Here is a 144,179-nt window from a genome sequence, read left to right on the forward strand (position 1 = left end):
GCGGGGAAGATAAGGGTTTACCTCACCAAACAGTAGCATCATCCATGCAAACTATTCGAGTGGCTATGGCAATCTGAAACACAATTACAAGGTTTTTGGTGCAGCACATTTTTTGTGATGAGTTAAAACTGGTGACAACTAACAACCACCGTGCAACTGGCTGGAGAATACATACTTTTCCCTAGAAACAAGTGGTTACCAGGTGGTCACTAGGCTAGTGCCTATGCCTGTGTGACTGAGGCCTAAACCTTAATTATCCACCAAGCAGATAATAAAAAAAAACCCACAAACACACACAATCGAATAATCAAATTAATCAATAATCGAAGTTAAAACACAACATAGTTGAATGATCACAGCTTATTTTTTACACTTTTTTTTTTTTATCCGCTGAGTTTTGTCTGATCCAAAACAACTTAAATATTGTAAATCAAACATTTAAAATATAATTAAAATATGTTTGCAAAAAATAAAGAAATATGAATAAGAAAAGATTCAAAGACTATGGATTGAGTAAAAAATGATGATAATAATAATAATAATAATAATTTAAGTTAGCACATTGTAATTACACTGATAAAGTTGGCTCCACAAGTTTGAAAAACTAATTAGGTAATCAGGAATAAAGGTACAGATGAATGATTTCCTCGTTCACCTGAAAGTACTCTGCAGTTTCCCTTGAATAGAAGGAATTTCCCTTAGGATGAGCCAATAACATGCTTGTGATGCGTGATGGATGTGATTCAACGGCTGATGAAAATGAAGCAGATGTTTTGAAACTGAAACATTCATCTTGTGTCAGGCCTTTACGACATGCCAACTTTCATCCAGTTCACTTGGAAAGACCAAACAAAGAGAACTGTTTTGAAAGGCTGATGAAATTACATCATGTAACATGTGAAGGTAATTGCTCCCCAGAAAAGGGTGAACACACTTTATCAAATCAGACACCAGCCCTGCTAATTTGATTAATGGTCACACTGAGGGTTTTAACAGGTCTGCAGGGAGCTGTTCATGCAATTCATTTTCTGATTAACTTGTGGAAATATATACGCAAGGCAATGTGACACAGATTTACATCCCCTTGTATGCAAAATCCAGAACTAAAGTTTAGAAGCACAAATGGCTGTTTTAGATTTTTTTTGTTTTGTTTTACATTCACATTGTAAACTCACTTATTTTATCATACTCCTACCAGCTGTATTATCTATGGCACTTCTGTCTAACTTGTATTGCCAGGTGTGGTGCTTTACAGTACCACCTGTAGAAGCCCTCAGAATCCCCTTCATACCAAAAACAATCTCTGGGATTCCCCAGATTCCCATAACTAGCCCTTTTACCGGTGACTATAATTCCCTAGGCAAAAGAGGGGCAATCATCCTACATGGCCTAATGATACCAAACAGAATTAATGGCCATCTTTCTTCTGGGAGCTCAAAATTCTTCTGATTCACATGTGCAGCAGTACACAACTTCACAAATTTAAGCTCAAAAAACTAGGAAAAAGTTTACCACAGGCCTTATGTATTAAAATCAATCTCTCGATTATCTATCTATCTATCTATCTATCTAGAGAGAGAGAGATGGAGACAGATATTTAAAAAAAATATCTCTAAGGATTGCTAAACTTTAAATCAGAAAAAAACATATTTTTAGTTTAACACACATAGCAAACAGTCCGAGGAGACATCTAATAAATGTCAGGCAGATTAAAATTAAAATTAGTTTCTAGAGCCTTGGTTATGTACATCAGCCTGTACCTCTTTTTCATCCAGTACCTGTCTCTCATGACACTCTTCTCCAACTCAGTTACCTGACTAACATTCTCTCTGATTTTGGCTTCCAGTCTTATTGTCCATGGGGAGGTTTCCTCTACTTGCATCCTTGATCCAAGTGCTTCTAGGATTACTGTGGCAGTGGGGTATATAAGCTCAGCCACTTCAGTTACACTGGTTCGAGGGATGGTGCAAAGGGCAGTGTTCACATCGATGGGACTCGCTGAGTTGGGGGAGTCGTGCTCTTGGTTGGGTGTCTACCCTGAGTTTGTCCACAATCTTCATCCACTGCATCTGTCACTGCAGGTGGCTGGGTATCATCTAGTTCAGTTCCCCTGCTCTTTTCTAGCAATGTTGGCTCAATATTTCCATCCTGTATCTCTAACTCGGCAGATGTTATTGCACTGAACTAAAAGGTGTTTCTTGGTCAGTGTGGAGACTTCTTGAACAAACTATTTGTTCAGTCAAAACACCCCTCTGTCTTCAGAAGTTTCATTGTAAATACTACTGCTACCACCACCTTATAATTTTGTATATCATAAAGCTGTGATTTTTTTTTAAACAAACTAACAAAATCTGCTCTGAACTTTCCATAACATAGTTTCTCCACATCAATAAGACTGGATAGCCCACAATTAAAGTGACCCATTAAACCCACACCCCTGCTCCAGCAGGGGTCTAATAAGGCCAGCCAGGAGAGCTGAGGTAAGAGTCTTGGGCTGTGGGGAGGTTAGAAGATGGGTAAGAAGGGTCGAAAGGAGGAGACAGCCAGACAGGAGACAGAGACATGCTGTAATCACCAAGAGAAGGCAATGACGATTGTTTCCTCCATTGAGTCTGAAATGATGCAAGAGAAGGAGGGGGAGGATTAAGATGGGAGAATGACAAAGTTTGCTCATGACTTTGGTTGACAGATAAGAGGAGTGACTCAGTAGAACAAGAAGGAAGGGGAAATGTGCTGAAAAGGAAGACTTACTAATGCTAATCAGTGGTCAAAAGGTTCTGTGCAAGAAAGCCAAACTTCCTCAAAGGTTTATCTCAATGCCAGGATTTAAAGTTCAGGGACTGGGAAGAGCAAAGACTTTGAGGAGTTCATGCTACCTTACATAACTCTTAAAATGCAAAGTAAGTTTAAATGATACTGAGTTTATGCTTATTTTCTGAAATCAAACTGTTTTCAAAATGTGAAAAAGGAAAACTTCAAAAACAAAGAAAGCATACCCATTTCCACTTATCCAACAGCAGAAGGAATGTGAGAGGATTACTGATACAGATTTAACATTAAAAAGAGCTTGTAGTGTTCCATTTAATTCTGTAGCTGTTGGCTCACAGATTGCACTACATGGCTAAATGTGCGGGGGGCAAAGATTAGCCAGTGTCCCTCTGCTTTTCCATCTGCACCGTGTTACTTCCTACATGTGCTGGCAGGTTGGCATTTGAACCTGTTTACCCTCAGTGAGTTTCGTTATCCATATTCTTTGTTCACATTAAATAATTGAATAATCAAAAGAGGGAGAACACTGATAATTACAGATAACGTGCTCTGGTTATTATTTCAGAAGATGTCTCATTATGTTAATCTTCATTAATATAAAAATGGAATTGTTTATTTGAAACACATTTTGAGCCTCTGGCCATTTTTGATCTGTATACAGGCAAGTATGCTTATTTTAATTTGAGTGTAAATGATCCAAGGATAAAACACCAGTGCAGGTTAAATTTGCAGGTTAAAGTAAAAAAAATATCTAATGATTTGTTAGGAGTCTGTTGCTAGGCAAAAAGAAAACAAGTTGAAGTTGCCATTATGTTCTCTGGAGTGAGTAAATAAGTATATTTTGGTCCAGTAAGCCCATAGGTGCCTGCAGGCCTGGCCAGATGGCTGTCCACCTTTCAGTAATCTCAGCTTGTGACAGGAAATACTTGCCTGTAGCCAGGTTGTGATCAGTGTCAGTGCGCAGGCCTAACCAGCTGCTCATCACACAGCTGCCTGTCAGGAAACGCCTGACCAATGAGCTGGATATGTTCTGTTACACCCCACTCTTTTTATTGTTTTGTTTTTTTGGTCAGTTTGGAAGTTTCTCTGTTTTTTCCTTCCTCTTCCCTCTGTTTGTGTCTCATGATTCGCCAACAGGGATCAATGAACTAATGTTGGAAGTTAGAAAAACAAACCTATTAAGTTTAAATAAGGATGCTGGACACTTAAGAAAGCTGCAAAAAAGTAAATTCCTATTAAATAATGTGTGAGAATGTACATTAAAGCTAGAAAATAGTCTATGATTTGTTACTTATCATTATCAGTAATGGTCATTTTATGTGAGGAACACAAATACTAAAGTGCTGCATTCACACGAAATGATGTAGGCGAGTTTATTTATTTATTTTGCTTTAAAACTAACAATTGTCAAACACCATATATAGCAGCACGGTGGCTCAGTGGTTAGCAGTCCTGCTTTACAGCAGTATACTGTTGGGTTTCAAAGTGGGCTGGGCCATTCTGTGCGGAGGTGTTTTCACTGTGCTTGCACATGTTTTTCCTCTTGGAGTGCCAGTGTCTCCCAGAAAATTTGAACATGTCAGTTTAAAATGTCCTATTTTTAGTTAGAAATAATTTATGCATATTTAATGATTATGTGACTGTTTCATGAGATGTATCAACACAATCAGGGACAGGATTTATTGCAGTATGCTAATCTTGGACAAGTGTATATATGTATGTGTATACTATCATCTGCAATCTTATTAAAGGCGATACTTTCTGCAGTTGCCTCTTGTTTGCTTTTGTTTGATTTGATAAAGGGAATACATGAGAGGCAAAGTGTAAGAACCAGGCCTACTTTAATTAATGAAATTGACTTGCCTCCAGTGAATAATAACATAAAAACAGCTTTATCTAAAAGGAACGGGAAACATGTTAATGGGAAATGCTTTAACTGGCCCTTAAATCAAGAGGATTAGCAGCCATATGCGAGGTTCTCTAATCTCATTTGGAAGGGCCCTAGGCCCACTCTGCTGGTATGCCTTACATTAGCCTCCTCAAATGCTTTCTGCCAACAAAATGACGTACAGGTTTTGGCTTAGCAGATACTCACCGTGCTTCTTTTAGCCTAAATGTCAAAGAAGTTCAAATGAGAAACTCCTTACGCAGACAGAGAGAAAAGAGCTTCCTACTCCATGTTAGGCTTACATCACCTGCCCCCAGTGTCAGACACAACTGAGAGAAGCATTTAAATATTCATAGTATACACATATTAATAGGCAATGTATTTTCTGCTCAAATTAACTGCAACTCATCTTGAAGGGTCCGCTCATGCAGAAGTAACAGCATGCTCTATATAAATATTTCAGCGAGCCTCACTTTCTCTTCAACTTCAAACTTTGCATGGAAATTTACAGAGAAGCCAACAAATTTCACTGACAGGTCTGAATGCAGATGAGGCAATGATGCATCAAAGTAAAGGATGGTATAAGGATACATTTCACACACTCATCAGAACCTTCAAAACAAGGATGGTAATCATTAGTATTTAACTGATGGTGATACTCAAATGTTCTGTGGATACATCTTGCTCATTTTTTGTGTAACATTTAATTCAATTCAATTCAATTTTATTTATATAGCGCCAAATCACAACAACAGTCACCTCAAGGCATGAAGACATCAACCTTGATATGGCTATGGCTACTTTCACAGTGGCAAGCTCATTTTAATGCTAAGCAGGTGATAGGGTGTTTGATAATATTCCTCTTGGATAAATGGTCTTATAGTTAAAAAAATATTACCATGTGCTTAGACTAAAGGGACATAAAGGGAAGTGATTTTCAGCAAAGTTGTTACCATGAAAGTCAATGACAGTAGGTGACTTCAAACAGTGGATGGGTCCTGAGTTAAACTGAAGTGACTGAAGCAACAACTTTGTCACTTCCTGGATGACCATCAGTTAGTAGTTGTTGCTGCTGTTATATACAGTGTTTCACCCTCCACTGAGAGTTTTGAAATCAGCATACCAGGAGGAGGCTGTTCTTGGCAGGTATCATGAGCTCCAACTGCCCGGTCAGCTGATAGCTGGTAAGACAAGCTGGCTAATGAGACCTGAAATCTCTAAAAACACTGGAGCACTTTTGCAAATAGGTTGTATTTTGACACATCAAGACTGTGCCACTACATTCTCAGCTAAAAATTAATGATAAATATTTAAGTCAATAGGTATTTAATTATTTTTTACATTTTAATTAATTATGACACATTCAATTACTTATTTCATGATCTATTTGCTTATTTAATTTTGGCACTTTTGGCCCTCCACATAATACGAAGACCTAAAGAAATGTTACAAAGCAAAGCCAACTTTGTCTCATGCGATCAACCACAGAATTCTTACCTTGGTTTGAGGTCAGTTCAGTCACATTTTCTTCAAACACCTTTCATGTTGGAGTTCTGAGGCTGCACTGAAGAGGTCATAATACTACTTGAGTAAAGCGATCTGACAATTTAGAACAGTCTGCACCGCTAGCCATGACCAGAGTGTACACAGATACACAACATCGAGTGCCATCACCTCACACAGTCAGCCTCCTTGTTATTAGAAGGTCAGAAATGTGAAAGAAATTAGTTTTAACAAATTAATCTTGTGTAAATACCAGCAGAAGCACCTCTTCATCGAGGCTTGTATTCATTCTTAGGTATGGTCGAGTCTACAGCTGGTAACAATTCAACACAATTTAGACACTAATGCCAACTTATAAAGAACTAAACTAATTTTATGCTGAACTCTAAAAAGGTTGAAAGCTGCATTTTTGCATTCTTGCCTAGAAGAAGATAATGTGATGTATTCTAGCAGCTACAAAACCAATTACACTAGTAGCAAGTACATTTAGGAATTTAGCGTGACAGGTGTATGGCTTTCTCATCCAGATGCATTTTACAGCTGTTTGGAGGCTGACTAGTAATTGGAAGCATGCATTATATTCTACTGATGAGAAAAATGCATTAGTAAAATGCAAGGCATCATTAATGCAATCAGCTCAAAGGGAACAAGTTAAGGGTCAGAGTTGAGCTCTTAAAGCTAAATACCAGCACTCTTCCTTTTTCATACGACAATAAGCTCATGAACGGATTTGAAGAAAACTTAAAAGCCACAGAGCAATGAGCTCTTCAGTAAGGAACTGATTAGCATTAAGTTCTGTCTATCAACACTCAAATAAATCTAAATGTATTCCCCCTTGAACATGAACTGCTTACTCTATTATTTCCAAGATGTTAAATGAGGTGGAAAATCAGAACCATGCAAAAGTTAAAAAAAAATATTTGGGGTTTCCTTTCTTTCTTTTCTTACTCATGATAATTTAGCTAAAGGCAGTCAGAAATGACCAGTTAATTCCAACGTCTGCAATGGCAAAGTAATTTGTATATGGAAAATCACAGCGTAGCTAATTCCAATCACCATAAAATAACTTTTTGTGCAACTCTTAGTGATCCATCACACAGCCAGATAGTAATGAGCCACATGAAAGTCGCCTTAACATATAATGACTGATCTGATTTTAGCTGCCGAAAACACTGTAAAGTGACTATGTTTGAAGATGGGCCACATTTTGAGATGGTTTCCTGCTTCTGGCTTCAGATTGCTCTAATAGATGAGATTAGATATTTCACCCCACTGCAATGATGCTTGCAAGGGGGAGATAGCAGAAAAGAACCGGATAAAGCTAAAGCAGAGAAAGCAACTAAAGATGAGCCATGATAAATGCAATGAAAGAAAACTAAAGATAATCCAGAAATTATTCAAATAACACAACGTTGCCATCGTAAGGTCTTTTTAACTCATAGGTTTTGCCATCTTTCCAAAAAGAGAAAGAAATTGTGAAGAAAATAACTTGTTTAAAGACAATGTCATGCAAAGGTCTTGAGCTACACCTCACTTCCTTATATTTTTCAACTAAAATGAGAAATAATTGCAGTGATATACTGAAATCTGCAATTATACACAGCATAAAAGGCAAAAAAGCATGAAGATCACAAAGTGGTGTCACCACCTTTATCCTACATCATTGCTTTAACTCTCTGAGACTCTCCGAGTTCTTTAAGTCGTCGTCAGGAATAGTTCTCCAAGTTCTTTAAGTACATTCCAAAGCCTTTCTTTGGATTCTGGCTGTCTTTGGTTCCATTTTCTGTGTAAATGATTCCACATTGCATCAATCCCGAGGTCCTGGCTCTGGGGAGGCCAATCCATGATTAACAGTATTTGCGTGATTTTCTATCCTGGTATACTTTTACCACAATAGCACTGTGTTTGGAGTCAAGGTATTGTAATGTGGATAGAAAGATTTTTAGCTGAATAGCAGCCCCAAACCATGACAGAGCCTCCACCATATGTTTCCAGATGACTGTAAACACTCCGTGGTATCCTTCACTTCTGACCTCCTTTGTTAAACCATTTAAGGCAAACATTTCAAATTTGGATTTATCACTCCATGAAACCTGTTGTTATTGACTTTCAGTTCAGTTCTTATGCAATATGGCATACCTCAGCCTTTTCTCCCTCTTTCCCTTCCTTAAAAATAGCTTCTTGACAGCTATTCTTCCCTGAGGCAATTTTTGATAAGGCTTTGGTGAACAATAAATGGATCAACTGAAGAGCCAGATGCATCTTGGGTCCTGTGTCAGATCTTTGCCGTATTCTTTTTTTCTATTTCTTAAGGCCAAGATCTGTCAACTTTTCAGCTAACACCTCTTTGGGAATCATCTTGTTGGTGCAATAATACTTTATGCCTCTCAAACTGTGTTATTCTTGGTGGGGGTTTTTTTCAACTAAAGAAATAAGAAAATAAATCAACCATTTTCACAACATCTTTGAATCTTTAGTAACAAAGTGCCTAAAGCTGCGATTTCAAAATTGGTTCTTTGCAAAGTTATATGTTATGCATAGACACAAAACGTATTCATCCCTTGAGTTAGGTGCCCTATTATGTTTGAATGATTCAAAGGTCAGTCTTGTGTAGTTTAGCAAACAAAAGAAAGGAGAACATTTTCTGACAATGGTCAGGTGCAAGGACTGGACTGAAAATGAGTGAAAAAGCAGCCAAGCCTGTCCAAGCCTAGAATACGTGAGAGATGGCTCAAGATTTTTGCACAGCACTTTCATTCACCTTTACACTGTGATAGTGAATACTCCTTTTTTAGACTTAAGATGTCTTAAAATCTGCTTAACTTGTAACTTACACAAGGCTGAGGAACAAGAACATGAGGAAAAGCATTTAAAAATAAAGAAATAAATGTAAAGCATTGTCTGCATGACATACAGAGGATGTTAAAGTTTGACAAAACAGGAAACACTGTTTAAGGAATTCACAGAATACAAAGAGGGTACAGTGAAACACTGGGCCGGGACTTAAATCTCTGAGCCCCAGGGGAGCACGAATCAGGAAGGGGGGTTCATCAAGTGTTTTATCCATTATGAGAGCTGGAAGACTGGAAAGGTGAAACGGCAGGAATTATAGCATGACTTGCAAATCGGTTGGTATTCCCATCAGGAGTGACGGACATAGTGTGGGAGAAAATCCAGTGGGGCTGAGTGGATCTTTTGTGTTCACATGCAATCGCTTAAACATGGAATCCAAATAGAAAGTCCCTGCATTTAAAAATGTTACTTAATGTTTCCTGTTTCCAGTATAATACCAATCATAATATTATGTTACCGACCAAACGAGGGAGTGATAGTATTGTGAAATACTAAGTCAACTGGTTTTTGAACTTTAGAGTATTTTTACTGATTCTGCACAAACCTACATGGCTTGATAGGTGCTAACATTTCATAAACGATTCATCACAGGCAACATTTATTAAGACTACTCTTTATTTCAAATTAAGTGTTTTTAAGTGTTTTTCAAGGAAAAACAGGAAGAAATATTTTGATGATGAGTCATTTCATGATATTCTATCGTGCATTTCTGGGTTTCAATGTTTAATCTCATTCTGTGTAGCTTCTCTAAGACAGGATGTGAAATGATGGTAATTTTATGAACAAAGGGGAAAACAGCCAGTTTATGGTGTTGAAGGTACACTTGGACACTTGTATAGATAAAAAAAAAAAAAAAGAGTTCCCACACACATACAACAATGTTTAAAATAAAAATCCTTCATTCATTGAGAAACAAACCATCATGACCAAGATCATCTCCAATACTAAATCTGTTCCCAAAACCCCCCACATCACTGACCACTGTCCATTTTGTTGCATACCAATAAAGAGTAGGTCACTGATGGCCACTGTCCATTCAAGACACTCCGACCCCACCCCACCCCCCATTGGCTCCACTGGCCAGGACAAGGCTGACCACAGCCTATTGTGAACCCATTGTAATGGTCTCCAGAGAGGCATGAGATCTGTGTGGCCAACTCTCAGTGATTGATGCTGGCCTGACCTCAGCAGTGGCCTGTCCAAGATGTTCTGGGGGACAATATCCTCAATTTGTCCCTTTAGCTATCCTTATCTCCCACCACCATAGGCCACAGACTGAATAGTGAACGTTCAATCATCTCCAAGTTTTGGGCTGTATTTTTGCTGTCTTCTTCCTTCTTTCATTTCCATTTTGCCCTTTTTCTTCACGTCCCCTTTCATAGTTGTTTCTCCTGTTTTCTGTTTATCTTCCTTCATCATATTCTTTTCCCTGGGTTTTATAATTCATTCTTCCCTTTCTGCTCTTCTTTTCCTCGTGTTCTTTGATCTATCGTGTTAGGGCTTTTATTTCTTCCTCCTCTCCTTTATCGTTACATCTTTTGCTTTGTGCTTTTTCATCCTCTCCTGCCAACTTCCCTCAATCCCAATCTCTTCCCTTCTTTGCCCTTTCCATTTTTGTCATATTCTGTTATTCATTGTTCGCATTTCTCAATTCTTCTTTTCCTTAACCTTATTTCTTTTGAACTTACTTCTTCTTCCTGTCTTTTTCCTTCGGCTCATTGTCCATGTTGCTTTTCATCACCTTGTATCTTCCATCTTTTTTTCTTGTTCTTTAGCCTCATCTTCTTTTTATTAATCGGACTGCAGTGTTATTTTGCTTTTGTATCACCTTTGTGTCATTATTCCTTTTCCTCCCCTTCTAAATCACATATTCCCACCATCCTTTCACTGTTCTCGTGTTCTTATAAATCCACTTAATATCCATTGTCCTATCAGTTGGAGTGATACATTGCATCCTTTTACCAAAGAGATCTTCTTCCTCCAGGGCTTTTTTTTTTGGTAATATGTAATTTCCTTGTAATTTCTAAGACTCTTAACCTCTACACCCCCCACCTGAGGAAGTCCTTAAGGAGAAGCTTCCATCACCTCCTATCTGCTCTGTCTCCTGTCCTGGAGAGAACTGTCACCACTCTTCCCCTTCAGCCACTAATGCCTTTTTCTCTGCGTGCTTAAAGGGGTGGCAACACCTCTCCCAGGTCCTGTCATCGGGGCTACTCTACAGAGTACTTCACGGCTCCTTTCTAACTCCATACATGGCTGCAAAGTGATGGAGAACCCCCCGGGCTGTCAACCAGCTTGTAGTTTACTTCTCCCCCATTTCTCTTTGCATCCTCGTTTTCTCACTCCATCTCTCTCTTGCACCCTGTCATACACTCTAGCACCTTTATCAAGGGACACTTCAAAAAATAAACACGAGCTCTTTCCCTTGCCCTCATCGTGTTTCTCTGCGCGTGAAAGAAAGAACTTACTAAAGCCACTGAGGGTATTCTGGATGGGTTGTGTAAGGGTTTGAGTGGGGGGAAAGTAAAAACATTCAACAAAAAGATACAGCTCTAATCTTTACACATTGAAGTGAATCAATTTGGGGGGTTTTCTGCAATAAAAAAGCAGCATATATATTCATAAATCTATTTTCAGCCAGTCATTTATTACAATGTATTATTTTTTATCTTTTCTGTTTTGCCTTTGTCCTTTTGTTCTGCTAACAGAAAGGAGTAGAAAGCCTTCATGTTGGGCCTGTATAACATCAATATCCATCAAAAATCAAGTGGGAGCTGAGGTTTGACATGACAGATTGAACCACTGACACACAAAGCATCGACTGTGTTTCCTCACTTGACCTTCTATTGGACAAAGGTCTGAGCAACGCCACTCAGGCAAGTCTCTATGGGTCACACAAGCCCACTGACATCACAGATCACACATGGCACAGCAAGCTGAGCCCAAATACTTTTTTTATATACATATATTATTTTGTGTTTAGCTTTCCTACAGCTTTTTGGTTGATCATTTCACACATATACACAATATATGTGACAATAACAAGGTAATGTGATTGGATGTGTGCAAGGTGTTTTTTGAAGGGAAGAGAGCAATCTAGTGGATGGTGTTCTCTTTCATCAGCTTCCTTTCTGTGTCTCACATCAGACCTCTGTGGTCAGGGTGTCACCCAGTTTGTCACAAGGGGCAAAAGATAAAGATTTATTCAGCATGTCCTGCAGCTTGTTGAGCCCCTTCCTTCCTTCTATCTCCCAGCAACTGTCTTGGTTTGTTTATAACCTGGAGTAGGAAGCATTCTTGGCTTCTACCAGTGACCTCATGTCTTTGCTATCCAACGTAATTGATGCACTAAAAACAAGACTTAAAGAATTGTACCTTTTATATAAATATAGAGGAATTATAGCTTTTGAAAAATATTGGTTCAAGACAAAAAATGACTCAATTTGCTGTTTGGCCAAACCAGTATATGACTCATTCACCCCTCTCATTCTGCACTATAGGTTCTGTCCCCTATGCAAATATAGCTGTATATTGATTAGATATGTATCTTTCAAGCTGTTAGGAGTCCAGGCTGAAGCTTGCCCCTTGAGGCAGGCCCCCATCCCTTAGGTCAGAGATTGAATCTCTGGTATCTGAAGATGCAAATACAAGCGCACACATTCACAAGCCTGTTGATCGTCAAGATACTGCTGATAAGCAAATATACCATGGTCCATATGTTATTTAAACTCATTACTGAGCAAGTGTTGTAGTAATTTTTGACACTCTATAAACTTTTGAGAATTTGATACAGATTCAGACTGTTGCACATCTAAGATGTACATTTGGGGTGTGGTGTTACAGCTTTGAGAGGGAGGCTGGCTCAGTGAACACATGTAGAGAAGTATTAAAAAGCGAGCACATCCTTAAATGAGGCAACCGAGGGGCCTCGACTGCGCTATGGAGATGCAAATGACCCACGAGACAAAGGTACGCTCAATAAAACAAAGTGTAAAATTGAATAAATATGCAAGTGTGTTGCGTGTGAGACAATACACAGGGATGGGCATCATCTGACCTTTCATGCCGAGTCACATGGGAGGAAGCCCTGTGGTCTTTCGACACAACCCCGGCATCTTTAGGGGATTCCTTTGCTGAGTAAAAATAATCAACTCGCCTGCAAATCCTCCGATCTCATATCTACCCACGAAATTATGTCCGGAAGACAACAAAGGGGTAACCGAGTTGGGGAGACGTACAAAGAGGGGCACATGCATCTTCAAGTCCCAACTCAGTGTGACATCCTTTCTAATGATCAGCATGGCAGATGGCACGAGATAGACACATATGTGCCCGTGCGTCTCAGGCTTGTGTCACCCGCTGCACCAGCGCTCTGTCTTGGCTTCCGAAATTATCCACAGGATTACCCCCCATTAAGTCTTTTACTGTCCTATCATATCTTGCAATCTAGCCTAGACTTTAAACGCCTCTAGTGTCATTAAGCCATGAATGACAGCTGGCAAGGCTATGTATCTCGGGGCCTTGGAAATTATAAACCAACTATAGAAAATGGCAGAAATTCAATGCATGAAACCAACTGAAAAAATAATTGTGTTTAATAGATTAATCAGACAATTAATCAACAATTTTGGATAATATACCAATCCATCATTTATCAAGCAACTGGCTGTTTCTGTTAAATGTCATCACAATAGGAATATACTTGTGTTTGGAACTGTTGCCTAGAAGAAATAAGCAACTGGAAGACATCACTTTAGGTTTTGAGTAATTGTAATGAGTTTTTAATACGCTTTAACCTGAAGTAGACATGTTTTGCTTTATGTTGAAATGTAGTAGCTGTAACCAATTAAAAAACCCTTACTTCTTCCTGAGTTTGGCAGATCTCATCTGTCCAGGTCCTCCTTATGTTGTCCTCCCTGTTGATTTATTGGTATGTGCTTAGAGTTGGCTGATAAACAAGTGATCTTACATTTGCCTGAATTCTGCGAACTATATAAACATCAAAATGGATCCATTTAAAGCCAGTGCATGACTATTTAATCTTCAATGACCATTACAATAAGTATGAACTCTTTAAAGAAGAATAACAAAAATGTTTTGGCAGAACAAAAATGGGTTACTTGTACAGCGTTGCACAAAAGGTCTTGAGCCTCCCCTCGTTTCTTTATATTTTTCAAAGAAAATGGGAAATAGGTGAGATGAGTTATTGATATGTGTGCAAACATACATGGAAACATAGCACATAAGGCAAAAGCAAAGTTTAGACATTTCTAATGAGCTCAAAAATAAAAAAAATGTTATGATCATCTTTACTCTTTAACACAACATGAACTGTTTTAGGCCAGTTTTCTTGTAAGTTCTTTAAGTAGTCCTAAGGAATAGTTGCCCAGGCTTCTTGAAAGAAGTTCCATGTTTTGTCTTAACGATCCCACTATAATGTTGATTTCTGGACTCTGGAGAAGCCAGTTGACTCACAATGTTCCTTTTACTGTAATGGCAGTCAGTTTGGGATCACTGTCATGCTAATTACCAATCAAATACTTTCAAAATGGTACAGCATCTTTTTTTTAAACAGTTGACTGCGGACTGTTGTACCTCATGCCCGACCACCTCCGTACAAACTGCTGACAATTTGGGACCATAAGACCTGTTGTCATTGATTTTCAGTCCAGTTCATGTGTAATTTGGCATGTCTCTGTTTTTTCTCCCCGTTTCACTTCCTTTAGAATGGCTTCTTGGCAGGAACCCTTCTACTGAAACCATCTCTGATGAGGTTTTGTTGAACAGTAGATGGATCAACCTAAAGGCCAGTGAAAATACATCGTTCAGGTCCCGTGTCAGGTTTTTGTGAATTTTCTTTCCGATTTCCAAAGGACACGGCTTTCAGATACTATTCGTAGGCCTGTCACTTCTCCTTTTGTCTTCCACACGTCCAGTTTTCTCTGTTTATTTAAGGACACATTTCTCAGCACACCATACTGAGGTAAGTTTTTGGCTAACAGCTCTCAGGGAATCACTTTGTTGTTGGAAAAATACTCTTTTGTACCACCAAATTTTGTTATCTTTGGTATTTTTCAGAGATTCGACTTAAAGCGAGGAGAACAAATATATGTTTTTGCAAAAGGACAAATTGTTTGATATGTGCAGACTCATCACTTTTCCATCCCATGAATTAGAGGCTTTCTTATACTTGAACGATTCATGTCATTGTTAAGTGGCTTAACAAAACAACCCAAATTAAAAACATTTCAGTGAAAATTCTCAAGACTACAAGGATACAAGGATTGAAAATAAATTGAACAGAGCCTATGTCCAAAGAAATTTTTTCAAAAACCTACAAAAGCTGCAATAACAGAAAAAAGTATTAATTAATTATAGATTTGAAGAAGGTGAATTTGAACCTAGAGCTGCAAATAAGTATAAAGTATAGAGGTGAACTGTTTGCTTTCTGTGTACTCTAGGTCGCACAAAAGCAGGCAGACAGTAGAAATGGCAAGGGATTGAGTTATTTTATATTTTTATGATGCTGCTTCATTCTTTTTATTTCTTCAAAGTTAAATCCAGTAAAAAAAGAAGGAGTAAGTAAAGGAAGGATTTCATGTCAGGAGTAGATGTAAATGTGGAATGAGTAAAAGGAATGTTTTCAATACAGTGTGTGAGAAAGAATACGTTACAGTATAGGGACAGTGGATACACCAAACCAAGAGCCAGACCCTGCACCTGTCCCTTCTCCGCTGGGGTCCCTCTGCCACCAAGGAAAAGCAGACGGTTCCTATGAAGCATGAGGCTAAAGCCTGCCAAACCCCCGCAAAAATCCCACCCCCCCATCCCACATACACACTCACACTGACTGAGTGGCAGCTCCGTCTGGGTCAACAGTGCACCCCTTGACATTCCAACAGTGAGAGAGATACGGGGGTGTCATCTCACCTGGTTTTGGCTGTGTGGCATAGCGAAGGACAGTAGGGGAGCAGTGCGGCTGTCCACAATATTTGTTTAGCTGTTCCCGGTGTCAGCGATGTCTTCATTTACCCCAATGTTTTGCAAAATGTTTTGCCAGGCCACTGCTAACACTGGGACACTGAAATATGAAGGATTATTTTTCTTGTCTTTGGCCTAGCATTTCTGAAAACCACAGTTTACCCTAGAAGGACACTCCATCAAAGACGTCCTTGCAATTGTAAAGAAAGCGATACGGAAAATTTAAGAGGATTTTCTGTTTCATGAAGTTTCACAAAATTCAGCCTCATAGTTTTTGGATGATCTTGCTCCCAAAAGGACAAACAAACACCACTGAAAACAATATGTTGTTATTCAGGGATTTATTTTTATACCCATTAACTTGTAAGAATGCAATGTAAAAAGCCCACAATGCTTCTTCCAGATACAAAGAACTTCTTTCCAAAGTGCATACCAAGAAGAAATTATTTAAAACAGTAAAGCTGAAATAGCCACATGATACATGACAGTTTGATGTAATTGAGACATGATTTTCAGGTCACTTACTCCTAGCTTAAAGCACTGTGAGCCATGGTATATACAAGCAAGTAGCATTTCAAAATGACCATGCTGTAATTGTCTGCCTCTGCCAGCCAGTCGAGTTACAGTCTACATTTTAATTCAATTCAGTTTAGTTCAATTTTATTTATACAGCAATGAATCACAACAACAGGCACCTCAAGGCACTTTATATAGTAAGTTAGACCCTATAATAATATGACAGAGAAAACCCCAACAATCATATGAGCCCCTGTGAGCAAGCGCTTTGGCAACAGTGGGACAGAAGAAACCTCCGGCAGAACCAGGCTCAGGGAGTGGCGCAGCTGCTTGTGGTGAGGGGAGGAAAACCTCACAATCTTCCCCTCTGTTCCTAAATTATGGCTGTCAACAATTGTAAGAAAAGTAAAGCAAAACTTTTATCACTTCCTACTTGAATCCTAATCCACATTTGCGTGAACTTTTATCAGAATTAGCAAAAGATGTTTGTGATATGGCCAAATTCTGTTCTCACCATCCTGATGAATTACATTTGTGTCTGTTTATTTTATATTTTATTTCACTTTACCCTTCTTTTTTGATAAGCACCACTACAAAATCTTGTTATACTGTATCAAGCCAGTGTATCATAAGCATAATGCAAGAGACAGGTGCCAACAAATATATATTTCTTTTATCACCATATAAATCTTGCCTATCGCTTCCTTCACATTGGAAAACAGTGAGTATACCTACACAGTAGAATGTTGGTTTAGCTCTATGTTATGTATCGTCATTAAGGCATTCAGTTCTGTCATGGCACTTTCCCAATATTAGCATAAATCACTTGGTTGAGCTAATTTTCATATAATTGATGCTTGTCATGGTATAACACTGATTTTTATTTTTATGACACAGCTTTTCGTATAAGATCTCTCTGCCAGCCCCCTCCCCCCAAATTGTAGGCATGAGCCCTACCAAGTTCCTCATCTTGTCACACTGAGCTTTCACTCTGAAAGCTGAGCAGACACAGAAAGGCACTGACGTGCGAAAGCCCGATTTTATACCCAACACCATACCCCTAAGTGACCCCCACGAAGGCGCTGTCCAGGTTTAATGCCAACTGACTTTTAATTCGCCTTTGCATGTATTGATCTATTTATTTATTTACTTCCAACTCGTTTCCTCTTCTCGCCTTCTTCCTTCGCTCTCATCTCATCTGCTCCAGGTCCAAGCACCCAGGGATCTCTCTCCCGGTTTAATAATTCATGAATGTTCGGGCTGCTGCCGTAATCCTGACTGACACTAAAAGTCTGTCTAGATTTAGTGTCATGAAAATTTCATCCGCAAATGTACATTCGAGCTCTGTCTTTCGCCTACTTCTCCTCTCTTCCAATGGACCACTCTTGCTTTTACTGTCTCTCTACTGTCTCTCTTTCTGCTGGCAAGTTTGCAAAACTAGCCTCATTCTCTCACTCACATGCACACTTGTAGGAGCATAAACATATACCGGGATGCACAAAGTGACTGGTAACACACAAACAAACAAAAAGTCAGCCAGAGAAAGCGCACACACTGACAGGCCACTCTGCTCCATCTTGATGGGGCTATTTACTGCGTTACATCTGGACTCATTTGTTCACCTCGCTAGCAGCTGAGGAGAGGCGTGGGCCCCACGAGTACAAAGTGACTTAGAACCTTGAGTGGATATTTCAGTGTCAACATTCCCAGTGGAAATCAACATCCTAACTGTCGGTGTCATGTTTAAGCCAGTGAGCGACACTGAAACACAATCCTATCATGCCTGACTCATAAATTACCAGCCCTGTCTGTTCACCAGCATACACTGACAAAGCTTGATGTGATACAGGGAATTTTTAATATCACACTCTTGGTTTTAAATACCTTCTATCATAACAAGCTGGGTCCTGCATTGCGTCCCGAAATCATTTATATTTAGCTGTATTCCTTCTCTATCGCTTCAAAAAGGGTCGATTCTGTGTTATTCTCCAAGGCAGCAGGTTAGAGTCACAGTTTCTGTTTATTTTTGGAGGTTTTGAGAAGGCATTTTAGCTTTTACTTTAGTCACGGTAGAAGTGGAGCATAATTTTTGCATGAAATACATCAGAGTTACCATATTAGGATGTTCAGTGGTGTCTTTCAACAAAAAATATATTGTTTGAGGGATTAAAAGTTAAACTAAGACTAGCACATATACTGAAGGATAATATATTGGTTTGCTGGACACTAGAAAGAATGCAGGTTAAAAGACCTTCACACTGACTTTACTTTTCAACCCTGGAGACTGGCCATTCTTTATACACAATCTATGGCTGACATAAGAACCCAGCAAAATCCTTAAGAACAGGACCAGCAGGGCAACAATCACTCACTCAGGCAGGTTAGAAATAAATCTCATTCCTGGATAGTTAACCTTAAGAAAAACTAAACTGAGCTTCAAAATTATGATCCAAACTGCAAAAACTGCTCACCAACATGAATATTTTTCATCTCAAACTCAACCCAAATGTTGTGTTTCAGTTTATTTATGCAGGTCTATCTACTTGATTTTTAAATTACTATGATAAGATGGAGAGCACATACATAACACAGGCTTGTATTTTGTAATGTTTCACATTTTGCCTTCACCTCAGAATAAGGCATTTAGCCAAAGCCAGATAAATGTATGTATGCATGTATGTATTAGATTACGTTTGACTTATCTGAATTTTCATTCCCTGCACTCCAGCAGCTGAGTAAGTCATCATAACCAAAAGACACAATGACAGTAACGAATGAATAAAAGTAGGCCTCATATTGTATAATACTTCCCCTTAAAATGGAGATGAAATGCTGATTGCTGAAGCTGCAAGTATTCTGTTTAAATTGTATAAGGAGGTATAATTATAATAAGGCCTTATACAGTTATAGTGCCAGCACAGTCTGGTGGACGTGTCAGCACTAGGAATTATTGAACTGCGATTGTGTGGAGTGGCCTTTGTACTTTAGTGTTGTGCAAACGTCTTGAGCCACACTTTGAAGCATCTACAAAAATAAATGAAAATACAGTATAAAAGGAAAAAGTATTGTTTTTTTGGTCAAATCTAACAAGCTTAAAAGTCAATCATTTGGTTTGACCACCTTTATTCTTGAACTCTTAGGCAAGCTTTCTTGGAATTTCGATAAGTACTTCTTGAAGGACATCCCAAAGCCTCTCCCTTGAAAGTTGTCTGCATTTTGTTGTCTGTAAAGATAAACCCAATAAAGTTGAGGGCTATGCTCTGGGGAGGCCAATCCATGACTGATAAGGGTTCTGTATCAGGTCTTTTCTTAATCACATGACTTTCAGATACTGCCTATCCACAAAAGTTTTTTAGACATGACACTTCTTCCTAATTTTTAAGGACACACTACACATCAGTCTGAGATATGTCAAGTCTGTACAAAAAAAACACTATGTTATGCCACTTGGACTGTGTTACCATTGTCATTTTGTATAGATCCAACTAAAGAAATGGGAACAAATTATATGTTTTTCCCCAACAGACTGCCTGTTTTGTGTAGTCACAACACTGGTTCATCCCTCGAGTTAGGCGCCTTTGTTTGTATGGTTGAATGATTTATAGCTTGGTGTTAAGGGGTTCCAAAAAAAAAAAAAAAAAAAAAAAAAACATCCGTCAGGTACAATCACTGGACTGAAAATTAGTGAAAAAGCTCAAGAGCGTTTTTTTTAAATTACAAGAAAGTCTGGCTCTTTGGAAGAAAAATATGAAGATATGACAGGGTGCTCAAGACTTTTACCCAGTATTGCAACATGAGGTGCTGTTAACTGTACGGATAGACTGCCAAAGGATTCTGTGGTCACAGTTTTTTATTAGGCATTTAGACTGATGTTAGAAAGAGATACTTGCTAAGTAGTACTATTTAAGGCAGCCATGCTGTCTAAGTACACTCTAGCAATACATGATGACTAAGCACCCCCCTCTCTTATAATCGCTTCTAGCTCCAAAATAAAGTCATCTTCTGGATTCAGCATGGTGATGGCAAAAATGCTCAAAAACGGAAGTCCACATGACACTGACATTACAGCGGTTCTGTCCATCTTTTCAGGATTTGTGCCAAGGTCACCAGAATTTCCACAGACTACCCACATAGCAGACAGGTCTGGCCCGGTTCTGGTATCAAGCCGGCATTGCTGGCTGACTTCTGGCATGGTAAGTGGTATGTCATTCAGATATGGGCCATGCCTGGCATAGATGGCACTATTTATATGATGGCATGCCACATCTGGCCCAATTGTGGTTTGGTGTATGTGGCCCAGGCTCATAGAAAACAGGTCTTCCCTGGATCGGCATCAAGCTGGCACTTCTGAGTGACTGGTGTCATGGCAGAGTGTATGTCAACCAGATGTGGGCCAGGTCCGGCAATGATGGTGCTATTTATTTTCCTATTTTAGTTAGAAGACCCAAATGCCATGTTGGAATACTATACTGCTATGGTAGCCAATGTTTCAAATGCAGGTTTGACAGGTTTGTGAGTGTACACATTATCCAAACCAAGTGATGGTTTACTCATGTTTGCCAGCGGGTAGCTGTAGCTCAGGAGGCTATCATGTTCCGGCACATGTTGTTATTACATGGCTTGATTAAGGTACACATTAGGCTGACATCAGGGCCAGCACAGGGCCAGCAGTGTGTCTGCAACTCGCCTTGTGCTGGCCCATGTGTGGGCCACCTCTGGCAAACCAGATCCGGGCCACCAAAGGGCCGATAGTCTTTGCGGTATGCGGGCCATGTGTAAGCCCATTGTGTGGGCCAGATCTGGGCCATACCAATTTTGCTATGTGGGTACTTGTGCCTGAAATGCATCAGTAAGCAAACAAACAAAACTTAGTTTTACGATTAAGTGTTTCACCTAATTACAGTTATATACTAGGGGAATTTTAAATAAAGTCTACAAAATCAAAGAAAATATGTTTAAAGTCACCATGTCTGTCAAACACAATATGAGCAATATTACTTTTCTTTATTGTGCCGGTAGGATTTGGCATGTACCCAGTTCTTGTGGAGCTATACACTCTCCTACACACCCTTCCTCTTTGGCACAGACCAAACCAGGGAAAAGTGTTTGAGAAAAAAAGAAGTCTTCAAGGAGGCAGTGTGTTGAAAAATCCTGTCCATTCCTGGAGGGAGGGAAAATCCTTCACAAAAGTACATAGTCACACACACAGTGCCTCAAACCAGCTATTTGAACGAGAGATGAGATTAAAAAAACCTCAACACGGTTGTTATAATTTATGACTGAGCTTTTACACTGTTCGCCCGGAGCTATTTTTATATTTCACAGAAGAATCAACTCTTTCCTCTTTTTCCAATGAAAATATACTTGATGGTTTTAGAGTAATCAGCTGATAAGATGCCGGGAGCTTAGCCCCTTGTGGTATCAGTTAATTCTCTCTTTTTACTAAGAAAGAGTTTGAGCCCACGGACGAGTCGATAAACTTTCTGTGCTCATCAACAGCCATTCATCGCCGGTTAAGTGTCAACTATTGCTGCAATATTAATAGCCCTCTTATCAGAGAGACAGGAAGGGCCCTTTAATTGGCTGCCAGTGTAATTTTGCTTCGTAACACTCGCCAGAATGAACAAGAAAAAAAAATAACAGAAGAGCAGAAAAGATGGACAGATAACCCTGCCATGACAGTAATGTTTGTAATTACCACCCACCTCTGCATCAATTGCTTCTATCTTTCTCTCCACCTGATGCCTACCCCCCATCCTCCCCAATCTCACATGCTTCAAGAGGGATAAGTCAACCTGAAGAGTGCAGTAACCAGCGTGGAAAAGCACCACTCACACTGACACTCACACAGAATATGGTACCAAGGAGGGAAAATGTTCTGAAGAGTCTCTCCTCTAAACCCCATTTCCCATTCCTCCTCTTTTTACTAATGTCCTCACTTTCTTCCAGAGTGATTTTTGCCAACACTCTGGATGAAAAGAAGAAAAAAAAAAAAAGCACAAGGCACCTCTACAGTGTCTTCTCACCACTTACACCCTTGTAAGCCGTATGCACTCTCTAGCAGCTGTAAAATATGCATGGCAACATATATTTGCTCGTTGGTTGGGTTTCCAGGGTTTCTTTGATGCACATTACAATTGCACCATGTGACACCTATAAAAACATAAAAAGAAAGAGGAAAAAAAACACCCCCACCCTTTATCTACCCTTCACCTTTTTAGCCTTGCTGAAGGACAATTGAATGGAAGGCATTATATCACCAGTCTGACTGTTTGATTTTATTGGCACTTATTAAAAAGCACATGAACTTTAGCAGCGTTGAGGTTAGCATGGTCTCCCTTGTGTCCTTTCCAAGTTTGCTCCCAGACTCTCACTTGTCACTTTCATTTTTATATCATGTATATATAGACTGTGTAATTCCATTTTTTTTCCTTATTTACATGATTTCTGAGATCTTCAAAAAGCACATTAAAATTTTATCAGGCTACTAAAAATGTGACTAGGACCTCCGCATTTATACCACATGACCTGCATTCCATTGGGAAAAGCTCATGCTTCTTGCTGCTGGTTTCGTAACATCACTTATAACTGTAATGCTGAAGGCATCAAAAAGTAGTGGTTGAAATATGCCAAAGTGTTTTCCAGCAAAGCCATAGAGCAGATTTTTGGGTCTCATTCATGTATTGTTTTTGTTTTTCATTATTAGAATTTGAATGAATTCTCTATTTAAAATACATATTAGAGACGAGATAGGCAAGCAAAGGCCAAACAGGTTGTGAACATACTGATAACATAAATAGCATACAAACTCATCTGTCGCTTTCTTAGATACCCTTTGCTGGTGCCCCTTTTCCTTCAGAAGTGCCTTAATTCTGCAGGGATGTGCAGTGCCAACTAGTGCTGGGCGATATATCGATTTTTTAAAAAATATCGATATATTTTTATACAAGACATAAGCTGTGACAATATCGTTTATATCGATATAGTCTATGTTGCGTTATAATTACACTTGTGGAGCCGCTATTTTGCCTCTCTCTCGTCTGGGTTTGTTTGCCCCGCCTCTCACCCTCACTGAACACAAACCCCCTCCCCCATCGCTAAACCTCCAGTTGGCAACAAGATGGACACAGGAGCTAGCGAAGAGGAGCTCGTCGGAAAAAAGAAAACCAATGGCTCAATTATTTGGAGATGGTTCGGGTTCAAAGTGTCAGATGAGCAGCAGAATAATGTATTCTGTAGAGAATGTCGAAAAAGCGTCGCAACGAAAGGTTCGAGCACCACTAATCTTTACCACCATTTACAACTGCGCCATAAAGTGCAGTATGAAGAGTGTGTGAAATTGCGTGCTGTAGCCCAGACCGCAAAGTCTTCCGAGGTTCCTGCCGTGAAACAGACCACCTTACAACACTCATATACTCGTGCTGTGCCATATGATACAAAAAGTGAGAAGTGGGGGGAAATTACTAAAGCAGTGGCCTATCATATTGCTAAAGACATGGTCCCCATCTCAACTGTGGAACAAGAGGGCTTTATACAGCTGCTAAAAACTCTTGACCGAAGATACCAGTTACCTAGCCGGAAATACTTCACCAGAGAAGCACTGCCAAAAATGTATACTGATGTTAGACAGAGTCTCGCTGCCCAGCTCACCAAAGTGTCTCACTTCGCACTGACAACCGACATGTGGTCCAGCAGGACATGCGAGCCATATATGAGTGTGACTATACATTTCATGGAAGACTGGGAACTGAAAACTGCCTGTCTCCAGACCAGCTACTTTCCTCAAGACCACACCGGAGAGCATATAGCTGAAGCCCTGCAGGATGTGCTCAAAACCTGGAAGCTCAACCCGACGGGACTGGTTGCTATAACAACTGACAACGGGGCTAATATTGTCAAGGCGGTTCAACTGAACAAGTGGTCGAGGATCCAGTGTTTTGGTCACAGGCTTCATCTGGCCATTGGTAAGTGCAATACTGAATTTTTTGATTTGGAAAAAAAAACGCTAATAAATGAAAAGTGTATAGAGTCTCTTGTAGAGCTAAACATGCCTATGGACCACAAGACAAATATTTTTATAAGTCATAGCCAGCATATACATCTATCACTTAGAAATCGAAAGTTAGTTGAACAAATAAATAAACTATCCCTATTAAATCCAATAAACGTATTGGGGTGTATTTGTCTTTGTATTAGATTGAGTTGTGACACTAAATGAGGACCACAGCTGAGACAAGACAGGGATACATTTTTAAATACATAGTGAGATTAAAAGGTGTAAAAAAAACGAAAAAAAAACATGTTCTAATCATTTGGTGATCTGGTGATTTTACCAAGATAGTTTAACTAGAACCATTTCTAGGTTATACAATACACGACACATTTTGCAAATATTGTTAAGTCTTATGCATCACATTCTATACAACTGAGATGGATGTTAATTTGCCTTTGAGTGATTTGCATCTTAACATAACAATTAAAGTGATTTTAAAAGTTTGTATTTTGTGTGTCACAGGACATGCTATGGATGATGCCCGCATTACCCGGGCTATTTCTCTGTGTAAGAAAGTCGTCAGCAGCTTCTCCTACAGCTGGAGGAAGAGAAGAGAGCTGGCTGAAGTGCAAATACAGCTGGGTCTTCCAAGTCACCAGCTACTCACAGAGGCAACAACTCGCTGGGGATCAAGGCTTCTCATGATAGAGAGAGTTCTGGAGCAGGAAAGAGCACTTTCTAAAGTCCTCTCTGTCGACATGAAAACCAGACCTCTAGTCCCTACTTGGCAGGACATAGAGGTCCTGGAAGCAGTTCAGAAAGCTCTCAAACCCTGTCAGGACTTCACTGATGCACTTTCAGGAGAGAAGTATGTGACCCTGTCCTATGTCAGACCTGTGCTACACCTGTTTAACACTAGTCTCCTGGCACCTGGAAAGGAGGATAGTGAGCTGTGTAAATCCATCAAGACCCGCATTGTGGATTACCTCAACAATAAATATGCAGATCCATCCACCAGTGACCTGTTGGACATGGCTTCTTTTGTGGATCCACGGTTCAGGGCGAAATACATCCCTAGTGAGAAGATTAATGCACTAAAACATAAACTCATCTTGGAGGCAGAGTCTCTGCTCAGCTATCAGGGTACGTGTTTGTCTGAGCTGACTGATCCAGCCGTGCCTGAGTCTGCAGACCAAGAAGAAGCAGCAGTAGGACACACAGCTAAAAAAAAAGAGATCACTGGCAAGCTTCTTCCAGCACAGCACAGCCACCAACACTGGTTTCACAAAAAGGGAAGCAATCGAAAATGAATTTTCTAGCTACCTGTTGTCAGTTTGTGTAGAGAGTGATGCTGACCCTCTCAAATGGCGGAAGGAACATGAAGTTGCCTTTCCAGCACTGAGCCTCCTGGCCAAGAAATATCTTTGTGCGCCAGCTACCAGCTCCCCTTCTGAAAGGATTTTTAGTTGCAGTGGAAACATTGTAACCTGCCACAGGGCATCGTTGAAGCCTGATAATGTTGACAGATTAGTTTTCCTGGCACAAAATCTGTAAGCTGTACAGTTGTTGGCCTTGCTTGTTTGTGTTCTTTCTATATTGTTATTGTCATTGGAGATTTGCACAAAGACCCACTGACCAAAGAATGTAATTTTGTTAATTTCATTCAATCTGTTTACATGTTTGGTTTTTTGCACAAAGTACCAGATGATTGTTCAGCAATACACACAAAGAAGCACTTTAGAAAACTTTAATTCAATGTAAGCACTTTTTAAAGAGCAAGATGCCTTTGTTATTTTAGATCTGCATCTTTTTAGTTTACATTTTACATTTAGTTTACAATTTTTAGCTTTTTGTTATGTATGAAAAGAAAAAAAATGGAGCATTATTATTTAATAAATGCTGACAATTTATTTTTGACAATTTTTTCGTGTACATCTACAGTTGTATCTTAATAAAAGTTACATGTGTGACATCTGGGACAAGTACCTTTGACCAAGAACTCTCTTTTTGTTCTTACTTTATGGGATTAAAAAAATATCGAGATATATATCTTATATCGCCATCCAGCTAAAAAATATCGAGATATGAATTTTGGTCCATATCGCCCAGCTCTAGTGCCAACTGCACATCCCTGACGTGACTCTCTCATTCCACCACATACCAAAGATGCTACGTTGGATTGAGATCTGGTAACTGTGGAGGCCATTTGAGTGCAGATTAATCATTCTCATGTTCAAGAAACCAGTTTAAGATGAGCGTTGTGACTGTCACTGTCATCATAAAGGGATGGCCATGGTCTGCAACAATATTCAGGTTTTTTTAAGGGGTTCAAAGTGTGCCAAAAAAAATATCCCCCACATCAACAGCCAGCCAGAAAGGTTTCTATAAGGCAAATATATCCTGCCGTTTTAAAATTAACAATGCTCCAGATTTGAAATTGGTTGCAGTGGCTAACATTACAAAAATGCTTAAGTTAGCATGTTGTAATTAACATTATACCTCGCAGTAGCCTTACTAGACTACTCAGCAACCATCATAACCATTTTAGTCCTTGCATTTTTCCAACATTTTTCCAGTCTTCTGTAATTTTGCTGCGCTTGTGTGAATTGTAGCCTCAGTTTCCTGTTCTTAGCTGACAGCAGAGGCACCTGGTACGGTCTTCTGCTGCTGTAGCCAACTGCTTCAAGGTGAATTACTGTTACTTTATAAACCTGAAGAGTTTTGGCAATTCTCTCCTGACTTCTGACATCAAAAGGGCATTTCTACCCAGAGAACTGCCACTTACTAGATGTTTTCTTTTTGTCAGACCAAATCCTAGAGATGGATCACCAAAACAGAACAGTGCCACATTCAAAGTGACTTAAATCCCCTCTCTTTCTTATTCTGATGCTCTGTGTGAACGTCAGCACATCATCACACAATAAATGTGTATAACATTGACTTTAATACATTTATTGGCCTGATTCATTGGCTGTTATCATTAAATCCAATAGAAACCAAGAGAATACAAAATACATTTGTAATAAAGGTCATTTTTGACCAAAAAAATTATGTGTTAAAGACCTTAAGATGGGGTTTAATATGTTCTATGCTATTCCACATGAAAATTGTCTCAAAAAACTTTTTGAAAAGAGCACAAACTTTTTTTCCTATTTTATAATAAAAAATAAAATAATTTTATTTATTTATTTAAAAAGGTTAAATGCTTCCAGCCTCATTTTTTTTTTTTTACTTTAGCTAGACAGGAGCTTGCGAACCACGTGTGAAAAAAACGAGGGTAAGAACTCCCCATTTCCTTCTCCTACTAAGTGTTTATGTTTTATGTACAAGTCTTACAAGACATTTATTTCTGCTATGATTTACATAGGAAAGTGTGCCCTTTCACATTTTTCTCATGCAGCATAATTATAAGAATTATACATAAATCAAGTAAACATTATGTTGCAAGAGAAAAATGTGAAAGGAACCACACTCCTGTGTAAATCACAGTATGAGACATAAATCTTTGAGACATGCAGTATGTATAAAACATAAACACTGACTGCGAGCTTTGTTTCAGCTTCTTTTCCATATGGAAACTTTCAAAGTTATAAAACTGTAACAAACTTTAACATCACCGCAATAGTTAAATATTAATACAGCAAATGCTAGCAGACATTTCTGACTCTGAATGCAGCGTTACCGCTAACCAGTATCGGTTTCTTTTCTCCTTAAGATGTTACACTTTTGCTGGTTTCCTTTTGCATATCAGCTGTCGCACTTACACATGCACAATGACATGATTTGATTCTCTGTGATGAAGATACAATCAAACGCATAATCCTCATTCCGTTTCTGTGTGTATATGCGTCTGCGTGTATGTCTTTGAACAACCATGAAGAACTTATTGCCTAGAGGACAAAAAACTGAAACGTTTGAACATGGGTTCAAAACTGGAGTAGGTAAATTTAGTCTGGCGAACTATCCATGACCCTTGCAGTTTGATCAGAATGGTAACTAATGATATAGGGGGATGAAGAATTGCCTTTTATCTGTGCACTTCACATATAGCCTACAAGTGTCTGCTCGGAAATGCTGCTTGCAGTTTCAATGCAATTATAATGGCAGGAAGAAGCAGTGGAAAGATGGGGGATGGAAAAAAGAAGAAATACAGTCTAGCATGTAATGAAGTGATTGCATGTTTCAAATTACTTGTTGATGTCAAGTAACGTGTGTGTGATGGAGCAAAAAATGTATTAGAATTCAGTACCATGGGAAGAATCAGTGGGCACATGTGTGAACAAGGCGCTACACACAGGTACAACTGCTTATGGGTGGGAGACTGCTCAATGACTTGAGCTAATGTGTTCATTTCATTTCCGTGTTCCTGGTGCATTGATGGCATGTAGCCAAAAATTACACCCCGAGTATATGTGTTGTTTGGAGACACAATGACAGGCACACAGACACACACACTCCGGGTCTCTGGCCCCCATTTGTGCGAGATGATGCTCAGTGGGCAATCTCTGCAGACAGATGTCAGCGCCTTATTAAAGAGGATGCCCACCAGCCCCCGGGGCTGAGAGACAGCTATGAATAAATTTATTACACTAATGTAGCGACCCTAAAACTGTAAGTGACGCTCAAACGGTGATGCAGGCAATTGTTGTAATAGCCATTAAGGAAAGGTTGAATATATGCAGGAAAAATTGCTCGTGATACGTCTCCATTCTTCTCTCACTGGGCATCTTACCACACACGCTTGCACTGCGTCTGCTTTGTCCGCACGTCTCCGAAGGAAAACCTCAAATGGGGCCCATTTCCATGCCAGGATTGGGAACGCATGGCGGCAAAGGAGTTTCCACCACCTCCATCACCAGCTAACCACCTCAAACAGCCCCTTCTGCCATGTAGAAATGCTGGGCGGTAGGCTGGGCCACTCATCAGGGCTTGATTAGGGCTGTGAGTGGGCTGTTGGTCATGGACCGGCAGAAGGAAGTGGAAAGCCAATGGCTTCCAGACTAAAGAGTGGTAGCCATTCACTTTGCTTTTGTGGAAGTACCACCATTGAAGTCTGAATGTGACATCACCTAAACAAAGATGAAATGCTCTCCTTGAGGCAGAGGTTGTGGTGATGCCATTGCAGCCACATGTGAAAACGATATTGTGCACACATGCACGTGCCCACACAGCTATGCCCACATTTTTCCTCTGTTCTTTGATGCACACACATACCCAACGTTGCAACTGCAGTCGGCTTTGACAAAGAAGAGAAATATCTTTCATAAGATATAAATCAGCCACGATTTCCACTTCCAAAATCTCCTTTCATATTATTTCCATTTTCTTTGACACTTGACAAACTGAGTAATTCCTGATGACAGAATGATAACCATTAGATATAAGAGCCACTGAAGCTTAAGTGATGTCCTGATCGCTTTCGATTTTCTTTGCTCTAAACACAAACAAATCAACACCACACTTCTGACTTTGTCTCTTCGCCTCCCCACTTTCACAGAATCCTTCTCTCCCATACATTATCATGCTAACAGCTGGGCTAGGACCCCTAGTGATAAACTTTGAGGTATTGCCTCATCTGTCAGCAAATGCTTTAACCATTACAAGGACCCATTTTCCCCCTAATGTTAATAATCATGTATTAGATGGAATGATGATACTCATTCATAGACTTCAGCCAGTCTAGTCTGGCAATGAAAGTTTTTTTTTCCTACTTTTCTCCCTCATCAGATAGAAAATTGAAGCCATCCGTCTGTTGAGATGGAGGCTTCCAGCAGGGACAGACCAATAGTCCCTGATGATAACATGGGTTGCTGGATCCTCCCTCCATGTGCATTATTGATGGCCATCAGTCGGCGTGTGTCTGACCACATTTAAGTGTCTCAGCAGGGGGGTGGTGCAGTAATCAAAATACACATACACACAGCACTGTCTCCTGCTTGATAACACCCTCTCACGTAGTTCATCATGTAGTGTGCACAACGGATTGGAACTGGCACTTGCAAGTGATGTGTTCATGCAAACAAATACACACGAGGGATGCGCTGCACTGGCGTGTACCGTAGACTGGTAAACAGCCTCATTGCTTTGGATGGTAACCTATTTTTCTTTACTTTCTGCATCTTATAATCTCAGCAAATCTCACCAAAAAAGATCATGTGTCCCCGTGAACCATCACTCAATCATATGCTAGAGAATGTGACAAGACTACATAATTAATGCGAGACTTCTTATGGCATTTAATTAGCACGTCCCACTTAAAATGGCTTTTGTTTTAATTAATTAATGTATTTTTCTCATGTAATCCACATCTACCCTGTGGTGTTTTTAATCAGAAGCTCGATGATGCAAAGGGCGAGGTGAAACGCAACAAGCAAAACCATGTGGAGGACATATGTATACCCCCACCCCAGACACGCCAGGCATGTTAAACAGAGGAGCAGCATGACATTAAGCGGGAAAAGAGGCAGGCACAACAATGTCAAGATGTATTAGAGTAGTCTGTTATATCTGCTGTCACTGCATATTACACAAAGCCCAAAGATATTCAATTTGCAATGATCTAAAATAGAAAAGCAGCACTTTGAGAAAATTAAACAGCAAATGTTTCTCTTTTTTGCACAATGGCTGAAAGAATTATCTAAATCTCTGCAGGTCTGTCAATCCTATAATCAAGTAATGCTTTCAACTGAAATCACTCAACAAACTCAACTCTTCTAAAGTCAGTCATTTGTCTTCAATACACTAAATTTTTTATTTCAGTTTAAAATCCACTAGGTAACTAGGGAATAATGTCTACACCCGACTGGTTAGTCTGTGGGTGCTGAAGGTTGCCAGCTGTCTATAGCCAAAGATGCATACAGTGCTGCACCAAAAACCAAACTGCAAATGTTCTTGTCCGATGTCAGCTTTTCTCCCATCCACACTCACCAGCTAATCACAAATTGCAACTGTTTTCTCCAAACATAAAAGTTGCACCCTTTAAAATGGATTGATTTGTATTCCAAGGCGAATGACCTGTTTGTAAAAAACTTCTTCAGGTTTCACCACTGCTCAGTGAGTAGTTGGTGAACTAGAGCTCCTGGCATTCATGTATAAAGTCTGCCAAATTCATAAACATATGTTTAGGATTTACAAGTTGTAAAATGTGTTTTGTTTCATATATTCCTTATTTTTTTCATTTGGGTACCATTTACTCACACACAGGCTACAGACACGAAAGAAAATTCAGATGAAGTGCTTTTGTTTATTTGTTTTTTAGGATCACATTATACAGATACAGAAAGCAGCACCAACTACTGCATAGGCAGCAAGCCTGCATCATGTATAAATCTACAACCTAACATAAAAACAGCATTACTTATGGACTTGAGTGGTATGCTAGAGCTAATATGGGGTAATGGCTATAAAGTGTTTAAAAGGTAACAAAGCAAAAGCAGCTTTCTGCGCTTTGCAGCCGACTCTGAGGAGGAGTCAGAATGGACCGCAAAAGACTGTAAAAAATCAAATACAATCAGAAAATCCAGATGCCATGAAAAAAATAAGAAAAACACTAGCAGTACTGATCGCTGGTACTGAGGCAGCTCTCACAGGTGTATCAGCACCAGTCAAAACATCTGTCTTACATACAGTTGTTTTATTCATTCTCTTTAATCAGTGGAACCCACCTGCCTTCTACTCTGCCTTTACCTTTCCTAATTCAAAAAAAGAGGAAAAAAAAAAAGAAATAACCCCCCTCTTGGCAATCTTGAGACAGACAGGTGCGTGAGGCAGCTTGCTGCTTTCTGCGTCTGCTGGCAATAGAGATACATCTATAGAGCCAGCAGGGGATTAATGTGACCTGAAGGGTGGGTTTAAACTTGTATAGCATACTGTTCTTTGTTACATGATAGAACAAAGATGAACCTGCATTCATAAATGAGTGCGGTAGAAAACACAAATCCATAATGCTATCCATCCCAATCTCTTACTCTTCAGTCACTGTATTTTGATTACTTTTGCAAAATTCTGCATTTCATTTGTCGTGATTCTAGAGTTTCCAGTGAGTCAATATCCAACTTCACTGTATTGGTTATGAAAAAGAGTATAAGCCAAAGCCAAAAATCTGATTGTGGCTTTAAGGTCAATATAGGTAAAGGATAACTGACTAATATGAGAAAATCGATCCCGAAAAGCATAGGAGCCCAATCCAACCACCTTTTTTTTTTTTTTTTTTTTTTTTTTTTTTTAAACGGTCATTACCTGCATGTAAACTAGCACTGACTTCTGTCCAAGGGCTAATCTCCCTTCATACCTGTGATATACCTCTTGATCCCTCAGTTTCCTCTCACTGTAACATCTCTGGGACTGAGCCTGTTGCAGCATGTCTGACATCTGTCAGACAGAGGAAGCAGTGGACGAGGAGGAGGGGCGCTAGGTGAGGGGAGGAAAGCCTTGATCATCGGCGGCCTCAGATGCAGCACTGTATTTGGCATTTTGCAGACCTTATATCCAATTGAAATCCACTCTCTGTTTTCTGAAAGAGTTAATAAACCATCAGATGTCATTATGAGTAAAATCGAGATTGAAGCTCAGTATCCAGCACAGAAAAGAAAAATTAATAAAATAAATGACTGCAAAATCCCAGTGAAAACTGAGTGAAGTATATTTTTCAGTAGGTCACTTTTGATCTCTACTGCGGTTTTGTAGACTGTGGGGAATTCCACTGAGACAGTGCAGCCTTTTTAGATGTAAGCACACTCTTTTTTATCTTCTTCTCCTGCTTAATTCCACTGACACGTGTGGATGTGTGTCTAAATTTACTGTATGCTATTTCTATTTTTATTGCTCAATGTCACTCATTCTAGTTTCCAACCCAATATAATATTTACTATAAAAAGCTAAATTAATTCAGGCTGTGCAACATCACAGTCAGTTATAACCGTATAGCCAAAACTGGTAAACAGCAGCATGGTAACAATAGAGGAATATATCAGCAATTTAAAATGCAGGATCATTAAAGGTTTTCCACAGTCCGTTAAAACTGGATCCAGGTCTAGTGTTTGTATTAATGGTACAATAGCTTAAAACATTAAAACAACCTGAAATCGTCTTTATTATATGCGGAATAAATAGCAGTCAATAGAGGTTAGCATGCTAACCGGCAAGCCCCCAGCCTACTTTGTACCTCAAATGGGCTAGTCGGCTAGTGTAATGTCCAGTTTATCCTTGGGCCACCATGAAAGAAACTGTATAACGAACAGTAGCTCAAGCTATTGGCAAGAGACCATTGGAAAACAGAATTAGCAGGGCAACTGACTGCCTAAAGACTTAGCCTAGCTTCCCACACCCATGCTTCCCCGCACAACACAAGATGGCGCGGCCACATCCAGACGCCTTCCTGACCGCTCTGCTCTGACTATGTACCTTTTTAGATTTTTTACTCATTTTTTGCCCCCCCCCCCTTTTTGCACAAGTCGAGGAGCGTGTCAGGTTACATTTCACTGTGTGTTATACCTGTATAACTATGCATGTGATGAATAAAGAACCTTGAACAACACTTATCCACTGGCATCAGAAAAGGCAGATGACCAGAAGCCTGGTCTGTGCAGATTGCCAAAATAAGGCCACTTTTTCAGCGTTATTCGGGTTTGTTGGCTTTGGCTTCTGATTTTTACACAAACCTTTAAAAACTCAATTATCCCCACACAGGATGTAAAACAAGGTCTGATACTGAAATACAGCCTCTCAGTGGTTGGCACTGTTAAATTGGCACTGTTAAATGTCAAAAAATATGAGGGTGTTACCCAACTCAACTCAAGTTCTGGCTTTGGTCACTGATAAAGGAAACCTGTGGAGACCTGCCACTGGATTCATATTTCTGGAAAGCTAAATATAATTCTACACGTGGACCAGTGTCTCAAGGCGTTAGTTAAGAAAACCCTCCAAATATCCAAATAGTCATACAGGGAGTGCAGAATTATTAGGCAAATGAGTATTTTGTCCACATCATCCTCTTCATGCATGTTGTCTTACTCCAAGCTGTATAGGCTCGAAAGCCTACTACCAATTAAGCATATTAGGTGATGTGCATCTCTGTAATGAGAAGGGGTGTGGTCTAATGACATCAACACCCTATATCAGGTGTGCATAATTATTAGGCAACGCCCTTTCCTTTGGCAAAATGGGTCAAAAGAAGGACTTGACAGGCTCAGAAAAGTCAAAAATAGTGAGATATCTTGCAGAGGGATGCAGCAGTCTCAAAATTGCAAAGCTTCTGAAGCGTGATCATCGAACAATCAAGCGTTTCATTCAAAATAGTCAACAGGGTCGCAAGAAGCGTGTGGAAAAACCAAGGCGCCAAATAACTGCCCATGAACTGAGATAAGTCAAGCGTGCAGCTGCCAAGATGCCACTTGCCACCAGTTTGGCCATATTTCAGAGCTGCAACATCACTGGAGTGCCCAAAAGCACAAGGTGTGCAATACTCAGAGACATGGCCAAGGTAAGAAAGGCTGAAAGACGACCACCACTGAACAAGACACACAAGCTGAAACGTCAAGACTGGGCCAAGAAATATCTCAAGACTGGTTTTTCTAAGGTTTTATGGACTGATGAAATGAGAGTGAGTCTTGATGGGCCAGATGGATGGGCCCGTGGCTGGATTGGTAAAGGGCAGAGAGCTCCAGTCCGACTCAGACGCCAGCAAGGTGGAGGTGGAGTACTGGTTTGGGCTGGTATCATCAAAGATGAGCTTGTGGGGCCTTTTCGGGTTGAGGATGGAGTCAAGCTCAACTCCCAGTCCTACTGCCAGTTTCTGGAAGACACCTTCTTCAAGCAGTGGTACAGGAAGAAGTCTGCATCCTTCAAGAAAAACATGATTTCCATGCAGGACAATGCTCCGTCACACGCGTCCAAGTACTCCACAGCGTGGCTGGCAAGAAAGGGTATAAAAGAAGAAAAACTAATGACATGGCCACCTTGTTCACCTGATCTGAACCCCATTGAGAACCTGTGGTCCATCATCAAATGTGAGATTTACAAGGAGGGAAAACAGTACACCTCTCTGAACAGTGTCTGGGAGGCTGTGGTTGCTGCTGCACGCAATGTTGATGGTGAACAGATCAAAACACTGACAGAATCCATGGATGGCAGGCTTTTGAGTGTCCTTGCAAAGAAAGGTGGCTATATTGGTCGCTGATTTGTTTTTGTTTTGTTTTTGAATGTCAGAGATGTATATTTGTGAATGTGGAGATGTTATATTGGTTTCACTGGTGAAAATAAATAATTGAAATGGGTATATATTTGTTTTTTGTTAAGTTGCCTAATAATTATGCACAGTAATAGTCACCTGCACACACAGATATTCCCCTAAAATAGCTAAAACTAAAAACAAACTAAAAACTACTTCCAGAAACATTCAGCTTTGATATTAATGAGTTTTTTGGGTTCATTGAGAACATGGTTGTTGTTCAATAATAAAATTATTCCTCAAAAATACAACTTGCCTAATAATTCTGCACTCCCTGTATCTCAGTAGAGCTAAGTGACAAAAACAGTTTTCTCACAGTAAATAGCTATCTTGGGTGAGTCGAAACCCGAATTAAATATCAGGATGCAGGCCTATGATAAGGTACGGCAAAAGACAATGTCTAAGATCCACCAAGTTTCCATTTCCTTTCTTTTCCAAAGGGCTGCTCCATGCTGCGAGCAAGGCAGACAACTAAATTTTTAATACCCCCCACCCAGCTCCTCTGCCATGTTTCTAGCCATTCTGACAAGGTTGTTTGGATATTGTGCATTTGTTTTGCAGCAGCTTGAAGCTAATATGATCAAACACACCACATAGTAAACTGCTTTGGAGGTATAGTGTCAAGGGACAGGAAGGGTGGGGGGAAGGGGGAGTTGAATCTAGAGGAGGTGATGAATGGGAAGAGTCAACAGGGGTTCGCGTGTCTAGTGCTGCCAGGTGTCTGTTCCCATCCCAAAACCCAAAGCAGCAGCAGCCTGTACCCATAACAGCCCAGGAGGCACCCTCGATGACAATATGAGATCATCTGCAAACTCAACAATTACCCCCTGTCATTCTGCTGAGCTTCTCCGTTAATTACACAAACCATTTCCTTCAAGATGGCTCGCTTGGCTGCTAGCCCAGAAATCTATCATTCTTGTATCTGCATCAGTCGGATCCATGAACAGGTTAATCAGGTTAGTCGCGAGTTAATACAGGTGGCTTAGATTCAGGGGACAACCTGGGTGTACGCCAAAAATACATGCTCCACTTAAACCTGCCCGACTGGGGCTTTTTCAAAGTATTTTTTTCTGTCACTCACACCACATCCTGTTTGCCTTCCTCTCTAGCATGTCTTTCAGTGCTCCAGCTGAGCAATTACCCAGCTCCAGACTTGTAAATATCAACGATGATTTTCTGATGAGAAGCAAGTCACTACCTGCTTCAGGACAGGGAAATGGGCTTGGTATGAAAACCACATGCTGCTTAGCTTCAATTGCTTACTGATGGCTCTGTTTGTACTCCATCATATGACATGGACTTCTGTTTACTTGATGTGATACGTTTTCCATTGAGGTTGGGTGGCTTAATAGAAGCGCAATGCCAGAAGCATACACCACTCCCACAGTGGTATTAGCTGATATTTATGACTAATAATGTCTGAGTCACATCTTTACCATTGGTTGGACACCATCACGCTGCCATACATTAATGTCAGTTCAGCCACCGCAAATATTTTTTTTATCTGTGGATGAGTCTTCATATATAACCCAACTAATACAAGGCCTCACTTGTCTTACTGAAAGCCAAGTTTTTATACACTGAAGTAATGCAGAACCGCCCACGATACACATTTTTATATCCGTCTTTATCGTCCCAAGAGGATGTCTGTGACTGACAGGAAAGAGACACTGCTTGCCCACCTTTTTATTTGCCACTACATCACAGCGAGCATTCGGCAGGGATTTCTGCTATGTTCCACTCATTACAGCCCACGTGTTCCTCGGGGGACTGGAAATCATGACGAGGCCCATTTGGTGTGTTCAGCAAATACAAATTGGTATGGGAAGTGTAATTGCATTGAAAAATGTTCTTTTCCATCTGAGGCTGTACCAGTGGAACGAATTCAGACTTAAGATTTACTGTTGCTTTTTGGTAAATTTACTGAAATATTTCCAAGTATTAACGCTCCTATATTTGAATAAGTAGTGTTTTTAATTGTGTTGCAGCAGGGGTCCTTTGTTGCGCTGAGCAACCAAACTGGAACACAACAAATAACAGGATGTGTCAGTCATATATGGAGCATCTATACCCCTGATACCACAAAGAGAAAACAATGATTCACACCTAATTTTAACTTTAAAAATGTAGTGGTAAAATAAAGCTAAATATCTCAGATTTGGCCACAAAGCCGGAGAATCTTTTTTATCAATTTAACTTGCAAAGCCATTTAAATTCCTTGTTTATTTTCTTACATATTTTGGTCAATGCTAAAAGTAACTGGTTTAATTTGTTTTAAACTAAAACAGTATTTTGCAGAGGTATAATCTTCAATTTCATATTACTTGCTAATAACGTCAATTTAAATACGTGCTTACCTATATAAGGTAATTTATAGATGTGTTGTTGGATCAACAACACATCTAAAACCTTCAGGACACCGGCTTTCGAGGCTGGGATTTCCCTACCCCTGCTTTAGGGAAATTTTGTCTTCCATGACTACTACTCACTAGTTCATATTTTTTTTAAGTTTCTAATGGGTTAACTGCAATAAGGCTGACTGTCTGTGACACAGACAGCTATAGTTGGTAGCTATCTAGGCATCACCACATCTGTGCGGATGCACTTTGGAGATTTTTCGTTACGATTGCCTTATAAATAACATGGCTTGCTGTGTGGTTAATTGGAACTGAAAATCCATCCATTAAGTCTGCATTCCAGGCGCTAATTAGCGGGCATCCAAGCTTGCTACTGTTACTGACAATTTACCCTTTTCTTTTCTCTCCAAAAAAGTGATGGTCCAAAAGTCTTAAGATAATGGCCTCACAAACCGCTTGGTGATGGCACAATTTGCTTTGCTTGCACTATATGGTCGGAAAATATAGAGGCTTATACATTGTGAAAATTTTGGAAGACCAAGTAAATTCAGTAACAGTTTGCCACAGATGCCACATTCCTTTCCTCTGGACAGGTATGTAAATACATCACCTCTGATATTGTGAATGAGAGCCCTGTTGATACAAGGAGGTACTTCACAGCCTTGTAAATAAACTGCCCTGGAGGTATATCTCATTATGAGCCGTGAGGAAACACTGCCTGCTTTTACAGGGAGTGAGGGTGTGGGTAGGGAGAAAGGGCATTTCCGATAAGGCAAGCAGACCCACCGCTACCAGCAGCCAAACCTCCCACACAGCTATGGGTCACATGAAACCGCACATGCCCCCCACTTCTATAACCACAGCACCACGCTGAGAAGGAAACAGAAAAAGAAAGAATTTGCCAGGATGCCCCACTCCCCGCATCCACCCTACCCCACTTTCCCACCCCTTTCACAGAAAATCATCCTACAACACTGTGTCTCACACCAAATGCAATCAGTGAATTTGATAAGTCCTTATTTCAGTTTGTGTGTTTTATAGGAAGAGTAAATAAGAATTAAAAGGCACTAAGAAACAGCCCTTGCCCATGCTGTGCACTGAAATGTAACTAGGATTTTGATGTACTTTGTACTCCTATTAGGCTTAAATTCATATTTAAACATGGGCGATTAAGTAAATAAAATTATAAAGTAATTGATATATGAATACACGGAACAAAAAATACAAAGCAAGCACACAGCAGAGAATGAAGACAGTTATAAGCTCCCTGACAAAACTAGTTTGAATACAGAATCTACTGAAAGCATTAGGGGTATGTACTGTGGTACAGATGTTTTCCTGCCTTCATATCTGATGCGTGAGAGAAAGTTAGTGGTTAAATCTGTAACCTCTGCACGTGCAATAGTGTTTTTGGCCTAGACACCTCACCCCAAGTAGCTCCTGATTGCAGGGCAGCACCTTTTTTTGCACGTGTGTAAATGAGTGAATGAAAAACATTACAGAGAGCTTGGCAGGTTAGAAGGTACAGAACTGTAAAAGTGCAGGTAATTTACCATCTACTTTATCTCTTAATCATAAGGCTTGCCATCACCAAAACACTGGAATATGATATGTATTCCACATAGACAGGCGGACCTTCCATTCTATGAAGTATAAGAGCAGCAGCAGTTTTTCTGTATTTTACATTCATAAGTATAATTGTCTGAAGCAAACAAAGTGCTGATAAGAAGTAGAGGACAAGCCCAGAGTTTACAATTAAGCATCTAACACGAATGAAGAATAATAAAGTAATGCCACTGGAGTTTAACACTATTTGTGTTACGTTTAGTTTATATCTACCATGCACGGGACAAGATAAAGTGAGTTTCTCATCAAACGTTTACATTTCGGTAAAATGCCAAAGAGCTGAGTGCAATTGTAGACGTCTATTCTGTTTAGTCTATTTAAAACGACATTGCCGTAAGCTAAAAAGAATCCACAAACAACATCCACGCATTGCATCCATGCGGTAGCGAAACTCGTTCAACTAGAAACATGCATGAATGACCTACCTAAGAGACGTGAAGCATCGGTCTTTGACTTTTCAGCAAATTACGCATTTTTGCATCCTGATCCAAAGCTGCAATATTATGACCGGACAACAGCTACTTCCGGTCCAAAGCCGATCTATATGGAAACCCAAGAAAGCCAGTAACTAACAAATGCGCTCATTCCTTCCACAAACTCTCCATGAAGCGGCATAATTGAACTGTTAGGGGAATAGCTTGATAAGAAAGTCCTGCATTATTAAAAGTGTGTTTCATATACTTTTTAGAAAATGGCCACCTGATGTCTGCTGGCAGTTGTTGTGGGGTACCAAAACTCAAAGTGGCGCCATTAAATTAAAGGGTCAGTTCACAGAAACTGCAAATATGAAATATCTCCTTTCACCACATAAAGTAAAGCTGAACAGATGTGAATATTCTTTTAAAAATCTGGTATGTGTGGTTACTCTAAATATGCACTACAGACTTTATTTTGAAGAATTTGAAGAATATAAAGTAGGAGTCACACCAGGAGGCTTGTCCTCACTACATCTTAAAATGCCTGGATTTATCCCCGCGCAGTTTGTTTAAAATATTCTCAAGAACATCTTACACAAAGAACTGAAGAGCATCTGCAGGTTGTTTACATTGCTGTATAGTAATAGCAGGCAGTGTGTTGTGTTTGCGGCTGTACAGGAAATAACTTCTTATGAATGCCATCACATAGTCAGGCCATTCTAAACAAAGAAACCATTTCATTTATACTCTGTATTTCTATACAAAGAATTGCAGTAATGAATGTAACTTTGAGCATGCCTGTACACCTCCAATTTTTATACATAGACAGCAATAATTTAATAAAGAGGCTTTAATATATTTTGTGTAATTCATATTCATGTGTTGATCTCTTATAGCTATACCTCATATTCTTGCAGTGCTCTGTTTTCTTATTTTTTTATTCGTTCTAGTTGCACATGGAAACGACATTACAATCCTGTGTAAGTTACATATTACAGAACTGACAACAAAGTTGACTTTGAGTTTTCACAAGTGTAGCTAGCTAAGCCATATACTTAGAACATATCATGACTGGCTGAAGCTGACTCGTGAAAAAGAAACTGTAAAAATAAAGCAGTTAAACTTTAAAAGGACATTTAACCATAAAATCTGTTTTAGTGTACCTACTATGCCTTTTTTGATGCTGTTTTCCTAATTTCTTTTCCACTTTGCTTGTCTTGTCTGACCTCATGCCACTGAAAATACTAAACAAATAACATAGCTTGGTGAATTACTCTATTTAAAACTATATACACAGATAAAACCACTTGATGGAAAAGATGTAGTATGTAATAGAATATGCAGTATTCATGAGAGTACTGTATGCAGATGGTGTAGTCCTCGAATAGAATCAAGGATACAAGTCAAGCACCAGAAGATTTGGTAAAATATATATTTTTTTATTTATTTCTTCATACAAAGAAATATTATGAATGTTCAGTATTTAATCATCTAGAAACATCTGCTCCATGTTGCTCTTGCATTGTGTAAAATTAATTCCTTTGATGTACATACCACAAAATACTTGATTTACATGTCTTTTTCATTTTTGTACATACAGATCTGCTAGACTAAATACATATAATATGTGGATAAGACAAACATTTCTAACATTTTTAGATCTGAAAACAGGCTGAATAAAACTCAACCATAACAGATGCAGCAACATGGGAGTAAACCCATGGGTGCAAGGGTTTTATTTTATTTTTTTCTTGTTTCTTTTTTTTTTCAGATATCCCCTCAGTAAAAATGAACAGAAGTCAAATGCAGTACTCCCATCAGCTTACAGGAAAATGTCCGACTTTTCTTCAACAACGTGACAGCTTGCTGAAAGAGGTCACCATAAATGCTTTTAATAATCAAACATTGCACTAAGGAGAGAAGAGGCGATGAAGGCTTTCTTCAAACACGTTCTCACTAGGAGTACCATCGCTCAGGCAGAATAAAAGCAAGCCTCAATCACCCCTGCTAGCAACCATTGGTTTGAGGTGAAACCAGGTAGCTGGTTTCAAATGGAAAATAAGAGAAATAGCAGAATAAGTGGTTGCCTGTTTTAACGCAAGCAGGCTAACTGTGTTGGATCCAACAGTTGAAGAGGCACAACATTTTCTTATTTTAATAAGGACAATCAGATTTGACTTTTCACTAAATGGCAGTCTGACTTGAATGAGTTTTCTTGTGTGGATAGGTTGTCTACATTCAGTCTGAGCTCTGCATAAACGCATTAAAACCCTTCTCTGGGCGCTAATAATTAATTTCCATCATGCCTGCATTTTCATAACTGATGCCACACCGAGCATGCATAGCTTAGTATAGCACAGCGTAGCGTAGCATAGCGTGAAAGCAGCCCCGTGCCCTTATGATGGTGCACCATCCGCTGCAAAGACATCACTTCAAAGATGATCACCACACATTTTCTCACTCTTGCATATCAAGAATTCAAGTAGAAAGACAAAAACTAAGAAGCAATGCCGGGGACAAAAGCAGATCGCGACTAAGCCGTGTGAAACATGATATCGACATGAAGTTTTTTTTGGCAACGAGTGTTAAGATTGAAGAGATGAGACTTGAGAAGAGTGAATAAGGCATAAAGTATAACGGCCATGGATGATGGCACATGAGGTTTTCTGATGACACAAGAGGTTAGACACCGAAACCCTGCCTGAGGCAATTCTTGCTGTGCTATGAGTGCTTCACAAAAACCTTTCCTGTTCCTTTGATCTGTTTAGTCTGGGATCTAAGATGGGGCCTGGTGGACTTCTGTTTGAAGAAGTGCCATTTCAGTGAGGCGAAACCTTGCCGTCGTCTCTCTGTCATCTTTTCTATCTTTATGCTCGATTTCAGGCAGATATGCCTCTGCTACCTCACGCAAAGAAGAAGAAAAGAAAATAGGACGCGCTGTCCCTGTGACCCGCTGTGCACCAACTCCTCTTTTCCTCAACAAATCAAATGCCTCTCAAGGAAATTTGATTGAGACTTTGTGTGACCTTTGAACTGAGTAGATAGGGCAAAAGCCTGGCTACCAGCCAACACTACTTCAAATGTGGAGCTAGAGAGCAGAGGCTCGATCGATCTGCCAGTTACCTTTACTTGATTAGCATAACGTTAACATGGGCCCTTATGTGGTCCGGGATAGGATTTAACATTTGATGGATGGGCCATTCATTAGAGCAGGCAGCAGGAGCACTGAGAATGAAAGGGCAGCTGTATACTTTAAGCATGAGTGACACGATGAGTATCAATTAGGTCTATTGATCTACCTGTTATTGAGTGGAATGGGACAAGAGATGTGCTGCTTAGGGTCAATGACAGAGCAGGAAAATTGCACCATGAAAAACCTAGAAGGATGTGAAACACCTTAAAAAAGAATGGCTTTGAGAAAGGGTATGAAGAGGATGAAGGTAAAGTGTGTGATGTAAGTATACATGAAGATTCTCCACTTCTCTGTGAGCACTCTGTACCCGTAATATGGTGCCTCTACACTTTCCGCCCTAGTTTCTGCTTCAATCTTCACTGATTATCTGCATTATGAAGCACCAGTAAATCCACTGAGTTTACAGGACCACAAGGGAGGAGCATGAGAATTCAAAATAAAAACGAGGAATGTTAAAAACAACACGTGGGTCAGATGTTATGTACAAATATGGTTAGGCAGCTTAGTGAATTAATTGCTTAGAAATAAAAATAAATTATTATAAAATAGATTTTCTGTACATTTTACATATACATAACAATATCTCCACATCTTGCCTTTGAATTACAGAGGAAAAAAGACAACTTCTCAAAAAATTAAAAAAAAAAAGTCATTTTCACATCAATCCCAGCCAAAGTTATGTCCTGTCATCTGGTAGAACTTCATGTTGAAGGGCCTGTAGAAGTCTCGTAGTCTCTGCACCACCTCAGGGTCAATGTTTGGATGGGTTCGCCCTTTGGTTTTTCCAAGGCAGTGGGGCTTGCTGCTGCCTTCTGCTTTCTTCAGGCACGGGAATCCCTTGGTCTGGTTGAAATAAAAATGTTTGTCTGTGATGATCCTCTTGAGCCCGAGAAAGTCTTGCACACGGCCCAGCTCTCCAGCTGGGTCGCTGATCAAACGCTCGCCGCTCACAAACAGGATCTGCTCCATGGGGAAGTACTGCAGCCAGTTGTCCAGGTGCTTGGCGTAGATGCCAATCTGGATGGCGCTCCATGACGTGTCAATGAGCCCTGTAGTCCTGTTTTTAAAGGTGAGGCTCTCAAACGAGGGAATGTCAGGCTTCTTAGACAGTGTCTGTGTGTAGTCGGAGATAGCTCTAGTGACAGGATCCCTCACTACGACGATCAGCTTGGTGTTCCGGGACATGGCGGAGATTCGGGCAGGAGCTTCCCTGGTCACAAAGTAGCTAGGAGTTTTCTCCATTGTGATTTGGCCCTCCAGGGTCTTGGGCATCAGCTCCCTGCAGAGAAAAAAGAAAGCAGGCCCAAAAAGAAGGTTAGGAGAAGGGTAAGATGCAGTAAGTTCTTGCATAATGTAATCAAGTTGATGGAGTGTACTGTGCTCTGCAATCAATGACTCACTAAGCCTGTAAAGCCTTATTATAGGGCTTGAAAACCTATTAGTGCAGGCAGCTCTCCAACATCAACAAGCTCACTCACTCATGAGATATCTCACTTCTGAGAAAAAACAGAAAACCTTTATTTACTCCAGAATCAAACAACTAGAGGAATTTCTAAATGTGACCAATCCTCTCGTTAACCATATTAGGTTTTCTAAGCCTTGCACAGACTTGCATGGTTGAGAAGACAAATGCAACACCCAGATCACCTAGAAGGGGCAAGATTTCATTTCATTTCATTGTGAATAATTCTGATGAGCCTTACAGTGTATTTTCTTTCCAAATTAACTCACAGCATGTGCAGATTCCATTATCTGATGTGTCTTCCCTGAGTTGCTTTTCCCCAAACCTCACTGCTGGATATGTTTCAAAGTGGTCACATTTAATCAAAATCTCTTGATATGCCCAATGGAGCAAACAGGCACAAAAAATTTGCCTTGCTGATTCAGGTATAGATGGCCACGGTTCTCTACCACCCTACTGGACCCCCAGTAAATGCAGCACCACAGAAAGATGATGATGTTTGTTTCAGAAAGGTTTTTTTTGACAAGAATGGCTTTGGTTTTGTGCGAAAACTGGCAAATGGGCTTTAAACATATATGTTACATGCAGACATATAATCAAGAGGTACATGGGAACAACTGGTTTTGAAGGAAAAGTGAACGCACTCTGCTCTCTCCGCATCGGATTTCAGAACTAGTGGCCAAACTCAGAGTCTAGATTATGGTGGAGGCGATAAGAGCGGTTTGACTGACATTGGGATGTGGATCGCTTTTCGCTGTTTGGCCCCCAGACCGGGAGAAAAAGTAGCCTGTGTAATGTACGTGAGATCAAATATGTTTCTGTTTTTTGCTGGATGGAAAGGATTCAAAGGACTGTTACACACACACAAAATGGGCTGAAATTCAAGACATAAAACATCCCAACAAAGAATGAAGAAAAAGCAGTTGAAATCATTCAAAGGAAGGGAGAGATAACTGAGGGCATTGATCTATCAGGGAAAACACTCTCACAGATAAGGTTCCTGTTAGGCTGTTGTAGCCTGAAGCTCGCCTTTGTTGTTAAGGCCAGAACACTAATAGCCCATTGTGTAGACAGTACTATGGTAGCAGATCCCATTCAAACACTTTGTAATCCTACACAATATGTTTACAGGTGACAAAGGCTGAAGACATTCTGTACATTTAGATATTTGTAATGCTTGATTCGTTCCCAGACCTCCATCTGCTCCTCAGGAATATACTCTAAAGGCTGGAATCTAGTTCATGTCCATTTAGCTCGTGGTTAATTCATGTAACATCAGCTCTCTGTCGTCAATGCACATATCAGTGCGCACGAGGTTGAAAAGTGGGGAGGGGAAAAAAAATACCCAGGGTAATGTTGGGTAATCACTAAAATGTCTCATGGAAATGTTGTTGGCATTTGTGTAATCTTAATGCAGTGCTTGTGATCTAATTATGATGATATCATCTTGATTACTGACACATCAGTCGAGTGAACGGAGCAAACGAGAGGGAAAAGCGAGCTTATTTCCAAACATTAATAGCCTGTTGAAATCAGAACGTGCACGCCAGCAAGCCATTTCTGGATGTATAAATGCAAACAGCACATGAACACACGCTACGTTTTTGAAAAGCACCTCTTGAATCTCCTCAAGGAGTATAAACCAAACATGCTTGAGTCAAACTGCATGCCATTCTTCATTCTCTCGATGCACAATGGTGATACTGCCTGCAAGCTTTTTGTCATTCCTTGTGCTAACATACAAAAAGAGTTTAGAGCCAAACAGAAGAGGCAAATGGCTCCCGAGCTAATCCGATTTCAACACGACAATGTGGCATGGAGATAGGGAGGAGGCCTGAGTTACAATGTGCATAGTGATAGATTATGCTGATCCAAGCTCAGGGAATCCTAAAAAAAAATCAAGTGTTGGGGGTTGAAGGAGCATAAAACTAGGGGATGGTCAGAAAGTGGCGAGGAAACCCCTAAAAGGCGCCAAATCCACAAGAAGAGGGCCCCCCTAATAAAAAATCTCCACCTCAGACTTTGCCCACTCTCTCTGCCAAAGAAGCCGGAGGGGAAAAGGCAGGAAAGGAGAAAAGAGAGAAAAGGAGGGGAATTTAAGTGGGACAAGTAGCTCTTGGAAAAACAATGCCTATTATACTCTCTTTTGATTTATGAGGTGCTGCTTTTAAAGATTCCGTCAGCAAACAGGCAATTCTGTGACACCGGGCTCCTCTTTTTTCCCCCTTTTCTTTGAAAGTGAGCCTTTGTCCCTGAGCGGAGGGGTGAGCAGGGCAGTGGTCAGGGCACAGGGGCGGGGATGGGGGCAGGGTAGAGAGGGGGCAGAAAGTGGAGGGTGGGTGCTTACTGGGGCCTGAGTGGAGCACTTCGCCATCCTTCTCAACCTCAAGAGAAGCTGTTTGGAGAGCTCTTAAGTGAAACGTGTGCCAAAATTGCCCTGCAAACATCACCCTGTCCCCTTTAGATAAAAGCAACTCTTGTCTTTTATAGGAAACAATAACACTCCAAATAACTTATTGGACCTCATATAGTATATCACAAAGAATTCTTTGCTTGGTGGCACTTTTGAAATTGTTATATACATATATATACTTATGTGTGTGTGTGTGTGTGGACATCGTTTTCCATTAAGAATAATTCCAAGTTGACAGGTAAGCTAAAAACAGTGATAAGACAGAAAGCAGAAGCCGCTGTCACATGACAGCATCAAAGAAGGGCCAGCGGAGCGGCCCTTTGGCCTGCGCTTTAAAGAGCCCTCATCCCATCAGAGCTCAGAATGAGGGTTATTTCGATCTGATGTTTCTGCCTCCCTCCTGTCACATTTGATTCAATGATAACGGGCTGCCACTGAGCTGTCTGTTTCACAGCATCCCTGACAAAATGACTGGTTTGCTCAAAGACAAAAGGAAAAAAGCTATTTGGCGTGCGTCTGTCGATTTTATATTTGATACAAAAGGTTTTCAATTATCTCACATGTCTGGATGTTGAAAGCATTTGAATCTCAAATTAGGGTTTGTTTATTTGAATACAGACAAATCGGAGGGCATTCTGTATCGACCATAAAAAGGGAGGGTGTGGCTTTACTCGCGTGGGCATTTAAAGCTAATGCACTCTGATTTCTATGGCTTGAATACCCTGGAGTGAGTATTACCGTCCCATGGGAGGTAACAACACCCACAACAACAGTATACAACAGTATACACTGTACAGTGCTCTAAGCATGTTTATGTACAGGCTCAATTAACCTGTCAGCATACACTAGTGTAAGAAAATCAAACAAATCGGGTACTTCAGAGGAATCAAGCACTTAACTTTGTGCTGAGTTTTCTTTACATTCACTCCGGTCTCTTTTCCAGTGATCTAAGAAGGTTCACTCGACCCTTGGCAATCAGGCCTTGAAGTCCGATAGCAAAGTGACACTTCACGAGTATAAAGCAGGAGAGGGAGGAAATGAGGGAAGAGGTACTGAAAGGCTCCCTTTCTTTTCCAAGGGCCTCCTTCCGAGACCCTCTCATGAACCAATGCGCTGAACGTACAAGCATTTTCAGGAAATACAAAGACACATCTTTATTCCTTACTTGATGATAAGGATCTCGAAAGCCATTTGTTCATTCACAGTCCAAAGTGTTCCTATTTCCATCTTTTCAACCCAGGAGACAACAAGCATTTGAGCCTGATTTGGAAATGCAGGACATTTCATGTGCATCACGAACGCATATGAAAGAATTCATGGATGAGGGTTTTGTTCATAGTAGCCTGCATGCTATGAAACAGCAGTAAGCAACATGTTTACACGACATGCGCACTACAGATGCTACTGAGGGAGGCAAGCATGCACGGCTCTGCTGGTTCACGGAATATTTTCAAAGTAGCATTTAAGTACATACAGAAGCCAGACATTTTGAAATACGCTCCACAGTGCCTGGAGTCTGACATTATATTTACCACAGAGCATGGCTTTGGCTGTAAATTAAAAGAATAAAGAAGATGGTTTATGGCCACTCCAATGCAGAGAGGGAGGAGTGCTCTGAATGGAGTCGCAGAAGCTTCATCTGGTCTCTCTTTCAAGCACTCGAAGAGGAGTCCAGGTGTTAGTATGTGGTCACTTAGAGCTTTTTGACAGCTCATTTCCTGGCTGAGAAGAGCCAGACACCCCTGCTTAAAGATGAGATCTTGCAGGAGTATAGGCTGAAAGGTGTCTGTGTGCATCTTTATCTTACAGTTTGATGGTGATATATCTTTGGGAACCCCAAAAACTATACATTCCTTTGGCCATACTATTGAGTAAGTCTCCATATGTGCATGTACATTTCACACACACCAAAGTCATGCTACAGCCTCAAATTAACAGCCTGGCTTCAGTGCATAATGGTTTCACTGTAAAGAGAAGGTGGCTGAGTGGAAGCCCCTCCAAATCTTCTGTCTGCTAAAGGGATTAATAATGCAGGCTAGCCTAGTATCACACACTCAGACCTTGAGAGCAGGACCCTGCATGGGATGGGGCATATCTTGCAGCTAAAAGGAGGAATGCTGCTTGAAAGCAAAATTCCTCCTCCGAATTGCTGGGAATGCTGTTGTCAAGAGTGCCTGTCAGTATTAATGGAGTTACTGCAGACCACTTCCCACCCCTATCTCTGTTCCTCTACTAAAAAGCGATTCTGTTTAGAAAGTCCCACCGTCTCACCAACAATAGTACCCATGGTCTTGACTCAAGGTCATACCTAGAACATTTATCACAGCATTTCTGCTAACAAGGTCTTATCAAGAACGGAAGGAAGGACAAAAAGGAAATAGCCAAAGGTTCCACAGCCGGGTCTAAAAGGTCAGGGTGTAATTATTCGCTAGCATTTTAATCTTTCTCAGAGCAGCACAGATTGCAGAGGACAAACTGGTCAGAGCTCTGTGACACTTTGACACAGAAATTCTGGGCTTGAAGTCCTGATTTGGTTGATAAATGTAACTCCTAGGCCCTGAACTCCATCAAGACATTGCGCTATGTCAAAGCAGCCTGGGAATATCCTGACCCTCCAAGTAAACAAAACAGTTAACCCAACCGTCGCAACCCGTCCATCCATCATTTTAAGCTGAAGTCAGGGAGTTGCACTTCACTGATGTGGAGCTTTTTTTTTTCCTCTTCATTTTAGCGCCTCTTACAGAAGGAATGTGTGTGTAAAACAGTGTGTAGGAGTGGGAGCGTGAATGACAGAGACAATGTGAATCGACAAGAGAGGGAAAGACAGAAAGTGGGAAAGAAGGGGAGTCAGGCCTTGCGGTTTGCAGACCATGCACACTCGTTTGGGCTCATACCCAGCCTGGTTTTGGAGGCAACATCAGACACAAGTAAAGCAGAATAAATAAATAGAGAACAAACCACCACATATAATGCCATGGGCTTCATGTTTACCCCCCTCTGTAATGTCCTGAAAATACTTAAGTGAGGTTGAGACATTCTTCTCTGATGCTGTCGTGGTTACCTTATGATGGGTAGCGCTGCAGAGGCGTGACAAGCACAAATTATTCAATTTTAAAACTAACTATAAGTTTTCCTATTCGGAAAATCTGTTTTCAAGTGCATTTGTTGCTATCTGGCACCTTCGGAAAACAACACTGGAATGTGTGGAGCCGCAGAGATTATTCAGGCCTGGAACCACACCGGCCTGTGGCCATAGGCGGCTGCCTAGAATTACTGAGTGTTAATAACCCTGCAGCGAAGCGAGGGAGCCCACCATGTGGCATAAATAAAACAGAGGAGTTGGTGAAAGGCATGGCGGGGAGAAGAAAGTAGCAGTAACTCCTCCCGTTTTGAATGTGCAACTCTTCGCAAGTGCTGTCCTATTTTTCCTCCTTCGGGCTTTTAAAAGCATCGGCCAAGAAGAAAAAAAGTAAAAAGCTTTAATTGGCCAACCTTAAAGAAGTGAAAGATCCCATCATCTAAGCATCACTTAAGACTACATCTCATCACTTTGTTTGACATGTGATACAAGATGATTCACCTGACACCACCACAGCGATCAAGCTACTCGCTGCGTGTGCGTCAGCCATCAGACGGACACGCTGTGAAAGCCTCCACTTTGTGATACTAGCCAAAATTTGTTTAGCACTAGTAATCCTCTTTAATTAATGTGTTTGCTTGGGGTGTTTGCTGAAGGTGTTACCCCGGAGCTAGCCACGCATTCCACCACTCCATCAGTATCAGGGTGCGACTGGATGACAGCTGGGATGAAATAAACCAGTGAACCGTAAAAGAAAAAACAACGGGGCAAACAACAACGGGGAGCTGCAGGTGAAGACTCGGTTTGTGTATAGGAGCAAGTGTTTGCCTACTCTGTGTGTGTCTAAGCATATCTGGGTGTTGATGTGTGGGTGTGCAGTCAGAATCAGCCATTCTGACTGCTTTCCTGACGCTTGACATGCACCAAGAGGCACATGACTCCTTGATCTAGCTACAGCAGAGATGAATAAAAGATGAAACAGACTCAAGAAGAACTTACATGCCACCACCCCCACTCCCTAGGCGCACACTCAGTCACACACAGAGAGACAGAGGGAGCGAGCAAGCTACTTTGCATCCTGTTTGAATTGGCTGTCATCCGTAACTGCCTGCACACCTTTTTGAAGACAGGTGAACTACAAAGTGTGTGTGCAAGAAAGAGGGGATTTCCTCTCTACTGTATGTCACTCACCAAGCCCAAAACCATCTCTGCGTGTGTTTGGGCTCTATCATTTTGCTTCTATTACTCACACTGCAGCTGTTGCTGCAGGTTAATGGTTTACAAATTCCTAAAGACAGCCTGCCTCCCAAGCAAACATATAATTAGCTATACTGAGTAGGGATAGCATGACAATTAACCTACTCCTTTCCGAGATGGAAACAGTGGCAGAAGCAGTTTTTATCCTTTAATCTCTCTCTTTTCCTTGGTCTGAAAGGATAGATTTTTTTATATAAATATACAATAACATCTCCAAGCAATAACTCTGTCTTCAGCTTTATAGAACTAAGTTATGTTTTGCTGCATTGTTTGCTATAAATTCCATTCAGAGGCATTTTTCGCTAAGGAGGTGGGCAAACAGAGCTCTCAGTACACAGAAGAGCAGGGTTTCCATCCAGATTCCAACTGGTGGTTATGTGTTATGCTTTGCTAGGGTTAGAGAAATACCGTGGTTTTAGTAAATAAACATGTTACATGTCAAGTCACCTTCCTGAATTCTGCAAGTGCTTCCAGTGCTGCCAGGGTCTAAAAATAGCAACGCAATTAATAATTTTGCAGTATTTAGGAGGAAAAAAAAGAATGTTGCGATTAAACACATTCGTGATAAGCTCACTTTGATGTATTTCTGGCTTCCAAATGCCAGCGCACATCCATAATTTAACAGACATGCCAAAACACAGAATGCTCTAAATTTTCCGATTTGGAAACTATCTTTAGTCTTATTTCGATGGCACTCTTCACACAAAGATAGAAATCATCAGGCTTTTCATCTTTTTTTCAGCAAATAAAATTTAGTCCACCTTTCATAAATAAACTTCACTAAGATCTTAATATCTGACTTCCTGTTGGGGTGTTTTGGTGTTAAATTAGCACATAACCGCTACAGTAATATTAATATAACTTACAGATAATGGAGGAGTAGTTTTTGCTTCTAAAGTAACTGAGTGCAGTTTTCAGCTTTAGATCAGTTAAACAAGGAAGAGAAAAACTGCACGTGGTGGAAAAATAATTGGCATTGAGTAGAGTTTGGCCAGGTTGTCTTAGAGGTGAGCTGAAGTGTTCTTACAGCTCTTACGAGAGCCCAACAGCACTGGGAGTACATCTAAATGGAGAGAGTGACTAGTGTCGAGCAGCCAAGGTGGAGGGAGACAGCTCGAGGTTTCTAATGAGCTCTGCTCTTTTACTGCCAGGCTAATGGAAACCTCGAGAGACCTTCCTTGCATTCTCTTTCTGTGTGTGTGTGTGTGTGTGTGTGTGTGTGTGTGTGTGTGTGTGTGTGTGTGTGTGTGTGTGTGTGTGTGTGTGTGTGAGTGTGTGTGTGTGTGTGAGTGAGTGTAAGAGAGAAAGCGTGTCCTCCTTTCTCCCACAGGCAGGCTCGCTCTCCAACACCCTAATGGCTACCTCTGGGACTTAATACCTGGGACAAGTGAAGCTGTAAAGGTCTACCGTCATCAGTTTTTTTCCGTTCCTCCCACTCCTAAATTACTTTTCCTTTCCTTTGGAAAGGACATAAGACTCACCTGATTAACCTACCTTTAGAAGAGTAACAGTAAATAATTAACAAAATGGTATACGGGTGTCTGTCTCCAGCAGCCTCCAGGGGAACCTTTTTAATGTGCCAGAAAGTGTTTATTTAGCAGCAATGACTGACCATTAACTCTGGAGGGAGGATGTCTGGTTCTGTTCTGACATGTAAAACAACATCCAAATTATCACCTCGTTAAAAAGGGTCTAATTCACACGTAACACAGAGGGAGGGTTTGTATACCGCTTTCTCCATCCTAAGCTTCCTTTCTCCTTGCTCCAAGACCACTTCATTTGAATTCTTTGCATTTTATTGTTGGTGGGCTTGAATTACTTTGGCATTATAAACAGAGAGATTTTACATCAATGCCATTCAAGCCTCTTTTTATGATGCCATTGTTTATTTACACTGACACAAGCCAGTGTAATGCCGCCCCGGTGTGTGATTTTGCATAGCACGCTGGCATTGTGTAACCAGAGGAGTTTGACATCTAACAAAGCAGCGCCAGTCCTGACTTACACAGATGTTACTACATGCACTGCAATCCCTAAGTCACTCCAACATAGCCCCCAATCCAACCTTCCTTTTATACAGAACTGCAAAAAAAAAAAACAATGCCACAAAATGTGTCTTTTAAAAATGTGTTTGTGTGGGTTTATTTGTGTTTGTTTGAATGACTTTGTCTTCTTATTCTTTGCATCATCCATTTGAGTCAAATGTTGACAGCAACTTCCTGTCAGCCTCCTCTTTTATCCTCTGATTCAGCAGGAGGTTGCTGTCTGTTGCAGCTATATTGTCTTCACTGGTGTGGCTAGTGTTCTCTGCACACTAACAGGAGAAGGATGGGGGATGCAAACCACCACGGCACAGCGCTGCCACTCCCTTCTCCACAGGTCTCCCCTTTCACTATTAACCGGTTGTAATTTGGGGATAAAAGCTGCCTTTTTTCCCTGCTTCTCCACCTCCCCCAAGGTCACTCTGTATTCTTGACCGGGCTACGCCAGCTTAGGCAAAGAGGAGAGGGCTTCCCTCGCCCCTCTACACTGACCAAAGCCTTCTCTGGTAGTGGGTCACGGCTGGTCATCGAGGCCTGCAGTGAGCCCCACCCAGAAATGTAAAAACCAAGTATGACATGTGACACCATTCTTGCACATCAGCAACACAAGTGCGCAGCTGGAAAACTGGAAAAGAAGGAAGAGATTTGAGGATGATGTTTGGGGGAAGAACTGGGAGGCACCGATGAGAAACAGGGTGCCACTGACGAATAATCCACCCATATGGGAACTGAAGGTGGAAGTTTAGTCAACACGGAGGTAGGGCTGAACGATATATCGCATTTGCGATAATATCGCGACATGATCAAGTGCAATTTTCTAACCGCAAAGGCTGCGATTATACTCTGGACATGTCCAAATTCATGGGCTGCATCCTCCTGAGGCCGCATTTGTAGACCGATTACGTCACAGCGACGTGCCGAAGGCTGTCCAAATTACTACCATATCCCAGAATTCATAGCGCGGCCCAGCCAAACTCCAGTTTCCAGCAATGGCGGCCGCTACTAAGTTTTAAAATTACTCATACTAATCTTTCTGGGTCACAAAATAAACTTTTAACATATTTTCAGGCGAGAAAGTAGTTGTGTAAACATCAAATATCTGCTCGGTTTATCAAGATATCCCATATTTGCAAAAGTGCTTCGACGTTTTCAGAGGCGTCTGCTACCCACCAGCTCGACAGCTAGCCGGGAGCTCGAGGGTTACTGATGCGGCCGAGAACGGCACAACTCCCGGCACATCATTTTCAGATCACCGCGGAGTTTCGCTGCTCGGGTTAAACGTAATATATAAGTCACTTAGACAACCTAAAAATGTTATTGTTGGGCTTTTTTCAGTGTTTTGTTTGTTCGTGAGTAAATCGGTTTGGCTGAGATTAAAGTTATTAGATTAGATAAAATAAAACTTTATTAATCCCCCGGGTGGGTTCCTCCTTGGTTTTCACACAGCTGACTAAACGTCAAACAGAAAACTTATTAAACAGAAGTATGAGACAGTCGAGAATTTACACCAGTGTCTGGTTATATTTTAGATAGCAAGAAGCAGACGGCCGAGTTTATTAAACTCCACCGAGACAGCGGTGACGCTAATCAGAACTAGCCTTCTGATTCAGAAGGCTAGACCGTCCAATTTCACGCCTTTAAATTTTAAAGGCGTGTTTGTGTGTGTGTTTATACAATTGCTATTATGTTTGCACTTTATGTGTAATGTTACTGACTGCAGGGATCAGTAAGATGTGTGTATTTTTTATTTATTAGTTTTATTTATTTAATATTATTTTTTAATTGAATGACTGTCTAGTAGTTCACAGATGTCGAAAAACTGAGTGTGGTAAAGCCACTGATTTTGTTTATGTATATTTCTGCAATCTGCACATTGTACTGACTTTCATTTTAATGTTTACACCAGGGTTCCTTGTCAGCACTTTATGCTCAGATGTTTGTAAGCTAAAAATAAACTATTGTGTATGTTCAAATATACTGTTGTGATTGAAGAAGTTAAATAAAAATGTCAGTCATCAATTCATGCATCACCTCATGTCATCATAACAGAGGTCTGTCTTCCAGGAAAGAACAGTTTAAAATTAATGTAATATAGTATTGGCCATACTATATGATGTATTGCTTGTCTTTGTTTAATAATACAGAAGACAAAGACCTTAAAAAATAATCGCATATCGCATCGCAATCGCAATATTGGGGCAAAAAAATCGCAATTAGATTATTTTCCATAATCGTTCAGCCCTACACGGAGGCACAGTTTCAAACTGCTTGTTTTCACGTTGGCCACTGCTATTGAGGATTTGAGCAGAGGATGTGAACCTGCTGTCAGCTGTACGGTTGGCTGGCCGGGCGCTCATTCCCAGAGGAACTGTGGAGTTCCAGGAATCAGGAAACAATCAGAGGGCCAAAGTATCTAATCATGAATCTGGCATTGTCTTTACTGCAGCTCCATCTGAATGAGAGCCACTTAAACTTTCAGTACTTGATTTTTATCAAACACAGTTTAAAAATAATGTTTTTTTTAAGTCTTCCTGTACATAACTCAGTAGGTTTTCTGCTGTCGTGCGATTGTTTATGAAGCGTTGTAAGATCCCCTGTGGGGCTTGTAGCTTCCAGCAGCTTTCTGTAGCTCTGCAGATGGTCAACACACAGACCCTGTCAGCAAGCAGACGTGGGTCTGACCTCAGTCAAAGGCTCTTAACCCACCTCTACACATTACCTCCAATCAAGCCTGACCAATCAATACTGGCTATCCCAGAGGGGTCAGGCCATGGAGACATTTGTGTATGATGTCTGACAGTTTCAGTCTTCTGTGACATCAACTGAAGATTATTTGTGGTTTCACAGCTGAGCCTATTACAATAACGCTGTATGTATTGAATGAACAACACTTCCACGTACCCACTGACTTTCCTTAAAACATCCCGTGTATGCAAACATTAGCACTCGATGTTTTGTTGGTCAAACGATGCTCTATAGAACCAGGTGGCCCTTTTGGCCATTCAGAGGAAGAAAGGAGGGTGAGGTCAGTGGCAACAGAAAGTGGATGGGTCACCTACATGGAAATAGGAGCTCCCCTGTGGCGAGCAGATAAAGGACGTGCACCCATCCAGAACCGTCTCTGACATGGTCAAGAGATGCAGTCTGACTCCACCTCAAGAACTAGCAGTGGGGGTAGAGATAAATAACGGCTTTCAAACAGTGCAGACTTCCGCAAGCATCCTAAGTCTGATAGAGGAACTTGGTTTCTTTTCATTTTTTTTAAAGGAAGTTCCCCTTTCAACAATGCTCCACTTGTCCTTTTGTGGTGCTGTAAGTAGCTTTTACTGACACTGCTTTTTAAGTCCGTTTACCTCCACGGTGTTTTATCACAGACTCGATACAAAGGTTGACCAGCGAGACATCCTGCTCAGGGAAGGCACCCATTCAGACAGAACAATCTCTACAGAACTGGAATCACCTTTGATTGCAAATCACATGAAGTGTGCGATCCAACTGTTATATTACTTTACTTCGACACACCACTTCTTTAAACTCACAACCAGAAGCAAACCTTTTTAAAAATTCTCATGCGGAGAACAAACAGCTGACAGCCTCTGATAGGTTCTAATTAAAACGAGCTTAGTAATAGCACAAGTTAACACCACAATATGAAAACCTATGACACATACCACTATATGGCCGTAAACTATGTTACTGCACCCTGCCCGACATGTGTACAGCTTCTCGTTTAATGCTAAAGCCACTCCGAGGGAGGAGCGACAGCGTCAACAGTGCCTGGGCCTGACAGTGAGCTAAGACCAGAGCCCGCGACACGACAGCAAAACCACAGCACAGTAATTACATATCAAAGCCCCTTCATAGCAAATACGGCTAAATGGGATATGAAGAGAGCAATATGCACCACAGACTGACAGGGCGGGATGAGGACTGTAGTCAACAAGCGTTAGGAATAAATAAAATACTGCAAGTTGAAGAAAACAAAGTCGGTGTGGAAGGAGAGAGGCCTTCAGCTAATGTGCATGAGTTAAAGCATGTTTCAAGGTGACATACAAGATCATACAAACTGAGGGAAAAAACTGATTTAAGCTATTCGCAGTTTCTTAAAAACTTCAATACAAACTTCTATAAACTCTCAAAAAAGCCAAACCACTCCAACTTTTTATGAGCGTTCCTGTCACTTCTCTCTGATTGTTTTATTCCATCAAGTGAAACACAGTTACAAACGTTTGCTTGCTAATTATCTTTGTTCTACACCAGTCTGTGAAAAATCACACAAAAATGAAAGTGGTTAATTTAAAAAAAGCACTTGCACTGTTTTCCCTGTGCTTATTCTTTGGGAGCTATTAGTTTTTTATTTTATGAATGACCTTACTGCAATTATGCCATTAATGTGTGTGCTATAGAGAAGCATACATGTTTTTAAAATTATTATCAGATAACACCGGTTTCGCTTACACTACTCCAGGGAACAGGTGCAAATAGAAAATAAAGAACCAATGTTCCTCTTCACATTCAGTCACAGTGGCCTGCTTAATTCTGAGTCACTCTTTCTGTGTGTGTGTGCGTGTGTGTTCGTCGGGGCTAGTTCATGCATGACCTCACTGCGAAAATGTGTACCTCCTGATACAAGGACCCCTCGGTCAAAAGCATGAATCATGTGTTTGTCTTTGGCACAACTAAAAACTGTCAAAGAACATCAGAAATCCACAAAAGGACTTGTTATCTCCACCTCCTTTCATTTTGAAACTTCTCTTCCCGCTGCCTGCCCGAGTCTTTTCTGCTCTCTCTATCTCTCTCTGCGGCTGCATTTACTTGGTGGAATTCCAACGCTAAATGCGTGCCCATTGGGGGAGGCGAGGATGGTGCAAGCTAGTTACAATGGTGCATGACAGGGAGATTGTGCAAATCAACAAACAATGAGAGGTACGTTACACAACTCAGACACAAACACACACACATAACTGTCTCCATAAATGACCATGATCTCTGATCACATTCCCACAGAAAATATTTCAATGCCACACAATTTTGCTTCTGTCTGGAAAATGTCAGTATTCCCCTCCCAAATTGCCAAATCGTCTCCAGTATTTTATTCTAATGGGACAGTGAGGGGGATCAGCAATGAATTAAGTATAATTTCCCTTCTCTGTCCATCCTCACCCTCGAAAAAGAAACCCTTTTTTTCACTACAGGGACTGCTTACACCAGCTGTTTCACTGTAATGTTCACTCCTCACTGCAGTTCTTTAACAGAAGTATTTCATAACAGGTTTTGCTGTTACCAATCTGAATGAACTTGAACAAAAAGTTCATGGATTTTTGTTTAACATAAGCGCTGTTTAGATGTGCCTCCAAAGCATAAAACGCCTTTATCACAAAAAATAATGTGGAGTGTACACTGCTCCAGTGCTGTCGAATAGCTTGTGTTTCCAATGCAAAATAATCAACAAATAATAAAATTCTATCACAAAACCTTGAGTCCTGATTTCTTTACATGGTTTTGAAAAAGTATTCAATTTCATAGTCTAAAAGCTGACTGTACTTTTCCACATTTCCCCATACAAGAAAAGTTGGGCATGCAGTCGCTGGAAGTCAGTTAAATAACCGCCTTCCCAAACCAGTTAATCTGGCTGCAATAAATCAATGATTCTATCAAAGCGAGCACATGAAAAACAAATCACAAAGACGTGATCACAATTTAAAGTGTAAAATCTTTTGATGAACTTTGCTTTTTTTATATTCATACAAAACTTAAATACAAAAAATAAATAAATAAAGATGGTAATTAACCACATTGGGTAAATGTTTTTGAAAGCGTGATTATAACGTAAACAATAACATTGTATCTGTAGGTGTCATTTTATCAATTAGTAAATGATAATAAATCAATAAAATCAGTTGACCATTGGTAAATGAACAGCTGGAACTTTACCTGCATTTTAAAAATAGCTTAAAAAAATACCTGAGCACTGATAAAAATAAGATAAGTAAAATATAACTAAAACGAAACAAAATATGTGTAAAACTAGTATTAGAATATATTTTTAAGTCTGTCTGTGCTGTGACCTGCCAAGTATGGTCATTAAGCTCAATAGTCCCTCAGCTCCTTATATTAACACTTAAGTGACCAGGATAATCTCAGACTGGACCTCTGAAGATGGTAAATGGCTTTTGTTCTATAAAGAATCCTTTCATTGTCTTTTACATGCCATTTACTTGCATTAAGCCCATTGACATAACAATAGCTGAACCCCTTTCAGAGCAACAAACACTATTAGGTAAAATATTCCACGGGACAAACATGTAATAATATTGAGATTTTTTAATTTTCCAAACCTGATCTAACAAATCAACTGATTTTTTACCTTTTTCTTAACTGGGTCTTAACACAGTGAGGTTGGTCAGATTTTCTTGAATTGCGCTTCAAGACTCTTTTCATAAGGCGTTGTAGCTGAGTAGTCTGAAATTTGTCCGTATTTGCTCACTATAAGCGAAGGAGAAAGGTCGGTCAGGACCTGACTGTAGCCCGTACAAACGTAATAAATGAGAAATAATTTAATTAAAACCTCTCCTTGGTCGTAAAATAACACGACTCAATCAAAGAAACTGGAAAAGTAGGTTTGAATCTGACATACAAGCCTGAGTACGCATCCCCGTGGAGGTGCAATATTGCACTGTGTCCAACAGAGATCACTGCACATCGCAGAAACACGCCAATCTCACCGTAATCTCTATCAGGCGACATAATGCGCTTTCAATTCTTCGATTCTTTCAAAACAAAATTACGCACGCGATGGAAGGGGAAAAAAGCAAGCCATTAACCCTCATAATTAACAGTTAATTAAAAATGCCTAATCTGTGCTGCCGACATCCAAAAGGACGTAAACATACAGAACAAAGCGGAGGTAACAACCCGTGTGTTTATTTAAAGGTTTAAGTTGTGAAATAAACTCAAAACGTGCTGGATAATTGTTAGAATTTGGTGTGCTTTGATGGGCTTCAAATGAGTGACATATAAATCAATTTATGAGTAAATAGATTAAGCTGTGTTTAAAAAAGAAAAATGACTTAAATGTTGTTGGATTGAAAAATGAACAAGCTTACAAAAAATTGTGTGCAACCTCTAAATCTGACGCACTTTAAAGAAAATCTACAGCCTTTCCGACCCTTGTTTGTCTGGCTTACTAAATAAATTCAGCATCGCTGTTCTGCACTGCATTGCAAATTCTTTCGTACAGTTTCTTCCCCCGGAAAAGTGTATTCGCCCTGCATCCAGATAAACAAACGCCCGGTGATTAGTTTTACCTGTACCACTCCAGCCCGTTGTCATAGTTGCGGTCGAAGAAGTGAGGCTCCGCTCCCACGGCTCTGATGTCAGGATGGACCCGGAGAAACTCCAGCAGAGCCCGGGTCCCTCCTTTCTTCACCCCGATGATGATCGCCTGCGGCAGCTTCTTGCTCCCGGAGCCGTTGGAGAAGCTGGACATGGCGCTGGGCTCCGGGGCTCTTTGGTGCTCCCCGTGCATCTCGTCCCAGTCTTCGGCTCTGTCAGAGTCCAGCTCGTTATTGAGCAGGTCTCTGGACGCAGCGGTCCTGATGGACGGCTCCTCATAGTCACTCTCTATATCCTCCCAGGGCTGCGGTTTGGCCAGCAGTCTGGACACCAGGTCCGTCCTGCTGCTCTCTGTCCTCTTGCCCACCGCAGAACCAGTCTCCTTGCCCCGGTAACTCTCCACGACCAAACTTGGCATGGTGGAACAGTAGCCCACGCATGAGTACAGCATGTATACCCAGATTAAAAACATGATGCTGAGCAGTATTAGTTTCTTCTTCACGGGGCTGGACCAGAAGGCATACAGGTTGTGGAAAATCAGGCTATATTCCATAAGCCTTTCGGTTGAAAACCATATCCCAGCGGCGCATATTGCCTAACTCACTCCCGGTGGCACCTTTGCAATCCTTGCAAAATTAAGCACATGCTCATGAAAAAAACTAAAAATAAATAAACCCTACAAATAAAACAAACAAATAAACTAGCCTAAATAAAAGCGGATGGATCGGTGCATCCAGGAATGAGAAGGCATGGAGGAAACGATAATCACAAGGGTGCTTAAATTTGGGGAAAGTGTTGAGTTGCGACAGGCGCAGCACAGCCCCGCGTGAGCCTCATCTCAGGTTTGCACGAGCTCCTGGGTGAGCGCGAGACCTTATACAGAGACGCGCGCGAGAATGACGGCGGCAACGGCCAATAGCCGCGAGGGAGATAAATATGCAAGGCTTATGTTGATACAAGCGGGCCAATCAGGTGGGAGCATGGGCGAGTCCGGCCGTGGGATCCTGGGTATGGAAATGAGGCGTGTGTGCGGGACTCTGCTGAGAGTTTGGAAAACTTTCACACCGGGCAAAGAGTTCAATTAGCTGAAGTTTTAAATGTTTCACTCATCGTTCACACAGTTTTTTCCCCCATCTATTTTCAAAATGGTTTTTTTTTCAACTACGAATTCCAAAGCTAATGTTGTCAGAAATATGAAAAAATGGTGGTGAAAAAATGTCTATAGGCTACATAAACAGTGCAAAAATAATCTCAGTTCACAAACCACATAATTTGAATGACACAGACTGTGAGTGAATGCGAAGAAATGAGGAGGGCACAGTGCTGGCGGTTAGAACTGGAAACAGGAAGCGTTACTTCATTATTTAGTTGATATTTTGTACATATTATCAAAAATTTCAATCCTCCCCCCCCATAAAGAGCAATAGAACCTATTAACAATGACATACTAAATAATAACAACAACAACAACAACAACAACAACAACAACAACAACAACAATAATAATAATAATAATAATAATAATAATAATAATAATAATAATAATAGTTAGCCTATAACTCCCAGGTATATTTCCTTTGTATTAAACGTGTGTCTTAATTGGATTTTTTTTCGCGCATTACAATAACTTTGCTTAGTTCTCCAACTTAGTTTTGCAGTTTTTTCAGTACTCAGCACGTTAATTAACGATGCAAAGCAGGAAACAATACTTCGATAATCCAACATGAGTGCTCTCCCGGGCTTTGTTATTCTAATATCCTGCTTCTGACAAAAGCTTGAGAAGCAGAAAATCACGATTTTAATCTGCATTTATTAATCTTTTTTTCGTGTGTTTATTTATTTATTTTACTTTTAAAGAAAGTATGCCATGAAGGTGTCTTTATTAATTTATTCTTGAAAAAAAGTATCCCTCGCATTAATGTAGGCAAACTTTTAAAATATAGTTTGTTTGGAGAGGTTTTTTGGTCATAGTTCAGCCATCTTCCAAACCAAGGCATGCTTTTTATTTTATTTATTTATTTTTTATTATGATTTTGTTTTTTTATCTGAGAACTTCCAAAGCTCAGCAAACTCAGAAAATAAAACGCATCGAGTATCGGAAACATGCATTAAATTTTCATTTTAGAGAAAAAGAGAGGAGAACAGGGACACCGAGTGCTTTTCGATTGGAGATGACTCAAAACAGATCGATGATTTAAACCTCGCGGTATTTTAGCCCCTTTTATGAAACAGCCAACCCACTGATAAACTATTGTGGGGTTTTTTTAATGATTTGTGCAGCCTTCTTTTTCATGCGTGTTATTACACACGAACAAGCACGATTCATTTCCCCCCTAAAGTTTTGACTGCAAGAGTCAAAGCCACGTCGCAACAACGGCCTGAATTGTAATAAGAACTGAAGATAATATAATCATCCCGAGCCCGCAACGTGACGCACAAACAGAGCATTTCTAAGAGCAGATCTATTTTTTTAAATATATAAATATGAGTAATTTTCCTGGTGGAAAAAAATATGGCATTGCAGTAAAAGGACCTGTTGCTTGTGTTGATGCTCCACGGCGAGTTTATCGTAGCCTACTGAATATTTTCTCCCCATGGCATCAGAGTCACTTTTTACTCTAATAGCATATTCCTGCGGGGACTTTTTGGATGTAGTTTTACTGCGCTGGATGTATAGTTTCACTCTAAATATTTCTTTAGGATTAATGCAGCTATTTGGATTCTGTTTTGTAACAACCAACCTTTGAAAAGAGGCCAGAGGTCATCCTTCATCCTGAGATTTCTGCGCTTGAAGAGTATGAAGAGTCCTGGAATCCGAGCTGTTGCACAGCGTTTCCCTCCTCCTCTGATCCGAGTCTCAGTCTGGATATGAAAGCTTTCTGCACCGGGCTGGACTGCAGATTGCTGCTCAGGGAGTCTCCCCTGTTTACAGATGCATATTTCGCTCTTCACTTTGTTGACTCTGGCATGAAAGCTCCCACTCGCGCTGAACTGGCAAATCACATGAATGATTTAATGGCTGATATCAGCAATGGGGAAGAAGAGAGACCTCCATGTTTTTATGCATGGAGAGGAGTGAAATAAGGGAGAAGAGTACTCATAAAATATTGTTGACTTATAAAATAATAATAGACACAGCCTTTTTGAAGTTTTTCTTCATTCTACATTTGAGTAAATGTGATAAATCTAAAGTTTAAAATGCCCCGTAACATAGGAGTCAGCTTTTATGTACTCTATTATGTAATATAGGAGTCAGCTTTTATGTAAAGTATTATTACTAACAGAAGCTTGTGGTGTCCTTGGAAATCAAATACTTAAAGAGCTGCTCTAGCTTCGCTTTAGACATCTTAATTCTCCTGCTTTGAACAGTCTTTTCTTTTTTTATGTCTACTGTAAGTTTTACCACAATAAAATCTCCTTAAAACCACCCTCCATTAAAGCTACAGCAATTAAACCCTACAGAACTTACATTATTGGATACAATCAAATATTTGAAATTATATTTAAGGTGACACACAGGAATGAAAAAAAAAAAGAGTCGGGCACATATATAATTTTGCTGAGAAACCAATAAAGTTCTTTTAAAATCTAGCTAGTAGGTTTATTTTAATTTTCTGCGATTTTAAATAGCTTCTATACATTTCCTCCTGAGAATGAACTTTCCCTAGATTTTCAGTGGTAATTACTATGATTTAAACAAAACATTTTTCTTTTCCTTTTACCTTAAATCTGAAGAGAAACTCAAAAACTGTTCTATACTCGGAGCAACGGCTGGACATAATAACACAAAAAGCAATAAGACTTCAACTATCTTGCCTGATGGTACAAGGCGAGGTTCACCACTCGATCTCTATATGAACACGTGTAAACCACAACAGGCCATCACTTTGAGCCGTGAGGTTTGGTAAAGACATTCAATCTCCACACAGGTTGTGTGCCCCCTCACCCCACCCCAACTGTAGCAGCTGGCTCAATCGCTCTCCTTCAGCCCTCTGATATGAAACTCTGTATCCGGTCAGGCGCTTTACGAGGATGTCGAGCCGTTTCAGGTCTCTCGGCCACGGCTAAATCCTACAGCCCCCTTTTATGGCAGGAGGATGGCAGCGAGAGGAAGGGGGCACTTGTTTCACCGACTGCGGTGATGGAAATGTAACCAAATACCAAAACTAGGGGTAAAAGGCGGAAGGGGAGCACATGCTGACTGACAGGTGCAGAGGTGGTCTGCTAAATGGAGCTCATTGGAGGGATGGCGATTTGTTCTGAAAGTGAGCATACCCACTAAGGCTTTAATTGAAACCTAAATCCATACATCATGCAGGCAGCAACACCTAACGAGGTGTGCTAGCAGTTCGTGTGTGTTCTTTAAATATGTATAGAGAAACCAACTGCATGCACAGTTATTAACACACAGTAAATGATGACACAAAAGACAGAATCACGATCATGGCGTATTTATTGTCAGAGAGCATTTGCCCTTGTTCCTTACAGGGGTGAAAGTCTTCCCTTTGTTTTGGTGCAGGCAAACCATGTGGAATTAAAGCATCGTGTTAACGAATCGAGACCCATCAGTGTAAAAGCAAAACGCAACAAGGCCTATTAACCGTCAAGTATCAGGGATCAAGTGAAAGTCGAGCAAAAATCGACATAACTGCTATGCTGCAGCTGCCGGATAAACTTTGATTCGTCCTGTTTTTATACACACTGACTGAAAATAAAACATTTCGTTTGATGATTTGATTTTTGCATTTGTACAATTTATACTCTACAGTATGTCAACATCAGTCATGTAAAAGAGAGATCAACTAGTGGGCCCCGTTATAAATAAATACAGAATATATATATAAAGTACACACACATTCAAATGATTACAACCTGATGTAATAATTCAGTGTGTTTTCTGTAATTCAGCTACCGCTTCCAGCTCATGTCCTGATATGAAGTCAGCACCGATCACATTCCCATCCAACTGAAGTAAGACACTAAAGGAGTATTGTGGTTAAAATGAGGGTCCCACAGCTGTCTTTGATGTCATGGGTTATCTATGAAATTAGCTGGCTGGAAATGTGAGGGGTAAAAAGGCCCGAGGTAGAGCGGCGCCCTCCTGATTACTGCTATACTTTTTACAAGTGAGTGCCAGCAGCAGCAGCATGGGCAGGTGCCAGAGGCTGCAAAAGAACAGCTTTCGGGCGCTGCTGCGGTCTCCCTTGTGGTAGAACCGGAAGGCCAGGTAGCTGATGTACAGGTTGATGGGTAAGGAGATGACGGGGAAGGTCCAGGTGGTGACATCCAGCACGGGCGCTAAAGTTGACAGACCGATCAGACCGAGGCTGTGCCGTAGGGCCACCCGCTTGCACATGGCAGGGTGGGTGACGGACATCATTCGATAGCCACCACGGGAGTAGTCTTCCCTCAAGTTCCAGCTGAGGGCGTTGAAGTGGGGAAACTGCCAGCTGTACAGGAAACCACCCAGCAACAAAGCACCTAGACGGAGTGATGGGGGGGGGGGGGGGGGGGGGGGGGGGGGTGAGAGAGACATGAATGTTTAACTGATGCGGTGCTTATTTAATTCACACTCAGATTACTCAATTGTGGTCAAGGTGTAAAATAAAACCACCTATTTTTAATCTTAAAAAAGCAATAAGAGACAGTACTTCCATGCACTTTATTAGGTACACCTAAATGTACTTCCAAAACACCGGGTGCTACTCCTGTCAGCTAAGAACCGGAAACTGAGACTACAGTTCAAACGGGCTCATCAAAACTGGACATCAGAAGACCGGAAAATGTTGCCTGGTCTGATGAGTCCCAATTACTGTTGTGACATTTAGATGATTGGGTCACAATTTGGAATGAAAGCATAAATCCGCCCTTATTTCAGCTAGACTGGTGGTGGTGGTGGTGTCATGGTGTGGGGATATTTGCTTGGCACACTTTGAACCCCTTTACTACTAAGTGAGAATAGTTTAAATGCTATGGCCTACCTTAGTATTATTGCTGAGCATGTCTAAAGGCCTAAAAGCAAAAATGGGTCCAAACCAGTACTGTATTATTTTTTAATGGCTTTTGCTTAAAATATATAAATAAATAAATACAATTCTCATTTACAAGAAAACAAACATTCAGGCCTACGTCTAAAACAGAAACGAAGCTAACGGTTAATAAAAGAGAACAAAAGTGGTTTCTTTTTCTGCTTAGAGGCAGCTTTTCTCATAAGTATTATTCCATTTTGTCATAATTAGTGAGTCAAACCAGAAGAAGAAGTGAACAAACTGACAGGAAGGGAAAATACTTGATCTAATTCCCTCGCCACAAGACTTTGTTTTAGCGGCAGTGGCTTGTATTTTACATCCTGCACAAGTGTTTAAAAAAATAAAAATAAAAACATAAAAAAACAGACCTGTGGGTCTTTGTGCTTTCTCAGCACAAAACACAGTACAATACAAATTCTCTCTATGAGGTTAAGTCCCATGATAAAAGAGAGCAACACACCTTTGGTATGACTATGAACGGAAATGAGTGCACTTTACTTTGAGAGGTCACGTAACCCCTTAAATAACTCTGGCCTATTTATTACTTCATGATGAATTACTTCAAACTAAAAGTAAAAAGACAGAAAAACCCCAATAAGTAGAACAAATGTGAAGACGAACATTTCTAAGACAACAGAGCAGCAACATAACACCACATCTCACAAAGATGTCATAACCGAACACTTGATGTGTCACCAAACATGCTGAATAACCTGCTCGGGTTCCATCTTTCCAACATCTTCATTTAATACCGAATTCATTTGACACTTTGCATTTAAACTCCACACGAACAAAAGCACTAATAATGCTACAGGGGCCCTGGGCATTATGTAAATCGAGCTTTATGTGCTTTAAAATCAGGCCCGGTCTCACACTAAAATAAGTTAGCACAAGAGCACAGCCACATGATCAAATTACCTACTGCAACAAATAATTATTTTCATCAAGATTTATGTAGTTCATGTAATGTTATTAGTATTATGAAGGAAAACTAGCAAAAAGCTATATTTCAGAAGCTCAAATCTGTTGTTTTGGGGCATTCTGGTTTAAATGGATGTAAGTGAAGCTATAATTTTGTCACGACTAAAAAACTTAGAAGACGGCAGTCCGGGAAGCCATGTCTGTGTACTGTATATGCAGCCTTTTTTCCTACAGACTGGCTGAAGACACGAAACAGCACGCGCCTTTAGTTTGGAATAACATGCTGGGTTTGTATCGCATCACAGTTTGGCACGAGTGAAAAGTGAACAGTGACGTTATGACAGTAATACTGAGGCGCAGTATGGGTTTCATTGTGCAGTAAGCCTGCAATTAATCTTTTAATAATTCCTCGATTAATTATTTAGTTATATCAAATGTCCCATAATGGGGGGGGGGGGGGGGCATTATACTTGAGATGTTTTCAAATGACTTGTTCCATCCTGTTCAGCTGTCTAAAACCAGAACATATTTGATTTACAATGATATAGAGCAGAGATCTGCAGTAAATCGAAATCACATTTGAAGAGCTGTGTGTGCAGCAGATATTTGGCATCTGTGTTTGATAAATCTATTCAAGCTGCAGGTTTTCCTACAACTAACTTTAAAATGTCTACACTAGTATCAAAAATATAGATGCGACCTTTGACCTCGACTAAGTGACGGGATCAGAAGACTCGCTTATGCTGTTAGAGCATGTCGGACGACAAATCAATACGTGATGAAATATCTGCAGAGAGGAGTGGTCTCTACCAGGCTTGCAACGCGTCCCTTCATTCGGGGACATAACAGTGTAATTTTGAATATTACAACTATGTGAATCATATTTTCTGGGCTTCTTCTGGAGTCTCCAGATTTCACCCCAACTGAACACCTATGGGAAAGGTTGTAATAACAGCACCTTAAAAATGATAATATGGGTGTTATTTAAGAAGGGTAAATATGTAAGAAGCTCAGAACAGTACAATGCTACATTCATACCTGGCTCCAGACAACCTGTGGCCGCAGTCCAGCCCATCACAGGAGGTATCGCCCCCACAACGGCACCCACCCACGTGTTGGTGATGCTGAGTCTCTTGAGCGGTGTGTAGCAACAGGTGTAGAGAAAGATGTTGAGGGCGCCCAGGAAGCCTGTCAAGGGGTTTACTGCCAGCGTGAGCAGAGCGACTCCTGGCACTCCACAGGCCAGAGCAAAGGACACTGCGTGGAGGGGGCTGATATAAGGAAGGGAGACAAACAGAGAGGGAGTCAGCTATATCGACTATACAAAGCTCAGGTGAAAGCATGGGAACAGTGTGCTGATAATGTTTCCTAGGTCTTTCTAACAGACACCAGATAAGACAATAATAGCTTCAAATGTTCAGTACAGACACACGCAGACCCGTGGGGGCCAGCAGTCAGCAGCCGAGCATGGCTGAGTCTCAAAACGGGAGGCATGGAGGACACTCATCTGATAAGAGTTTGTCAGGGATAAAAGTAGCGCCGCAAGATGAAGAGCATGTGCACGCACCAGAGATCAAAACTAGCTGAAGGAAACCACTGTGGCTCAGGCTTTTAGCTGGATGAAGGCTTCCTCCTCCTCTTCCTTCACCCCTCATCTTTAACTGAAAGCAGCGATGGCAACGTCTGGTTCAAATTCACCAGTAAATGCTTCATAAATTAAAGAGGGAGGAGATTAAAATCTTGACCAAACGCAGGCCTTTTTCTTCAGAAAGCAAACGGGGCTTTTATTTTGGTGGTGTGGCCATACAGGGGGATTGGAGCATTAATGTGATTAGTGGTGTTATGTCTTTTTTATGTGGGCTGAGATGGGGCCGTGCAGGCTGGCTTTGGGCAGCTGACAGCCTGGCTCTGGGCTGGCTCAGTGGGGGTCAGGGAAGGGAGTGCGTCACATGGCCTGAGGTGGGTTTAGTGTCCTTTGCTTACAGCTCGACACAGCCGCAGTCATAACGTCAGGCTCTTAATGTCAATACAGAAAGCCCAACAGGTTTCCTTTTGGTTAGACCACAATCAAGGTCATGGATCCAAATGTAAAACACCCATAAGGTTGAAGAAACAAGATGAATCTACTTAAAGCCCTGTAATCTGTGAAGCACTCAAACGGTCAGAGAGCGCAAAGTAAACTGTGGAAAGCAAACCTTCTCTATTCAAGCCTGACCAGAAATAAAGCGGCTTGAGGGACTGGTGTAAAACTGGAAACTGAATACAGATTTATGGAACCTTCTAAGACTCAACACCACTCACATATTACTAAAAACAGCCTACTGATCCACTGACATGAAATCTGCCACAAAAATCTCAAGAAAACATTCAAAACCTGTTTTTCTTACTCGTTTTGTTGAAATTTACACACAAAAACTGAATATTTAGTTGAAAAAGCACTGAGGGTGACTACGCTTCAGTTACCTTGCATTTTACTAGCATTTAAATAAATGTAATACTGTATACTGTTCTGTAAATATGATTAAATTACTCAAAGTTTAGTTCACGTTACTGAAATAGTTGTTTGATAAAATCTGTTGGTAAAACTGAGATGCATTGATGGCTTTATAAAAGCTAGTAAGTATTGTTTGACGTCCTGGTCACTTGCTTGTCCAACAACACTTAAAACTATTGAAAACATTTATAAAAGAAGTTTAAAAATACTTGACAAAAAACAGACTTCCCACCACCACTGTCATGTGTTAAAAAAACATAAATTACTGAACTTCAATAACTTAGTGAAACTTAAAAGAGTGTGTTTAATATATAAAGTCTTACACTCCCTTGCTCCACCACCACTAAAGCAGTTCATTAGGCATAAAGAAAGCTCAGACAGGACCACTCGAGCTTCAATCCGAGGAGACTTGTTTATACCCCACAGACGGACAGCATTTGGGCAGAACGTCCTCTCTGTTAAGGGAGGCCATCTGTGGAACAGTCTTCCTCAACCCATTAGAGAATGCTCTACACTCAATTTGTTTAAGGCAAAGGTTAAAAACTGGTTATGGACAAATCAAGTGTGTGATCATGTATGAGTTGTATAGTTTTAATGTTTTATTTGGGAACAGAATGGTGTGTATGTGTAAGTTTGGTGATGGAGTTTTTATTATGAATGAATGATGAATTTTTATGAATTATTATGTCTATTTTTTATGCTTAAGGACAACAGATGGAAATTAGCCCTTGGCTATAATCTGGTATCTTTGCATTCATGTAATTTTTTTTTACATTTATGTTCATTAACATGCACTGTCCTAAATAAATAAATAAATAAATAAATAAGTAGTCTCAGATCCATTAAAACTTTGAACTTTGAAACTCTGAAATCCCACTCTGACTTAAGTATGTGCTGATTTCCACACTGTAACCAACTCTGGTTGTAACAGTTGCAATCTGAATTGCTCTCCTTAGAGATACTCAAAATGATCTACTGCCTCACCACATCTGGAAGCCTCAAATTTGACAAGACCACAACTAAGAGAGGGTGACTGTCATTCACATTTCCAAAAAGAAAAAAAAAAGGTGGGAAAGATGATATACTAGTATTGTCCTGATGTAACACAACAAACTACATCCAACACTGACATCACACTAGGCGGAGCAGGTTTTGCAGTAAGGACAAACAAAGCTGGGTAACACAATTTAACTCATACAAAGCGCTTTCCTAAAGGCAACACAGAGATGTGTAAAATGTGGCTTCCTGATGGCTTGTTTGACAGGACAGTCCGGCCTGCAATCTGCTCTCTGTCTCCACACGAGATTGTATGTGTGAATGAGGAGAAGGGAGACGTGCTAGAAACAATGAGCAAGAGATGCAGCTATTTTGTGAATCTCAGAGACAGACGTACACCTCCTCTTGTCAAACGAAGGCTAAAAGCCAGAGAAGAGAGGCTGTGTTTAGACAGAGGGAGAGCACTTCCAATAACCACCTCAGCAGCACCAGTACACTTTTAAACAGCATGTCAATGGAGAATTCCTTAAACTGGGATGAGATAGCTGTGGTGTGGGTGAAGAACCAGTCATGGTACTAACAGAATCTTTAGTTAAACAAAAAAAAAAAAGATCGTGTGGACATTCAGTCTATATTTAGAGAGCTGCACATCAACAGGTTGCTTTATTTCTTGGGGAGCTGTTCATCCTGTAAGAATGAACGGCAAATGAGGCAATTTCCTGGCAATGATAATGGTTGAAGAAGACCTGTAGTCTGTTTGGGTTTATGCATCAGTGAAAATCCATGTGTTTGCCTGCTGCTTAAAGGTGCTAGTCTTTCAAAAGGGGCAAGCAGAGACCAGCATATCCAGTCACTGAGTAAGATTTGTAGGAGCGTGGCAATCCACATAGTTCACTGAGCACCAAAACAGAGGTTATCTGATATCTAAAGAGCAGAGGTAGCACAGTGAGGGTGGTTAGGTAACCTACACCTCATCTCAACCTCATCACCCTCCTTTCCAACCTGCTGACAAGTTCAAATTACACCTGACAGGTGGAGAGCAGAGGCTCATCAGTGCTGGCATGCATTTCTCTTCCTGGCAGCTAAGGTCTCTCTACATAACAGCTATTGCTCTGGTTCAACACCACAATAACTCAAAAAGGAAAGCTGGAACTGAAAGGTGTAAATTAATATGTGCTACTGTTTTATTTAAGCAGTAATCATCATATCGCCTGCAAGTGCGCAGAGGCTCTGACATCACAAGCTGCTAGATCACGTTTCACCCCAGGAAAAGTATCCAGCTAAGGCACAAGGTAAGGATCAGGTCAGTGAGCAAGAAAACAGTAACACACTTTGTCTTTCACCCAGTGAGATGTACAAGAGTTAGTCAGGGTGGCTGAGCAGCTGTCACACAGTGTCGCTGCACTAAACTCAACCCAAACTCGTGGTGAAGCTGGTGCACTTCACTCCTCATGTGCATTCTCTGGCAATTTGTTTTACAGTCTTTCTAAAAGGATAAAACGTACCGATGGTAGTTCTATACCAAATCAATCATACAGTGTTTAATATGCAGGAAGGAAAATATTACCTGATCTGTCCTCTGACGAGCGGACGGTTCTTTGTTCTGTTCATGTTGGAGTCAAAGGGCACCTCGAAGTACTGTGGAGACAGAAGAACAAGTGGGTTAGTGCAGGAAAGTGACAGTCAAGTTCCAGATACAAGACACCAGACAAGAAGAAACAAGGAGGAGCTGTCCTGTGAGACATTATCTTCTGTACGGCATGCAGCGGAGAATATTTATCAGTCTATGAAATGAGAACTTTTGCAAAATGTTTAAGGTAAATTCTTGCACACTTTCTACACTGCAATTCAAAAGATGCAGTTTGTCAAATTAAAATGAGTTTTCAATATATTGTTGAGATGCAAAGGTTGGGCTGAGACCCAGACAAACATGTTTTTATTTGTTTTTTAATTCAAACATTATGCAGATGCAAAAAGGAGAGAAAAAAAAAGCCTAAACCCCATACTGGTTAAGCTTTCACAGAAATGTACATAATATAGTGTGCCTCATAGAGCAAACATGGGAGACTTTCACTGTTACTGCCAATGTCAGCCTTTCTACTGCAGCATAGGAACAGAACCGATATGATGGGACCCGCTTTATGTACGGTCATAGCAACTCTCTGAATCGAAAGCTCACACTGCATTTTAAGAGTAAATGGACTGGAGGTGGAAGGTGGAGGCAGTGAGCTAGCTGTTGGGTGGGAGGTGGTAGTGGTGGGAGTGTTCTGGGACACAACTATGTGAAAAACTACTTATACTCCCGTTTTATGATCTGCTCTGGAGGAGTAAGCTTCAAAGTGCTCCCATGAGATTGGCAATGTGTGACTAAAACGCAAACATATGGGGTGCTTAAATGCAGGAACTGGCTAATCTGTGTGTGCGCGTATCTGTGTGCAAGTGAGAAAATGAACATACGTGTGTGTTTCTTGTCTGATAAAGCATCTGACTAACGAAAAAAGCAGATAAAGCATGTGAACTATGGAATATCGACGTCCATCTCTCCTGATATATGTTTCACATAAAATATCTAATAAACAGATAATCCACTTTTCTCATCTTAAACCCCAGTTACCAAATTTACTGCAGTCATTAAAATCATATCATAAAAAACATTGGAGGAATGTGCCACCATTGGTATCATATAGATTTTCTTTTCTAATATCATTAGGGAGTGGGCCACACCATCAATCTCTGATACAGAAGATCTCTCATAATAGACGACTGTAATTTGGAGTAAAAAACACTGATGGAAAGATCAAACATCTTTGTGGTCCCCTTACATCAGTTTGCACTATGTTTGGTGTTGGGAGGCACACTAAGCCATTCAGATGAGGGCTGCGAAATGCTACACACATGTCAAATAGTACAATATAATACAAGTACTTAATTTCGCCTGTTTGCACATGATACAGCTATTCTTTAGTCACAATTTTACATCCCATCTCAAGATAAAAGAACAAAACTGGAACTGAGGGTAAAGTTTAGCTCCTTATTTGGATGCAGTTACTGCTAAAATTGCAATGCAATAAAACTGTCCAATAAAAACGTTTAACAGTCAAGAACAAGTTTCTTACACTTGGATTAGGCCTAGTCTGAAACTCAAAAAAAGGGACTTGGACTATGCTTAATCCATGTCTGGGAAACTGAGCCTATAATTAATAATAATCCATCTTCATGCACTCAAAAGAAAACTTCTGTCTTCTGTTTTCCATCTTTGTTTCAGCTTTACTGGTCTGCTTGGTTTTGGACTGTACTAGGCTATGGCACAGCTGCGTATGCTGCTGTAGGACCCGAAGGCCCAGGCCAAGGTGTTAATTCTATTTCCTGGGTCAGGAAATGCGTCAGGTCAGGGGCCGCATGAGAGAGAAATGCACTTTGCGGCCAGGCTAGAACATAACAGGACTGAAGCTGGCCTCAGGCAGGCCCAGGGCCAAGCTCACTGCAACACTGCTCACATAAAAAGGACCCACTTAGTTTCCAATAACATCATCCCACTTGGTTTAAAAAAAAGAAAAAAAAGCACAAATTCTGTGCACAACAGGACTGTCTTTTGTTCAGCCACAGGCGTAACAACACACCTGTACTGTACATATGAAGTGAAGTAAATTATCTCTCTCCCGTTGCTTGGATCATGCTGTCGTGCGCATTTGCAGAGACTGATACGTAAATGTCACGCGGCCGATCCTGTTCCGTGAGCCGTGTTGTCATTTCACAGTTTGTCCAGTCCTGCTCGTGTTCCTCCCTCTCTGCCTTTTAAGTCGAATTGCCTCATCTGGTTCGCATTAGCGGCCTTCACAACCCATGTCATTATTTCCGCCCAACATCGCCATGTGTTACAGTGGTGGCATTAAAATAACTGGGCCAGTTGTGTTTTGTGTGTGTGCGCGTGTGCTGCTACAGGTAGGTCCCGAGTTTGTAATGATTTGTAATTGTTGACAGGTCTTCAACTACACCGAGACCTTGATTGTGTAATTAACTGACTGTGGATGACGGTTATAGCATTTAGAAACCGTTTCAAACTCCACTTTAAGACCAGAGTAGGGTTTATATTTAAAAATAAAAATGTGTTTAGTGGCGAGATATATAAAAATACCCTGCTTTGAATAAAAATGTATGCCCCCCAGATTAAAAAAAAAAAAAAAAAGTGAAAAGAAGAGTGTTGATTGTTGTGACAAGGTTTGGAAAGGACTTTGACAGCCTCTTTTTATTTTTGGTATGAGCAATATGCTAATGCATAAAGTACATTTTGAGCTGTGATGCATGTGGACAAAGCCTCAGAAGAAGATATAAACAGATCTTTGAGTTTTTGGGGGATTTTTTTGTTTGTTTTTAACCTCATGCAGCTCTGCTCACATCACTCACTGATACACTATGACGTCTAATTGAAACGGATGGTTTCTGTTTATTTTAAGAGCGCCACTGTTCACTCATCATTCATTTCCTGACAATGCTGAACAGTGTAGGAAAATAGGCCATTTATAATAATCTGCGTAGCTGCAACAAACAAACTGCATCTTTAGCTCCAGCTAAAGAAATGACTAAACTGACAACATTTCCAACCCTATGGATCAGCTTAGGGATATACAATAAAAGACTGGTGTAGGACCGGAAGCTATGGACATGAGTGCTGCTTTCAATTATGAACGCACACGCACACACAAAACCCCTAACTGTAGGGACAATTATCTGCCAGACGATGAGGATGGAGAGCAGGAGAGACCAAAGAGAAAAAAGGCAAAGGAGAGGGGGTGTTCAGCTGCCAGATCCTTTGAGCTATCAAAGACAGAACGTGATCCACCGCCAACCACCAGGGCTCAATTGATAACAGGCTTGGGGGAGGCATTTCCTATTCTTGTGCAGAAGTGTATCTGTTTGATGACTGTAATTTAAACACTCAGGCAGCATAATTTAAGGCCATATTTTAACAAAATGTGCAAAAAAAAATCCTTTCATGAAGTTGGCCTGTAAAACAATTAAGAAGAATGAACAACAGAAGACAAATTTAGATGTTAACTGACCGCTTACACATCTCTGATCTGAAAGCAAAAACAACAATAGGAAGTGCAGCGATGGTTAAGAGAGGAGTGCTACAGTAAGTACACTCTGTTTACTCAGGAGGCAAAAGTGTGCCTAAACACAGACACAGGGCGAAAAGACACAACTAAGCAGCTGTATGGCTTTGGCTCACAGAAACATCAGCTGGCCATCAACAGCGTCTCCCTCTCTTGTTCTGGCGAAAAAAACCCAGGTGCACGGGTAAGCCCAACAATCGCAAGTCATCACTTGTCAAGACTGTCACCTGTTTGCGCACTGCAGTTGAATAGCAGAGTCAAACATCCACAGGGGTGGGTGGTGCTCTGCTGCATGCGAGCCAAGTCTACTTTTAAAAAAAAAAGAAAGAGAAAAGCATCAGAGCTTTTAAAAGCCCTTTCAGCACCAACTGTGAACTGTCTCTGATCAGCCACTTGACAAACAAGCAGCCAAAGATTTACATAGATTAAGCTTTCCTCAGAAGTCAATTCAATGTTTCTGGCAGAAGTTCGTGATGTTTGGAAGTCAAATGAAAGAAAAGAAAAAAAGCAGACAGGGCATGCGACCTGACTAGTCACAACACTAAACAATGGTATGGAAGATCAAGGTTATTTCAAGGGGTTTCCACTTCTAGCGAATGAGCTGTGCTGTCACAAAAAATGCAACTGAGAGGCAAATAAAGTGGCTTGGAACTATTTGAGTAATGCTCTAATTTTACACTGCTTCCCTGAAAAACCTGTTATACACTGCCAAAGTACTTATTAGTACTGCAAAGATGAGCCTTTTGTGAATGTCTGTGAGGACAGCAAAGCCTCGATACAGATGGGTTGTTGGTGGTTTATAAGTGGTTGGAAAAAAAAGGTAAATGAAATGATTCCTCTATATAGCACTTTTCTACTCTACTTGAGCACTCCAAGTGCTTTATACAACATGCCATTCACCATTCACACAAGCACTTCTATCTAAGCGCTTTCTTTCCAACATTCACACACATTCATACTTGGAGTTCAGTGTCTTGCCCAAGGATACTTTATGCATGCAGACTGCATCAGCCAAATATCAAACCACCAACCTTCCGATTAGTAGATAACCTGCTCTACTTCCTGAGCCACAGCCCGAGGTGGCAAAGGAGACACACCACAAGAGACAACTGTCCTAATATGAATTCAGCTACACATGTTCAGCTAGAGAAAAGATTTGTTTCCAGAAAATGTAGATGCAGGATTTTCTTTAATGCTAAAAAAAAAAAAAAAAAAAAAAAAAACTGCTTGAGAAGCGCAGCACTTTTAATATTTGCGTCACCTTAGGGCATCTCCCTTACTCCATTTCTGTATATAGCAGTATTTAGATCACACTATCTGCAGTGAAAGGGAAAGATAAAAATGTCTTCCGGAGTCTGGAATGCTGCATATGAACAGCTGGCAGATGTGTCTGAGGCTCTTCATGTGATCAATGGCGCTAGACGAGCTTGTCTGATTAAAAACAAAAAGCTCTGATTGCTTTCCCTCGTTACACGTATGTGTTCAGAATTAGACTATTAGCTTTAGCCTTCTAACAGCATGCAACTACCTGAAATGAAACATCCCATAATTCTTAGCTTTCTGAAATCCAGCCGCACTCAGTGCTGCTGTATAGCGTAGTCTCTTCCCACGCACAACTTTAAAGACTGCAGTACTCTGTCTGGCCAAAGCGTGGATCACGTCTCCCTTTCAGCTGTGTGCTGAACCCACACCTCTTCCAGCTCTCTTTATAGTGGTCTGTGTGGAGCTGTTGGCAGCGGTTCAGCTGGCACAGCATCCCTCTTGATTAATGGGCCGAGTGTGGGACAGTGAAGCGCTAAACTGTCCCCATGTTAATCAGCCAATTAATGCCGGGCAGAGCTGCATTACCTCTGCCCTGCCGATAATCAGTCCCGTTGCCTGTGAAGATATGGGCAGGATCTGGGAAATCTTACTGCAGGGCAGAGGCATGCTGTACTCAGTGCCTGGAGCATGAAGAAGGATGGAGTGCTGCAACTTTAACAAAAAGAAAGAAAGAAAGGAAATGCAGGGGATTTTTCATACATGTTTTTCTTCTAATTCATTTGATCAAAGGAGGGTTTGACAGCTGCTGCTTTGCCTCCAGAAGGAAAGTTTTTGCTGCACAACTAAAGATGAATGAGTTATCCATTTCTGTTGTGCGCAGGAGACCGGTTTAAGCTGCTAGGACCCAGCATTGTGGGAATATGGGTTTAGAAGTGATGCCATAGTTCATCTTACTTTCCCTGCGTGTCATAAACTATCAATATTTTCATCTTTTACACTGTATTATGACTAGGCCACAGTGCCTCCTAGTGTGAAGGAGGGCTCAGATTACAAGACTGACTCTTGCGGGGAGACGTTGAAGAGGAGAAAACCTTTGGGATTAAAGCATCCACTCTCACAAACAGATTTCAGAAAGAGTGCATAGCACCCAAGATCAGTAAACTTGCGATTTTAGTGATACGTTCAGATCATTAAAATATTATACAATGTAAAATCCTTAAACTTGGACTTACGGCTCTATCCTTTGATGAATTTCCCAGTAGTTTTCCAAGTAGAAAAGTAGGAAGGGGTCGGTATAATTTCTCACAGAACTAGATATTGACCACGCTGGGTGAGATCCTTACTTTCACTCTACAGTACACACACCTATGCAAACAAGGGGAATGCCTTTGGAAAGCTGGCCAGCCATATCGCTAGTCTCAGCTTGATAAGTTAACATTCTTACTAATGAGGGTATTTCAGTCCAGTTTCTGATTACCATTAACTTTGGGCACACTTGACTGCTTTCTATTCAGTCTCACAAAGTGTGGGAAAATAAAATAGTGAAAGCTGAATTCATAGAACTGGGCTGTGTGTGTGTGTGTGTGTGTGTGTGTGTGTGTGTGTGTGTGTGGGGGGGGGGGGGGGGGGGGTTTCTTGTTTAAAAAGAAATAAACAGTCCTTTCCGCCATCAGTGTGCATTTGGAAGTAACTGTGAGGGTGTGACTGACATGACATGCAGTTTGAAAGCCTCTCAACAGTTTGGGTGCAGTTGAAAAAGAGACATGTGCATGACCATGTGTATGTTTGAGAGAATGTGAGTGTTTAGATTTTTCGTCCGCAGCTGTGTCTGACCACAGGAAGACTGGAATGAGTGTGAATGGGTGTTCGTGTGTGTGTGTGTGCGTGCCTGCTTCAATATGGCTCAGATACGGCTCGATCTGGAAGAAATACATGCTAGGAAAATAGAATAGGGAACGGACACATATGAAAGCCCTCGCTCTTCTCTAAAACATGACAGAAGCCATCACCACCTCTGATAGATTTGTATTTGTGGCAGTGACCTGTGGTAAAATCCATTCTTCATCTCTAGACAGGCTCATTCAACAAGCCTTTCAAATCAAAATGAGGACGAGAAGAAGACAAGGCTGGGTATAGACCTTTATTTACAGCCGTACTTCCCTATTTACCCATAGCACTGTGGGTGGAAGATGATAAGGGTTTTAAAGAAAAACTTAAAACTGGTCACATTTGTGAAGAAAAGGCAGGATGTATATATATATTTTTAGTCTTTTATACATTTCTTTTTATCTTTGTTGGAATAGAACTTTGGAAAGAGGACAAGAAAGGTGAGAGGAAGAGCAGGGGAAAGACAGGGCCGGGCTGGAACCCAGGCCTCTACATTCACCTTACAGCGTATAGGTTGACAGCTATACCTAGTTAGCCATACCAGCGTCAATATGTTTAGCATAACTCAACTGCTACATACGTGCTTATAAACCACAAAAAGTTGTGGTTGTCAGTCTTAGATAACATCTGGCAGCCCCCCCTTTTCAGTTTGACATTTCTAAAGCGACAGGAAACACAATAGGAAAAAGCTGAACTATGTGTATTTGGAGGCAGAACATATGCAGATACACGCAATGCAAGGGATCTGACAGTAAACAGTGGCAAGAAGCAGCGGGACTAAATTATTTATCCGTGAGTGACAATCTTGTTTGCTGGAGCAAATAGGAGGAGAGCGTGTAAACAGGGTAACAAAGTTCCTGTCAGAGTCTGTCCTCCTCCACTGCCAGAGCTTTACCCCCGAGACCCATCCCTTCTCACTGTGTCTCTCTATCTGTGCCTCCTCATCTCCCTCACTATCCTCTCAAGTGGAAAAGCAACCAGTTAGCATCTTGATGGGTTAGAAGTGAGCTGTCAACTATCTGTCCTGTGAAAGCAACAAATATTCTTCCTGTCAGGATGTGGCACAACACAACTTGTAGAGTCTATGAGCCCTAGCACAGGTTCTCAAGGAGAAGTTAAAATCATGACTGCAAAAATGTGTCTAATTGTCTAACTGTCATCGAATTATCAGCAAATGTCAATTTACAGGCTTTAATTTTTACTAGGAAAGGGGGTTCAACATGTCAACTGGTACACAATATAAAGAAACCCTAGAATGAATGCTGCATAAACACTTGGCTGCAACAACTACAAAGCTGGTTAACCAAACAGACAGTATATCTGCTCATCAGCATTCAATTTTAGTCTTTTAAACTAATTTAAATGCTGTTTTTTTCCCAAAAAATCTGTCATACAGTAAAAGGCCAGATATGAAACTACTGTGCCTGACTCAACAATTGATTTGAATTTGAAAAAAAAAAACACAATAGCATTAAAGAGCACAGAGTATGGATAATAAATTAAGCTGTGTTCAACATAAACACCTTTTTTTCCAACTCTGCTCCAAGCTATCTCAATGACCATATAGTTCATCTACAGACTAACTTAGTTAAGCTACTTGTTAAATTAGTTCTGCGATCATTGTGTGAAACAACTGAGGCATGAATGGGATCAGCTAAAACACTTGCTAATCTTCTCATTTAAACCATGGGTGGTATATTGAAGTATTTTAGTGATACTTTAATGTAAAAACACTGTCTCTCAAAATTACTTGCTATTCAAGGTTAACTTACTTCAAAGGTGAACTGATAAATGGAAACTCCATCACTATCTGAGGGCCAGCAGATGGCCAATCAATTTGCCAAGTATTCCTTTTTTACTAGCCCTGGGCCACTAAACCAATGGTTAAGTTAAAAACTGTAAGTCAATACCTATCATTAAAACCATAATGTTGAATAATAGTATTAATAAAATCCCAATGACACATTTAAAAAAGTGCCATTATGATTGTATGCTGGTGAAAATCAGACCCATATTTCCCCTACTCACCCTGTCTCATGGTAAGCAATTATTACCCCTATTACCGGGTATCATTAGTACCAATTCCAGCCTATAGATGTTAAATGTTTAATTCACTGGATCTGATACATTTTGCATGTAATGCACACACACATATAGGGTATAACCACCTAAGGGTACTTTTTTAGATGTCTATCATTCTGAAACTCATTACAGTTGAGTGGGTGTAAAATGAATGGGAACACAGCAGCTGCTACGTCCTTCTGCTTGAATGAGTCGCTACAAGGTTATATTAATGGTGCAGCCTTTACAGTTAAAAGCCCTTTTTTATGCATTCACATCTTTTGCTTTGGAAGCATGTAGGCACGCATAATCAGACACAGATAGACTCTTTGCTGAATTAAATCTGAACAATCAAGTGAGCTCTCTTATAACACAAACCGCCATGAGCATTAATTTAGGGGAACGTCTATGACAACAAAGCCTTAATTACAGAAGCCCCTTCAAAGCAGAGTTATGTTATGGGGGCTACATTGAGCGATTACACCAGTTTTGTTTGTGGGATGAAAAAGTGATGCTTACGGGCGAGACTAGAAAGAGAGAAAATGGTTATTGCGATGTACAGCAACACGCAATCAAGTGATATTATAGTGTAGAGATGATAAAAAAGCAAGTTTGATTTCACCATCCCTTTGTGATTCCCAGGTGAGGGGAAAACAAAAAGTGTTACCTCATATAAGGTGTTGAAAGAAATGAATGGAGACGTCAAAGCCTGAGCAAATATGTACGTATACACCCAGGGACGCACACTTTGAACTGTATTGTAAGCAGTAATCAGCAGTTACTACATGACAGAGTCTGCTAGGCTGCCGTGTCATCAAATGCCCAAAGATCCTTTTAACTATCACACACCCAACACAGAATAATAGCTTCCTCGGGTGAGAGGAATGACGGGTGGAGGATAAAGAGGTGAACTGACGCGTCTCTAAAATGTCATATCCGAGCACAAGCATGACAGACTTACTAAGTCTTGTGTCTGCCCTTGCAGTGCTACCACCCACATAAATCGTAGCATTTGCTGCGTGGCACTAGATACATGCCCAAAAAAAGCCACTTCAACTGCTTGTTAATGCAAACATCTAACCAACTTAATGTATTTAGTCATGTAGACATAGTTTAGACAACCGTATGAAGGTCAAACGGAGCATTTTGTCCCTCGCAAACACGCTCAAGGTGTGCAGACCATTGTCAGTAAAAACGTGAAAATGCATTGTGGATGCCAGAGCTCAGAGGAGATTGGCCAAACTGTTTCAAGCTGATAGGAAGGCAACAGACACTCAAACAACCACTTGTTTCCTTGGAGCAGATCGGCTACAGCAGCAGAAGACCACAGCAGGCACCACCCCTGCCAGCGAAGAACAGGAAATTGAGGCCACGATTTGCACGGCTTACCAGAACTGAAAAATAGGAAAGCACTGCCTGGTCTGATGACTTCTGCGGTGACATTCAGACGTCAGGGTGAGAATTTGATGTAAACAACATGAAAGCATGGACCCATCTAGCTTTTATCAATGGTTCAGGCTGGTGTTGGAGGTTTAATGGCATGTGGGATATTTTCCTTAAACGCTTTAAGCTCCTTAGTACCAGCTGAGTAGCATTTAAACACCATAGTATTGTTACTGATCGCGTCCATCCCTTTACGATCACAGCATACGTACTGGAATAACAGTCTCCAGCAGGATAATGCACCAAGCTCAAATCATGTCAAACTGGTTTCTTGAACATGACGAGTTCACTGTACTCAAATGACCCCCAGAGCCACCAGATCTCAATCGAACTTTGGGATGCAGTGGAACAGGAGATCTGTGCATCCAAAACATCTGTAGCAACTGCGGGATGCCATCATATCAATAGGAACACAATTCTCTGGAGAAAGTTTGCTGCACCTTGTTGGGTCTGTGCTAAAATTAAGACAGTTTCAAGGCAAAAGTAGCTCCATCCCAGCAGTAAGTAAGCAAGAAGTGGTAAGTGATTGTATAACATTGTCAATATCCATGGATTTAAAAGTATACACAAGCGCTAATGAAGTTTATGTACTCAAAGGATTTCCTAATTATCAGATCTTTTTCTCTTTTGTTTCTTGCCCCATATTTTGTTAAGTTTTAGCATGGTAATAACTGTAATGACAAAGTAGACCTGGAGGATATTTCTGCTTTTAAATGAGACCATTATGAGCAAAACTAAAAGGGCAACCACAATCACATAAAACAACCTTTTTATATGCAAAATATCAGCTGTGGCATTTTTCAGCTGTTCAGTTTATCCTTTGTGATTACATAATGAAGTACTGAAGACTTTGGGTGAATATGGCCAGAATAACAGTCATTGTAGACCGGGCATGAGACCTTTTTAAATTTCAAATATGTGCAGGAGCTGAAAGCACACAAAACAATTATTCAAACTACAGAATAGTAATAAAAGACAGCTAATCTATATCTGGGGTTCCTGATAATAATGCGACGTCTTCATAATGCTTAGCAGACAGAGTGCACTATGCAACAGCAAAGCAAAATGATCTCTGAGGACTTTTCTCCAATAGATGCAATAGTTTCTTTGCCGACAGTGAGAAGCAGAGCAACAGCTGTATAGGAAACGGTCCAACGTGGCTCAACTCAGGGTTTTGTAGACCCTGTCTGAGATGACTTGGCTATCTTTCGGTGTCAATCTGCATGGCACAGCTTCGTTTATCTTAAGATTAAATATAATAAATGTCTCTTTGTGAAAATGGCTGGAAATTGAACCCTCCTTGTGGCATTTAAAAAGGAAAAAAATTGCACTCTTCATCGCATTTAGAGAAAAATGCAAAAAAGCTGGAGAATGTAAGACAACACCATAAGCATAGGGGAAAATCTTGGTGCATGTTGGGAACCATTTTGTTTTCCAGCAACGATGCCCTTGCCCCAAAAGCTTCTCGGTTTGAATCAAATTAGCATGCAGTGTTGGCTCACGGGCACGCCATAAACAGGGCTGCTTTTGTTAATTATCCATGGATCTCAGCATTACAAAGAGTGTTCCTACTTGCCTTTGGCTAAGTTACGTTCAAATAGAGAGGGAAAACTTGCATTTAAAGGTGAAAAAATAGAACACACAAATACATAAATGTGATGTATTAAGAAAACAGATACTCTAAATATGCATTTCCCAGACTCCTTACTTTAATTAGCCTTCCAAAACAACAATTCTTTTTTTCTTAGCTGTAAAACCAAAAACAATCATGCACAAAGCAGTTTTTTAAAGAATTATTTCTCTGCCTTATGTCTAAATAAGACCAAAAGCCTGTAACATATTAATATAAAGAGCATAAATATCAGTGAGCTTTGGAGTTGTCTTTATATCCACATGTTCAATTATCCCTCCAGCAACTAAACACAGTAAGGAAAAGAAAGAAGAACAAAAACCCAACTGAAAACAGCAGGTCATTCCATCAAATTTATTATTCACTTCTCTGTCACAGTTTTGAAAGTGCTGCAGTACATATCACCACACAGTATGTTCTCATCTGACTAACATTAGCCTCACAAAAGACGTTCCACATCATTGCAAAGCCATTGCTTTTTCTGTCATGATACTTTCACTTGGTTCATGCCAGAATGGGTAATTTTGAGCTCAGCTTAACAAAAAACACTTGGGCTGGGGATAGTTGTCTCCGAGTGACATTACATTCAATAAATAGGCATGCAACTCTCTGGCCTCCAACTTGCAAATGTTCAGCAATGCAGAGAGGGTCATTTCTAAAAATGAGGAGCCCGCCAGGACTGTCTTCAATCTATTTCAGTGTGGTGAAACAGAGGAATGGTCTCGTATAGCAGACATATGAGACCTCTACAAATCAGGTGTGGTTTTTGATTTTTATGAATGCACATGACACTATCTGTAGTAGCACCGACACAATAAACAGATCTCAAGGGCTTCTTTTAGTTTCTTCTTTTCAGATACCACAGATACTACGATCTGCAAAAAAAAAAAAAAAACCCTCTCTCAACTGCAAGCATTAATAGCAACTGAGAAATTAAACACAACAGATGGAGTGTTACAGTTGGTGTTAAAAATATTTACTCTCGTGTTAGGTCTGTCACTGCTAAATGAATCCAAAAGTATGTGTGTGTGCGTGAGGAGTGGAAAAAGGCTCATTGGTGCCAGACGGTGTTGAGGTGTGTGTTTGCGTGTGGGTCTGTCTGTGTCGGCATCTTGCCATGTTGGTCATTGAAGCCCATAATCACAGTGTTTTGTTCAAAACTAAAGGATAATCAGGAAGGTGGAGAGGAGGTGCTCCACCTGCCCATCAGTTATCCCGTGGAGTGAAGTCAACTATTGTGGAGACGTGTGTTTAAACTAACAGGCTGTGGCACTGAAAGCTCTTCAGACGTGAGTGTTTGTGCATCACCCAAGTGTGATCTGGACAAAAGGCCAGATCACACTTGTTGTCGCGTCTGCTAAGAATCTTTTTCTTTCATAGGTTGTTCACAAGAAGAAGTGAAGAAGTGAAATACATTATATATCAGTGTATGTTTGTAAGTTTTACTCTGAAGTTTAACTGTGATGTAGAAACTCATGAGAATTAAACCCACTAAGAAGTCATTTAACTAAAATTTGATCAATACTCTGGGCAGAGAAATTCTTGTGAAAATGGAAAAGTGCCCATAAAATGACATAAAATTAACTATTGACTTGTGAATTGTTTAAGGATGGATGAAAAATGCCTGACCAATGTGTAAACTCACCGGTCTGTCAACCAGATAAATGTAAAGTTTTGGTTTTTAATACTGAATTAAGTCGTATTTGATTCAAGCATGAAAACAAAACAAAACAGACAACTTGAAGAAACCTGATACCAACAAAGAGATTTCTTTAGCTGCCTTCAGTACTTCTTTAAATTCACTCTTGCACTGATCTCCTTTAATGAGGCAGCTTTCAACTGACTCAAAAATGTAGTTTTTTAGGGATTCACATCAATAGAAAAGCACCTAAGATTAACACCCCACAAGTGCTTCATTAGAGTAAGGCTGTTGCCTGCCAAAGCCCTTATAAATGAACCTTTCCTACAGTTCATTTACTTCATTAAGTTTGGTTTGCCTACTTACCAATTAATTCTCTCTACAGCAGATGAAAGATACACAAGAAGAACAGAAAATGTAACAGCCACATCATAAATAACTTACATTTTTAAAGCTTCAGGCTAAATGTAACTTTAAAATGAGAAACACGGAGTATATTAGGCTTTTGTAATAACACAGACAACTTCTTGGCCACACGCACACAACGCAGTCAAGTTAAGCTTTTGAATAAAGGTACTGTTGGATCTGCAACGCTGGCAAATTCTTCTAAAAGAAAGGAACAAACTCACAAACAAACCGTGGACATTAGACACTAGAATTTTATCAATCCTTGTATCTAAGCTTAACAAATACTTAGCCTGGCAGCAGTATATGCTGGTGCCTGATCTCGTTCATTATCTCTGGGGCATATAATAGATGGATTTAGCCTTCGTGACTTTATCAGAGGATAGCATCTGTTTCCCATCTGAGGCTACAAGAGATCCATTTGTACAGTTTGAAATGGACTGGCACCCCACAGTTGACAAAGACAAAAGGCTTTAAAGAAATTAACTATTAAACAGGGCTGTCTAGTTAAATATTCATTTTAATCCAGCGCTAACAGAGAGATACCCATCTAGTCCTTTTGGTCCCATCTTGCTAGGCAATTAAAAAGGAATTTTCATTCTTTCTCTCGGGCTGAATTAACAGCTTGGAGGGGACCGTCGAAAGGAAAAGCCAAAAAGTATGTATGTCAAAGATCAGCTTTCTCTTTTGTCTTAAATGCACTGGTGGAAAACAAGATCTTACGAATGGCAGCTGTGGTTTATCTGCGGGGGGTGTCTTTCCACTCTTGTTAAAATGCACACTTAGCAAAAGCCTCAATGCATTTGACCTCTACCTTAGTAAAAGCAGTCAACAAAATGTTACAAACTAAATCATTTGACAGACAATAAATGAACATTCAGCCCATACAATAAATACAATGAAGCTACAACTGCAGTAACTATTGTATAACTATTATCGTTGTTGTTTTTAGCAGATGACGATATAAACACAGAGTCACAATTCTGAACTGATGCAGAAAAGGATGACAACTCATCACAGGATGAGAGAGATTAAGGCTCCTCTTCACCTGTATTGCCAAAGCTATCAAGCAGATCTAATGACCGTCAGCTGAGTGTGTCACTGTTTCAGTCATACTGTCAACAGAGGAAAGATCCTTTGGTCTATCCACCCATCATAAAACCTGCTACATGGCACAGACAGGAGAGCAATGCTTTTTCTGTGTCGACACAGCAAAACTAATAAAGGTTATACCAAGTGGAGTCCACTGAACCACAGTTGCATGTTTACATATATGGATAAATGTTTAGGCCTCTTGTAATTAACAAAAATAAATGGACAGAAATCAGTTTAACAACCGAGGGTAACCCTGGGAAAAAACAGGTTCGGCTGCTTTCTATTTCCAATCCTCGAAACTGGAGGGATGGAACAACAATCCTTGCAATTTCACCCGACGTGCTACACTGTGTTTTAGGAGTATTCCACTTGCAGCTACACATTCTGTCTTCTTAAAAATAGGAGACTTTTGCCTTTCTTTTCTTCTTTTAAATACGTGTCACATCTTGCTGCACAGGGCAAATTAGGAAGACAGGAAGTCAGACACAGAAGCACAATAAAACAAAAAAAAAGAATCTGGTCAACTTTCAAAATAAAAGACCACCTGCAGACTATATGCTTTGCTTGAGCAATGCTCACTGTGTGATTTTGAGATATTTTTATATATTTAAGTATAGCCCATGGCAAGAGTAGTCTGATAACATGTCTAGCAAATATCTTAAAATTACATTTAAAAAAATTCCCCAATCATTATACCCAGCAGGCAGTTGGACAATGTATCAGCTGAAATCCTGGTATTACAACCCTTCTGACACACAGACTTAGCATTCAGTTATGTTGGCTACAGCGATCCTTTCAAAGAAAATGCAAGAATGTACTGGGACATAAAGGACAAGAGGACAACTTTAGTTTGTTCTAAAGTTTAGAACTGCCCGATAGTTTTTATTTAGGGACTCAAATCTACTGATTTTACATAACTACAGTAATTTGTCTGACTGCTTTCTGAACACTACAATAGCTGGACTATGCACAGAAAAGAGCTACATGCTCTGCAAAATACTTCCAAGATGGATGTAATTATAGATTAGGAGCCAGCATTTTAAACTTACCCACTGAGTGAATACACTGTAATAAATGCATTTTTTTATGCTGAGGTTATCTGAATTTAACTAAGTGCAATTTCAGGACTTTAACCAGGACCAGCTTGAAAATATTAAATCAGAGTAGTTCAAAAACTCAGATTACATTATGGATTACATTAGATATACCACAAAGCAAGACCTAATATGTATAAAGCAAGGGAAATTCCTGGTTTGATTCAGATCACATTACAGGTGACAGCATACCAATCTGACATCCAAAGCTTTTGATAAACATGATTAAAAAGATGACTGCCACTTCAAACAAAACACAGATGCTAGCTACAGAATAAGACTGCATGTAAGAACGCGTTTGAAATAGAGGGCTGCGTTGGAGTTCTTTCATTGTTAAAAGCATGTGCTTCTGCTTGTTACGGAGGGTTAAAATGACGACGCTTCATTGTGTAAACAGATCATTTAGAATCAATTCCTGTTATTCTGCTGATTAAAAGGTACATTTAGAAACGTGAAAAGGATCAGAATAAGCTCTCACCACTGTCATATTACCCATTTCTTTATATTTTGATAGTAAAACAGGAAATAGGTGCAGCCATTTCTTAAAACGTCTGAAAACTTGCGTGGAAATACATATAACAGTTTAAACTCTCATAATTTCTTTAAGCAGCCTTCAGGAACAGTTCTTTAGACTTCCTGAAGGACATTCAAAGCTCTTCTTTGGATGATGGCTGCCTTTAATTCCATAATGAGAGGTCTGGCATAGGTGGAGGCCAATCCACGACTGATGGTGTTTTTATATCCGGTTCAATTTTTACTGCACTGGCAGTGAGACTGCCATGCTGAAGCTGTTGTCAGGCAGACACTTTCCAGATGGTACTGCACAGCGGATCAAAATGATTGTACTTTTCTGCACTCAGAATTCCATCAATTTTGACAAAATTTCCAACACCACTGCATTGAAGCTGCAAACCATGACAGAGCCTCTACTATGTGTTACAGATGGCTACTGTGCCTCTACAGACCTCTTTTGTAGATGTAGATGACAATTTGAAACAAAAATCTCAAATTTGGAATAATCATTTCATAAGTTTCATCAGTTGCCACTGATTTTCAAGCCAGTTCTGGTGTAACGGATCAAACTGACGGGACAGATTCATCTCTCAGGTCCCCTGTCAGGATTTCTTCTTTCAAAGGCAGTTCATCTAGTGCCCTGGGAATCACCTTGTTTGTGCAAAAAAATACTATTTTATGCTGGTCAGACTGTGTTATCCTCTAAAATTGGTCAGGTACAAGGATGGACTAAAATGAGCAGCAAAGAAAATTTCTGGAAGAACTTCAGAAAGACAACAACGACAAATGCCAAGAAAGTCTGGCTCCTTGGAATGAAAATATAAAGAAATGACTCAAGTGGCTCAAAACCTTTAACCAGTATTGTATTTTAAAATTTTTAGGAAAAAGCAAACCAAACACACCGCTACACGGAAATGGAAATAGACTGGAATTTATATAGTTTTCTTTTAGCCTTTCTGACCAACTCAAAGTGATTTAGACCGTATTTAACCACATATTCATACACAGCTGTATTATATACACTGGTAACACATGATTCTCTGCACAGCCTGTGCGTGTGTTCAGTCATGCACCAATCTACTCTAAAAGGGCTGGCCAAGATGCATCGAGAAGGAAGCATGCTGCGAGGGTAAATAATGCATGCCTACACAGGACATGAGAGAAGGATGTAGCTTCAAGTGTGTGGAGTGCATGGGCAGGGGGCTTGTGGGGGCTCGCTTGTGCGTGCCAGCCTCAGACAGCTCACCACAGAGCAGACGCGCAGAAACGAAAACTCTGTGCCTTCTTAACAAAGACAGAAATGACACCAGTCAGCCGCAGAGAAAGCCAGCTTGAATTTTCATCAAAACAAACACACAAAGTGACGATGCTGCCAAAATAGCTGAGCAGTAATTATTTGACAGTAAAAGGCCATATCGGGTTATATTATTTACACTGCCGGGGACTTCAGACCACCCCTCGGTATTTTAGGCTCTAGCCTCAAACTCTCATCTGACCCAATTATCCAATTAGCTGAAGTAGTGGCCAGACTAGAAGCCGATGACAGCTGGAACACCTGCAGTTGCTGCTCTCGGTGTGGGGTCCAGGAGTTACGTGACCCCGGCAATAAGCATATTTTAACTAATCTGAGCTACAGTGTAAACACCACAGACACTCTGCTCAAGAGGAAGCTGCAAACCTCTGAGGTAGTCATTCCTTACAGAGTATAGTCTGTGTGAAGCATTCCTCATTTTCAGACTTCATTGGAAATCTAAGCTACTTTAACTGGAAGGTCAAATAATTACATCCCTTTGCTCTCGGACCACACTGTATGACAGACATGACAGCATTAAGCCTTTTGACTGTGGCAGGAAACTCTAGACGACAAAACGCCATTGTTACGTGACTTCCAGCGCTTACACCCTTCCGTCAGTTTCCTAAATAGAGTAACATCTTAAAAAGAAACCACAACATTGCAGTTTGCCCTACGGGCACTTCCAAGTGGGACAAAACCCAGCCTTGCTTTTGATAGCTCAACTCAAGCTCTCTCTGCCAAAGCATTTCTTTCTCCCTCGGGGCACTTTCCTCCTTCCCTCAAGGTGGTTCAACAACTCTGTGGTCATACTGCTGTGCCTCTTCAGATGCTGAACATTAAGGGATTAGGGCGGAGCGGCAGAATCCATCGGAAGTGATCTTCACAAGAGTTTCTATCTGCTTTGATTTGTCTGTCAAGCTTTTGTTTGATTTACTTTTTGTATATTAAAAAAGTTCTTTGATCACAGCTAACCACACTATTAGTGAAGTCCCAGTATTTTTAAGATGAAAAGAATTTTTTTAAAGTCAGGAGATCAGAAGATGGGATGTTTGTCTTCTCCATTCCTTGATTTTCTGGATTATCAATAACAAATGCATAACCAAGGTGTTGAGCTCAGCTGCAGCCAGGTGAGGTTACATCTTAGAAAGAGGTGTAACGTATGACGGCAGTGACAGTGCAGCTGGCAATTATATAACAAACAACATCCCAGCTGCTTCTGTGCATATAATTACATTCTCCTCCAAACAAAGCAAAACAAACAACAACTGTTGGATTGTCTGTAGAAGGCCACATACTTTTTATACCAGCCGAGCCGAGGAAAACGAACACAAACCACACTAAACAGGTTTGCTTTTCTGACAGTGTTTCTTCTTTTAAATCACCTTTTAAGGTTTCCGCTTGCATGACTTTCAACCTACTTCAAAGTCAACTTCCCTTAAAGACAGGTGGTTAATTTGTCTGAAAAAATAAGCTCATCGCAAACTCCTTCCAGTTAAGACTATGATGACATGCAAAATGTGCCCACAGAGAACAAGGGATAAAGAAGGAGAATGAATCCAACTTGTGTGGGGGATCCAGCTCACATACCCAGCATCTAGCCACAAAAAGGGATGTCTTGGGCTCAAAGTAAACACTGATGGATTTCAGGCTTAAATACTCAAGGCCATTTGTGAAAACAGAGAGGAGTAATATTGCCACCGGGATCTCCTTACACGACATTGTGTATTTATCTTCAAAAACCATGTGAAGCATTCCTAAAATACTATACGTTCTTCCATGTGACACTTTTTCCCACATTAATAAGGCAAAATGAACTGGGAGATGTGTTACGACATTTATATCAGCCTCTTTCAAATTCACAATTAAGGAGTTATCATTTTAAATCAACAATTAGTTTGTGTTTTTGTAAGGGTATGCTGCAGGAAAAATAGACTAATAGAAATTGACTATCTGGCCAATTAGATTGATGGGTAGGAATTCAGCTTTCTATTGGGAGATCAGTTTATCATAAGGCAGTCAGAAGCAGTGTTTTCCATTCAAAATAAAGGACAAAAAGGGATTGCCTGCTATGTGTTGCGGAAGTAAATACAAGGAATGCACATTCAAGGTCATGCTGAAACAGCTGAAAGCCACAATAAAAGCAATTACCTGGAATGCATGACACTTCTGAGACCGTTTTATCCTTCCATGCAGAGATATACACCCCACATACCTCTCATCTATCAGTCAGAAGCCACTCAGTAGGGAATCCTAGGAAGAAAAGACTGCAGCCACCTGAACCTGTGCAGCCATCAAGCTTACAAGGGGTATTCTTGCTCCACTCACTGAACATAGTGCTTGACAATTTTCCCTGTCATCCTTGAATGCATCTCTACACCCTCTACATCTCTGCAAACCTGTAGTAATGGGAGTAAGGACTGTAACATTATGCAGGGAAATCAACGATCTCACTCAAGCAGTGGCACACAAAGACAGAGGGATCAACTACAGTGATGCCACTGTTTTTGATCATCAGGTTCTTGTGTGAAGTTAACCAGACAAAGTCCCTGAGCCACCTTTGAATATACATGAATAGTAAGTCAGAGGTTCTTTAAAGTCAAAGGAGCTCAAAAGGAGATTGAAAACAGAATGAACTCTGAACTTGAAAAGCATTTTCATGGTGTGAATAATGAATAGGCCTGAATGTTTAATGTACGCTAACTGGTAGCTTCATTAGTGGCCTGTTCATCTGCTTGTTAACGTAAATATGTAATCAGCCAATTCCACGGTAGCAACCCAATGCCTTTAGTTCAAGCTAAGCATCAGAACGAAGGAGATGAGGGACTTTGAAAGTGGTATAGTTGTTGGTGCACAGATACAGTAACAGTAACTCAAATAACCCCTGTCACAAGCAATATATGCATAAGAGCAGCAAGGAGAAGAGGAGAGGCTACAGGAGGAGAATATCGCAAAGGGTGCTACGTCAATAATCAGTAAGTCAATAAGAAAAAGAAAACTGAAGCTACAATTGCCACAAGCTCAGCAGAAGTAAGGAAAAACTTCACCTGATCTGATGAGCCTTTCTGCTACAATATTCAGTGGTTCATACTGGCAGTGTATAGTGCATATTTATATTTTCTTGGCACACAAATGAGGATTGTGTAAATGCCATCGCCTGCCAGACTATTGCTGGTGACCATGTCCTTCCCTTTATCTTCTGATGGCAGTTTCCAGCAGTATGATATGTCATGTCACAAAGCTCAAATCATCCCAGCTGACAAATCTGCAGCAGCTGTGTGATGCTATCATGTCAACAGGCGTCCAAATCTCTGGGAAAAGTTTCCAGCACCTTGTTGATTCTGTGCCACAAAGAATTCAGGGAGTTCTGAATGCAAAAGACTAAGTGCCTTGAGGTCCTACCTGAACATTAAGCCAACCAGAGATACACCTGTGGTGTCAACGTAGAATGAGAAAAAAGTGACTCATTCATTAAAAGTAAATGACTGATTTTGGGGGCGTGATGTGGATCCAACTGCATTTTCTCAGGTCTAGGGTTCAAAAATGACAATACTAGGCTGCTCCTCAAAATTGTGATTTTTATTCTTTGCTTTTCCATTTTTTTTTTTTTTTTTTACAATAGAAACCTTAATTCTATGTATTTTCAGGTCTTAACACACATTTACTCAATTTGCAAGTAGATCGAGGCACTAAAGGGAAATACCGCAGTTTCAGTGAAATATGAAGCCAAGTTGTAGCCTAACCTCAGGCCGAGTTAGTGGAATAAATGAAGATTGACAGGACGGATGTCAAGGAGGGCAAACAAATACAGGGACTCGCGTGGCACGAACAGTGGCTGCCGCCTCTTGCATCACTCAACGCTATGAATGTCTAGGAGTGCAGGCCTGGGCTCAACTATTTGGCGTGGAAAGAGGGAGACATTTTTCAAATACCTCAAGGATATTTACACACCTGCTTAGTGTGAGGTGTACCGAGGAGTCAGTTCTGTTTCACAGACAATATGATTTTAACCCTAGCAATGGACTGATTGACTCTATTCAGGCCCTAGTCCCAGCAACAAAACCGTGTAAACATGTGCACATTCATATTCATAGACATCTGCACCTAAATGGCACAATGCAAGTTTACGTTCAAGATGATCAGTGTTATTACAAACTCATTGACTTCCTGGCATTTCACTGTTGCAAAACAGTGAACACATGACTGAATCACACTGCTAGGAAGCCAGGGTGGGGGTAGGGGAGTCTGTTTCAAGGCCATGAACCTGCAGGGTAATCAAGGTCTTTGTCAAATTATAGGCCAAGAACACCACTAACCACAGTTCAATCCAGGGCTGAAGAAGAGGTCACCCATTATGTGAATATTATTAAGTCAGAGAGAATTCCGATGTACAACATCAACATTAGAGAGCAAGAGAAGGCCCTACTTTAGGCATTCTAAGTGTCTAAGTACACTAGCTCCCCTTTGTTTAAACCTTCAAAAAAGCTTTCAGCGTGGAACTAATAATAGCATTACAGTTAGCTCAATGCATTTTTGAGATGCGTAGCTAAAGAGGAATGTAGGCTGGGTAAATAAGGGGATGTGCTGGTCCGTTTAGCGTTTTTTGGAACATCTCTTAAAACAACTTAAAAAGAAAACTGTGGATGTGGGTCTCGGTCAACAGGCACGTTCATGTTGTCATAATATGTCTACAAAAAAACTATATAACACAACTTCAAGGCCAACAAATATCAGGCCAGTTCTGTGACGGGTCACTTTTGTTCCAAAAGGAAATTGGTACTAAAAATCAAAGTGATTCAAGACCACAAACATCTGCAATGTTTACTGCGATTCTTGAAGCAGTTAAAACAGCCCATGTGTTTAATATTTCTTGCTTTCTGGGACTTCTGTATTTGCAGGAAATTTAGCTGAGATTAACACAGGAGTAACTGCTGCTTGTTAAACTGCATACTCAATGACAATTTATTGACGAGTTGTTGGTTAAAATTCACTGCCAAACTATGAAAGCTGATACAATGTTTGTTTAAGCTCAAATGATTTTAATGCATATATGATGACTAGAATTTCTTAGTTTGTGTAAAAACCACATGCTAATATGTACAAAGGTGTGTATATATATATATATATGTTTGAAAGAAGAAAACAAACCTGGTTAATTGAATTGGCAGCACAAGAGGCAAGGCCTGTTCCCAAAGATGACACGAAAAACATGACTGGATCAAAGGGCACCGGAGCCATTGCAAAGCCGGCAGCTGCAGTTGTAACCACCAGAGCTGAAATAACGAAGGTGATAAAAAGAAAAGAAACAACATAATCCATTATAGTTTCTCAGAGTATTATCTCTCCAAAATAATATGTAAAACATTTAACATCCCTAGAAGGTTGATTCAGTGTAAACAAAGGAAAAGCACATAGTAGGACAAGACAAACTGCAACACATTAGATTTCAGCTTAGGCCCCTTTCCATGCACTTTATCTAAAAACTAATAGAATGACTTTAAGTTCTTGTATTAAAACTACTGAATTCCAATTGCTCCAAAGCTCCACTTAAATATGTAAAGTGACGGATTTCTTGTTATAACCCATTCCGATACAGAGGGAAATGAATTATAGTGAATCTCATGAAGACGATCAGTCCCACTGACTCACTCACTGAATGACTGGCACGAATCCCTGTTTATTATATTACTAAGCACAACAACATAGTCATGTCTATGTGCACATTTAACCCATCCACAGTAATCTTGTACATTTTTCTATTTATTTGACTGGTGTTCTCTACTTACTCAATTTTTACACAATGTCAGTGATTCTGTTTGCATGTCGGGTAAGTGTTTGCATGTTATTTCCTTTAGTTCATCATCACGTCTAGCTTTGCACAATTCACAGTAAATAATCCCTTTATCTTCTTATACTGGGCCTTGGTGGAGCCAGTCAAGCCATTTTAGTTCAGCTTTCTCCCGATTGGCTGCCCCTATCAAACAGAAGGTCTCAAAACCAGATAGGTGAGTTTGCTGTGCTCAAAACCAGAGTTGTGTGCCTGAGATGACAACATAAACATCCCTCCTCCCTAATATGAATCCAACAGTAGGAAAAGCTTTTTAAAGTATTTAGAACAGCCTGAATATTGAGTCAACTAATATTGTAATAATAAACTATATAAGTAAGTGTTGAATACTCTACCTGTTAGTTTAATTTTTGAAAGTCTTGCATAGATATCCGGTAAGTCAGCCCTATCAACCTTCAGCTGCTTCCACTGTCTATCTAGACGTGCCTGTTTTCCTTCTTCAGTCTCAACCTGGACATGTGGAGGCTCATCTGGAGTTCCAGTCATATGGGAAACGGAAACATTCTGCGCTGCTGCATTTTCTGCAGTGTGCTTCAAGACGGAGAGTTTATCTTGAGGCTTATGGGTTGCATCCTCTGCCTGTGGACCAGCATCTGTAGCTGCAGGATTGATGGTTGGTACTCGCTCCACTTGTCTTTCAACGCTGTCATCTCTCTCATCCACAATAGTCAGGACGGGTGCTTGTTTGGGGATGGCTCGCTGGTGAAGCTCACTCGTGTTCTTTGAAACATACTGGGGGGAAAAAACAAAAGCAAGGAGACTTATTGGGTAAATATTTTCTAATGGCAAAAAAGAGGCAAAAGAAGAAACTCTGCTAGCCTCAGAATACTGGGATAAATCAGCATTAACGATGAGCAAAAATGTTTAATAAACTGATTTTACGAGATACAATACGTTCGAAGACGACAAGATGATACCTGACGTTTGAGGAAGTTAAAATGTTGATACGTCAGCCAGTTTGAAGGATCTCTTCTGTGCAACTGAATAAGGCTGCGAGCAATCTGGTTGCATCGAGGAACATTTCGAGCTAGTTTCTGTTTCACACTTACACCAACAAAACCTACAAGAAACGCAAGACATAAAATTATTAAAAGTCACAGTTTGGTTAGATTTTCTTGGTCATTAAAAACTAAAACATGCTTTAATCAAAATTTTTCCTACATTTGTTGCCCAGATACATTTTGCTGCTCATTTCAGCATCCAAGAGAACACCACAGTCAATTTACTACTGCACAATCCCATTGCTCTTATTTGAAAATTTAACCAGCTAGCTCATCCCACGTCATGTGTCTTTCTCTGGCAAGGTAACCTGCTCAGTGCGGTGGTGATCTTTGTCATTCAGCTACGTGTGGTCATATTCGCTTGTCTGGTGGCTGTAAAGATCAGAAGGTTTGCTGCAAGCTCTAAGACCACTAAATTGCATTTGCAGCAGGTGGAGACTTGGTTTATATGTTTAACCAAGGCTGCAGAGCAGAAAACAACCTTGTTGCTACATGCAGTTCAAAAAGGATTTGGAGATTAGCAGGGAAACTGCTTAATTGCTACTTATTTTTTTACTATTTGTTTTAAAAAGCATGGGTGTTCATCTTTTTGTGCTCACACCCTACTGCCACAAATACTGTGAGAAATACTAGAAACCATGAGGAAAAAGCACATTTACTCTATGGACAGGGGGGGGGGGGAAATGACCAAATAAAATGAATGGATGGACAGACAGATAAAATAAAACACAATCAGCAGCCTTTGACGTGGTTTTCATACCACTGATGCAATGCCACAACTCAGAGATATATATTTCGTTATGCTACTAGCCTTCCTAAAACTTAATCCGACCCACCAAACTTACTTTCACATTAGTGGTAACACTTTCACTGTTATTTTCATTAAATACGATAGCTCGAACACAGCAAATCCTACTGTGGATAAAACGTTATCCTAAATTGCTGTTGACAGTGTCCTTAGACCGACTGGCGAAGCATCGAAGTTATGTCCAATATTGACTCTTCTTAAGGGTAAACGTTCGGTATTTTGACACCGCAGGTGCAATAATAGCCACAGTCGCTATATAGCCTTTTTTCCCCTTTGTAGATGCGACCGACTTCTGCTTGGGGTGCATACCCTCTATAAACAAGGTCAATGCTAGCCTATTGCCTACAGCTCAGTTGCATCTAGTTAGCTAAATGCTAAGCTAGTGAGCTAGCTTATGCCTTAGCATCAAGAGCTGATTTAAGCCGCCGCAGATTAAAATTGCGCTGAAAATAACGTCCCTTTGAACCAGATACAAATTTTATTGCATGTTACCTGACAGCCTGCTACATGGTGTTTTATACATTATCTCGAATCATAAAACCGGTTCCCGTTACGACCCCTTCACATGCAGCGAGTCGCCATTTTGACCTCCTTAGATAAAAACAAGTACTTCCGGGGGACGAGATGTTAAACAGGGAAGTGAGATTGGACGAACCGCAGGCACGTAAGAGGTTAGTATTAAGACACCAACAATCTCACCTAAAACTGGTGCAGTTATTATAACAAATAATATTTAACATATATTACTTGTAACATATTTTTAAACTCAGGCTAATATATATATATATATATATATATATATATATATATATATATATATATATATATATATATATATATATATATATATATATATATAAATAAAAGATAGAACTTTATTAATCCCTCGGGTGGGTTCCTCTGGGAAATTCGATACGTATATATATATATATATATATATATATATATATATATATATATATATATATATATATATATACACGTATATATATATACACGTATATATATACGTATATATACGTATATATATGTATATATATATATATATATATATATATATATATACGTATATATATATATATATATATATATATATATATATATATATATATATATATATATATATGAATAAAGAGAGCGAAACATCCCATTGATATTCTGACACTCTGACACTTGCATTACTTAAGCAAGTAAGGTTTCAGGCTCAGGCTCAGCTCCCAGACATAATGTCATGCATGCAGTGCCTTGTAATCAATATCAATAAAATATTCTGCTTGCAAATGTTATCAACTCTTTTCAATGTTACCCTCAACTAAGGCAACCTAATTAGTTGGATGACCTCTTTTAGTGTCTAAGAATAATTCAGAATGAATAATCAGACGTTTCAATCTAATCTCCATGTTTTATGGTGGAGCCTTTGGTTATCAATCCTGCAAAGGCTCAGTCATTAAAGAAGTATAAAGAAAGAACTATTTAGAAAAAACAGATCAGATAAGAAACATGCACATTATTTCAGTCTCTTAATCACATAGAGGCAGTCCACCAAATCATCAAGCACATAAAAAGTAGCTTTATTCATTACAGACGCTAGAAAATCACCCTGCCACTCCATAAATCTGTACACAAAGCAAACCAGTAATAGAGTTTTTTCATATTGAAGTTTTTGCATTCATACACACCCTCTTTTTATTATGCAGACTCAGCACAGAGCATCATGTACCCCAATTTCACTAGTGGATAATAGATTTGTAGTTGTTACATTGCCTAATCCTACATAAAGTGACAAAGAGAAAGGCATGTTATCCAAAAACTTAGCATAATGAGCTGTGGAAACTGAAATAGGAAGAATAGACCGAGGTATGCTAGGTCTTACAAAGTAATGAAACCAGATCTGAAACTTGAGGTACCATCAGATTTTGAATCCCGATGAACAACACCATGTGGCAAGTGTCTGACTGGCAATTACTTCTTTTTTGTCAGCATGATATTGATTCCAAACTCACTGCCAATGCAGTAAAACCATATCTGGAAACACACTGGGGAATACTATCACTCATGGATAGGCCTCCCAAGTACCCAGATCTAAGTGGAATCATCATGACAGAAAACTGAACAAAAAAGCTTTAAAAAACTTTAAAAATTGCCAGATGCACTCTTCACTGCCCTTATTTTTCAGATTGGCTTTAGTCAATACTTTTTAATAAAACAGTTTTAATCACAGAGGAGGACACCGATTGGTCAGTGGATTGTAGAGCTCATATTCAATGTAAAGAAAAAACATTCATTGTTGCTTAACAGTTTTGCACTATAAGCAGTTGTGAACTATACAAGACCAGGTCATTATCTGGAGTACATCGACTCATCTGACAAGCATGTTTTCTGTTATGAATGGCCTTGATGCGAGTATTCTTTGCAGTTGTTATATTGTTGAAGGACTGAAATCGTACTGCAATCCAAGCTAAGCATCCAATTCTCCTGATTCATCCCAATCATTTCACTGTACGGCCAACTCCTCTTTCCCTCCTAAGATTATACAGTGTAATCTTCATGCACCATCAAGATGCAATGGCTGATAAATGCCAATAATACACAAGGCCATTCACGTACCAGCATGAGAGCACCTTTATTACAGGATATAACCGTTATGTTCTGTTCTTCAATATTTCCCTCCACAATGACCCATCCTACAGCTTTACATTTGGTTTCGTTGTGAGGGGTGAAGACGAGGTTATTGCTTGATATTATGGCCTATAATTTACATCTAGGTACAGTTATACAACTCTAGTTTTCCATGCCCGCTTTATAAGAACACAGATGCTTTAGGTATAGAGCTACCGAGTTTATGGCAAAGCAGGGCACTGCATCCAAATTCAATCTTTGGAGCAGCAATGTCACAGATGCCACCAGTGAATAGCGTTATTAATAGAATATAAGGGACTAATATTAACAAATAGGCAAGCAAGACAAACTGCTCTTCTGGACTGGAACTGAATAATATTTTTCATTGCACCTGAGAATATTAAAGATCTATCAGTGAGTACAAACTCACAGATACAGGGGAGTAACTGCCAAGGAGCCAGCTCGCATAGCCTTCTGCCTAATCATTAGTCTGGCAGCTAAATTTGGCATTTCTTAAAGGTAAATACAGGCTTTGTGTTAAGATACTGAAAAACAAGACTGATAAGGTTTTATAAAACTTTGGATGTTGTTCTCTTAAAGGCAGAAAGGCAGGAAGCTTCACTTGTTTAGATAATTGCACGGTGCACTCCAGTGGGTAAAGACAAAGCTAATCATGCTTTTAACTCCTTCTGTCCATAAGGCAGACCAAAAGACAGGATCTTAAGAACAGATGGGCAAAGTGGAGTAGAATAGTTCTGAAACAATAGGTTTCTAAGGGTTTTTTCAACCTACTGGGGACTTTCAAAGGATTTTCTACTGTTATTCTAGCCCTGATGGTGGTCTCAGTATGAGGGCTTTTGTCATGATGCTTTCACTGCTTTTTGAAAAAAAAGAATGAAGTGGCTGTAAACATCTCCTCCAGGGAGAAACAAGAAAACAAAAGGAGTCAAGGCTTGCATTGTCAGAGTGACATAGTTTGTCAGAGAGCAGGCTGATGTCAGCCAGAGAACATTAGGCTTCAAAGAAAGTACTACACCCACTGCAACGGGGTTTAGTCCTGCAATGCTATGCAGACTATAATTCCTGATTGAATCAGCTGCAATTACAGCTTTTAGGCTCTGACCTTTTAAGCCAGGGATAGAGTACAATTCCACGTACATGGAAGGAAAACAATTTGGAGTCATCTATTAACTTTGTTTGGCTGGTGTCTGATCATCAGCAACCAGAAACATTAAAAATGCTATGGTGGTTGGACTACTGTAAGGGTAAAGAACACAGGATATGCTTTCAATACTCACAAACATGAAAATTGACAGATTAATTGGAAAAAAGAAAATTAATAGACATTACTAACAAAGGGCCAGTTGCTCCTTACAAATAGGCCTGCTGGGAAAAAAAAAGTGGCCCTGGTTGAACATGTTTCACACTGGCGCACGAACTGACCACATATAATGAAACACTCTCCTTCCAAGCCTCAATAAATGGCCTAGTCCAATAACAGACGTCTCACAGACCTGTCATCAGCTCAGTTCATCTGCTTGGATTTATAAGCACTGTCCCAGAGGTTTTAGTGCCATCACTAATCCCACAGGAATAGCCATCTGAATGACTGTGGAGTCAGACCTTCTAAAAAAAATGAAAAAGGCAGACAGTGCTACATAACTCCAAGCAGAAACAGATGCAGAGACGCTTTTGTGTTTATAATTGATTTTCAAGGGCAACATTTTGTTGTCATAGTTGGTCTAACAAGCTCCTGGCTGGCGCCCAGTTGCTCGTCAACCACACAGTGTAAGACGTACCAGCCATTCATTGCCCTACCCCCAGTGGGATGGCACCATGCTGGAATACTGACATCAGCCATGGAATTTCCCTTTGGGACAGACACTTGTTCCATTTTAAAATACACGGTGACTCGGTCTGAGTTGGTGAAGCATCCAAAACCTCTTCAGATGAACCGGTATTCATCCTCAGCTGCCTCCCGGATGCCTGCCCTCTTTCCATCAACAACAGGTATTCTCAAGCCCTATGGCCACCAGTGTTTACGTTTGAAATCGCGGGTGTCTTTGTGGGCCTCCACAGTTAAGCTTCTAATTGGCCATGGCTCATCAATCACACAGCGCAACCCCGTTCACCCAAAATCTCATCCAAACAGCTAAGAGGAATGAGACCCATGGAATGGACTCTATGTCTCCCAAAGGCCTAAAAGTAGGCTTAGGGAGGGGCAAGTGGTTTGTGAGAAAACCACGCTTTTTCCAAGCTCATGTCAAGCAATGTATGTGTCTGTCCTTTGTCTTTCCTGACATGCACACATTCCTTCCCCAACAATAAACTAAATCTTATTGTATATTTACATTTGATTTCAATCAAAACAGATGGGGATGTCTGTGGCTTTACTTTTTCTTCCTTGCTATCTTCTATTGAACTTGGGCTGAATTGTTAACCAGGTGTTGACCAAAGAACTTTGTTTTTTCACCTAATTATTTAGGAATAGCAGTGCTTGAAAAGTTAAAAGCCCAGTAACGGAGCATCCAACTACTTGATGCTTGGTAGTTTAGCGGTTCATCATGTCTGGGACCACAGTTCATAAGCACACTCCAGACAGGGTCAAATGGGTCATCTCCCTAGTCAATGTGCAGCAGTTATTTGGTTTGGCTGAACTCTCAAAGTCCATGATTTGGCCACAGTGTAATGCAGAGCCCACAAATTTGTCAAGAGGGGAAAAAAAGGCCTACAGTGTATGCGGTTTATGGGGTCACAGCAGAGCCTCCACATTTCTTCACAACCACAGACAACATGCGCAACACTCAGTGTGTTTTTTCCATTAGTCCTGGTGTGTTATTTATTTATTCCTCCATTTCCCTTTTCCTTTTTCCCCCACTAATACTTTTCATTCATTCATTCACCACAACAAGCTATCTTTCCTAATGTTCGTCCCTGGGAACAGATGAAGGTCATGGTGATTTGCTGAAGATCAAGTCTGATAAGGACTGCAAACAAATCTGTGGTTCCCCTTGCCCTTTTAAAAAACACAAACATACTAAACACCCCTGTAGCTGGTCCATGTCCAATTCTCTTCAGTAACCAAGAGTAATCAGCCGTGTCATCCTTGTCGTAAATCTCCGGGCAGTAGCGGCTCCCAGCCCAGACGGGAATAGGCCTTGTTCAGTCGCACTTGCCTTCGCATCATAAATCCATGCCCGTCTTTGCGGGATCAGTTTCCTGCTTTGTGTGTATCTCCCAGCAGAGGAGTATATGGGGGAAGCGAGGATATTTCAAGACCACCGTCACCTGAAGGAGTCAATTTGCAAAATGGACTGTCTCTTCCTCCCTGCTGATATAATGCAGGGTTTTAAATGCTACTTTTTAACATCAGATGAAGATTTGAATCTTAGTCCTAGACTTGAATCCATTTCTGAAGTATAATTATTAAAAACAAGGAATACCATAAAAATATACCTAAAGCATATTTTATATATTCAGGACTGTGAAAAAGTATTTGTTCCCCTCTTCTTTCCCTTTCATTTTTTTGCATATCTGTCACTTAAATGTTTCATCAAACTAAATTTAGCATTTAACAATGATAACCCAAGCCAATGCAAAATGTAGTTTTTAGATGATTTCATTTATTAAAGGAACAAAGCTATCCAAACCTATCTGGCTCTATGTGGAAAAAGTTAACTAAACCTAATAACTGGTTGTGCGAGCCTTGCAAGTAAGAACTGGAATCAAGTGTTTGTGATAGTTTGCAATGGGTCTTTCAAATCACTGTGGAGGAATTTTGGGCTGCTTTCTTGTGCAAAATTGTTGTCATTCTCCCTCCCACATTCTTCCCTTACAGAATGCCTATCTGAATTAAAATCTTGGTTCATCTCTAATTTTCCAAAGCTCAATGAGGATAAAACTGAAATCCTCCTTATTGGCAGTAAATCCAACCTAATGAAGACAAATCATTTCTCACTCACTATTGATAACTCCACAGTTTTCCCTTGAGCCTTGGTGTCATCCTAGACAGTTCACTATCCTTTAAATCTCACATCAATAATCTCATCCGTTCTGCCTATTTCCATTTACGCAACATTAACAGATTACCTCCTTCTCTTTCTGCCCAGTCTACATCCATTCTTGTCCACAGTCTCGTTACCTCCCACCTTGACTATTGTAATTCTGTCTTGCACTGTCTCCCCCAAAAATCCCTCCATAAGCTTCAACTGGTTCAAAACTACCAGAATCCCCTCCTACCAGCATATCAACCCTGTTCTTCAGGAACTTCACTGGTTCCCATTGAAATTCCGGATAATATACCGACTTCTTCTGCTCACCTTCAAGGCCATTCATAAGCTTGCACCTCCTTACCTTTCTGACCTGTTAAGCACTATCTTTTCTGCCCGCTCACTTCAATCCTCTTCTTCTATCCAGCTTGCTGTGCCTTCTTTCCGCCTCACCACCACGGGAAGCAGAGCTTTTAGCTGCTCACTCTCTACACCCAGATATAAGAAACATTGGTTCTCTCCCCTAGTTTAAATCTCAACTCAAAATCTATCTGTTCAAATCTGCATGTTCACTGTGAACCCACTGTTTGTTAATTTTATCTTGTGCTTTTGTTTTATTGTTCTTCATTTTGTCATTGTTCTATTATGTGTTTCGTTCTATTGTTAAGTGTCCTTGGGTGTCTTGAAAGGCGCTTTATAAATAAAATGTATTATTATTATTATTATTATTATTATTATTATTATTATTATTAATTCAGCCTCATTAAAGGGTTTTTAAGCATGAATCGTCTGGTTAAGGTCATCTCAAAGCATCTCAATCTGATTTAAGTCTGGACATTGAGCCAATTGAAAGATGGACTTGTTGGTGTATTTTGTCCTCCTGCATAACCCACAAGCACTTTAGCTTCTGGGCACAAACTGATGGCCGGACATTTGCTGTACCATCATTTGCGGCAAATCATCCAAGTTCTTAAGCAATCAAGCAGCCAAAGTCCATCACATTACAACTATTTACTTTTTCACCTAGGGCAGCTAAGTTTGGATATTTTTTCCCTTCATAAATGAAATCATTATTTGAAAATTGCATTTTGTATTTACTTGGTTATATTTATCTAATATTAACATTTATTTGATGATCTGAAACATGAAAGTGTGACATGCAAAAATCACGAGAAGTAAGAAGGGGACAAATACTTCTTCACACCACTGTATCATTCAGCATATTCCTTCTGAATTGTTCAAAACGGTCATGCTCGTCTCTTCATTTTCTCTTTCTCTCTCTTTTCAGATCATGTAAAGTGGCTTTATCACAATCTCTCTGCCATAAAATGGCTTAAACTTTCAGTGTTTAACCTTTCGTTTGTCTTTTTCATACACTTTCTGTAATGACTATCACCCACTCTTATTCTCCGAGAAAATGTTCTTTTCTCAGTGGAGACGAGCTAGTTTTACACACACTGTGTGATGGCCTCAAGGCCAAAGAAGGACCTTCCTTTCTGCAGGTCAGCGTGCATGGCTGGGTGTATGACAGAGTCTTGGCAGCTGTGGTCTAAGTGGTTTTGTAAGGCAGAGAAATACTGAACATCCCTGGATGCCTTTCTTATCTTGTGGGGACAAAGTTGTTTCACACATTACACTTTCCCTCTCAGCTACTCTGGTGGTGGTCTAAATGTCACTCACCCAACCCCTAACATTATCCTTACATGAATATAGCATTTGATTGGATTGGATTATACTCTTAATTGCAGTCATCGTAATAAAATGCAATATTATTAAAATTACCCAATTAAATCCTAATTATAACTCTCTAATGTGTTGAACTGAAGCCTCGGTTAAGATGTCTTGTGATCTGCCTGCACTGCAAACATAGCGTTAGAGCTCTTGTATTAGATTCCAATCGGGATTACGGTCCACTGCAATATTCTATTACTATTATTTGTAAGTAATTTGAACAACAATAGAAGGGCGATTCTCTTTCCATAGCTGCTTTCATTACTAACATACCCTCCAACATGACTCCCCCTCCCTTTTTCGGAAAGTGCCACAATGACAAAGTGCATAAGAAAAGCATGGTGGCAGAAAACGAGGGAATCCTATCAGTGCATGAATTTAATTACCACTCAGATGGCGCCACATAATGAGGAAAAGGTGGATGTGCGAGAGACTTGCATAATTCATTTCGCCTTTCTCATTTCAACCTGCCCTAGCCTCCTCGCCCCTCCTCTGTATTTCCTACACGGTGCCACATTTCTCTGATCGATGATCAATAATTTCTTTTCACCCAAAAAGATTTGCATAGAGGGAATTATCTGTTCTCTGTGTACCATTGGGGGAAAACTTGCACGGCACTTTGGAATACAGGTGGCTGAAATCAGCTTCAGTGTTATGCCCTCTCTCCCCCACTTGGCCTAATTTGTCATCTGCTGTTGAAATAAATGGCAGAGGAGCACCACAGCCTGCCCACCAGAGCCCAGATTACAGTGGACTACCTTTACAACAGAGTGCAATAGCAGACAGAAAGCCATTTTACAATTGCACAGAACTGACAGACCCTAGCCAGACATTTCTTCCACTCAACCATGTCTGGTTCTTGACCCTTAGGGAGATTCTGTAAGTTGAATGCTTGTTTTTTAATCCAAACCAGTTTGGATGGAGATGAAAGCAAAATGGAAGCCTCAAAATAGCAATCACAGAAAGGATTCGAACTCGTATGTCTTGACATGAGATTCATTTAGTCTGTGCATCAATTTTCTACTGTAAATGTGCAATCGGAAGAAAACTGGAGATATTAGCTACTGCTGTGGTGTCAGATGCCGATACGGAGAGAGAGAGAGAGAGGAATGTTCTAGCCACCAAAAACAGACACATTGTCAATAGACCACTCAAGTAAGTGAGCACCAAGCTTGAGTAGTGTCCCTGGACTATAAGTATGCAGTTTTTGGATTTGCAAACAACACATTCCCAGAACAGCTAATGTTTTTATACTGTCAAGCTTTAACACTATAGTCGTCTCTCTCCTTAACTTCCTGTTCTTTCGAAAGCTCAGTGGGTTCATCTAATTTACAGACTTTTAAAGAGTGTTTACAATCGCCTGATATTAAGAGGTACATGTCTCCAGCCTAAAGACATTTTACACATGGTGTCCAGTGGAGTATATTTTGTGTGAGCCTGTTTGACTGTGCATCTTAAAGGGAAATGTGTGTATTCACAAGGGTGTGTGTGTGTGTGTTTGAGTGTGTAGAAAGACGGGGATGGTTGTTTGAAACTTGATCTGAGGGCCAGTTGGATTCATGAAGGGTCTCTTTTATGTCCCCTTCCCATCCGGTGTCTTGACTTGAATCACCCTGCCTGAATCAAGTGCTTCCTTATGCCAAACGCTTGCTCTGCTACTTAAAAACAAATGGGCGGAAAAAAATGATGTGCATGTATGTGTCACAGTGTCAGTCAAACACTTTAGACGCTCTGTTTTGTTTTTACTCCTTCCTTCCTAAATCTCCCCCATCTGACAGTCACCAGTCGCAGATGTAGATTTAAGAGAAATCCATATGAAATTGCTTAATACCTTTAGATTCTGTATCAGCATCGGCATAACGAATCACACTGATTTATTTTTTCATTCCCAACTTGATTCTGCTCCTTTTTAGACCATTTGTGCCAGGTGGAATAGTCATTATATAGTTACTTGGGCGGAAGGAAGACAAGAGGATTAGATGGACATTCCGTACTCAGGAATCCCAGGAAACTTTATAGGACTTGAGAGCTGTTGCGATAGGTCTGCTGTGCTGTAAATAAATGTTAAACCATCAGCATTCCTGAAAAAACAATGCCCAGAAAACGAGTTGTGTGTTATGTAAGGAAAAGAAAAGAACGGCTGTGAATCCAAATGGTTTTCAGCTTTATCCAGAATTCTGTAACCCGACAAATCACAAGAGGTGACGTAGACAGCACACATTCATGTAAGCTGTATTTTTCTTATGTAATGTGCCCAGGAAAGTCATTGCATGCTCCATTTTATGTCTGTGCGCAGTTAAAAATGTCTGTTATCCAGATTCAGGTGTACGCACACTTTGAAGGGCCTATAAATACTGTCGGACTAATTTGATTTAAACTAAAATGGAAAACATGTTTTGACCCCTCAATGAAAACCATGTGTGTGCTCGATGTGGTAGCCAGGTTGAGAAGCAATCTTTTTGTGTGTGTTTTTATTCGAATGCCTCCAGTGGCACTTCATTTCCATACATTTTTAGCACAATACAGACACTTTTGATAATCTCGGCTTTCTCCTGGTTATAAAAACTTAAAGAATTGCCAGTCGGTTCAGAATACACGCACATATCCAGGTATGCCGCTCCTATGTTAATGAATAAAAATGGAGCTGTGATTTATACTTCTCCATGTGACGTTGCTGTTTTACAGTCTGTATCCTTTAAATCTGAGAAAAGACGAGCGTTCAAACATTTGTCATAATCTTCCCCCTTAAAACAAGAAGAATGATGAGCTGCTGATAAGTATGCAAAGACGAACCCAATGTCACGCTTGTACTGTCTGGAACTGGAGACATGAATCTACTGCATGCACTGTTAAATCTCCCAACAACCTCCCAAATAACTGCAAAATGATGTGAATCCACTGAAGCATTTACATAAGCCAATCTAACTAACTTGCTTCATGCCTGATATTGCCTATTGATTTTAATTCTAATCTAAAACCTTCCACAAAATTAAATTTGCTGATAAAATCCTGAATCCACCATGGCCATTTAACACGATAAATTAGATTTATCCATGTCCAGATATTAAGATGAGAGAACGTGTGTATTTATTCTCCCTCCAACTGCAGGCCATGCGGGACATTATGCCCTTATGGGACCTTTACTGGCCTGTAAACAAGTCATCAGTGATGGGACGCACAAGCCACAATCATTCATATTTTGTTAAGATTTGTTTTGACCTTGCTGCTAAGCGAGAGTAATGTCAGTCATTCCCTCGGTGACAAGTGTTGCTAATCACACGCAGACCATCGCTGTTTCTCAGCCACAGATGTATGGGAACACATTGATTTCCTTTTCCCATGGGTCATGTTTTTCTCTGAAATTGGAAAGACAAGATGATGCTTTTATTATCTTGCATTATCTCTGGAACATTTGTATACCTAATAAAAAACTTTTGTGCTATTTGTAGCTAGTCATATCGAAGTCCAAAACCATACTTTATTTTTCAACAGTTTTACTGTATAAACATTTACTCACTAAGTGGTTCTCATTGCTACACTCATCTAAGAGTATTTCCATAACCAAAACTATTTATTGGAAGAATTTCAAGTGTAAAAGAAAAGAAAAAACATCCCAAGGTCACACCTCAGGCTGGAGAACAAAGCAGGGTGTGATTACATGCGGCATCTTCACAGATGCAAAATTAAAATAAGTAAATACATACAGTTTCTACAGGGTTTTTGGATGGAGAGAAATGAAAAAGACAAGGTTCAACCAAGGGCAAGCTTGTTTGTAAATGGGTATTACTGGATCAGTTTAGCCTGTTTAATTGGGCAATACTGCAGCTGGAATTCCAGCTTGTTATGGACTCGCCCGTCATTAGGTGCTGGATGAATCTCTGCCAGTGGTTTGTATCACTTTCAAAAGGGAGGACTACAGAGGTCTGGACAAGGAAATGAAGATTTTAGTTGATGGTTATGTTTAAAGTAGAAACAACAGAGTGGTAAAGAGCTGTCTGCTATATAACCTTCCTCCCATGCTGACACCTGGCTTGTGTAAAGTTTTGCTAGAAAGTTGGGGTTAAAACTGGCAACACCAAAACTGCTTTTGGGAGCTACGGTCGTACCTTCGGATAAGCAACATTATTAATAATAATAATAATTGCAACATACTACACCACCTCCAATATTTCCAGTATGTCTTCAAACAGAATTCTTTAATTTTGATTAATTTTTATTCCCTAAATATACATTCGTTTAATTTTTGATATGAAAAATACTTTCATGAAAACGTTTGTGGTGCATTTTAGCCTCTTTGAGGTTCTTGTGTTGGTTTTCTGCCCCACATTTCTGTTTAATTCTTAATTGTCACGGTAATTTTGGGCTTTTAATGATTTCTTTCAATTGTTCCATGGCGGTATGAATGTACAGCATACGTCTTTAATTACTTAAGAAAACAACAATTGGGTGCACAACTTTGAATTTATTTTGGATTTTTTCCGATCCATAAAGGGTCAAAAGTATACACACAGGTTCAAATATGTACATACACTCACTTAAATCTTTTAATAATTGGTGCAGAAGGTTTTTTTTTTACTTTTACCTTGACACAGCCTGGGTCTATTAACGTTTCATTAGTGATTATGATTGACTACAGCTTGTTCATTCCCTTTGCCTGAAAAGGATTTGTTTGACAGCACTCACTGGACTGATGAATACTCAGATCAGTGGGATAGTCCAGAACTCAGACATGATGTAAGAATTGAGAATTGCGAATTTAAATTTTTGACCACAAATGTGCATGAGGCATTTTTTTAAATCCAAAATCCAATGATAAATCCACTGTATGCTATCTGCTTAAATTCAAATTGAAATTGAAATTTTATTTGTCACGTACACAGTACGATATGCAGTGAAATGCTTAGACAACTGCTCGTGACCTAAAAAAAAAGAAAAAAGAAAAGGCTATGAATAAGATAGGAAATAAATATGAAAATTAAAAAGGGTAAATTTAACTAGGAAGGAATAAAATAAAATATAAAAATTAAAGTTAAAAATGAAATAACTGTACAACGCAAATTAGAATGAAGGGTAAATTTAACTGGGAAAGAATAAGATAAAATATATAAATTAAAGTTGAAAATAAAATAACTGTACAACAAAATACACAATACACAGTATAGAAATATATAAGAATGTATGAAGAAATATAAATATTATATACACAATAACAGCAGCTGTACAAGTATTATTACATAACAACAGACATAAAGTCAGAGATTAACTGTTGAACACTTTCCTCAGGAGTTTAAAGAAATAAGGAGGTGATGGAGAACAAACAGAGCTGCAAGTGGACAGAATTTTGGACTTAAATTCATCCAGTGGCCAGAAATGTGTGTGAGCATTGATGTTTCTGTGAGCTACATAGGTAAATGGGCTGTGTTATTTCTAGTAAGTCATGAAATCTTTACATTATTGTATCCATATTTTAATATTGTATTTGTTGCTTGATTTGCTGCCTCCAAAATTAAAAGACAAAACAGCAACAATTACTAAATTATTACTCTTCTCATCTCAGGGCATTAAATACAACTGTTACTGTCAGAGTAAATCACAAGACTGTCTAACAGTAGAGTAGAGTTAATGTTACGTTTTTGAGCTGTTTGTTTTGCACAATTTTTCTTTTTCACTTTTTTTTTCAGTTAGTATTAAGTTTAGACACCAAAAGTAGGGTTCAGAAAAAAGTTTATAGCTTGCTTAAAAACCATGGTTCCAAGAGGCCATGACCAAGTCCATATGTCAAAATATTGTGTGTGTATCTAAGATCAGGACATGGTGCTACCAATTGTCAATCAGTAAATGGCAAAACTAAGCGAAAACTTAAATCATCTCTCTCATCTGTGAAAAAGTATCAGCATCAGTAGTGGCCCGCTAGAGGTCATTTTGTAGCTCTGGCAGTGCTCACCCTGTTCCTCTTTGCACAAGGTTACAGATACAGGTCCTTGTGATGGGTTAAGGACCTTCTACAGCCCTGTCCAACTGTATTAGAGTAACTGCCTGCCTCCTGGAATCTCCTCCATGCTCTTGAGACTGTGCTGGCAGACACAGCAATTCCTTCTGGCAGTGGCATGTATTGATGTGCCATCCTGGAAGAGTTGGGCTACATGTACAACCTCAGCAGGGTCCAGGGATCGCCTCACCATTCCAGTAGTGACGCTAACACTAGCCAAATGCAAAACTAGTGAACAAACAGTCAGAAAAAGTAAAGAAGGAAAAAGCGTTAGTGGCCTCCACCTTTTAAATCTTTCCTGTTTTAGGGGCTGTCTCATTGGTGCACCTGTTTACCTTCCTTAACACCAAAGCAGCTGAAACTGAGTTGCAACAGCCCCTCTGCTGTTTAACTGACCAGATCAATATCTTAGACGTTTAATTGACTTGATGCTACACTCTGTTTAGAAAGGGTTCCAGTTTTTAAAAATATATGTACATATATAGTAAGAAACTCAAATAAATTTTTTTACAGACAAATAAGAGCAACATTTGTAATTTCACAAGATTTCCTTCTATGTATTCAATATTTGCACATCTGCACTAGTGCTCACTGGGCCAGATATCGATTATGCTCTAAGAGCAGCACTTGCATGCTAAACGCTCAGCACATCCTCATGACGGTGAGTCTTCAGCCTTCTGGTCGTTCCCCCCTGGTTCATGAATAACTCAGCCAGTCTTCTCATGTTTAATTCAATCTCCGAAAAGTTGTTGACCCACACTTTATGCCAACTGTCTGTTACTTTTATTACCCCTTTATCACCCATTTAAGACACACTTTGTTTTTGCTTCAAGTTTCGCTGCATGTTCAAAGTGGGACCATTAACAAAGAGCTTTGTCAGCAATGAGAATTAGTGCCTGTAATTTCTGCCCCTGCTTGCTGATTGGAATCACGTTATGTTAAACATATGTAAAGTAGCTTTCAGGTCTGTTTTCACATTTTCCATAATTACAGACACAAGTCCTTGTAAAATCCAGGCATTTTCCTGTTTACCGTGTTAACACTGTTAACATTTGACTGCATGAGTGTATGTATGTGTGAAGCTGCAGCCGTGAAGACCCAGCTAATGTATAGATATTGTTCTGCCTGGGTGGGCCAAGGACTGCAAGGTAATCTCTGTCACGCAGCTGCCACCAGCAGCAGATAAACTAGCGATGGTTGAACCCCAGTGTGGGAGATTTGTTTCTGGCACAGGTGTCATATTTAATATGCCCATATATTAATACTTGGCTGGAAAAGAACAGGCAGGAGTCATACATGCAGAACAGGCTCAGACAGATCCCTAGAGATAATTGTCTGCACATTTAAGTCCTTTTTCTATCTCTTAGTTCATTCTCTTTGGGCAACTAATAAAATAACCAATATTAATCAGTATCACACGGCGCTGGTGTAATTCTTTAGACATTAAGTCAGTGTAACTGTTTATTATTCTTCTGCAAAGATTATATTCAAGACGAAGTTCTTTTAAAAGGCTGACATATTTAGACATGATTCAGTGGCAGGTATTAAAAACAAAACAGCCCACAAACCAAATGTATGAATTTCTTAGCTTTTCATCAATAATGACCTCAAAATGTCCACTGGAGGTTGGGATTAAAGCCTCAGGTCGACTATGCAGAAAGGAGATCCCCTTGTGTCAGTTGTCTCTTGACCAGATAACGAATAAATTTAACAGCATGTAACAGCAATATCTTCCCAAAATGCATGCTGGACTTGCAGTGTTCCCGGGTTGGACGCTACTTCGCTATCACTCAGAGACTAATTACACTGTCGATTCCCCTTCCACCTCTCCTCCTCCTCACAGATTTCTTTTTTCTAAACGCACATCTATCTCTCCCACGGGCGGTTAAATGCATGAGTCCACACACACATGCACACACACACACACACACACACACACACACACACACACGCACACAGTCTTATTTTTCTTATCTGCCTTCTAAGCTGAAGGGACTGCACCTCCCCAGCCACACTTGCAGTCAGATGTGTGGCAGCCTCAGTCGCTTACTGCTATTTCTCTCACTAATTTAAAGCTACTGTATTGATTCCTTCAATGTCCTCGGGCAGCTTTCCTTCTTCTCGCTCTCCCCAATCAATCAATCACTGCTAATTGCTCAATTACTCTGGTGAAAAACTAAGGAAGGACAGGACTTTTTTCCCCCCCTCCAGCTTGGATTGCTTATTCTCCTTTGGTAAACAGACACAGACTGGAGTGATAAAGTGTGTCCTCCTAAAGGACGCCAAGGGATGAGATTCCCTAATTAATCCAAACATTAGGTAAGCGGAGGCTTTCCACATGCAAGACACTCTCAGTATTGCATGGAACTGCTCTACTTATCAGCAGAATACAGCACACTGTGATATATTTTCAAAGTTAACTTGACTTCAGTGCAGAAAGAGCAATGTTAAGTAAATGAGAAGTGACTTAAACTCTGATTTTACTGATAAAGTGGTTTAATTTCTCTTCTTAACATCTAAACGTTCTACTCAGCATCAGGCTGAAGTGATTAGTGTACCAAGACAGAGCTGACCTACGGTTTTTTAAAGGCTTACATTAAATATATGTTATGGCTGCCCCAGTGGTGGTAATCAGCCTCCTTCACTTTTCCTCTTCACTCCATTTTCCCCTCATTTGTCTCCTGAGTGAAACTGCCCATTTGGGACATGACTAAGAAAATCCTTCCATCTGTGGACGAAGGTCTCACCTCTTGCTCTCAAGTCGGTCACATCTCCTGCAAATTAAATGAAAAAATTCACGACTCTGCTGCTTCTCACCTGCCTGTTCACTCTCCACTCCTCTTGCTCGTTGGATTCTCTCAGCCTGTCAAATTCCACCTGTGCCAGCTGCAAAGGAAATACAAGTAGGAATTCAAAATATCTGCATAAGAAAAATATTCTGACTACTCTTCCTGCATGTCATTAACCTGTCTTTTCCTGTCTGGCAGTCCCCTTAACATTTCCAGTCCCACTTCTGGAAACACTTATCTGTTCACCAGAGAAGTTCACCAACTACCAAGTTCTGACTTTACTGATTTTGTTGTAAAAAGGGAATATTTAAACTGGCCATTGGTCTCTGGGTATATGCAGTATCGACAGGTTTTCAAATCAAAGTTCAGGTAATATATATGAGCTGAAAGCTCAGGTTTCAGACTGTTCTAAACACTTGGTTGACAACAGTTTTTTCTCAGTTTTTTCTGTATGATGAAAGAGAGGGGATATCTCTAACACGTCATGCTGGGAAAATAATTCAGATCCAAACACTGACTTCTCAATGCTTCTCTTTGGGAGAGACAGCCAGTTTAAAAAAAAAAAAAGAAGCTTTGCTTAAAAGGAATGGTGCTAAATACCTCGTTACATACAGTGGATGAACTGAGGGACTGTACCAAGGTCCAGTCAAAGAACAGCTAAATAAAGATTCTTTTGAACTAAATCATCCAGTTCACAAACAAAGATTCAAAACTCAGATCTTAATTAATCAGTTTGAAGTCACATGGGACTTGTATTAGCTCGGAACTCTTAGAAATTTCTAAAAATTGCAAAGTTCATCTGTATTCTTTATCTGATTTATCATTTGTAAAGCAGATTTTCTACCATGTTTCACCAAACTCAGTGGCAATTATCCTAAGAGTTTAGAGCACTCTCATTGATAATTCAGAACATTCAGGTTGCTAAGTAGCATGTAAACATATTTATGGAAAAAATAAACTCTAAAGAACAGAATATCAGAAGATGACCATCTGGATTATATTTATGGAAACATGCATCAAGGAACATTCTGCTGTCTTTTATCATTTGTGTATTTATAGTAGGCTCAGGTTAGGTTTATAGATAGCAACTGCACGCTCAATATTTTTCATCACATCTGAGGATAATGTGGATAACTTCAAGTTAATAACAGACTCTATTTCTCCCATGTAACTGTACAACATGAAACAAAAATATATCATCATCCCCTGGTAATGCTAATCACATGTAAACAGGGCTTCATCATCTCTAAAGCTCAAAAATGCTTTCTAATGACGACTAACTGGCACACTGCATTTTGGTTGGTCTGTAATCCAAGCACACAAATAGAAAAGTTAATAGTAAAGTTTTTCTTTCACTGTGACGTCAGTAGATCCAGACTAAATGGCCTTTTTAAAATTTTTCATCTCACCAATGGAGAGTCAAATAAATGACTGCATTTTTAGGGTTGCAGTTGTGCTGTGCTTCTCGCCATCCGGCTGTCATCCTGAATAACCTCTGGGCAGTTATGTTGAAGCCCGTATCTAAATTAAAATGAAAGAAGCCTCAACTTAAACAGACTGGGGCATAAAAATTACATTTATAGAAAAAATAACCAGGCAAATAAGTGTGCCTTGCATACTTAGTCATACTTCTACTAGCTTGCTCAAAGCTACAGAGCAGGGGCCTGTTCTTCGTACCTCGCTAAGTAAGTTAGCTGGATTAGATTGTTGACGATTTTGCGTGATCCTGGATCGTTCGGTTCCCCGAAGCTCATCCGGGACTTGCTGTCATAGCAACAGAGCCGTAAGCATAAACCTGCTCGGGAGCAGGTTTACTTTATGTAAACAGGATTAGATCGCGGCCACGCAGGTATGTCCGCTTCATTTATACGAAAGCAACAGCGATATTCCACCACTGTTTCACCATAAATAACATCAATGTAACTAAAGATAATGCAGCACTTGATCTTTTTATTGATGTCACACAGATACATACAGGTCATTTCCTAAAAAAGGGAAATGTACTATTAACATTCTATTACATGTATGTGATTATTACAGATGTAATTCATATTTCAGAGTAGTAATTGTAAATTACTTCGTGTAATCAAGATGGGAGACCACGGCTATAAAAGCGAAGGTGGATTTGGGAAGCCTGTCGCAGCCATGTCCTGTCCGTATACGCGAGCAACCCATTGCGGAAGGTGCAAGATTGATAAGGAGAGTCCTCAGAACTCAGCGTATATTGCGGGACAGACAGGATCCTTTAGCTCAGCGCGACAGTGTGCTCATTGAGAGATATCGATATTCCCGTGAGGGTATTATTTACTTAACCAACTTGTTGACGAGGGGGTGCAGGACCACCACCTGTCTTTTTTTCCTCTGCCCTTTTCTTGGTTGCTGTTATGAACAAACTAACAGAGTATTACAGGCCAGTATTACCTTGCCAAGAGACGAAAAGCAATGTAAGAGATAAATATTACCATTCTGTAGAATACTCCTGTATTCCACTTGTTCCCATGTTCTTGTGGGTCCTGTTGTGGCTCTAATGTGAAAGGGGATATAATATAACATATTATAATATAATATAATGCCATATGATATTGGACAATATAGTGTCATATGATAGATCTACCCTACCGCCTACTGGTGTTGGCCAGAGGGGCCGATGGCGCGATATGGCAGCCTGGCTACAACCGTAGCTGCCTCCACCAGTGTGTGAATGTGGGAGTGAATGAATAGTGGTATCGTAAAGCGCTTTGGGTGCCTTGGAAAGCGCTATATGAACCCAATCCATTATTATTAGTATTATTATTAAATTACCTACGAGTTTGATTTGTCAGCAACTTTCTGCCAGCCCTCTCTCCTTGCTTCTGCAGCCTTTGCAGTTTTCTCTTGCGTTTTAATTAAACTCTGAAACTCCTGAAATCCCTCACTCATGAGTTCTTGCTCTGCTGCCGGAAAATACCGAGCACGCCCCTTCGACATTTTCGCCGACCAATCAGCGGGTTGCCGATCAATGTTTCTACTATCGATGCGTAGCCCCTTTTACGACACCCAGTGATGTCACATTACTGCGTCCAGCTGTACTAATCGTCAACAGCAGGCGTGTTCGGGGAACCGGATTAGCGAGCTCACGGTTAGCGCGATGGTTTGGTCTTGGATGTGTCATTTGATCTTGGATGTAGTAAGCGACGTACGAAGAACAGGCCCCAGGTCAGCCACTAATCAGAAGGTCGGTGGTTCGATCCCAGGCTGCCTCCTGGCTGCATGCCAAATATCCTTGGGCAAGATACTAACTCCGTGTTTGCCTACTGGTGGTGGTCAGAGGGCCCGGTGGCGCCAGTGTCCGGCAGCCTCGCCTCTGTCAGTGCGCCCCAGGGCAGCTGTGGCTACAATGTAGCTTGCTATCGGCAGTGTGTGAATGTGTGTGTGAATGGGTGAATGACTGAATGTAGTGTAAAGCGCTTTGGGGTCCTATGGACTAGAAAAGCGCTATACAAATGCAGGCCATTTACCATTTACACAATGCTATGGCTTCATCAGCAACTCATATTCAGTCTCAACAGAGGACTTGAACAAATGCTAAGCGCTATTTTGCTATGGATACAATTAGCCACGAAAAACTTTACTGGTACACGTACCTATAGATTTACTATTATAACAAGCAAAGACACAGAGAATGAGTTTTAACATACAGTCAGAACAACAATTTTCTTCTCTCGTGTTTATGGGTTAAAATAAAAAACATACATCTATGAGGGCGAAATGTCTGTAAACTGAAACTTGATAGTGCTGCATTATGGGTAGTGCAGTTTTGGTTACTTTCCGACTGTCATCAAAGACAAATGTTGTCGCAGAAGAGACTGAGTCAAGGAGGCAGCTGGGCTTCTGCCTGAGTGGAGACGTCATTACGGCCGTTAGCATGCCGTGTCAGGCCCGAGTCCTCCTGCAGTTTGATGACCCTGTTAGTTCTTTTGCAAGGCTGCCAACTGAGCTGGCAGTGGTACTCTGAGTCTAATGAGACACTGGCACTTGCCTTTATTAATGGCAGCATCCCTTCTCTCATAAAAATGACACTCCCAAGATAAGCATCCCTGGTGTCAGCGAGGTCATTCAGCTCATCAGCGACAACGTGTGGCTACGTTAGCCTGTTTGTCTCTGTTATGTTAAGCTGTTATATATTACGGTGTGTTACACAACACTTTGCTTCGCTTATTTAATTGCTAATTTTCACGCAACACTCTCATTTGTCATTTACCCATTAAAAAGCAGCACAAGCTTTTTCCCAACAGATGAACATCAGTGAGTAAACCTAAGGCATTGTGCGTGTCCTTGTCTGTTGCTCTCATCGAGACCCATATTAATCCGTTGGGTGATATGATTTATCTCCTGTCCGTCCTTCACTCTACAGTAAGTGAACAACCCATTGGACTGAGGGTAGGATTTAAGCAGCCCTTCTTTCCTCGCACGACCTTCTTTTTGAGTCCCTCGGTTCAGCATCAGTTCTCCTGGGCGAAGGAAAAAGCGGTGCATATTGGATTGGAGAGGTGACAGAAGACAGAGGAGATGAGGCATTTGAGTGATTGAACGTGTCAAGTGAAAATGGCTGGATGGGGAAAATCAACACTGATTGTCGGATTGGGGTGGGAGGGTCTGTGAAAATATCTTGGTACATTTTGAACCATAACACGGAAAAGCATACAATGCCCAAAAGTACAAGCAGAGTATAATTCTTGTCTGTTTAGAAACAAATTAAGAGGCTTGGATGGCATTCAGGAGTCTTCCTGCACTGTGCGATTGCAGCACTTACTAATTGATTTTCAGCCAGGCACAACGTTAAGGAAACATTACGCAACAGGATTAGGGCCAACGAGAGGCCTGGGGGCACTTGCGGTTGTAGGTGGGGAGACCTCCAATTAAATCTCTCCTCAGCAAAATGGAGTTTGGCGGCCAGTGTTAATAATATTCTGCCTTTCATATGCGTCACTGGTGCACTCAGGAGGATGTTAGAAGAGTTTATGTCTTTGCAGGTTTACTCCCCTTCCTCGTCTAAGCTTATTCAACTACACTGCTTTTACAAGAGGCAAATCTTCCGGAGCAATTGGTGCATCCTACTGACACGCAAAACACGTCAAGTGTTTAAAGAAGAATGTGAAATTGAGAAGAGGATGAGCTATGTGGTGTCTGTAGTCTCGCTACTACCATCATCATCTCTTCTGTGGTCATTACCGCCTTGGGAGTCTGCTGTCTGGATCACGCCGCTGATTGAGGGGGCCAGTGGAGCAGCTGCACACAAAGCTCATCCCACTTCTGCAAGCTGTCACTTCGCAACGGCAAGACGAAGAAGAGGATTTTCAAAGGGGAGAAGAAAAAAATCCCAGGAAATGAAGGGGGAAAGTGTAAAAGAGAATGGGTTAACCAATCACACCTACATAAGCTGTCGGCGCTAACATAAATGGGAGGACAAGGAGGAGGGCGGTAAAATTAAAGAGTCAAAACTTAGCAGTGAGGAAAGAGAAACTACGAGAGGGAAAGTGAGAACGAGGACCTGCGAGGAAGAAAATTACATGAGGGGATGGCTCCATTGTGTTTGCACTGAACACACCTACGCAAGCTTTTAGTAATCAGCGAGAGGAAGAGCTGCTGGAGCAGAGTGGGGGAGAGAAGAGCAAATTAAAGGTGGAGAAAGAAGGCTGAGGAGGGCAAATTGTCTGTGGTACTGTTGTGTTTAGCTCAGTGGTCCTTGTTTTTATAGTCACTTGATCCTTGTGACTGTCCAGCTTGCCGTTGACAGCATGACTACAAGATGAAAGAAAACCAAGAGCTTCAAAATGCTCTCTCGAATGCAAATGAAACCAAAACACTGTGATGAAAATCTTCTAGTATTCGTGACACAAATGCCTCGCACGAACTGCACAGGGCTGTCAAAGTCGGCCCCGTTCATTTGTCTTCATAATGAAAATGTCAGAATGTCATAATGTTGTTGGGTTGGACTATACAAGGAGGCAGGCAGAGGAAGTAATTAAGTTAGAAAAGGGAGAAATTATGTGATTTACATGACCTTTTTAAGCACTGAAAGAATGGCACTCTCACAGAGCGCCATGCAGTTTATCAGAAGCAGCTGATATCACAGATTTATGAATCTGCTGGTATTAATTCTCTCTGCTTGGACAGTAGATTGTGGCAAAAAAACCCCAAAAACCTAAATAAACCAGGCACAATTTCATTATTCCCTTCTTTTTACTCTGCTCCTATTGGTAAATTTATGGAAAAGCTGAGGACAGTTGTTCAAAGTGCAGCGCCTGGAATCTTGCAGGCGCCACAGCATCTCAACAAGTTCAGCAACTTTCATGTATTTCCAAGACATACACTTCTGAGTTGTTTCCTCTCTACACGCTGGAGGAAAATCTAAGAAAAATAGCTTGGATTCTACTATAAAATAGAGTGTTGATGTTGGCAGTGTTCACTTATGTGGTACTTTGTCTCTCTTTCCCTTTCTGTCTGCCGTTTCCCTTTCCCCACTAATCTTGTTCAGTGTGCAATAAGTTCTCCATCTTCCAGATTAGGTTTCACTGTAAGACGATAAGTTGGCCCGTTGTTTCACTGGTCTGACTACTCATCCACAGCAGACTAGCAACATTTATTTCCTCACCTTTCTGGCGTCTTTAAGGACCATTTCCTTGTGGTGTTGCTTATTAACAAAATGTGTTCATATATAAAACACCTTGTTATGTCCTGGAGGCCTGACAAATGTGCTAAAATGTATTTTCTTTACAGTTACAAAACCGAACTTGCATTGTTTAACTTTGTGAACACACACAACTAGTTTCACCTGTCCCATTACTACCAATAACTGTCAGCTAACCAAGCATCATTTTGAGGTTCGTCACTCAGTCCTCGTTTCATTTGATAGCTGAGGTTGCTGGGGCTCATGAGGTAGAGTGGGTGAGCCCATTAATCAGAATATTGGCAGTTTAATCCCGACTCCTCCAGTTTGCCTGACAAAATGTCCTCGGGCAAGATCCAGAAGCTCGGATTGTGTGTGTGTGTGTGTGTGTGTGTGTGTCAGTCCATCACTCAAGAACATTATTTCTTTATTTTTGACTTTTGAATATGATATTTTCCTAGAAGACCAAGAAAGAAGGAAAAAATAAGTCATTTTAATTGTTAAAAAGTAATGGATTCAGAAACAAATTCTAAATCTACAACAACTTGTGGTAGCAGGTGCTAATTCAACACACGAATGGCCTGAGGATAAAAACTCCTCTTGAGCCTCTCTGTTTTTGTTCAGATGGTGCGGAACCTTCTGCCTGATTTCAGAAGCTGGAACAGTTCGCTACTGGGATGTGACGAGTCCTTCAAAATCTGAGTTGCTCTAGTCCAGCACCTCCTCATGTAAATGTCCTGTAGGGAAGTGAGAGCAGTCCTGCAGCAGCATTCTGCCATACGGATCACTCTCTGAAGACCTTTTGTATCCTTGACACAGCTGTTTCCATACCAGGATGTGATGTTCTGTGTGAGGATGCTCTCCACAGTGCCTGTATAGAAAGTCCTGAGGATCACTGGAGAGACCCTGAACTTCCTCAGTTGTTGTAGGTGGTACAGGCCTAGCCTTTACAGTATTAAAAAACATATTTGTAGCCTGGGACCAAGAACCCTTTTTGGACTTTATGGATTGCTGCCTCCTAAATAAAAACTCTCAGGAAGGGAATTTTGTTTTTGTTTTTTTTAAATATAACCCATCCATCTGGGTACTGGAGTTAGGGGTGTGACTGCTTTAATTGACAGGGATCCTGACACAGGCAGCTAGCTGCCTGCTAGCCTGCTAGGCCTCACCTCTACTATTCAAATCATTAAAAGTGACTTATCCACTGTGTTTGTGCTGTTGGAACCTTCTGAAGCAGTTTTAATGGAATTACTATCTAATGAATATAATAGCTTATAGTGTGATAGAGACTAGCTGCATCAGTTTTAGTGAGTTGCATCAGTCTTTTAAATGTAGAGCCAATTCAGTGGGTGATATCACATGCCTATATCCATATTTAATATGGTCTTTGGTAACAACCCCTTTAATAAAAAGAGTCTAGTAACTGATGAGATGTTTTCAGCCAGATTAGGTCGTACTAAAAAAGCAATCGAATTTACAACTCAAATTTGCATCATGCACTTGAATGTACAGGAAAACCAAATATATTCTTCACGACCCCAGTAGTGGATAAAAACTCAGCACGATGTCTTCGATTATCATCAGCTTTCTAAACTAGAATGATCGTCAATTACCTGTAACTCAAGTGATAACAGATGCCGATTCTTCTGAGTGTTAACTAACTAACACCGGCACACTGCTGATGTGTGTATTCCCCAGTCAGTGCCATAATGTTCACAGACATTGTGTAATAAAGGACTTTATGGGAAAACCTTGAAATAGCAAAACAATTCTGACACATTCAGCTGAAATACAGTTAAGCGCCCCGGAGTTCCTAAAGCACCACCATGAACAATTCCGCATCATTTTCCTCAGACTAATGCCTTATTACACGGGTTTGTGTGGGGCAGCCACCATTGCCCTCAGTTTATTTTTACCTTCGCTATGGATTTTTTTTCCCCACTGGTAAATGCAAGGCGATTGTGTGTGTGTGTGTGTGTGTGTGTGTGTGTGTGTGTGTGTGTGTGTGTGTGTGTGTGTGTGTGTGTGTTTTAATGTAACAGCTGACATTGCATGTGCACCATAATATACAGTATTTGAAAAGGCCCTCAGCTTTTTGTAGTAAACATTTTTATAAATGCTGGGAATGTTTTCATTATTTCTGCATGAATTATTATTTTTTATTATTATGCTGAGATGAGTTTTAAGGTAAGAAATGCCTGACTTTTTAACCTTTTTGTGGCCTGTATTTTCCCATGAAGAAAAACACAATTTATCTGGTATTACAAGTTGTCGTAAACAACGTCTAAAAATGCAATTTGATTTGAGTTTAGAGCCCATATGTTTTGCTGATGTTTTTGTCCCACCAAATCAGAGCATCTCTGTCAATTTCCATTCACTGGGTGGCATCAGCTGGTGAGTTGCATAAAGCCAATGGACATGAGCACAATGTTGGTACAACGCCGCGGTCCTCAGGCAAAACAGTGTGGCATCGAGCCTAATAGAGACATCGCGGAGGCCTATTAGCACAGATGGTTGTCATATGTATGCAAATAAGGAGCAAAGTGAATCACGTAGCCCATCAGCACCACCTGTCTGCCTCACACACCGACACCAAAATCCCCCCTTCGACACACAAATACACACTTATGTGCACACGTTCTACCTTCCAAATCCCTTTGGAGGCATGAGTCTGTTCTTTTCAGTCCGCAGCTGTATATTAATTAGAGTAAAGACATTAATCATCATTTTGGTCTTTTTCAACAGCAGACAGGAGAAGGAGGGTCTGGTAGAGCATGGCGATAAACAGATATGAGCACAGTGGCCAGGGAAAGGGCAGATCAGTTGTTCTTTGTCTTTGTTGAGATTGTGTAGTGGGTGTGCTTAGCAGGGGTGAAGCGTCAATTGTGGGTTTCGTGGTCAAGGCGCAAAACACCCAAGGGAGTTGGCGTGTTGCCAGTTTCTTCTATTTGTAGGCGTTTTAGGAGGAACTGGATGTAATTAGACCCTCCTATAGGTGCAGTGTGGCATAAACAACTGAAGGTGTGCTAATATTTTACATCTCCCAGCCAAGTAGAAGAAAGTTCGAACAGTGTGTTTGGGTGTTGTGAAATTAGCATGTTAGCATACTGATAACAAAGGTATTAATATTCAGATAATTGGGATAATTGGGGATAAGCACTATAACAAAGAAAAGGTGAAAGAACACAACAGAATGTTGATGGATAACTTCAGACAAGGGCAGATGGAGTTGCACTAGGTGGATTTAGCATGTTCAGTATATGATAGGGTGCCGAGAAAGGAACTGGTAGAGAAGTGTGTGATACGTGTGTGAATAAGGGGGAGACTGCTGTAACAGTGAAGGTGCAAGAAGCAGAAGTAGTGATGGTAGATGAGTTGAAATGCATGGGACCAACCATCCAACTCCAACAGTGCACAATAGAGATGAAGAAGAGAGTGCAGGTAGCTTGGAGGGGATAGAGACAAATGACAGAAGGTTGAGCATTTTGGAGACAAAGGTAAGCAAGGCTGAGATGATTTGAACACGTGCAGAGTAGGGATATACTGGACAAAGGATGTTGAATATGGAACTTTCAGGCAGGAGGAAAACAGGAAGACTAATTAAATGAAATTCAGTTTTGTTTATATAGTGCTAAATCACAACAATGGTAAAGACCCTACAATAATACAAGGAAAACCCAATACGGAAAGTTTCAAAGCTAATCTTAAAAGTAGAGAGTGTCTTTCTCCCGAATCCAAACTGGGAACAGGTACCAAAGAAGAGGCGCCTCAAAGCTGAAGGCTCTGCCTCCTGTTGTACTTTTAGTTATCCTAGGAACCACAAGTTAGCCCGTAGTCTCAGAGTGCTCTATTGGAGTGATATGGTACTATGAGGATGGGATGATGAGACAGAGTACCGGGCTGTGGTCGACTCCTTTGTCACGTGGTGTGAGCAGAATCATCTGCAGCTCAACGTGGCAAAGACCAAGGAACTGATCGTGGACTTCAGGAAGACCAGGAAACACTTGACCCCTGTTTCAATCCAGGGGGTCAGTGTTGACATTGTGGAGGACTATAAATACCTTGGAGTACACATTGACAATAAACTGGACTGGGCTAAAAACACCACAGCACTTTACAGGAAGGGCCAGAGTCGTCTCTATTTTTTGAGGCGACTGAGGTCCTTCAACATCTGTCAGAAAATGCTGAGGATTTTCTATGAGTCTGTGGTGGCCAGTGCGATCCTCTATGCTGTTGCATGCTGGGGGAGCAGGCTGAGGGTCGCAGATGCCAACAGACTTAATAAACTGATCCGTAAGGCCAGCAATGTTGTGGGGATGGAGCTGGACTCCCTCAAGGTGGTGTCGGAGAGGCGGATGCTGTCCAAGATAAAGACAATGTTGGATAACACCTCCCACCCACTCCATGACATGCTGGTCAGTCACAGGAGCTCGTTCAGTGAGAGACTGAGATTACCGAAAAGCACCACTGAACGACACAGGAAATCATTCCTGCCTGTGGCCATCTCCCTGTACAACGCATCCACTTAACACACTGTTTGCTGCTACAGCTACACATGTTTCTTTTCCAACTATTTATTTATAAGTGACTTATGTATGTATGTATGTATATATATGTATGTATTGTCTGTCTTGTCTTAATGTTGGTTTAAAATGGAGCACTGTAACAAAAAATAATTTCCCCCAGGGATCAATAAAGTATTCTGATTCTGATTCTGATGATTAAAGATAAGATGGGACCTGATTATTGAAGACCTTGTATGTGAGGAGAAGGATTTTACATTGGATTCTGAATTTAACAGGGAGCCAATAAAGAGAAGCCAGTATGCGCTCTCTTTCTAGTCTGGTCTTTCTGGATCCCTCATTGCAGCATTTTAGTTCAACACAAGGATTTTCAGGGAGCTTTTAGGATATCCTGATAATAATGAATTACAGTAGTCCACCCTAGAAGTAATGAATGCATGAGCTAGTTTTTCGGTATCACTCTGAGACAGGATGTTTCTAATTTTAGAGATTTAGTGCACATGCAAAAAAGCAGACCTACATTTTGGTTTAGTATGCTCACCTTAAGGACACATCCTGGTCAAAAATGACTCCAAGATTCCTCACAGTGTAACTGGAGGCCAAGATGATGCCATCCAGAGTAAGCATCTGGTTAGACAGCATGTTTTTAAGATTTTTAGGGCCGAGTACAATAACTTTAGTTTTATCTGAATTTAGAAGCAAGAAATTAGAGATCAACCAGGTCTTTGTGTCTTTAAGACACTGCTGTAGTTTAATTGATCTGTGTTGTACCACAGAGAAGATTCATGTATGTTTTAATGACCTGATCATCAACATGACTGCCTTCATGATTTCACCCACTGGTTTGTTAACTCCTAAAGTTCAGCCTTATTTGCTGTCACCATCTTTGATTTCTTTGGAGCTGGAAGATATCTGGATGCAAGAGTGGAGTGCTAAGCTATCAGTTAAGGATTACCAGTTTGCTTACCAGCATTCGTAGACTATGGGTGCATCACCCAGACACAAATACCTGCTGATAAGATACTAATGAAGTCCTGGAATTACACTACCCAACAATGGAGCATAGACTTCTTGGATGTGTTGTTAGCATAATAAACCACACAGCAAGCCATGTTGTTTGTCAGTTCAGTGACTCAAATTAGCTGAGGCGATGCCTAGCAGACAGGGGTTGTGTCAGCACAAGTCTGTTACTCTAAGCAGGCATGTAAAACTGAGATACAGGCGAGATAGCTATTAATAAAAAGGTTTTCAGCACTTATGCACTAGTTTCAGGCTTTAGGGCACTTGTTAGGACCAACTGACTGAGGCATTTTGCAAACATGCTAGTGACATGTTTAAAGACTTAATAATGTTCAACGGTTTTCCCTGTCCCGCCTGTCTGTGGGGTATTAATAATGAGTGGGCATAATCCCGTGAGAACTCCGTTGTGATAACACCATTTTGCTGGAATTTCTGACTGAATGCCAAGGCAGAATTGCTTTAGCATAATATTTAAACTGTGGTTTCCCATAATCCACTACACACAGTAGAATTTAAGATGGCATTTTACACCAAACTGCATATATATATTTTTGCCAGTTCTTTCACATTCCTTCCATTCTCAGTGTTGTTTTGGAAGTAATTTTGCAAGAGTTTGAGCTGAGCATTTTTCTAATTCCCTGTATTTTCAAAACAATCGACATTGCAGTCTTCCGTAACAGTCAATAAATAAAGAAAGAAAAGAAATGAATAAATTGCTGAAGATTAAAAACAGCTTCTTCCTCAGAACAAAGCCACTGCCATGTCAGCGTTTTCAGAAGAAAAAAGCTGGACAAAAATAGAAAAAGTATGCTGTTTATTTTAGACAACGGATCTGAGTGAGAAAAGGAAAGGAAAAAAAAAGGTAATGTCCAGCATTGCTTATCATTATTACTTAAAGCATAAGTAAACTTTGTAATCCCGTGGGTTCAGCAGCTACACGCTCACTTTAATCCCATGTTATGCTAACAAAGAACTTGTTCTCCTGACGCTCCAAAAGCACAAACTAAGCAAGGATTAGAGCAGAGAATGAGAAGGATTTAAACACTGTTAATGTAGATTAGATTTGTAGGTTTAGATTTTTTTAAGTTGTGTATTCAACCTTAAAAACTGCATTTAGGTACAATATCTGCCTAAGTGTGCAATGATGTCACTGACATCCTTCTACGGAAGTGCCCTTCAGTCTAGATAGTGTAAATGCTTCAGTTTGTCTTTTTCTCGCTCCAAGAAATGCCTCCCATGGGTCCTTTTCATTTCCTTTCACAAAACACACCAAGCACTAAATGCTCTTTCTAGAAGATGATTGAGCATACCCATCTGGCCCAGTGGATATCCGATTAGCTATACTGGTATTAGATTTTAAATATCTCCTTAAAACATACCTTTTTTGGCCTATACTTAGGCAATTCCTGGTCTCTCTTCTTGAAAATTAAAAGTTTAAAATTAAAGTATATATAATGGTTGAAACTGCGTGTGTGTGGCTGGGTTTTAAACAACTTCTAGTGAAAGCAGTTTGCATGTGATGAGCCTCAGGAAGCCCCTTTACGCCTCCTATCCAACCATCAAACCCTTCACAGAGTCACAAATTCTTTTTTTCCCTGTTATTTTACAGCCTAAGTGGATCCCCGACCGTGCCGCTAAACCCAGCTGTCCCCGGTGATTTCATTTCACACGGCCATTGCAATGAGATTTTAGTGCCACCAGTGGCTCAAACATGTGGGTTACTACTCGTAATAATTATGGCAGTGGGATGGGCCACACACTGATGAGTCACAGCCTCCACTGCATTATATACTGTAGCATGGAGGGTTCCACCACCACTGGGCAGGTACAGCTGGACATGACATCAATGGGGCGTTAGGAGAATGGAGTCACCATATGCTTACATTAGAATTCAGTTATGGAGTACTTTGAGTTATTTATGCCGGTTTGTTCTCTCTTTCTCACATAGCATTGGATTTTCTAAGGTTTAAATTCAAACCACCTTTCCTGTCCATGCTTTGACATAGTCACCGTTTCATTTTTATTTCTGAAGACTTAATAAGATCTGTTCTATCACACCAAACTGATTAGACAATGTCATTTCATTGTGAATTTAAATGAGAAAGTATACACACAATATTTACTATCTGTGCAGTAATTGGATTCATTTTACAAGTGTTTGTTTTTAAACCAAATTATTGAAAAAATTTATAATGATATATCAGCTTTCACCAATTAAAGTAATTACACCTAATCCGGGAATACACAGGCTGTATATAAAAGATGGACTTGTAGAAAGATTACTGTATCGTCACCCACTGAATAGAGGACTACAGTTCTGCAGTCTTCGGTATGTGATTTGTTGATTTCTTTGTGGGGGTTTTTTTTTGGGGGGGGGTTAAAACTGAAATTTCCTAATTGTGTAGTGATACCTAGCTAGCTAGCTTGCTATAAATTATGTTGCATTATCATTAGGTAAGTGTGTTCCACTGGGGTCAGAATTTGAAGCAAACAACATGAGGGAAAAGATTCATTTTGCTTTGCTTCTGGCTGCTGTTGATATAATGGTGTGGCGCAGACCCCCCGGGCCATGGACCGGTACCAGCCCGTGAGTAGTTTTGTGCCGGGCCGTAAGAGTTGAGGCTCGGGTGTGAAATTTATGGTTTTCAGGGATTTTATCATTATTTTTTAATCATTTTTATCATTAACTCTGTTTCCCTGGGTCTTTTTCCATGTGTAATGAATAAATCTTCCTTTTTTCGGTATTGGTACTGATTTATTTTGTCCGTGGCGCAAAAAAAGGTTGAGGACCGCTGGTGTGGAGGACATCTTCTTGGCACAATCTGGGCTGCCCTTAGTGCTTCTTGTGCATTCTTTAGATCCTACAACGGTACAGCCTACTCGAATATTGCTGCTGACCATGTCCATCCCTCAATGACCTCAGTGTCCTGCCTTGCGTTTACTTGCCTGGACTACATCCCCTGGAAGCTTGTTCCTTTTAAAGTGCTAAACAATAAATAAATAAATCTTTTCAGAAAAACACTGTGGCGGTTGTATTAACATTACCTGAGATTATACATAGCAACACATACTATATGGCCAAAAAACATTAATTATACTGAGAATTGTGCAAAATCCACCTTAAAATCCTTGTGTAAAAGCTGAGAAGGTTGAGGTGGTATATTAACAATCTAAGTAAGCTGGTATGCAAGAAGATGAACATTTGTTCAGTGCACTCACTGAGTGATATAGTAAATTAATTCTATTTTGTCTACTTGTGCTGTTGCGTCTTTACTTGAAAATACACCATTTTTTTATTTAGAAAGACAAAATCAGATATTATGACAACATAGACACAGTAAAGCATGTCTATGCTGTCTATGCTATATTTTAATATAAATTTCCTCAATATACTTTGGTTGTGATTACACATTCCTGTATTCATGTGGCCTCAATCGTCTGTTCTTTGTGTTTATTTGAACCAGTTTTAGCGATACAAAGCTCAAATCTGACGAGTGCCTTCCAGTGGTAAGTTATTCATCAAAGGTAGAATGAAATATAAATATTTTGATTAAAAAAACCTTTGTTTTCAGAATCCCCAAAAATGATGCAAGCTTTAGAAATGCTCAGCATAAATATAAAAATTTTAGTCAGCTCCTCCATAAAGATCATTGTTGATGCTCACGTCTCTGCACAGCTGCAGTGGAGTTATTCACACAGTATTTGCCTTTTAAAAGCCAAGCATTCATTGTTAATGGTCACACTCTCGCTCTCTAAGGTAGGATTCCTGGGTTTACTTTGTGGAAAAATATTCCAAAGTGGCAGCTGAAAAAACAAATCCTGTCTGATAAATTGAGTGCCTTACAGGTGTTAGACAGCACCGGAGTTGCAAAGCATACAAAATATCTTCAGGGTGGTTTATCATACGTATTCAATGGTGTGAATTCGGTGCCTGACAGTCTTGGAGAATCAGTTCTCTTTGAGAGAGATCCATCATTTAATTCTTACCTAAAGAGTGACCTTATTTTCACTCTGTATCCATATCGGTCTCCTTCACTGGAGACAAAGTAGCACATTGTTGAGATACCTGTGTAATCATGAGTCTTTGATGCCTCTCGCCTTTTGACCCTGGTTATATCATCAACTCCACTCCTTTGTTTAATCCTAAGGGTAGCCTTAGAAGAACTGTCAGGCTGATCTGGTGAACACTGTAGCTAACTGAGAAGCATGACATAATGACCATTTAAAACTGACCTTAGCAGGGAATTCCTTTCTTAACACGCAAAACCTGCACTAGAAAGACACATCATTTAGTATGTGAGGTCATTTTCAGCAGGAGTACAAAACTATGATGCGTGGCAGGCCGTTATATATAAGTAACTACCATTTCTAATTTTTCTTTCTGCTGTCCTGCACAGAGATACAGCAAAAATTTCTCATGTGGACATTTCAAGGCTGTGTCCTTTTTTGTTAAAGAGTTTTGGCAGTTGTTTGGCACTGGGAGTTGAGCTGAAGTCTGATTAGTCTCATACCTTCCCCCTGTAACGCCTCCAACTTTACAGCGTGAGCTGCACAGAGTTAATAAAGGAGCTGGGAGCGTTCATGTAAAGCAGCTCTGTGGATGAACAACCTCTCACCGCAGTATAATGGTTCCTTTGTGAGGCTGCGGCAGTAATATGGAACTTCATCGTTCTGACGTGTCTGCTGGGGCCAAATTAACTCTGACATCCAGTCTTTGAAAGGTGCTCACAACATTTTTCACTTAGCAGTATCAAGTATGTATGCCAGAATTGCTGGATGGATATTGGTGTTTCAGGAATGATATTTTTATTGTTTGCATGACTCAGAGACAGTATAACCCTTGTGACAATATTCAATATTTATTCATTAGTTTTGGGGACTCACTTTTTGAAACCTCATCTTTATATGCCTAACACCATCTTGTGTTTTGAAGGTAACATATGAATAAAATTTGAGAATTTCATTCACCAAAACTGGAGCAAATACATTTTGGATAGGTTGTTATTATAATTTCAGCTTGGTGAAAAAACATTTTTACACTTTATTCCGTCCTCTGGAAAAAGTAATTGTTTTCTGTTTGGCTTTATCATTGCCTCCCTTCATTTACAGCTTAGCTTTAGGTCGTTAAGGTTTGCTGGTATGTTTATGCACAGCTCTCTTAAGGTCATCTTTTAAACTCTAAGCCAACAGTCCCTAACCCCCGGGCCACGGACAATTTGTTTGATACCGGGCCGCGAGAGTTGAGGCTCGGGTGTGACATTTTTTTGGTTTTTTTTAATGGTTTTAACTCAGTTTCCCTGGGTGTTTTTTTCCCATGTGTTATGAATAAATCTTCTTTTTTTTAATACTGGTACTGATTTTATTTTGTTGTATTTATCTGCGACGCCTTAAAGGCCGGTTTGTGAAAATATTGTCGGACATAAACCGGTCTGTGGCGCAAAAAAGGTTGAACCAGTCTCTAGTGGCCACCAGAGAAATTGCAGCTTTTGACTCTGGCTCTGATGTACTTCTTCATTCCCAGAGGTTGCTGCATGGTATGACAGTCTGTTTTCTTCTTCAGAGGCAGACCAGCTGATGTAAAGAGAGTAGAATCACATTCATTTATTCAGCTCATCTAAAACCACACTGAGAATCCCCCTGATGTTTTCCCTCTCTGCTGAGCTTTCCAGTCGATACAAACAGTTTACAAATTTGTTCAACAAGTGTCTCGTTTTGCCAGATGTTTAACCACGAGTCCAACGATAAGTTAATCAGCAGAGAGTGTGACTCTTATCTATATCATTTTATCTTCTTTTCTTCTGCATTCCAGTAAAAGGTAAATAAGTCTACAATTGCAATTCACAGGTTCATTTTCTTCCCACACTACCTTCCATTTTTATCTTCCATCCCGTTGCCTCAACGCATCAACGCAGCTGCAGGCAGTTATTGATAAGTCATTAACACATATTTCTCTCACAAAGTTGACAGGCTGTTGTGGTTTGTTGTCTTTGTAATGAAAAATGACAACTGTGCACATCCCTTTGATTGATTAGCACGTGCAATTACTGTCTGGGGCACAGAGCTGCATGAAAAACAGCTCTGTGGCGGCTCACATCCACTACTCTGTGTGACATTTTAATCTAGCAGCAGATTAATGGGACACTAGTAGAGTGGAGAATATTCCACTATTGATTTTTTTTTCTTTTTCTGATGAATCAAATCCCTCCATTTTAGTGACAGGTTTAGTATATATCTAGTCAGGTATGCCACTTTGTGTATGTGTGTGTGTTTGTGTGTGAGAAAGCGACATATTTAAAGAGGAAGAGATGGAAGCTACAGTGCGAATGAGTGATTACACGACTTGGTGAGCGAGTGTGCCTGTGGGTGTCCGTGCATGTGTGTTGGCATTCCACACAAAGATAGGACACCCACAGTGCCGTCTCTGCTCAGTAAACACTCTGTAGAGGTCCCTTGCTCTCTGCTTTATTTCTGCTAAAGTGGACCTGTTCCCATAATGGTTTGTGGCTCAAGGGAGTCCTAAATTTTGTAAGAGGTGCCCACTGAGAGGCAGAAAAAAGAAAAAGAAGAAGAAAGAAAGTTCCCTGGTCCCGTTGATTTATTGCTCAACTTTAATTGGGTTGTAAAATCAAATCCAGAGTTGTTTCAGGAATGCCAAAATGTGATTCCCCAGTTTGTTTACAGGAGGAGCCCAGCAGTCAAGGACACTGAGAGATAGTAGTGAGCACAGGAAAAGTTAAGGGAGGAGGAGGAAAAGCGATAGTGGGAAAGCAGGGAAGATAAAGGGCTTGTTAGAAGAGAGCAGAGCAAAAAAAATGGAGACAGATGGGAGGAAAAGGAGCTAACTTTTGCCCATCATTTATAGGCTTTCCCTGTGCTGCTTCACTCTGATTAAAAGCAACTGTGATTTATTTCATCTGATGCGCCTTACCATGAACAAAATCAGCAGTTCTGATGTGTGAGGCCTGCGTAGAAACCAGCAAGGCAGCATGCAGCCAGGCTCCAAACCCTGCTGCAGGATGTGCACACATGTAGCACAGCATACACACAGTCGGCTACAAGAGCCGATGTTGAACTTGGAATTAACAGCATAGAGAGGAGAGTTTACAACCCAAACGTTGTGGGCCTTTAACACATCCACAAACACAAACACTGCATATTTTCCTCCAGCGCAGTGAAAATAAATGACGACGGTGAGGCAGAGTTTTCCAGCAGCGCTCACTCGAGCCTTGTTCGAGGCTGGACGGGGCAATCGAAGCCAAGGGGATTTGAGGATTTTATCGGCGACAAGGGGCTAATTTGCAGATGATTAAGAAAACACACAGTGTAAAGTCTCTCAGCGATGCGAGAGATTCAGAGGGGAGTCCATATGTGGGAGAGGCTGACAGTGAAAATGAATGGGGGAAGGAGAACTCGGGCAGACATGGAGACAGCAAAACTGCACCGAGAAGACCGGAGCGCCTCAGCGCAGCTGTTATTTACATTCATTAGAGTGATGGAGACACTGACAGACACTCTGCAAATCTTTGACATTTGTGTCTGATTTCTGTTAATGGGGATAAACAGATTAGGAAAAATATTTGTCTTCATCCAATCCTGGAATCATTAAAATGTCATTAGACAAGAATACAATATTGAAAATCAATAGTGAAGACATTGTTCATGTGGAATGGCAGTTGCAGTATAAGCACACAGACATTTTTATTTTCTAATGCCCCCGCTGAACTCCTGAACCCTCATTAGCCATTTCCACTCACTCCACAATATCGTTCTTCCCTTGATCATTTACATAAGCATCAGACTGTTATTATTCCCATTATGATTACGAGACCCTTGCCTCACATCTGATCCAAAGAGCACTTAGGGGTGATTAGGTGTAAAGCTTTGCAGAAATTAATGCCATATATGGAGTGATTCCCATTTGACTCAGGATTACACGTGGTTGCATATTAGTGCGGTTTTCTCCCCGCCTGTCCTCATCGTTTTCTGTGTCTGTCTCTCCGCCGTGTCTCGCACTTCCCTTCTTCTTTCTCAGTCATCGAGAAACAACAATGTGTTTCATCGTGTGTGCTGATTTAACCAACCACCGGGGAGTTTGTTTTAATACCCCTCTCTAGTATATGCGGGCTCTGAGATATGAGTGAGGACGAGGAGGAGGAAACAGGATGAGGGGCTGAAACAAAAGACATGGAGGAAATGGGGGAGAAATAAAAATTGCCACTGCAAGTTTTAAAAAGAGCAAATGTTTCTCTCTGAAGGCTGAATAAAGCTGCAGAAATCTGTCTGTGAGGGCTCGTAATCACCCTTTGTAGCTAGATGGAGAGTAAAATGGCCTAATCTACTGTACACTACTAATCCCCACTTAATTCAGCACAAACATAGCCAAATAAACCTATAAGGGACTCTTTACTGTAAAAGTAGGCCAGGCGTAAGTTCTCCAAACTCACAGTTACAAGGAAAAAACCCACCAGAGGAAGCCTGAGCTGACACTGAGGTTTGGTGATGAGCTGCAAAATAGTTTACATTAGAAACATCGTGTTTCATTTAGCCAGATAAGCTCAGTTCAGAGGTCTTTGCATGGGGCTCAGCCTCCCTTTGCTGTCAGTACAAAGCCAGGCTCAGTGGAGGAGGAGGAGGAGGAGGAGGAGGAGAAGGAGGAGAAGAGGGGAAGAGAGAGAGAGAGAGAGAGAAAAAAAAAAAGGGTAAGACAGCATCTAATTAGCTATGCAAATCCCGTGCACTGGCGGATTGAGTTTTGAAATGAAATTGGTCCTTTGGATCTTCCCGGCTTTTTTTTAATCTCTTCCAATGTGACCAGTTAAGCAGGGGAAGCTTGAAATGGTGAACAGAGCAGATGGAGAGGTTTCTTATTAGAATCGGTCCTCCCCAGCCTGACTATAAGACCCTAGTGAGCAGTTATCCATACACTTGCTACAGGCACACACACACACTCGCCCCTCCTTTACACAACACAATGCCTAAACACTGGGCTGTCAGGGAATGGCGGTTTCATCAGTTTTCTGTCCATTACAGCTCAGTGTTCCCATGGGGCTCCTAACCAGAGGTCTGAAACTGTTGCTGCTTGCTTCTGCAGAAAAACACAAACACATTAAGGTGTGTTTGGCACAGATCTCATGGTCTGCTGAAATAATTTAAGCATCATATATATAGGTAGCAGATATAGTGTTTAATATTTTATGCATATACTAATATGCTAAAAAGCTAACTTTAAAAAGCTAAGCTGCCCTTGCCGCCAAAAATTCGAAACCTCAAAACCTCGAGCTGATTTTCGAGCTAACCAACGTATAATCTCAGTTATAGTACAACACAAAGCATAATTCCGTTATGCAGGATGCATCTAACAACTTAATTTCACAGTCTGAGCTGTTCTCTTTTGCCAAGACATCATTAACCTCAAACAGCATGGCTGAAATCCTACCAGTGGCTGTGGTGGGTTTTTAGGGTCCACTGGGGCCAGGGGTTAAAGCATGTAACAAGCCAAAATGTGGCTGTACATTAATAAAAAAGTGGCCAACTCAATTTTCCCCCTTAAAGTCTAATCCTTAATACTTTAGGGTGCTGTCTGAGAAACAAGCCTCACATTGTAATAAAAGGGCTTAAATCCTGTTGGTTTTGAAAGAGCACGTTGTTGCCCTCTCATAAAAGCTTGAGTGTAATTGGACCAGTGCGTGTACTAACCTCAACAGATCAAAGGTTAGCAAAGCAGGTAGTCATTTAGCATGTCGGGGATTAGCTAGCTCAATACACTGGTTTGTCAGGGAAAGTGTCTGGATCAAAGTAATGTCCTAATATGTGACTTGTAATTAGGTTCTTGATAGGAGAGAAGAGGAGCAGAGAGGCATTTTGGCTTGACATTGATGAGTTAGAGCTGTGCATGACCCAAGGCAGCCCCAGTCGAAAGCCTTCAGGTTTGTTTAGGGAGAACTGACATCTCTAGAAGTTGCCATTTTGCAGCAGTTGGAGACGTTCCATCTGCCTCCACCAAAGCGCACTCATTTAGTAATAAGGATCTGAGCCTACTATAAAGACTGTTATAAGGAGAGGGCACAATGTAAACATGAGCTAATACACAGTGTACATAGCACATCCGTAATAGCACACAAATGTGCACTAAAACATAACCTTGGCTTTCACAGATGTCGATCCCCCTACACGCTTTTAATAAAATAGAGGCAAGACGCATCATAAAAGAGCCTCACTTTTTATCATATGTAAGCGCTAAAAAGAAAAAAAGGCATGCTTTTCCTTTGTGCAATCAGCTTTCACATCTTAAAAATAAGTCAATGTGTTTGTTATAGAATTATCACACCATGTGAGATTGACTGACTATAAACCCTGCATTCACTATGGAGTTCTGCATGCCAAAAGGTATGAAATCTCAGGAGAAAATAAAGGCTCAACGGCACAGAACAGGGTGAAGACATTGCTTCTTTTATTCAGTGCTAAACAGTGGTGGCAGTGATGTCACTATATTAGATTTCTACTGCACAACTATTACAAACTACAAAAACATTTATGATAATAGGATTGTTATGTTTACTAGAAACCTAAAAAAAACCCTCAAAAATAATTACTATCAGTCAGAACCATCCATTCACATTAACTTCATTAATTCAGTACATGCAGTCTTTACCTGCTTACAATGCAATACAATGGAATTGAAACAGCAAACAACCCAAGATCATCACACTACCACCACCGTGTTTCACTGTTGCTATGATGTTCTTATTATGAAATGCTTTGTTACTTTCACAACAGACATAACAGGATGCAAACCTTCCAAAATGTTTACTTTTGTTTCATTAGTCCACACATTATTTCCCCAAAAGTCTAGTTGATCTTTTTTTGGCAAACATGAGCCTTTGAGTTCTTTGGTCAGCAGTGGTTTGTACCTACTAAATTCTTTTTGAACTTTTGTGTTGCATTATGTCCTTCCATATATGTTTGTCTGGATATTTGCAACAAAACTAATCCAGAGAAATTTAGTAACTTTTAGTTACTTGCATAAATGTACCATACTCTGGACTAAGCATATAGTATGCACTCATCAGACACTTACATCTTATTAGTTCTGGGATGGACTTCCTTTTGCCTTCAAAACTGCCTTAATTCTTAATCTGTGAACAGACGTGGAAAGATGGGTACACAGTCATAAAGGGATGGAACTGTTGATACAGGGCAGGAAGACTCCACGCTTTTTTCATTTTATACACCAAATTCTGAACCTACCATCCAACTGTCATAACAGCAAATGAGACTCGGACCAGGTAATGTTTTTCCAGTCTTCTATTGTTCGATTTTTGTTAGTTCGTGCAAATTGTAGCCTCTGTTTTCCGTTCTCTGCTTCCTGTTGCCTTCCTATCAGCTTGAAGCAGTCTGGGCATTCTCCTCTGACCTCCGGCATCAACAAGGCATTTTTGTACAGAAAACTGCCGCACACTGGATATTTTCAGACCATTCTCTGTAAACCCAAGAGATGGTTGGGTTTTATAGTTTCCACTTCCACTTGTGGACGAGAAAACCACTTTAACTGATCCTGTGTATGTCACTCAGTCTAATTGGCAAGTGAGTCTCCTGGTATTGTTCCCACAGCAGCAGGAAAGTGTGCCCCGTTAGCCATGAAGTGTGTAGAAAAGCTTAGACTGCAACATAGTAGCTGAAAGTCTAAAGTCTTAGAAAGCCATAATAGTACTCATACTGGACAATTTATGACATCCTTATATGCATAATTAATGATGATATCGTTCATGGTTATGTGAAATACCAACACTGGATATCACGACTTCCCTGGAGGCAGCTTTCCTCAAGATGTAACAAAACAACAGTTAATTGTAACCATGTACTAGGGCATACAGTTAAGATTGAATCATGATCTTGGATTCTATTTATATCAAACTTGATTAAATCTCACAATGTTTAGGTGCTTTTAGGAAAGGACATCAGATCACAAAACACACTATATGGACAAAAATACTGGGCCACATACACATCACGCATACCAGAGATTATCAGCCATGGAAACCCATCACATGAAGCTCCCGGTGCACAGTTCTTCTGCTGATGTTGTGGTTTGGAACTCTGTAGTTATTGAGTGTTGGAGACTTTTATGCATCATGTGCCTCGGCACTCTGCATCCCTGGTCTGTAACTTTACATAGTCTGCCACTTAGTGTTTCCTAAACGCTTCCATGTTGCAATAATGTGACTTACAGTTGCTCGTGGAATAGCTAGGCGGGAAGAAATTTAACAAAGTGACTTATTGTAGCGGTGGCATCTAATTACCGAACAAATGCTCGAATTCAGTGAGCTCTTAGAAACCTTCACAAATGTTTGCAAAGGCAGATTGCACGGCAAGGGAACTGAACATATGTGAGGTGTGCCCCAAGACTTCTGTACATGAAGTGAATGTTGAAATGCAGCAGCGGGAAGCCAGTTGCTAAGATATTACACTGGATATGTGACTGTTTACACCAAAGTCATTAGGGTTCATGCTTTGGGTGCGATTGATATCAACAAAACATTTCATGGTAGTTTTGAATTCATACAAACACCACCAATCAAATGACTGACAAGAAAAATAATATGAGGCCCTGCAACCCCACAATAGTGTCGGTGAATATATTGTCACAGCTTGTTATAATCAAAGCATCGCCAAAGTGGTGCCATCACAGACTAGAAGTCTGGCATCGAATTTCAAATTAATATATGCTTCTCTGTATTGAACAACAGTGTAGTAAACAGCACAGGACAGATACTGTACACTTCCAGGTGAATCCATCATGAAGTAATTAGATGTTAGAGTGAATCAACCAGCACTGTTAAAAGTTATTTTTACTGTCTGAGGTGATACACGACCATCCTAAAATAAAAGTCTTATCCTTCCTTTGCCTTGCTCGGTAAGTATATGGCTGTCCACATTTTCAAAGGCAAGATGGTAAATCAGCTGTGAAGACTGTGACAGCTGAGGATGTTGTGTGCGTCTCTTTATGTGTGTACATTTATGCACTGTACACATGTGCTCAAAGGTCCATATTTGCTTGTGTGTGTTTGAACTTGGCGTGGCGTCTAAGACCTGCAGACGAGACGGGGATTCATCCTGTCTGACTGCAGCTTATCACCGGATTGGCTGTCACTTAATGAGATATCAGCAACCCAGCATTTAAAATGTGGAGGACAGAAAATACATGCATACACAAACTGACTGTGGACTAACCAGTGATGTGTTTAGACAAGTTCAAAGTGTCTCAGTTAACAATGTTTTAGTCGAGACTGTCTAACATTGTTCCGCTGCTGATTCGCAGCTGTACCGAGTAAAGGAAAAAACAGATGGGCTATTCTATTCTGTTCTGCCTTACTTGCTTAAGACATGTTTTTATTTTCACTGTTTGCAGGATGAATTTGAGATCCATCATGCTGAGGTTCCTCTGAGCTCACTCTGACTTTTGTCATTACAAAGGGAAGAAGCAGGACAACAAATGGTTGTAGTTCAATGAGCCATGTAGTCCAATGATCTTTCTAATAGCAAAGAATGCCCAAGCCACAGTGACAGCGGGTGACAGTCCACATTCAGAGGCTCATCCCCATTAACCCTCACTCTGCCTGTATACTCCATTCCTCTGTAGGCTGGGTGTCAAGCCTATGTGAAATGTGATGTATTAGGTGCCAGCAGGTAAGCATAGGCTCTCCAAAATGTTATTAGGGCTCACTGCAGCAGGATTTAATGGGGGATCCAAGTAAAGAATAAAAGCTAGGCATGCTGGAGTTGGTGGATTACTGTGGAAGGACATTCTTTCCAAAGAATAAGCAACTAAAAGAAGGATGCTGACAACTGCTGCGAGATCCCAGTTGATGCAAAAGGCCCTAAAGAGTGAAGAGAGCTAAAGGCTTTGTTTGAAGAATGGAAAAATGCATGTGTGTGTTTGTAAAGCTGATGTTTTTCCAGCCCATGTGGAGCCGTCATAGTCCTGTCTGTGACCTCTGTCGTGAAGCAAGTGACTGCCTGCAAAATTGATGCAATGCCAGGAGACAGCAGATGTTTGACTGACAAGGGGGACTGGTAGCTGTAGAATAGAATAACAGCGGTTAGATTTTGGTTTGAGATTGCTCAGGGTTTATGGAATAGATTCTCAAATATTCCAGTAATTTTCCACAAGGGTCAGACAGATATGAAATACTTCTGGTATATGTTAAGACTAATGTTAGTTTTGCACAAATACTCAAATTTGCTCAGTTTATGTAAATGCAAAATTATATTTGTTCAACCTTTGCTGTTATTAATGACCATAGCTGACAAATCAGACAGCCTTGTTACCCTTTAAATTCCACATGGCCACCCATCATCCTCATGAATCATAGCTAACAAACTCTAAGCTGTCCTAAATGCACTGGACATGTAAGACACCCATGAAAAGCCACATCCAAACACACACTGACATAAAGTCCCAGGTGCCTGTGCAGAATGACATCACATTGCCTGAACACAATGAGGACTTTCAGAGGTGCCGGTGGGTGAGAACCGTCAGCAAAACAAGCTCCGAACCATACATCAGAAATAAAGAAAGGAGGAAAAAAAAGGTCCCTTCTAAATAGTATGGAAAGTGGAGATGAGAGCCAAAGCAGTTCACAAGCAGCTGAATCCAGTTAACGCCTGGAAAAAATTATAGAAACATTTGACGGGAGAGGAGGGGGCACCAGTGTCTGACAATTTGGAGAGGTGTGTGTGTGTGTGTGTGTGTGTGTGTGTGCTGACAGCTGAGGGGGGTATACATATTCAAAGAAACAACATTCTTTCTCACAACGTGACTCTGTGTAGACACGGACTTCTGGCCTTGTCTATTTTTTGATTCCGAGTCTCTGGAAACAACCGGGTGTTTGTGTGCGAGCCATAAGCTGTCAGCTTTACCTTATTAAAATGTCATTGACTCTTAAACTGCAAATTTATGCAGTGTTAACCAGCGCCTGATGGCAGAGCTCACATATAGTTTCGTTCTGGCGGGCAGGCTGAGTCAGACAGACTGTGTCAACCAGAGATAAGCTTTATTACACAATGTATGCACAGGGCCCGTTTGATTGATGCTTCTCCATTATTATTATGTTCTGGCAAGGTAATGTATTCCAGACTTCCATAAAAGACCAGCTTTAAATTAGTTGTGTCAAATTGTGGCGGCAGAGGTGTTGGCCCTATCTCTCCCATCTGTACTTCGAAATGAGGTTGTGCTGACATTGTGGTGGGGGGCAGAGGTGATGTTCGATGCAGTTCAGGAGCGGGAGATTCAGCTATCCTGGATTTCTTTCCCATTAAATGATAGCCCCCCGCCCTACCCGTCTCTATGTAAAGTAGTCTTTCACTCCTTACAATTTTTGGGTATCAATTAAAAAAAAAAAAAAAAAGAGCATGTACTTGTTAGCTTCCTCTGAGTGCTTGCTGATATGCTAAGGCTAATAGGAAAGATAGGTAAGGTACATTTCAAACACTAAAACATCCAGTTTTGCTTATTCTTTCCTGGGCATCACAAGCATCTGAATTATCCCACTAATTAGCAATGCGACTGATTCCTTTCACCCATCTGGATTCCCCCATGCTCATTACAAATGATGGGTAGCTGACACAACCTTGGCCAGACTTTGATTTTATCTCTCCCTGTCATCTTACCAGCAGTAATAATGATCGGAAAGGCTGTGTTACAAGACTATATTTTATTCTCATTTCACCCCTTTGGCAACTCATCAAGGTTAGAATGGATCTAAGATACTGTGTATGTGTGGAATGTAACAGTTTTGCCAGATTGAGAAATGGAAGAAAACTGAGATTCCCCCAGTACCCAAATGCACAGATATACACAACGCATTGTTGTACCATTGTAGTCTGTGTGAGTGGACATTTGGGTTGTTGAGGTGAATGCCACTGGGAAACCTCCACATACCTAACTTTTAGCCCAGATGTGCTCGAGTTGTCAGAGTGATCACATCTGTCTTGATGTGTGGGTGTTTAAATGTGTCTAACTTTGTATAAATATGTCTCTGTGTTAGTTTCCCAACATATGTGGCTGTCTATATGTTTGTCTGAGAGTATACTATTTGTCCCCAGTCTCATTGCTGCTGATGGATCTCAGTTAATGTTTAGCAGCAAAGGGACTCATCTGTTAATAGCCTTAGCAGTTTCACCACTTTAAGTGTCTAGCCTTTAGAGGGGTGATTACAGTTCGGCTGAGCAATATTTAATGCTTTAATGCATTTACTTACTCAGCAGTGATTAACTTTAACTGACTTTGTTGTAAAGGTAGGCATTTAAAGACGCTATTCCGCTTTCTGAACCACTGGATGAAATGCTGAAGCATAAGCACTGCGTCTCCCCACTCTCTTCCCATTGCATTTATAACTAGCAAGGTGGTGCACATGAGTACCAAAGACA

At 40.4% G+C, this 144,179-nt stretch overlaps 3 protein-coding genes across 3 annotated transcripts; 1 reads left to right on the top strand and 2 right to left on the bottom strand.

Moving 5' to 3' along the window:
- The first annotated feature begins 23,452 nt into the window (after nt 1-23,452).
- On the top strand, nt 23,453-25,813 carry LOC147323672 (E3 SUMO-protein ligase ZBED1-like). Its single transcript, XM_086304898.1, has 2 exons — nt 23,453-24,474; nt 25,026-25,813. Exons 1-2 carry the CDS (start codon nt 23,631-23,633, stop codon nt 25,811-25,813), a joined length of 1,632 nt encoding a protein of 543 aa, XP_086161024.1. The 5' UTR covers nt 23,453-23,630.
- Nucleotides 25,814-41,547: 15,734 nt separating this feature from the next.
- Nucleotides 41,548-61,774, bottom strand: hs3st3b1b (heparan sulfate (glucosamine) 3-O-sulfotransferase 3B1b). The gene is made up of 2 exons (XM_086304183.1): nt 60,883-61,774; nt 41,548-44,601 (listed from the first exon to the last, which is right to left on the bottom strand). Exons 1-2 carry the CDS (start codon nt 61,461-61,463, stop codon nt 43,983-43,985), a joined length of 1,200 nt encoding a protein of 399 aa, XP_086160309.1. The 5' UTR covers nt 61,464-61,774; the 3' UTR covers nt 41,548-43,982.
- A 3,571-nt stretch (nt 61,775-65,345) lies between these two features.
- On the bottom strand, nt 65,346-99,054 carry cox10 (cytochrome c oxidase assembly factor heme A:farnesyltransferase COX10). The gene is made up of 7 exons (XM_086304184.1): nt 98,935-99,054; nt 97,551-97,693; nt 96,969-97,365; nt 95,934-96,058; nt 72,918-72,988; nt 68,899-69,131; nt 65,346-66,391 (listed from the first exon to the last, which is right to left on the bottom strand). The coding sequence occupies exons 1-7, from the start codon at nt 98,963-98,965 to the stop codon at nt 65,958-65,960; spliced, it is 1,434 nt and encodes a 477-aa protein (XP_086160310.1). The 5' UTR covers nt 98,966-99,054; the 3' UTR covers nt 65,346-65,957.
- Between the last annotated feature and the right edge of the window lie 45,125 nt (nt 99,055-144,179).

The sequence above is a fragment of the Aulonocara sp. 'chitande type north' Nkhata Bay genome, linkage group LG8 (genome assembly GCF_057382095.1).
Source record: "Aulonocara sp. 'chitande type north' Nkhata Bay isolate Kocher_YH1m ecotype deep benthic linkage group LG8, A_spYH_male_GT1.1, whole genome shotgun sequence".
NCBI lineage: Eukaryota > Metazoa > Chordata > Actinopteri > Cichliformes > Cichlidae > Aulonocara > Aulonocara sp. 'chitande type north' Nkhata Bay.

Excerpts from the sequence above, each read along its gene's own strand:
- hs3st3b1b (XM_086304183.1), bottom strand. The coding sequence starts at position 61,463 with ATGGAATATAGCCTGATTTTCCACAACCTGTATGCCTTCTGGTCCAGC. Across the intron at positions 44,602-60,882 it reads AACGGGCTGGAGTGGTACAG|GGAGCTGATGCCCAAGACCC; the intron begins GTAAAACTAATC and ends TTTTCTCTGCAG.
- cox10 (XM_086304184.1), bottom strand. The coding sequence starts at position 98,965 with ATGTATAAAACACCATGTAGCAGGCTGTCAG. Across the intron at positions 97,694-98,934 it reads ACCATGTAGCAGGCTGTCAG|GTTTTGTTGGTGTAAGTGTG; the intron begins GTAACATGCAAT and ends CGTTTCTTGTAG. Across the intron at positions 69,132-72,917 it reads CTCGTCAGAGGACAGATCAG|CCCCCTCCACGCAGTGTCCT; the intron begins GTAATATTTTCC and ends TCCTTATATCAG.
- LOC147323672 (XM_086304898.1), top strand. The coding sequence starts at position 23,631 with ATGGACACAGGAGCTAGCGAAGAGGAGCTCGTCGGAAAAAAGAAAACC. Across the intron at positions 24,475-25,025 it reads CAGGCTTCATCTGGCCATTG|GACATGCTATGGATGATGCC; the intron begins GTAAGTGCAATA and ends TGTGTGTCACAG.